Below are 140,856 nucleotides of genomic sequence, written 5' to 3'. Positions count from 1 at the left end.
CGACCGTGAATCAAGGCTTTCGGGGCGTTTCGGGAAGGGAGCGCCAATGGCAAGAAACCGTATGCGTATGGGTATGGGCACGGTAAAAGTGGGCGGCTCCCACTCACGACGACTTGTTTAGTTTACAAAATAAATCAGAGTCTTACGATGCATTAAATATAAATAAAAATAATGCATGATTGCACAGTTTATCTGTAATATAAATGAAAATATTAATTTTGTAAAAATAAAAAATAAAAACTAGACAAGGCCTCAATGACGTATTTGCCCCTGCTATGCCCGGTTTGATTTGATTTAATTTGATTGATCGTACACTTGCTTCAAGGAAGTTGGATGGCTAGGCGGTACATTATATGTATGTTTGCGTCTTGTTGCGTTGGTTGGATGAATAGTCCTTTTTTTATTTAGTTGTATACATAAAAATAAATGGCAAGTCAAAAATCTTGTATTCCAATCTTGCACAATGTATGAATGCTAAATAAAGATTGTGCGGCAGTCCTTAACCCTGTAGGTTATTTCAAGATTTTTGTTTGCTATTGAGAAATATGGGTTCTAATAAATGATGAGAACCACATTTCTACAATAGAAATGGAACCCAACATTTTGAAATCATTGGGTTGGTTTGTTCGGTCCACCGAATTGACCAAATAAATCTATATATTTTCTTCCATACTCTTCAAACATATATAAATAAGTTATTTAGACATTTCTTTCTAAATGTTTTCCTCTACGGCCTTGTCAAACATCTACAAAAGATAACATTTTTTAGTGTGTTTTCAAAGTTTATACCTTGTAGCTAAGAGCAATAAATACAAGCATGATCTCATATTCAGGTTTTAGAGGCCAAAGATAGAACCCTGATATGTATCTAAAACTAAAATATAATAATCAGGCTGAAGCAAAAAAACAAATAACAATAAAGATAATAATTCAGATTATTTGGGTTCTCTATGGTTTTGTTTCTGATTCAAAGTACCCACTCCTAATGTTGATGATCAGGAACCGCACTTCACCGCTATGCGTGAAGTGGTGTGTGAAGTGGCACATGATGGTGAAGAGCGTCCTGGCATGTGTAATCAAGGTAGAGGTTGTCGGCCAACCCGCTACTAGAGAAGATGAAACCTAAGCGGAGCGGTTACATGTGTGGTATTCTAAACTCTCCAACCCCATATCCAAGATCATTAGGGCAGTAAGGCGAGACATGATGAGCTACCCCTTCTAGATGTAAAGGAAGGAGCGAGGTGTCGTCGTATAGACACCTTATTAGTATATAATGTCACAATAATTTAGAAGCAATTTAAACTTTAATACCACCATTTCTTAGCATGTAATACCATAAAAAAGTAGTGCTACTAGAGTACTAATGCACAACTTAAAGTAGCAAAATAACAAATTTGAAATCTCTCCTCTCAATAGTAGAAGATTAGACTCTAATGACACGACAAATCAACAAACAAGCAAGGAATCCATACTGATCTAATTATCCAATCAAAGGAATGAGCATTTGCATATCACAACAAAGAACAAAGGAACGAGAGGGAACACAGAAGAGGAACGAGGGGATCATAGAACTGAGGAACGAAGGAGAGAAAGAGAAAAGATATACTTATGTTGTGAAGTGTTAGCCAGAAGGCAGAGGAAGGAGTTGAGGCCGGATAATGGGCGGACGTTGGAGTAGTCATGAATCAAAGAGTAGAGGGAAGAGGGCGCAGATTGAGGCAGGTAGGCGGCAGGATCGAGGCGAGCGGCGGCGGCGGCTTCAAGGTTCTCCCACTACCCTCTTCTCTCCCCCACTATCCTCTCTTCCCCTCTTTCCTTCTTCTCAAATCGCATCGAATTTTGATGCGGCACTTGCGAGAGAGGTATAGGTGCGTCGAGCGATTCGCTCCCGCGCTCCTTTCCCGCGCACACAATTCCCTCCCGCGCTTTTTTTTCCTGATGTGTGTGTTTCCCTCCCATGCGCTTCCCTCTCATCCGCGCGCGCACTGCCTACCCCACGCATGCGATGTCTAGTTGGCGACCTGGCGCTCGAGGCAACACCATACACGACAAAAAAGTGGTGAGGCTGATGCTATTAGAATCACTGTTCGCCTAAACGGCCGTTTAGACCGTTTAAACGCCGTGTAAACGCTACACAATGATACACCGTTTCCGTTTAATCATCTGTTTAGTCCGTTTAATTAACCGTTTAGCCCGTTTAATGGACTGTTTAGCCCGAATAATGGCTAAACGACAGGTGACCGACTGTTTACCGTTTAGCGTTTAGGAAAACATTGATTAGAATTGCTTATATGACAACCTGTTTTTTGACAAGAAACAAAAAATATCACATTATCACAACAGCCAAATTACAAAGAAGTCCTCGAAAGGAGACCATTTTACAATATAACCGTGGATTTGGAGAGAAAAAATGCAGCAGTTGGAACTTGTACTAAGTTTGGTATTATGCCACTGTGACGACATGTTGTGGGAAGAGGAGAAGGCGACGTAGGCCGGAGGCCAATTTGTCGTTAATTAACAACAATGGTGGTCGAGGGCACACGCACCTCATCATCTGACAAATTTCTGCCACGTCACCGATCAACCATGAGTAGGGTAGGGAGTAAGGCCTTGTTTAGTTCACAAAAATTTTCAAGATTTTCCGTCACATCAAATTTTGTGGCACATGTATGGAGTATTAAATGTAGACGAAAACAAATACTAATTACACAGTTTATCTGTAATTCGTGAGATGAATCTTTTGAGTCTAGTTAGTCCATAATTGGATAATATTTGTCACGAACAAACGAAAGTGTTACAGTAGCCAAAACCAAAATTTTTTCTCAACTGAACAAGGCCTGGGCTGATGACCGAAAGAAAGTTGCGGCCCATCTCGTTACGAAAAGCCCAGCCCAGCCCAGGTTCACCCTTGCACCTGCCTTCCGTTTCTTCTCGCCTTGCTTTCTTTCCCCTTCACTTTGTTCATCATCTCTCTCTCTCTCTCTCTCTCGTTCTCGTTGCCACGCCTGCCTGGGCGACCGTCGCCGCTCTACACCAGGCGTCCAGGTCTTCTTCGCCGGCGCCGAGCAGCCACCAGGTATGCGTATGCCCACCCACCCCTCCTGTTCTCTTCGCTTTGCTCCCCTCCCCTCCCCTCCCCTCCGCTCCCCTTCCTGCTGTGCGAAACCGAGCTCCCAAACCCTAACTTAAGCTATTCGCCTATTCCTATTCGGATCTGATCCAATCGCAACTCTGCGCAGTATACATCTAGCGTCATGGCTACCATTAGCTTCGACATCTTTTGCAAAAAGTATAGGATGGGCACCCATGTCCTGTCTGCCCCTGCGCAGTGCGCATCTTGTTACATGACCACCGACCACCGATGAATGTCTGCCTATCTGATCTTGTGTTATCAAATATGTTTTATATTCTCATCATATGTGGATGTATGGAACCGGTATTAAGTTTGTGGTGGAAGATTTTTTTTTCTCATATATAAATGTCCTCTGCATATTACTGCATTGCAAGCTGATGAATTGTGGAAACGAGGATCAGTAAGAGGTAGCTAGGCCTTCTGCTTTTAGTGCTGCTTCCATCGAATCAAAGAGAAAGACATGTATTTCGTTGGACACGACAGGACCTGTTGTTTTGGGGGCCACACCATGGAAGTTTAATAATAAGTCTGTAGCACTAGGCTAGTACAAGTCTATTATGTTAATTTCTCTAGTTTCACCTGCAAAACAATTGATTCTGTCGGATTCATTGAGTTGATACCTAATTTATGCTTTCCTCTGTTCATCTCTGAAAATTTGTTCTCAATCCAGCCCTGCTCAACAATCATCTCTGTCAAGGGCATGGGCATGGACCACATGATGAGGCTTGGCGCCGGAGTCGCCCACCAGATCTCCAGGGCTGAACCAATGCCTGACCGAAGGTCAAGGTTTTGGCAGACGGATGTGCCGCCTGCGCCTCGGATAGACATCATCTGCCCTCTGCCTTGTCGCCCTTCCCGCCCACAGCTCCTCAATAGGCCCAGCCCCAAGTCTAATGGGTTAGTTCTTTCTTCACTCTCCTCTATCCACCACGGACTTACATGCACCATACTGACGTTAAATAAAAATTTGTTAATGGTTTGCACATTCATGTATCCCTGCATACTTGCTAGATTTTCAGCGTCAACTGGTAGGCCATAGGTTTGCGTATTTTTGTATGCCTGCATACTTGCTAGATTGTGAGCGCCAATTAGTGGACCATAGGTTTGCATATTTTTTATGCCTGCATACTTGCTAGATTTTGAGCGCCAATTGGTAGGGCTTAGGTTTGCATATTTTTGAATGCCTGCATACTTGCTAGATCTGGAAGGCCAATCGGTAGTCCGTCTCTTGCGTATCCTCCAAGTAAGGGCAGCAGATATAGTATTATTGTTTCGCGCCAATTTTCTCATGCAATGTAACGTCATGTGTTTGAAGAGATCCGTTCACATAAACTTGGGGCCCACAGGCTGAGCATTAACGGACAAAGCAGATAGTGTTACATGCGGCGACAAAGCAGTAGTACTTATGGGGGGCAGGATTTTGCGCATGACATTTACAAGCTTCCGTCAGCAATATGTGCATATAGCGGCAAAAGAAAAGGGCAATAGACGTTACTTAGTGTTACATGTGCGGTTCCATAAATTTGTTGATAGACAGATATCCGTTGCAATTGCATTCATGCACATTTATTAGCAAAAAAAGGCAGGCAGAACCGTTGAATGCTGTTACATGTACTAGCTGGATAAGATTCTCTTTTGCCTGCCACATTTCAGATCACTTCATAATGTTTTTTCTGGGAATGCTAAATTGCTCGATAATTGCTGTAGCATATGACTGGTCCGTTTGCTGACACTGTTTGTGTTCTGCGATTGCAGGGCACTCCCATTGTATAGAGCAGACCCCACTTGTGATATCGTTGATCTCATCCTTAACAAGGTATGCTGCCATATCAATGGTTTTTTTTGGTATTTATAAGTAGGCTGTGTGTGCTGTATTACAGCATGTTGTTCTTCTGGATTATGATGGCCAACTCTGTCTCTTCTTTCAGAATGACCCTGATGTGGATACTGATTCAAGCAGCCAGGTGGCCTTTTTCTGTGGCTCACCTCCTGCACGCACTAACAACCCTGTTATCAATGACCCACAGTTTGGAAAGAAAACACCATCCTTTTCTCCTCTAGGAAGCTCTTTCGGAAAAATAGCAGCTGGAAGAGTTGAAGTAGGTTCTCCGACCTGCGGGGCCAGTAGCCCGAAAGTAAGAATTGAAGGTTTTGCTTGCGGGAACAAAGAGCCCCCTCACTGTGCAGTTACATTTGCCTGATGATCCCCATTGACCCTACCTAACCCAACCCTGTTTTGCTACCCCGCAACCTGTACATTTTCGCTGCCCAGCTGAGGATATATAACTAGTTTCTTTCGTTATAAGCTGCTAGCTGCTCATTGAAGAGTCGAGTCGGAGTCGAGTCAGAGCGTTTGGTGCCCCTTGTGATTGTGGCTTTTGTAACTGCATGATCGAAGGGAGCATGGCTCTCGGATGTAAATATAGATCGAGGTGTCCGGTGTATGTACTAGATGTTGTATGTGTCTGCTAAATGTAGTAAAAGGTTGGGTGGGTCCATGTGTCGGTGTCTGTAAATACCGTCATGCATTTGGATGTAAATTGAAATGCATCTTCAGTTATGTTGCCATGGTGTTCATTGAGGCTTCTGAGGATGCTGCAATAATCATACTCCCTCTGTTCTAAATTACAAGTCATTGTGACTTCTCTAGACACCTAGAAAAGCCATAACGGCTTGTAAGTTGGAACGGAGGGAGTAGTTCCCAAAGAGGGAGAGAGCAGCATGAAAGCGGCTGGTCTTCTTAATAGTCGTATTCTGTCGTTCTGCGCATGTTGATGCTGCTGCAGCAATCGTTATTTGATTTATTTATTATCTAATCTACTTCTTGGTGATATTGAGAACCGCATATGCGCGATTTATATATATCTGACTGGTGATGTCGTAGGCTTTGAGATGGAATAATCAGTTGGTTATTGGTACCATCGACGGATCATGTTGGTATTAGATAGCACAGCCGGTGCAAATTGGAATCCTTCACGTATGTGCAACCGGGAACAGAACATCTGAAACAATTATTCAGATGGAGAACAGAGCATTTGAAAGAATTATTCAGACCGAGAACAGAGCATCTGAAAGAATTATTCAGACCGAGAACAGAGTTATTCAGAGTAATTTATACAAATGAAGCAATTATTCAGAGTAAATTACACAAATGAATGTTATGTTAACTTATTATACAACACCAAACTATACAAGTAGAACAACTAAATCTGACGGAGTCAGTTAAACTAAGGTGCGTGGATGAAATGAAATCGATGGAGTGTACAATTGAATGAAATCCAAGCTAGGAATGAATCCAATTAGGTAGCTATACAAATGAGATGCTCGCTGAGCTACAGCCAGGAAGTTAAAAGACAGATTTGGCAGCTCCATATATCTTCTTCTCCGTGGCTAGCTAATAAGCATGAAACACCCATCATCGATATGATCTTCCAAAGCATGTCATCCTCATCTGAGGATGGCCCTGGAGTGCCTGAGGATCATGTGGAAGGGCGTCGTCTTCCCTGTCGCCGTCGCCGTCACGGGGCGCCTGCTTGTGCCTGTGCTTGTGCTACTCAATGGAGCAGCAGCGGCAGCAGCAGCAGCTTGGTGGACGACGGCCCTCGGCACCACCTTGCCCAGGCTATTCCTCTTGCCGCACGGGGTGGCCGCAGGTGCAGGTGTAAACGGCAGCTTGGTCTGCGACAAGACGACGCCGGGGCGGTGGTGGTGTACAACATGTTTAGGCGGCGGCGGCGGCGGTGTCGTGGAAGAGGAGAAGGACGTCGCCTGCGCCTTCGCCGCCATCCTCCTTGTGACTGGTGCGCCGTGGGCTTGTCGAGCCTGCAGCTGCAGCTGCGTGCCCCCCAGGACGTGTGGCAGGCTGGACTCGAGCAGCAGGACGGTGGCGCAGTGCTTGAGCACCTCGAGGTTCATGCGCGCGTCGTCCAGGCTCCTGTGCTTCTGCTTGCCGATGCCGAAGTAGGTGGCGAGCGTGGCCATCTTGAGGTCCCCCGCGCGGCGTCCGAAGTCGGCGGCCAGGACGTTGAGGGAGTCGATGACGCCGGCGGGCTCCGGCGCGGGGCGGCCGATGTCGGCGAACGCCTCCCGGATGCGGGGGCAGTCGAAGCGCTGGATGTTGTGCCCAGCCCACACGCGGCCGTCCAGGATCTCGAATATCTTGTCGGCCACGTCCTTGAAGGGCGGCGCCGACGCGATGGCCTCGACGTCGCTGAATCGCTTGGTGACAGCGACGGAGAGGTCGCCCGGGCGGATGAGGGTGTCGTAGCTAGCCACCTCCACCAGCTTCCTGGGGCACACCAGGATGGCGCCGAACTCCAGCAGCCACCACCGCCCCGCCGGCGTCGGAGCCGTCGTCTCTACGTCGAAGAAGACGATCTCTCTCATCGCCGCCGCCGTCGTCGACATATATGGAGCCGTGCTTGCTAGCTACTCTACGTAGCAGCTGCTGCTTCTTCTCTCTGATCGATCGATGAATGAACGTACGAATGATGTATCTCTCTCTCTCTTTCTCTCAGATCGTCGATCGAGTTGTTGGGTGGGACGCAAAACAAGTGATTTGTAGGAATGGACGACGGAATTGTTGGAATGCAATGCTATGGAAGCTAGCTACGAATGAAGAAGAAGCTAATTAATTAAAGCTAGCTAGCTGTATGCATGTCCGATCGCGATGCTCTGGCAAATTATAAGAAGATCGATGGGATGCTGCCTGTATATATATATATATATATATATCATGTTCATGCCGTTAATGGACGGACAAGCTAGTAGCATATATTTGATTTATTCGTTGCGGGTCGGATCGGAATTGCTCGCTCGCTCGCTCGCTCGATCGATGGCTTGATATGTTGGGAACGAACGACAGCCGACAGCGGCGTGTGCAGCATGCGTACGACGACGATCCATCGGCGGCGTCGGACTTCCCGTATGTTATTCAACCACTGCACACGCAACGGAACGCAACCCAGTGCAATGCAAGCAAACGCAAAAGCTAGCAACAGCCCGGCGGCAATGCATGCCATGCCGCATTCATTGGGCAGGGCAGCCAGCAAGCTAAGTGTCCTGTGTCCCCCTTTAAGGAAAGTATCGGAATCGCACATCGCATCGCATCGGAGGCATATATAGCATCAACCATCCAATATATAATCCCGGCCAGCTGCCTGCAAATTACTGGTACTAGCATGTTTCAGCATTATTATGCATGGTCCTGTTGGACTGTTCGTCAGCATTATTATTACAGTTTTCAGTTCGTCAGCATTATTATTACAGTTTTCAGTCAAGGAACACTAGTACTAGTCCACTCAACATTCGAATAATGCAGGCCTTCACACTTGGACAGCCAATGCAATTAAGTCGATCGTTAACGGATCGGCATCTATCGTAGGCATAGCATCAACCACACATCCAGCTGCAAATTTACTAACATGCATGCATGTTTCAGCATATATATCATCGTTATATATATACATATATATATATATATATATATATATATATATATATATATATATATAGGGTGTTTGGCACTGCTCCACGAACTCTGCTCCACAAATTCCACCATGGAGCAGCTCCACAAAAAACTGGAGTTCGTGGAGTAGCTCTTTAGGTGCTCTCACAACTCCACCCTTTTTTTCTCGAACTGAGTGCGTGGAGCTGAAACCGTTTGGCTAAAAAACGTAGAGCGGAGCTGGAAAACGTGGAGCAGAGCAGTCCCAAACACGCCCATACTGTATGATATGATCCATTACTATAGGTGTATTATATTCACCAAGATTCCAACAATGCAGGCTGCTGCTACGTACAGTACTATACAGTACTAGCTTTGTATGGAGTAGTAGTAGATTTTAATTAAAGAAGAAAGGTGTTCTCTTCCGATCCTTCGCTCGGTCGATCCATCGTCTTATTCCCTCCGTACAAAGCAAAGCAAAGCAAAGCAAATGTGTAACGCAAAGCGTCACCTGCTGCTGGCTTCCCATCTTCCGTTCCGTGCGTGCGTGGGTCGCCATTCTACACACGCACCAACTAACTTAACTGCCACAAACAGAGTTCGAATATTCTCGCTCCAAGCTAGCTAGCTTATATTACCTTCCCATCCGCGTTATACTAGTTTCTTTGCTACATATATGTTGCATTCTTCTACTGCTCTGCTTAATTATATCCTAATTTGCACGGCTGCACTTTAATTATTTGCCATACCCCTAATACCTTCGATCCACCACCTCTAAGATTCCGTCATTGTCGACCTTAGGGGTGTTTGGGACTGCTTCATTTTAGTTTTTGCACCTCTGCTCTAGCTCCTTAAGGGTACTCTAGTTTTTTTTTCAGAGTTTTATACTCCCACATTGAGTTGAGTGATAATTACCCATATTACCACACTAATCACCACTTCACTTCCCATCTGTTCGCCTATGCAAGTCTGAAAAAGGCAACAGCCTTTCTTCTTTGCGCCACAACTCTTCTTCCCTAGCGCCGTCGCTCCTCTTCCAGGGCAAGGTCGCTGGTGCCATGGATGGATCACATGCCCTAGATGGACACATTTCGGTCCGGATGGTGAAGTCGTGTTTGGGCAGCACATGTTCTCCAACTCCATCCGTCCTTCCTCGGAATTAGCACCTAGGTTCGGCCTCCCTCGTCCCCCTCAAGCCATGCTGTCATCGGCTTCCTATGGCCCGTCGACAATGTTATTGTGGTTATCTATGGATAATTATTTGTATTCGATTCGAAGTATGGTCTTTGTTTAATTTTTTTTCCATTCATGTTGCAATGGATGGAACAATTATTTGTATTCAAATTATAGCCTTTGTTTAATTTTCTATCATTTGTTTTCTATTTTTCTTAGAAAATGTCAAGTACAATTTCAATCAGGGACGTAATGGACCATTTGCATAGAAACAACTCATTTCTAGAGTTGGAGCCAGACTATGTGTAAAACAGTACCACCCACTCCATAAACTTCATGGTGGAGTTGGTGGAGTGGAGCTGTACAAATGAGAACGGAGCAGTCCTAACACCTCCTTAATTAGCTTAACAGTGTTTTATTAAATAATAAAGCTAGAGCCGTGGAAACAGAAACACACACAGTGATGCTGTGGATGGCTTTGCCTCCTCCTCGTTACCTAGGACATGCACCATGATCTTGGCTCACTCTTGTCTTTTGTCGCTGTTGCCTTTGTCGTTGACTCCCACTATCAATGCCTCTTACCTTGCTCGCCATCGAGAGCGACAAAGATGCTTCAGAATTTGATGCCTCAGACTCAAGGGAACATATTTAGATGATGCCAACAACGATGACAAGAGGAAGAGGCAACAGGTCATATCTCCGATAACAACATGGAGGTGGAAGAAGACGACATAGCCTAGTGAGGCTATCTAGAAAGCCCTAGAGGAAGTGTTGCTGCCTTGGCACCTTCCACCATTCCACAAGGATCTTCATGTATGAGATCCTACACGCCCAAGAACTCCAGCGAGTTCTTCTATCTCGCATGCATGTGCCACACTCATTGACCAGTCCCTTCATGCCAGATCTCCAACAAGCAGCGTTAATAGACCGCTTGTCATGGAGCATGCGTAGCACACATCAACGGCTTGGGAAACCTGCTTGGGCCTTGTTTACTTCCACCCAAAAATCCAAAATTTTTCAAGATTCCTTGTCACATCGAATCTTTAGACGTATGCATGAAGTATTAAATATAGACGGAAACAAAAACTAATTACACAATTTGGTCGAAATTGATAAGACGAATCTTTTGAGTCTAGTTAGTCTATGGTTGGACAATAATTATCACAAACAAACAAAAGTGCTACAGTGTCGCAAAATATTTCTCATCGGAAACTAAACACGGCCTTGACCTGTCCAACATCCACTCCTCTCGTCATGCTTAGTGACAACACCATGATCAGGTCATAGAGATGTTGGAGACCTAACACATCGCCTATAAGGATGTCCTGTGGCTCATGCTACCATGGGATTATTATTGGAGCTTGTTTCAATCCATATTTTGTTCCTCCTATGTTTCCACCAAGAGCAAGATGTTTCTCTTCTATTTGATCTAGTGTCACTAAGATTGATATTGTTCACACTCGAAATTAACAAGACATGAGGTTTATTCCTCGAAAAATGGCCAAGATGGTTTTGGAAACTTTATCCAATTGCATAACTCTCTTGAGATGAGAAAAATACTTATGTGGAATGCCAAATTTAGATTCTGGATGAAGTGGCAATGTCCATTTTGAAAGGATCTAATTGGCCTAGAGGGGGGGTGAATAGGCGTATCTTGAAAACCTGAAACTCAAAAACTCAAGTTGCGGAAGTCAAATGCCTGTCGGTACCACCGACAGTTTGGGCCGGTACTACTGGTGTCACACAGCCAGTACTACCGACGCAAACTGCTGGTACTACCGACTCCCTAAGACAGCTACGAAATCTGAGTAAAAAGTGCTTAGATTTCAGATCTGAGTTTTACCCCACTTTCCTAAGTATAGAAGAGGATGTTGTTGGAGTCCCCTTAGCTTAATCCTTCACCACTACGTAGATCGACCTTTGTTTACCTGTTGAAAGAAGGAAGAGAAAGAGGAACACAAAGAACACAAGCAAGGGTAGTCGAAGCTACCTCCACAGCAAGACACGGTATTTTTCCCGAGGTTCGGCAATCTCCACTTAGGAGTACCTACGTCCCCGTTGTTGAGGTGACCACGAAGGTCTGACCACTTAGGTCTCCTCCTCAAGCAACCACAAAGGTTAGCTTGATGTTTCCACTAAGAATCAAAGGGTAATACAAACACTTCGGGGTGCCCTCACAAATGAGTCAACACGGGCAACCACGAAGAACGCCTAGCCGGCTAGGGTTCCAAGAACCCAAGAGTAACAAACACAAACCAAACCGGCAAGACGAGGAACGGAGTGCTCAAGTCGCAGATCGATGCTCCCAACTCTCTAATCTCACTTCTCTAGCTCGAATCTCTCAAGAAATGAAGTCTAGGAGCAAGAGGGAGAGAGAGTGGGTGAGACAAAGCTTGGAGACTGTTTTCTCAGAGTTGGAGTGGCTAGAATGAGCAAGCCCACGGTTAGAAAAGAGGGAAGAGCTATTTATACTAGAGTACAGAACACTGGCCGGTACTACCGGTGCAAACACCGGTACCACCGGCGCCCCCAGATCTAAACGTGAGAAAGCTGATAAAGATGCGAGAAAAAGGCCTACCGGTACTACCGGCCAGCGCCGGTACTACCGGTGGAAGGCCGGTACCACCGGCAGTGCAAAATCTCGCAAAACATGAGTTCTGCGTGATTTTTGCCTGCCGGTACTACCGGCGTTTCACCGGTACTACCGGCGGTAGCCGGTACCACCGGTCAAAGCCCGGTATTACCGGTAGTTCAATTTCTCGCAAAACTCAGGAGTAGAGCTGGCACTGCCGGTACCACCGGCCCTGAGGGCCGGTACTACCAGCTCACCCTGGCAGAGAAGAAACTTTCCAGAAGTTCGTGTGTGCAAGTGTGTCTCTCAAGCGCAAGACCTAAGATGACCTGAGCACCTTTATCCTCATCTTACCGACTCAATTTGCATCCCTCTTGATAGTGCGGCGTTTCCTATAACTCAACCAAGAAATAAAACTAGGTAGCTCCTTGAGTTGAAACGTCGCTTATATGAAGAAATTTTGGGGGTGCTGTGATTCACCAAATGTGTTTGTTTGATTCCATCAATGAACTAACACATGTAGATTACACTTGATAGACATGTTAGTTCCTAATTCGATTGTCATTAATTATCAAAACCCACACCGGGGGCGAATGCACTTACAAACTCCCCCTTTTTGGTAATTGATGACAACCAACTTAGGCTTATAAAAGATTGAAAGAAGTAGAGCTTTTGAATTCCAAAAATTAGGTTGGGCTCCCCCTTAATGTATGCATTGAATTTGGAATTTCAAATCTTGATTAATATCAAGATGGCATACATTAAGATCAAGCTCCCCCTAAATTTTGTAATCCGTGGGGTGCCTAAAAAAGTGTGTGTGTGTGTGACAAGAAATAAACCGTGATGCGTATGACACGGTATATCACAAAGAGTAAAAGAAGAAATTGAATGATTGTGCAAGAACCAAGGGACTCACAATAACCATTCAAAACAACATTGCACCAACAAAAGTCTAAAGAAGCTAACACAAGCAGGATATAACGAGAAATATAAGTGTTTAGCTTACAATCATCCATCACACAACGAAGTTCTTGTTCACCACACATAGTTCATCACTAAGAAAGTTTAAGACGGGCACCAGCAACTAACTTATTACAGCAAATATAAGCCTAACACTCCCCCTTTGGCAGCAAGTGCCAAAAAGGGTAGGCTGCGAGGAAGAGCTAGAAAGACTACTCGTCACCACCACCAAGGTTGTCGTCGTCGTCGTCGCTGTAGTCGATGAAGGTACGCAACGGACCCTTACCATGAGGATCAGCTGAGGTGGACTGCTCATGAGGGGGTGCAACAGAAGCAGAGGCCCTGGTAACATCGTCCGCAGCTCCAAAGAGATCCTGATAAGCAAAGCCAGCCTCGGTGTCCTCCATTGAGAAACCAGCAGGAATCCCACCACCATAGGATGGATCAAAAGCAGAGGGAGGATCCTGCTGCTCCTCATCGTCATCAGCCGAAGTCCGGTGCATGTTGTCATATTCATGATAGGGATCCTGGAACTCACGAAGAGGAGAGGACGGAGGAAGATCTGCCTTCTCCTCAAGACGACAGAGACGCTGATCGGTCTTCTTTTGGCAATAGCAAAAATAGGAGAAGAACCGCTGCAACGCATGACGGGTAGGACTGCGGCGACCACGACCGCTTCCCTGAGGAGGAATATCTTCACCATGAGCATCAGCAGCACCAGCAGGACTGAGAGGAGGAGCATGAGGAGGACCCAAGTGCTTTGCACGGACCGGAGCATGAATGCAAGGGTGCGAGAACTGCATGCCAGTCACTTGCTCAATAATATGCATCAGATATGGAGCATAGGGCAGGTACTTGTTTGGATCCACGGACGCATCAGCAATCTTGTTCTACATGAAATCCGAGACACCAAAGCGGCCACCATTAGCACCAAAGCGAGCCAAAATTTTAGGAGCATCTTGACGAAGGTGAATGGAATCTCCAAACTTTGGGTCAATGGTGTAGCGGATCAGGTTGTTCAGCACATAGAAGTAAGGCTTCAGGTGAGTGGTCTTGAGATCCAGATGAGCTCCGGGCTTGTACATTTCAGCAGCATCAATGTCAGCCTCAGAAATCCCCTCAGCAAAAATGGTAGACAGCCGGGGTGCATCGCGATCCAAGTGATCAAAACCAAGCAAACGAGAGAAAGTGATAAAATCAAGGCGATAGTGAACACCTTGAGTCATCCAATGCAGCACCCTAGAGGCTTGATCGACCCACAAAGTTGCCCAAAACTGAAAGAGGATCTCCTCATTCCAATTCTTCTCAAGAGTCATAAGAGGAAGAATACGCCATTCTTCAAGCCTTTGAATCAAAGCAGTGACCTCCGGATGATTGAAATCTTGTAAGGACTTGAGGACCACATACTTGTGCTAAAAAAGAGGTCCATTCTTGGTGGCTTTGCTGCCCTTGTAGAGGACGGACTCATAAAAGTCATTGTGAAACTGAGACCAAAACCTCTCCTCAACTCCCTCAAACTTGATGAACTTGTACGGGTTCTCGCTGCGCTGAGTTCTTAAGTCCGTAAGACGCTTCTTGTAATCAATACCAAAACGGGGCAACGTACCAGAGGGAATAGAGGGCCTCCGGACATGAGCATTGAACTGAGGATGCCATTGGAGAGTCCAGCGAGCACCAACCTCACTGAGATGCAGAGGGGAGCGACGAAGGACATTGGGGTCCATGGATCTGCCCTCCTCTTGCACAGGATCAGGCACAGCTTGACTTCGAACTCTAGCTTGATGGGAAGGAGGCGGACACGGGATGGTGTGGGTGTGAAGAGGGGCAGGAATGCCCTCATCACCAGTGGAAGCACCTGCCACACCCGAACTGCGAGAAGGAGTTCCACGACCATGCACCGACCGGTCCGCAGACCGACCACCAGCATCACTGGAGCGAGGACGAGCACCACGAGGAGGGTTCTTGCGCTTGCCGGAATCCACGCTACAACACCACAAAGAGGGGCAGCAAGAGATCGTTACAAGGCCATACTAGAATGTAACAAGAAATCGATCAAGGCGATGGGAGGAACTGCCTTGCTCACAGGGGCCGGTACCACCGGCCCTAGGACCGGTACTACCGGCGGCACCGTGGAGCAAGGAAATCACCTCCTATCGACCAAATCGACCACGGGAAAAGCGCATAAAACATTCTAGGGGCAAGAACACACTAAGATAAGGAAAGGATTGCGAGGAATCGGCCTAAAGATAGGTACATTGAGAGATCGAGCAACTTCAAGATGTACCTTGCTTCACAAAGAAGAGGAGCCGAATCCAAGCAAACCCACGGGTCTTGGAGTCAACCAAGGACCTCTACGCGTCCCTCACGGCCGGGGCAAGGTCCTCCTCAAAGATCGGGCGACGAAGATGGAGGAGCAAAGAGATCGGGGCAAGGGAAGAGCCGCCGCCGCCGTGAGATGGAGAGAGAGAAAGGGGCGGGCGGGTGGGGAAGAGATAAGAAAGAGAATAACCGCGGGCGGCTTATATACCGCAGTAAAAAGCACTGCCGGTACTACCGGCTTCAGGGGCCGGTACCACCGGCGGGCCAGAGACCTGCGAGATGAATTCTGCGGGATTTTGGCCTACCGGTGCTACCGGGCTTTGGCCGGTACCACCGGCTGGAGCCGGTACCACCGGTGCTGGGCGCCGGTACCACCGGCAGGGCCGAAAACAACGCTTAATGATGAATTTAGTGTGGGGAACTTAAAAACAAATCAATCCTGGCCAGATTTCGTCAAATCATTACAAAACAATGGCCAAGTTGAGATGTGAAAAATAGTTTTTGAAAGACACTAGAGTTTTTCACAAAGATTTGTCCTTTCTAATCAATCAAGTATGTGCAAGACATCAAGCCATGTTACGAGAATCAACGATATTTAGTTCACGCCTCAAAGCATAAAGCCTTGACTCATCTAGAGGTTTAGTGAAGATATCGGCTAACTGGTATTCGGTTCTCACATGTTGCACAGCGATATCTCCTTTGGATTGGTGGTCTCTCAGGAAGTGATGTCGAATGTCTATGTGCTTTGTTCTAGAGTGGTTCACAGGATTATCAGCTAGCTTGATTGCCCCCTCATTGTCACATAAGAGGGGAATCTTGCTTTGCTCACAACCAAAGTCTCTCAAGGTTTGCTTCATCCAAAGTAGTTGGGCACAGTAGGCGTCGGCCGCCACATACTCGGCTTCAGCGGTGGAAAGGGCAATGGAGTTTTGTTTCTTGGAACTCCATGACACCAAAGACCTACCAAGGAATTGGCAAGTTCCTGATGTACTCTTTCGCTCTACCCTGCAACCGGCATAGTCCGAATCGGAGTAGCCAAGTAGAGTGAAAGTGGAGCCCTTTGGGTACCATAAGCCAAGATTAGGAGTGAACACAAGATATCGAAAGATTCTCTTAACAGCCATAAGATGACATTCTTTCGGATTAGCTTGAAATCTTGCACACATGCACACACTAAGCATAATACCAGGCCTAGATGCACAAAGGTAAAGCAAAGATCCAATCATGGAGCGATATACCTTTTGATCAATGGCCTTGCCGTCTCCATCAAGGTCAAGATGTCCGGTTGTTGGCATTGGTGTCTTTATGGGTTTGGCCTTGTCCATGTCAAACTTCTTTAGCATGTCAGTGGTGTACTTGGTTTGACTTAGTGCCGTCCTTGAGTTGCTTGATTTGAAATCCAAGGAAGTAGGTCAACTCCCCCATCATGGACATCTCGAACCTCTTGGTCATAATCCTACTAAATTCCTCACTGAAGTCCGCATTAGTACTACCAAATATAATGTCATCGACATATATTTGGCATATAAAAATATCATTATTGACTTTGCGAGTAAATAAAGTGGGATCGGCTTTCCCAATCTCAAACCCTTGTTTGAGTAGGAAATCCTTGAGACAATCATACCAAGCTCTAGGGGCTTGCTTAAGCCCATAGAGTGCCTTGTCCAGCTTGTATACATGATCAGGATGATGTGGATCTTCAAAACCCGTTGGTTGCTCCACGTACACGGTTTCGGAGAGGGGGCCATTTAGGAATGCACTTTTCACATCCATTTGAAACAACTTGAAATCATGGTGAGCAGCAAAGGCAAGTAATATATGAATAGATTCAAGCCTAGCTACAGGTGCATAAGTCTCCCCAAAATCCAAACCTTCGATTTGAGTGAAACCTTTGGCTACCAACCGAGCCTTGTTTCTAGTGACCACACCATACTCATCTTCTTTGTTGCGGAAAACCCACTTGGTACCTATCACGTTTTGCTTGGGTCTTTCCACCAAGGACCAGACTTCATTCCTAGTGAAGTTGTTTAACTCTTCTTGCATAGCCATCACCCAATCCAGATCCGCCAAGGCATCCTCCACCCTATTTGGCAACATAGAGGAGACAAAAGAGTAATGTTCACAAAAACCAACTAAACGAGAGCGTGTTGTTACCCCTCGTTGTATGTCTCCCAAAATGCTATCAACGGGATGATCCCGTTGAATAGAGTGATGGACTCTTGGGTGAGGCACCGCTGTTCTTGTTTGAATGGGACCATCATCTTCATCTTCATGGTCTTGGTTGATTGAAGAGTCTAGATCTTCAACGTTTTGATCTCCATCTTGGTTTGGTTCTTGTGCTTGAGGCGGATCTTGTCCAGCTTGTTCTCTTGAGTCATGACCTCTTCTTGATGTGGAAGCATTATCATGGGTACTGGTTGACCCATGATGCAGGTTTGGGTCACGAGGAATTTGCATGTGTGCATCATCTTCTTCTTCTTCAACGGGTTTCACTTCACCGGTAGCAAGCTTTTTGATTACTTGGTGTGATGGCTCTTCTTTACCTAAAATTTCAGCATTGACTTGCTCCTTTTGAGAGCCGTCGCTTTCATCAAACGTCACGTCTACCGCTATTTCAATTTGACCGGTGGTCTCATTGAAAACACGATAGCCATGTTGATTAGTAGCATAACCAAGTAAGAATCCTTCATCGACCTTTGGTGCGAACTTAGAGCTTTTGGATCTTTTATTAAGTATGAAACACTTGCATCCAAAAACTCTGAAGTAATCCACCTTAGGCTTTTTACCGGTTAGGAGCTCGTAGGCAGTTTTCTTCCTCAGCTTGTGAAGATATAGGCGGTTGATAGCATGACATGCTGCGTTAACCGCTTCTGCCCAATAATCTTTTTCGGAAATCTTGTATTCATCCAACATTGCTCTTGCGGCCTCAATGAGTGTTCGGTTCTTTCTTTCCACCACACCATTTTGTTGTGGAGTGTATGCAACCGAGAACTCATGCTTGATCCCTTCTTCATCAAGGTATGCTTCAATGTTGGTGTTTCTGAATTCAGTCCCGTTGTCGCTTCTCACTTTCTTGATCTTTACTTCAAATTCATTTTGAGCCCTTCTTGCAAACTTCTTGAAGATTCCTTGAGTCTCACTCTTATCCTTCAAAAAGAATACCCAAGTGAAGCGAGAAAAATCATCAACAATTACAAAACCATATTTGTTACCTCCAATGCTTATGTAAGCATTGGGTCCGAATAAATCCATGTGAAGAAGCTCAAGTGGTCTTGATGTAGTCACAATGTTCTTCGCGGGATGCTTAGCTCCAACTTGTTTTCCTGCTTGACATGCACTGCAAATTCTATCTTTCTCAAAAGAAACATTTGTTAGTCCAAGGATGTGTTCACCTCTTTGAAGATCGGCCAAGTTCCTCATCCCAACATGGGCTAGACGGCGATGCCACAACTAGCCCATGCTAGATTTTGCCACTAAACAAGTCTCGGACCCCACTCTACTAGCTGAAAAATCAACTAGATAGAGCTTGCCCTTTAGTTGACCCGTAAAAGCAATAGAGGAATCCGACCTTCTAGAGACTTCCACACCCTTATCCGTAAAGAGACAATTGTAACCCTTCTCACAAAGTTGTGAGACGGACAACAAGTTGTATCCCAACGAATCCACAAGCAAAACATTAGAAATGGAATTATCATTTGAAATTGCAATTTTACCTAAACCAAGGATATCTCCTTTACTATTGTCACCAAACACAATCCTTTCACTTGTGGTTTGATTTGGTTGAAAGGAGGTGAACATGCTCTTCTCTCCGGTCATGTGATTTGTGCATCCACTATCGAGCACCCAACTTGGCCCACCAGAGGAATAAACCTACAAGATAAGATTAAGCCTTTGTTTTAGGTCCCGAGTTGGAACCTAGGGGGTTAGACACATAAGATTTGGGCACCCAAACACTCCTCAAGATTTGTCTCTTTTTGAGGGCGCCCACATACTTCACAACAATCTTGCCATCCTTATCCCAACAACACATGTAATCAGTGATATGATTGCGTGAGACAGGCTCTTGTTGCTTGGGCATTTCCCTTTGCTTCTTTTTGATGTCCTTGTTGCTTGCAAGTGGAATTGTAGGAGTGACAACATTGTTCACTTTGTCAATAAGGTCAACAAGAGGCACACTCTTGTTGAACTTCACACACGCCACCCCATTTATCATGTTTCTTCCATTGGCTCTACCATTATACCTGCTGTATCCGAGGCCATCCTTGATTATGGGGTGCCTTGATGCCTTGAACACATTTGCCGGTTGCTTGTCCTTGCACTTGCAACCAATCTTGACAATTGTGTTTAATCTTTGGATCTCCTTGTCCTTCTTGGCTAACTCATCAAGGTTAGTGAGACATGCATTTATATCAACATTTATGCATCTTTCACAGCTTTTACTTGTGGAGGCTTTTGAATCCTTGGAAATGGTAGAGGTGCTAGTCCAAAGCTTTTCATAGTTTTGTTCTAGCTCATGATATTTTGTTGTCAAGCTTGTGAGGCTTTCTTGAGCCAAACTATGATTAGTCTTTAGGCTAGCCAAAGATCCATTGAGTGAAGAATGTTCCTTAGTCAATCGCTCATTGGAGTCCTTGACTAAAGACAATTCCACACCCAATTTCTCAACCCTCTCCTTTTCCTTGGAGAGACATACTTCGAGCCCTTGGTTCTTCTCCCTTTCCTCTTGGAGCAATTCCCCTTGCGACTCGATGCATGACTCAAGCTTGTCATTAGCGTATATTAGTTTTAGAATTTTAGTTGCAGCAGCTTTACCATATTTCTTAATGAGATTGTTGGCATAGTTTTCATCATCTTCATTATCACTATTATAGTCACTAGTGGTTTGAGGAGAGAAGTCAGCTTGTACCTTATCTCCTTTTGCCATAAGGCATGTAGGGGTGTCATCATCGTCATCGGAGAGGTTGGCGAAGAGCCTAGGCCATGAATGGATGTCGGAGATGAGTGCTGTTGTTGAGGCAACGTTGGTGAGGATCTTGTTTGGGGAGGATCCTTCTTGTACTGCGATGGCAGCTACACTCTTCTTCTCATTGTCATCATCATCACTGTCACTGTCCGATTGCCATTCTTGCCCGAGGTGAGCTTCCCCTTTCTTCTTGTCTTTGTACTTCTTGTCATTTTGTTTGGTGTACCTTGACTTCTTTCCTTTATTTGGACAATCTGCTGCAAGATGGCCGGTGTCACCACACTCATAGCAAAACCTTTTCCTATATGGCTTGCTTCCTCCGTATCTCCTCATCTTATCTTTCTTCATTCTCAGATAGTTCTTGTAGTTTCCCACTAGCATAGCTTGTTCTTCATCGAGATCATCATCCTCTTTGTGCTTATGCTCACAACATCCTTTGTTGCAATGACTTGACTCACTTCCATGTGAAGCTGTGAGTGCTATGTTCTTTCTTTGATTTAGGGCTTCTTTGGCTTCATCATCCAAGACTTCATGGTGCATCAACTTTGCTAGCATTTCTTGAGGAGTCATAGTATGATAGTTGTCTTTCTCCATGATAACGGATGCGAGCATGTTGTTCCTTTGTCTATACACCCTACAAATCTTTCTTGCTGCAGAGTTGTCATCCCATGTTGTTGCTCCAAGTGCTCTAATTTGATTGATCAATGACATAAACCTATCAAACATGGCTTTTGTTGTTTCTCCCTCAAGTATGCAAAAGTTCTCAATCTTGCTTTGCAAGAGCTCAATGTTTCCTACTCTTACACTCTTGTCTCCTTCAAATGACACTTTCAAGGTGTCCCAAATCTGCTTAGCATTCACCATACCATTTACTTTGTTGTTGTCTTCCGGAGTGAGACATTGCAGAATCAAGGTGGCAGCTGTTGCATTGAGGTGAAAGTCTCTCTCATCTTCGGAAGTCCACTCACTTGGATTTTGCGGTGGATTCACTCCAATGTCCACTACTTCCCAGCATCTTGCTGCAATGAGATGCAACTTCATTCTATGAGCCCAATCGGTATACCTTATACCATCAAATGGAGGTGGCTTTCCAGGATTGATCATCGGCAATGTTGGATTTTTGCTTGAGCTGCTGTAATCAAACCCAGTGTTGTTGTAGGACTTTGGCCCTTTGCTAGCATCTTCATTTCCACCTTCGCCATCAGACTCAAGACTCCTTTTACCTAGGAGTTCTTTCATCTTGTCTAGCTCTTCTTGCATTTTCTTCATCTGCTCTTTCTGCTGCAGCTGCAAGGATGCTATGATCTGTGCTGTGATTTGCTCAACGATTTGTTGTTGAGTTGTTGGATCCATCTTGACCAATGTTATTCCTCACGCGGTGAAGCGTTTGTACGAGGAACCTCGCTCTGATACCAATTGAAAGGATCTAATTGGCCTAGAGGGGGGGTGAATAGGCGTATCTTGAAAACCTGAAACTCAAAAACTCAAGTTGCGGAAGTCAAATGCCTGTCGGTACCACCGACAGTTTGGGCCGGTACTACTGGTGTCACACAGCCAGTACTACCGACGCAAACTGCTGGTACTACCGACTCCCTAAGACAGCTACAAAATCTGAGTAAAAAGTGCTTAGATTTCAGATCTGAGTTTTACCCCACTTTCCTAAGTATAGAAGAGGATGTTGTTGGAGTCCCCTTAGCTTAATCCTTCACCACAACATAGATCGACCTTTGTTTACCTGTTGAAAGAAGGAAGAGAAAGAGGAACACAAAGAACACAAGCAAGGGTAGTCGAAGCTACCTCCACAGCAAGACACGGTATTTTTCCCGAGGTTCGGTAATCTCCACTTAGGAGTACCTACGTCCCCGTTGTTGAGGTGACCACGAAGGTCTGACCACTTAGGTCTCCTCCTCAAGCAACCACAAAGGTTAGCTTGATGTTTCCACTAAGAATCAAAGGGTAATACAAACACTTCGGGGTGCCCTCACAAATGAGTCAACACGGGCAACCACGAAGAACGCCTAGCCGGCTAGGGTTCCAAGAACCCAAGAGTAACAAACACAAACCAAACCGGCAAGACGAGGAACGGAGTGCTCAAGTCGCAGATCGATGCTCCCAACTCTCTAATCTCACTTCTCTAGCTCGAATCTCTCAAGAAATGAAGTCTAGGAGCAAGAGGGAGAGAGAGTGGGTGAGACAAAGCTTGGAGACTGTTTTCTTAGAGTTGGAGTGGCTAGAATGAGCAAGCCCACGGTTAGAAAAGAGGGAAGAGCTATTTATACTAGAGTACAGAACACTGGCCGGTACTACCGGTGCAAACACCGGTACCACCGGCGCCCCCAGATCTAAACGTGAGAAAGCTGAGAAAGATGCGAGAAAAAGGCCTACCGGTACTACCGGCCAGCGCCGGTACTACCGGTGGAAGGCCGGTACCACCGGCAGTGCAAAATCTCGCAAAACATGAGTTCTGCGGGATTTTTGCCTGCCGGTACTACCGGCGTTTCACCGGTACTACCGGCGGTAGCCGGTACCACCGGTCAAAGCCCGGTACTACCGGTAGTTCAATTTCTCGCAAAACTCAGGAGTAGAGCTGGCACTGCCGGTACCACCGGCCCTGAGGGCCGGTACTACCGGCTCACCCTGGCAGAGAAGAAACTTTCCAGAAGTTCATGTGTGCAAGTGTGTCTCTCAAGCGCAAGACCTAAGATGACCTGAGCACCTTTATCCTCATCTTACCGACTCAATTTGCATCCCTCTTGATAGTACGGCGTTTCCTATAACTCAACCAAGAAATAAAACTAGGTAGCTCCTTGAGTTGAAACGTCGCTTATATGAAGAAATTTTGGGGGTGATGTGATTCACCAAATGTGTTTGTTTGATTCCATCAATGAACTAACACCTGTAGATTACACTTGATAGACATGTTAGTTCCTAATTCGATTGTCATTAATTATCAAAACCCACACCGGGGGCGAATGCACTTACACATTTGCAGATCCACCACTGAGGAAACTATTCAGACCAATTTCCAAAATAGGACAACTTTGACAACCAATTCTGAGTTAGAAGTCGTATTTTGACATGATATTTGTAAGATATTCGACTCTTAATGTGGCATGACCTCCCAAACCTGTAAATATCAAGGGCCATGGTCGATTGAGGCCTTGAGGGAATTCAATCATACCAAATCAAGCTATTCTTTTATCTTTCATCCTTTTATTCCTTATTAAACCCTACTTTTTCACCCCATGTGATGTTCTTCTCTCGTCTCTTTGTATTATGATGAAAGGATTGAATGCCCTAATGCAATAGGGAAAGGGGTGAAGTAGGCTCAAAAAATTCAAATCAATAATCTTAACCTATGTAATTCTACTCGCCCGTTTGCATGGATTAAGCCTAGAACTAGAAAGAACACACTAAGATTGAGTCCTTAGGGCCATCATGCTACACGTGTCCTTAAATGAAAACATAGAAGAGCATTAGCGGAACATGAAAAGCAAGTCTACAAAGAGGTTCACACAATGATGGACAGAACCTATATGAGGTAGGAAACTAAAGGGAAGCTCATCATCACACTAAGAAAAGGCGTCCTTACAACGGTATGTAAAAACATGCAATTAAGCACAGACTAGCAAAAAGGAAGGAATCTAGTTGCCACACAAGATAATTGCACCCAAACAAAATTAAAGCACAAAACTAAGACAAGAAATGGAAATTGAAGGATTGAAAGAAGGATAATAGATAATAATTCCATGGTCCTTCACCTCCAAGGTTTCTTGGGTAGCGCTCGGCCTATGCCATAGGTGGTGCTAGGATGGGCCTGTATATAGGTCGATCACATATTGTGAGGATGAGCTTAAGGTGTACTCCAAAACATCCAAAAAGGCAAAGAAGACAATGAGGTTAGATCCAGTAATCACAATGGTTTGCGGGATTGGCTTATTGTTCGAATATAGGGAAACCAACCTACTTAGGAGTTAGGAATATAGTAGATACAATGACCAGATAGATGTACAAGAGAAATTTCATTGATGGAACCAAAGATGGGTCATGATAGGGATTTTGACTAGTGTTATAGAAAAGTTAGAAACAAGAGGCTCAATCGATGAGGTGGTAAGAGTAGAGATAGACTTGATAAGAAGATCAGGCTAGACAAAAATGACATGACTTAGAGATGACCAAGGTGGATTAAGCTATGAGGAGAGAATGACTCTTGACCGAGAAACTTTAGTAGAAAAGGGTTCGATACAAGAGTTGCTGGTGGCTGGGATCCTTTAGAAGATCTATTAAGGCAAACCAAACTTGATTAGGGATTATGACTAATAGAGGTGGATTAGGACCTCCTGTGGAATGATTAGTAAGTTTAGGGGCCAAAAATGTATTTCAATAGCACCATCAACTAGATGAGGATGCAAGACTAGTTTAAAGACCTTCTAATAAAATTTACTCTTTTGATTACTATGTACTGTATGTATATTGTGCTTGGAGGACAATCGAGGCCTGTTTAAAACACGTGTTTTTTTAGTGATTCCACTACAAGAAATAAGGTTTTACATGATGGTTTTCTGGTGACGTTCTAAGAAAATACGGCATGGGATATATGACGTTTTTCGCGACCGTCACCATGAGTTAACTGTGACACATTTTCTCTTATCTATGACGAAACTAAACTGTCATGTATAAGAGAATTTCTTGCAGTATTCCTCCTCGACACCACCTCCTAGCCTATGACAGCGCGCGGCGGCTGGCATGAAGCCAAGGTGGTGGCGGCGGCAGCGGCGTCGATCCTCTTCTTGGTGGCAAGCGATGGAGCGGCGAGTTCCTGCTTCCTGGTGGTGAGCGATATAGGAGCTACTTCTTTCTACCGCAACCCAGAATCAGCGATTGATAGCACGTGAAAGATGGCCTCGTGACAAAAGATGACGCATGAAGAAGGATGACACGCTAGAAAAGAATTGTCGCACGCGGCTTTGTCCGCATAAAGTTACGTGGAAAGGGGTGGAATTTCTCATGTCCTAAAAGATTAGGAGTAAATATTAGAAGTTGTTGGAGAGGACTTTTTCCCTATTTTTCTAGAAGGCTGTTTAGGTAACTCTTGGAGATACTCTAATGTAAAAAATTGGAGGGAGTACTTGTTAGGATCGATCAGTCGCTGGCTTGCATGTTTGTAACGAGTTTAACGTGCATGCAGTTAAATGGGGACGTTTGTTCCGGCCGGCGCGTGTAGAAATTTGGATGCCGATGTCCGATCGGTCCTCTTCCTTTGCTAGCTCACCCAGTTTCTTCAATTCTCCACGTGAATTTGCTTGTCCTAATTTTTGTGGCTAAGGAGGTGTTTGGTTTGGGTTGTTAAAGTTTAACAAGTACTGTAGCATTTTCATTTTATTTGATAATTAGTGTTCAATCATGGATTAATTAAGCTCAAAAGATTCGTCTCGCAAATTATGTTTTTAGTTTTGTAAATAGTCTATATTTAGTACTCCGTACATATGTCCAAACAATCAATGTGACGAATGGTAAACTTTAACGGAGACAACTAAACGAAGCCTAATAGATCAAACAAACACCTACGGTACGGTTTTGGTTGACGTGGACATGTTGCTCACTTGACCACGTACGTGAATTTCCTTCCTTAACGGTTTAGATTTATATAGGCCTTGTTTAGTTCACCCTGAAAACCAAAAAGTTTTCAAGATTTCCCGTCACATCGAATCTTGTGGCACATGCGTAAAACATTAAATATAGACGAAAACAAAAACTAATTATACAGTTTAGCTGTAAATCACGAGACGAATCTTTTGATCCTAGTCCATAATTGGATAATATTTGTCACAAACAAACGAAAATGCTACAGTACCGAAAACTTTTCATTTTCCGGAACTAAACAAGGCCATAATATGTAAATATATTCTCGATCGTGCGTTGCAACAGAGCATATAACTTATATGCAGCCACCTAAATTACTTATGACTCTGGAATTTTTTCAACGACAGTGTCAATTGTTCAGAAAAAAAGATAGTGTCAATTAATCCAATACATTTCTTAATTAGACTTGGTACCGTGGCTTGATGCCTTGACGTGTTGTTCTAACTCATATGCAGATTTAAAGCAATCAAGACTATTATCTCTGATTTATGATTTGTGATCACGTACTATTACTTTTACTATTATCTAAAACCAACGAGTCCTGTGTTCAGGGGAGTAGAGAGGCAAATGGATGGGACGCTCCTGCAAATTTTAAGCAACCAAGACGTACTTTTATCTCTTACTCGTGTCACGCGCGCACTCAAACCTGGTTGGAGAAGACCTGTGCAAAAGGCTTGATTTTCCAACCAGGAGGATTGGAGAGGTCTTCCCTGTTGATGAATTGCATCAGCTGTTGACAATCTGAAAAGAAATTGCAACTGTGTATATGTTCATGGCCTGCGCAATGGATGATGCAAGAGCGAGCTAGGCTTGCAGCCTCCGCCATAAGCACTGAGGAGCAGTTGGTGCGCCGACCGCCGAGCCTTGATGTAGATCGTCTGAGCGGGTTGTAGTGTTGGTTCCATCGTACCTCGGGAAGAATTTGCACAAGTGTTAATCGTGGCAGAGATTGTGGTGCTATGGCCTGAGCATGAATAGTGATATGAGAAGCAGCTGTATGCACCTGTTCAGAGTCCAACCTTTCACGTGGAAGTGGTAATCATTTCTAGCCTTCCATATATTCTACAACTAAAAAGAAAGAGAGAAAGACTATCTTTTAATACGACAATTGTTTAGTGCGTTCTCTGTCCCCTCCGTGCGTCGCTCTCCCTCCGTGTGTCGGTCTTTTGTAGGAAGAAAAAAAATCTCTCTGTCCGTGCGTCCAAGGAAACCTCGCGACGATCATGGGTCTACCGTCTCATGCGATACCGCATCCCCACGCGCTCGTTCCCACCTCCAATCACACTCGCAAAATTACATCTACCAATCATGCCTAGCTCACCGTTCCCCGTTCCCCGTTCCCCGCCGCCCGCAAAACCGCCCTTCCCTGCCCCGTGAGGCCACCTTCTCGACAACATAATAAAAAAGCCCAAACCATCCTGATATCACCTATGAGTATATATACGAGAACTTAGGGTTTCAGCTCTCTCACTTCTCTCCCTCACCCTCAGCCCACCGCGGCGCTCTCCCTCTCGAACCGTGCCTTCCCTCCCTCCCCCACCGCGCCCTCCCTCCCTCCCCGAGTACGCCGGATCTCCCTCTCCCTAATCGCACAGGCCCTCCCTCTCCCTGTCCTCTTAGGCGCGGGCAGCATGGCCTCTCTTGGCGGCACTCCCCTCATGGTGGCGAGTCCTCTTCCCTCCCCTAGCAGCTAGGAGGAGCCCGTGACCCCCACGGCGAGGAGGAGCCCGTGACCCCCACTCGCAATGAAGCGGGCGCGTGAAAGGTCCTAATATGGCTAGAGGAGGGTGTGTGGGGGGGGGGTGTATAGTCTATTTAAAAATTTTACAAAGTACTAGAGCAAAGAGTTAGTATAACAAATGGTGTAATACAATTTTGCTATAGCTCTGCAAGAGATGCAAGCCACGTATCCAAGCAAGTCTAGTTGCTATAATCTTTATGTTCAATCAATGACTAAGTCACTACTTACACTAGAGAGCTACCTAAAGTTTCTATACAAGAATAAGCTACCGTAGTATGCAGAAATTTAAAAGAGTGAGATGTATTCTTTATACCATCATATAGAGAGGGTGAACCAATTACAATGATATGAAATTCAATCATCGGGAGAAATAGAAAGAGATGAGTCCCCTACATCATCTACATCAATATTGAGCCTGCCAACCAAACAGGTATGGAAGATCAAGGGATCGCCATCCACTACACCACCACAAGAGGAACGACCAGAGTCACCACCCCGGTATGAAACTGATGAACAAGAGGTGCCGCCAAAGTTACCATGCCGACCTAGTGATGCACCATGGCACGAATGAATGAGACATGGATTCCTGTTCGGAGGACTTAAAAATCTAAACCCTCGCCAGAAGGTAATATGGTAGTTATTAATATTTCTCTTTTTAGCATTATTTTTCCATAAGCATGTTTAATTTTGCACATTAGTACACATTTACTTTATTGCATATATGTTAAACAAATTATAGTTGCATTATAGCATATTAAATAGGATTATCTTTTGCATTCATAAAAGCTTTAAGCCCCCATGTGAAACAACCCTGTGGCAATCCCTCAAAAGTATTCACTGTGGAGGCACAAAAGTAAATATTCATTTGCTTAGCATTTTTTTTGCATAATAAAATCCAAAAAATAGAGAAAAAATCCTTCTAAAATTATGCCTAAATCAAGAACTCTAGACAAGATATGGCTAGATAGACAACCACTAACACTTAATCAAGTTCCACAGTTTTGTTGTCTATTTAAGTTCTACAGATTTGAAGGGATCAAAATAAGTTGACAAGCTGGAGGACACCCTGTTCGCCGATGGAGTGTTGTCATGACAATTACTATACTGCTAATAAAGAACGAAAAACTCCACTGCTTGCCACCCTGAAAGATGAACGACAACATCCACATCAAGTTTGGGGGAAGAGCATCCCCATGTATCTAGCTAAGTATTCTTTGCCTTCTATAGCTTTACTATTCTTTTTAATATACTCCTCTTTGCTAGAGAGAAATAAAAAGATAAATAATGTCAAAATCAAAATAAATGTCTTAGCTAGCAATAAAGTGTGACCATAAAACTTTAAAAACAAAATAAAGGTTTACTAGTAATGATAAGAGTGTGTTTAAATAAAACTCTAGTCAAATTTAGCTGTTTGGAAATGATGAATAGTTGCTCAAATTGTAATGCCTCTCAAGTACCTAGTTTTTAGACTAGAATTCTCTGAGTTTTGAATATAACTGTTTTGATCTAAGATTTACTCTAAACCTAAAACTTGGGGATAAATGCTTGATCTAAATCTAGGCAATTGACGTATATGATATAAGAAGGTATGACATGCTATTTATCTCGTTCTTAGTAACACTAGAGTTATGGAAATTTACTTTTTGAAAATTTGAAAATGCTACATGATGAGTTCCTTGTGTGATAGAGCTTGAATTCCTACCACAGTCATACATGTTAGATTAGGAAATCCACTCACATATATTTACTGCTTGTAGTTGCATTGAGTGATGTCAAGCTTTGTTGACCCTTAGAGACTTGTCATGTTTTTAAAATCAAGATCACACACTCCACCCATATATGTTGCTTCTACCCCGGAAGTACACAATCCTATACCATCCTTTTCCATTGCTAACCAACAAAAATGTCCACTCTTACACTAAGAGTGAACACCGCAATAATATTTCATATTCCCTGTTAACCCATTATCAACCTTCTAGCCATCAAATAAATACTCTAAGTACATTTCCTATTTCTCAAAAGTTCTATTGCAAAACAAAAGAGACATGTGGCTATGCAAAAGTATTCAAAAAAGAGAAAAGAAAAAGTATGAGAAAATGGATAAGGGTCCAAAAGAAAAAGAGAGAAATAAGAGCCCATGCTCTCTAGCAAATGTTTCTAAGTTTCATAAGAGAGAAGTATTCCCTTTTAGGAGCAAAGTAGAATTAGGATTCTCCATTACCACGTACAATACCACTTATAACAATTTTCACCATATATCCACTTCACTCCTCATACACACCTATATCTTGATTTGATTGTATGACTCGTATTCTTTGGATCCATTATTTGACTATACAATATATGCTTTGCGAGTATGTATGCACTATCTCCCCACCTATGAACTCCATATAAGCCTATTTAGTTATAGAGTGAGAGAGAAGGCATACCACTATTATTGTCTTGGTAAGGATCCATAAACACCACATATTTAGATACTTGAGAGAGTCATACAAGAAAACTCTAAGTTTTTGAAAATATATGAAAACTCCAGAATAATAGTTGAGCGAATGAACTTGAGACATAGTGCTTGGCTTGATTGTTTTGTCTTTCAACTGCTCATGACCCAAGGAATAGCTACATGCCCCATGGTTAAAGGTAATATGGGTAAGTTTGAAAGTTAGAATAGTTTACTCTAATTCGGAGAACTTTTCTTTGAACACATGTGTACTTTTGAGGTGTGAAGGTATGTTGCAGCAACTCCTGATCCAAGTTTGCTAAAATTAGCTTTGCTAGGGACTAGCAAAGGATAAGCTTGGGGAGCTTGTTGACGGTCCTTAACTACCGTAAAGAAACCCATCAACCAATCAATAAAAGGATCAATACAACATAATATCAACGTAGTATAGGGTGTTATCTAACAGAATTCCATAGCTTTGTAGAATCTGTGTTCTATAGGGGTGTATCAGGAAATAGAGAGGAAATATGAAGAATATTGGGCTACAAAAGAATATTTCCTGGTGAAACCAAATGGAGAAGAATCTAGATGACACGAGAAGACACGTCGGTGAAGGCAGGACCCACCTAGAAGTGGGCCAGGTTGGCCGACCCAACCCCTAGGGTAGCCAACCTAGGTGGGACCCACCTGTCAGCGCCCTTCTGCCATGATCCTCCACCACATCTAAGGATTGATCTCCTCCATCCATTGAAGTTGGTTTGATCCAAGGGCTACAGTTCACTCCACCGGCCTATATAAATAGAGTCTCTCCCCCCTAGAGAAGAGTACGGAGGACCAAGTCATTTGATTCAAGTCATCAGAGCTAGAAACTCTAGTTTCCTTAGAGCTCCACCAATTCTAGAGACTAGTTACATAGGATAGTAGTAGAGAGAAGGCATTTCCACCGGATTCTGGATCTATCGGGAGCGTTGCTTGGTAATACCTTGTAATCTCTCTCTTGTATTACTTTATATATATACTTTTAGATTATGGTTATGACTTTGCTCTACTTGATTATATTCTCAATTATATTGTTCTTTGCTTATTTTGATTATATGTTTAGTATAGTTGGATTAGTATTATCTTTATGTATATGTTCGTATAGCACTCATCTAGATGTACACTAGATGGGTGGTGGGTGCTATGTAGACATGGTGTCTAGATGGTATTTACCAATGCACCCTATATGTCGGGTCATGTGGTAGATCACGAACATGATAATAATCCTGTTGAGTCCTATGTAGTCCACTCCCCGTATATAGGCCTTGTAGAATGCGGTTGCCTAGGGTTGTCTTGTTACGATCCTAGACCTCCCTAGAGTAATGTTCCTTATGCATAGATATAATAGTGGTCTTAACAATGATTACTAGGTGTAATTACACTAATCATAGTATTCATAGACTTATAGTTAGAATCTTAGGAATCTATTCCTCTCGGCTCTACCTTATGAGACACTATGTGCTTTAGATTGGAATGGTCTATGATGCAATTATTACTATTTACGACATGGATATTTATCATTTATCATATATTATTTATGACTTGTAATATTCCTATTATCGAGTAATGGTTAACTCTCCATCGCGTGTGCAAGTGATATGCATTAGGTGTTAATCATATTTCTTAGCCATCCCTTCCTAGTGGTATAAATATAAATCGACAAACTAGCAATACTCTAGTTAAAATGCTACAATGGTATAATTAATCTATACACTTGCGGGTACATTTATTTTATCTTTATATTACTCTAGTCACATGAAATAATAGTTTATAAATCCTTAGAATATCTTTAGCTGTATTAATAGGGATGACAACCTGGTTGCTAGCTGGAGGTGTAGGTAGTCAGTAGGTGACTAAGTTGAATCGAAGTGTTACATTAATAAATACCAATAACATTTCTTGGTGATGTTCCTAAGATAGATTCTTAGCAGTGACGCTAAGAAATGCCAACAAACAGCAAGCAACAACAACAGATCTTCCCCTTCATTAGCAGTAGTATATTCGGCTTCGACATGGTGGATCCAGCAGTGAGGGCCCTGCAACGGGTCGTCGGAGGTGGATCTTGCATCCACGCAGCAGATTGGGAAGCAGCGGCTGCGAGCATGTAGGTACGACAGCGTGGCCCCAGCGAGCGGCGCCGGATCTAGGCCTAGATCCAGGGCCGGTATGGGCTCTAGGCTTTTTTCCTTTTTTTTTGTGTGTTTTTTAAATTTGATTAACCGAGGAAGACAACAAACTGCCTCGGTTAAAGTTAGATTAACTATGGCCTTTAAATTGAGGTGGTTGAAAAAACCGCCTCGGTTAGTAGTGTGCTACTGGCCAAGCAAAATTTGTTTAGGGTTGCAACCAAACAAGCCCTTAGTAACTTAGTCAATCAACCAATTACTTTCCACTCAGCCAATTAGTCACTTGGTCACTCACGCACTCAGACCACTCAATCACTCGGCCACTAAAGCACCAGGGCACACTGTAACTCCCCCAATCACTAGGCCACTCAAGCAATGAGCTACGAGCACTCGCCCAATCACTTAATCACTCGGCTACCCAATTACTCGGTCACTCAGCCACTTAGTTGTTACTCGACTTTACATGTAACTTGGCCCCTCTTGGTCACATGGCCGGCAGGATAAGACAATCTTGGGCATTGTGCTTAAGAAGAAGATCTTCTCATGTAAGTTGAGAAAACCTCTAAACTTCTGCCCCACTTATTACTAGTGGCACCAGAGCTCCCATAAAACTAGATTAATTTTAGACTTGTGCTTTGGCGTGGAGCAGACGAGAGAATTTTTTCAATGTGTAGATAAACTGTGCCTCCCTCGACCAATAAATCCACCCCCAAATGAGTTCGAATTCTGCCCAGCTAGACCAACTGGTCCATCGTTCGTTGCACGCAACCATAATCATGAGGACCACGATAAAGAAAACACATGTAATTTGGGCCCTCAGTTACTTGGACGATCTAGAGGTCCCGTTTATTACAACACATGTTCTTTCCCCCTAGAATTGATTCTACGAAATTTTGATTGTTGTAACTGAGCCCTCGTCCGACACGATGATCTGTGGTGGTTATCTACAGATTTCCACGTTGAAATTGCTAGGGAAAATAAAATCTGTGGAGCCGTCCTCTAGCTAGCTAGCTAGTGGCCTGAGCATAGTCGTAATTAAGTAGTAGAGTGCTGACTAGCTGTAGTTTGGTAGATAGTCATGGCCATCGGTATGGGGTAGTACTATATATGTAACTAGTGGTACCTTTAATTTGGATGTCAGCAAATCTAACGTCAGCTAGTGACGTCGCCTTGCACTGTTAGACAAGATGCATGTGCGTGTAACATACTCCTATGTTGGCTTCCACCAGATATCCATAGGCCAAGGGATAAGTATAGAATAAGGTTGATATGTTATGCATGTGTAACGAACATCCCTTGGCCTACACAGGTGGTTGCCACGTCACGTCCTCTGTAAAATTAAAGCCACGATTAGGGCTGTTCTGATCATACCATTAGCGAAGCCAGAAGCTTTTAGGAGCCCGGATAAAATTTATTGTATAAAAATATTTAACTAGAAAATTACAAAAATCTACTTTGATATAAAGAAATTTTCCTTAAAAACTTGGCGACGAACCCGGCCGGCCGCCCGGGGTGGCCGGGCGGTGGCTCCGCCAGTGGATCATACAACACTTAACCCGCAAGGACGACCCAAGCTAGGGCCTGCGGTTTCCTCATTGCGCCTCCGATATTTTACAACCCTTAATACAGCTAGGCTAGCAACAACGTAGATTAATAAGGACATTGGCTTCAGCCTATGAGTCTCGACGTTCGCAATATCCAGAAATGTCGCGACAATAGTTGTGAAGTTGATTGTTGTCCATTTATTATCTTTTAACCTTGTTGAATATCCACTGGTCCTCATCTTGTCAAAGCAAACACAAAGTCTTCTTTTGGCTTGTGCTTAAAGACAGAATCAGCACAAGGGAACTCCTGAAAAGAAAGAAAATGCAACTGCCTGATTACACCTGTGTCCTCTGTAATGAAACCATTTAACACACCTGCTGCTGGGGTGTCAATTTGCCAGGCAGTGTTGGTCGATAGTAAATGTTGAAGTGGACTTGGATCTTGATCCGTTCCAAATTCTACAAAGCTTCAAGGAGCAGTTAGGAGTGCATTTCTTTATAGAGGTAATCATTCTAATGTCTTGGTCAATTTGAAGGTCCAGGAATGACTTCACCTTCAGGCAGATTCAGCCAACGATAGCCTCAGCAAAAGAAAACTTCAGGGAAGAGTTCAGATGGTTGCTGCTAAGAGCCAAAAGGGCTTACTATCCAATGATTGAACAATGGATTGCAAATCTTGTTTAGCGAGGCCTTGGGCAATTCTTCTGTTGATCTTCTTTATTTCCTTTTTTGTTTCCTGAAGTTGTTCCTATGTAATCTTGTAATCTTGAAACGTTTTCTAAATAAAGCTTCCTGCAGGGGTGCAAACCCCTCCAGTTCTATCAAAAAAATATCCAAAGTTTAGATCCTTTGTGTCAAGTTTGAATCTATGGTTTAAGCATGTTTCTAGAACCACAATTAAGTCAAATTATGTGGACACATATGAGTATGGGAAGGAAAAGCTACAAAGTTTTTTGAATGGAGTATCTTCTAAAGTTTCTTTAACTGCAGACCTGTGGACCTCCAAGCAGACATTAGGGTATTTATGTGTCACTTTCCATTTCATCTCCAATGGTTGGATAATTCACAAAAAAAAATCATCAAGTTTGCCCTTGTAGAGACACTGCATGATTGTATTAATATTTTTAAAGCAATCTTGAAGACTTTGGTGGAATCTAGAACATAAAGACTTTTCAATCACATTAGACAATGCTTCAAATAATGATTCCTTTGTGAAGTGTTTGAAAGAAAACCGCGTATGCTTCTAAGTCAAGGAAACTTATTTCATTGCCAGTGTGCAGCCCATGTCTTGAATCTCATAGTACAAGAGGGTTTGGAAGAAATGAGTGATGCTAAAAAATATCAAAGATAGGGTCAAGTATGTGAAAATCTCTCAAGCACGTAAACAAATGTTTGAAAAGATGATTATAGAGGTAGGGATATCTAGTAAGAAAAGGCCACCTCTAGACGTTGTCACTTGATGGAATTCAACTTATCACTTGCTTAATTGTGCTGATGAGTATAAAAGAACTTTTGAAGCATTGACCCAAGAGGACACTCAATATACACATCAACCACTAATTGAGGAATGGAGTATGGCAAAAAAGCTCTGCAAAATTCTAGAGACATTCTTTGATGCTACTGAAATACTATCAGGTTACAAGTACCCGACATCAAGTATTTATTTCTATCAGCTTTGGGAGATAAAATTGTTGCTGGAAAGAGAGTTATCAAATGAAGTTGCTATGGTTCACATTATGGTCATATGAGATGAGGAAGAAACTCCAAAAATACTAGGACATCTCATTTTTGCAAATTTGCGTGCTAGTTGTTTTAAATCCTACATTTAAGTTGGGCTTCCTGAACTTCCGTCTTAGGCGGGGTTTTGGAGATTATTCATCATCCACCTACTTTCCCCCAATTACCAGAGGCATTCAAAAATCTGTATGATGAATATTTCTCGCAATGGGGTCACTTGGTCCTTGAGTACGCAAAGCCAGTAGCAGAAGATGAGCCAAATTTTGGCAAAAGTAATCCATGGGCAGACTGGGGCCAACATCAAAACTTAATTCAGAGAAAAAGAGTGAGTGAACTTGACAAGTTTTTGGAAGTGGAAACAGTCCCTAAACCTAAGTATATTGGGAATTTGGGATATGTTCAGATAAAGTATATTAGAACCATATGTTTGTAATCCCGCCTTATCTTATTTTTAGTGTTATCACTTTGATCCATACTATTATAATGGCTATGATTCTAGATTTTACCACTACTATATGCTTATCAATCTTTATATAATGAATTCCTTTTACATGTGAGCCTCCTGATCTTGTTGTGTATCATCTTTAGACTTGTAGTATGTGATCTGGTACATCTATGATTGCACTGTCTATTAGTTTCTACTAACTTTGATATTGCTTCCTATATTGCTTGGGTTGTATGCCTAAGTATCTGCACTTCTAAGCTCTGCTTTGTGTCATATTGTACACTAATGATAATAATACATGCCTTGCAGATAGATGGGCCAAATGTTTTTGTTATGGAAAATAGATTGGTGAGTAGGAACCCTAACTTGCAAGCTCGACTTGCTGCTGTAGAGGGTGCAAATAAGTTGTTAATAAGCAATTCCTTAGTTTGCTTGTGCCAAGTTTTGTAATAAATAAGTATATATCTACAGTAGAAATGTCCTTGTCATGTTTTTATATTTTCGGATTTTTTTTCAATTTTTTCTATTTTGTTCAAGATGTGAATCGATTGTAAATTTGTGTAGTTTTAGAGATGCAAGTTGGCATGACTGAACGAGCTAGCAACTTTGTCCAGACTGCGTACTCCCTCTGTCTTATAATATTGTGCATTTAGAAATTTTAAGACAAATTAGGAGAGAATATAAAAGACGCATGTACCCTTATTTTATTTCCTAATCAAACATTATTATCAATATGATTAATGATGATTGGTGATAAATAGAAAATATTTAATGCAAAAATTAGTTCTTGTCCTCTAAAATGTATTATATTTGAGGACAAAATTTGAATGCTAGCATGCACTATATTATAGGACGGAGGGAGTATATACTAGATGTGTTGTGGGCATTATTGCTATAGTTCAAACAGCACTACACGAGCTGCCAAAGTAACCCGCAAAAACAAATGGTGTTGTGCGGGCTGCCGCATTTGCTTGTTGGCTAGCTCGCGGTTTATGCGGACACGAGACGGGCTGCCCACCACCATACCGCTTGCAATTTGAGTTGGCATGGATGAGCTGTGGCTAACAAGACTGCAACACATAAGACTCACCCTCTTCAATAACTCTGAACCCTAAACTCTAAACCCTAAATCAGGATCGGGCAACAACTAACTCTAAATGGAGGGAGAGGTTCCCGTTAGTGCATGTAAAAAATGGAGATTCTTGTCACTCTTATCACAGACCTGTTATGATTTCAACAGATGGGCTACCTCCTCGGCGACTGCCCCCTGATCCTGATTTTTTCAAGTTTGAAGCAAGTTGGTTGAAGGAGGAAGACTCCATGGCATGTTGTAGAGGAGACCTGGAGTTCCTTGGAAGGCACGGGGGTGGAGTTCAGTAACCATATGAAGGGGGTGGCGAGAAGTTTGAAGTAGTGGAGCAGCTGTTCTTTAGGAGATTTAGAGAACGCTTGAAAAGGTGCAAAAAAAAGGAATTGGAAAGATGGAGGAGGGCAAAGATTAGTGATTTTGCTGTTAGTAGGGAGGCGGTGTGGAGCTATAAAAGTGGGATATTTAACTTTTTACCATTGTCTGAGATAGCATCCTTAGGTTTGGCACTATGTTTTTAGCATCGCAAGCACAAAATCAATACAAAATTACCACATTTGCAGTCGTGGCACACCAAGTCAGCTGGCCACACTGGCAAGAGGCGAGATGGCCAGCTAAAATGACCGTTGATGCCCCTGCCCTCTCTCTTTTCCCTCTCCACGCACGGCCTGGCCTAGAACGCTTGCTCCCTCTCCCTTTCTCCTCCGTGCGCCGCTCGGCCATCCACCGCCGCCATCGACGACCACGACCCACACCAGTGCCCGCGGCCCCCTTCAAGCCATGTCCCAGTACGCTTCAAGCTAGATTCTCCACAAGTGCGTCATCCGGTGGAACAGGTCGAGCGAGTCCCGGACGCAGCCGTGGTTGGCGAGCGCGAGGACCATGGCGTTCCAGGACGCAAGGTCCTGCTCAGGCATCTGATCGAACACCTGGCGCGCGAGCTCAACCGTGCCGCACTTGCCGTAGAGGTCGACGAGCACGTTGTTGATGAGCACGACGCGCGACACCGCCGCCGGGGATGAGGCGTGCCCGCCGCCAGCGCCAAGTTCCCGGAGTAGCACCGCGTGCGCGTAGAGCCTGAGCGAGAGCACGCCAACGGCGGCGTAGGCACCGAGCACGCTCTGCAACGTGTAGGCATCGGGCGCGAGCTCAGGCCTATCGCGCTGCATCTCCCGGAACAGGTCGAGCGCCGCGAGGTGGTCCCCATTTCCCGCGATCGTGTCGATGGTGGTGTTCCACGACACGAGCAACCGATCCGCGTCCGGGACACCGCGGAAGATGGCAAGTGCAGCGTCCGAGCGGCCGCAGGAGGTGTAGAGGTGGACGAGGGAGTTGGTGACGACGACGGTGTTGTTGTGTGGGCGCGCAGGCGCGAGGAGCCCGAGCTTGGCGGCTAGCGCGTGCAGCTGGCGGCCCTCGGGGAGCGTGGCGAGGAAGGCGGCCACGGAGAGCGCTGACGGGAGGGAGTACCGCGGCGGTGACAGGTGTCGGAGGCGTGGAGCGTGCGGAAGAGGAGCAGCGCGCGATGGGACAGGTCCGCACGCCACATGTGCACGAGGGAGCGCATGAGGTTGACGGCGGAGCGGGCGTCGGTAGAGGTGCCCTACAGCGGGGCGGCAGGGAGGGAGGAGGCTGGCGCAGCGAGGGGCGGCATGGTGGCTTGAAGGGGGCCACGGGCGCTGGTGTGCGTCGTGGTCGTCGATGGCGGCGGTGGATGGCCGAGCGGCGCACGTAGCAGAGAGAAAGGGAGAGGGAGCGAGCGTCCTAGGTCGGACCGCGCGTGGAGAGGGAAAAGAGAGGGGGCAGGGGCATCAACGGTCAATTTACCTGGCCATCTCGCCTCTTGCCAGCGTGGCCAGCTGACTTGGTGTACCACGACTACAAATGTGGTAATTTTGTATTGCTTTGGTGCTTATGATGCTAAAAACGTAGTGCCAAACATAAAGATGCTATCTCAGGAGGTGTCCTCTGTAATGATGGTAAAAAGTTTAAGATCCCTATAAAAGTTGATAGATTGGAGGAGCAAATAGATGTTTATTGAAAGCAGCGTGCACACGTCAACTGGTTACAATTTGTTGATAAGAATACAAGTTTTTTTCCATAATGCATACTCTAAGCGGAAGAGGAGAAATAGAAGGCACTGCTAAGATACAAACTTTACCTCTAAGGAGGTAATATTTCAAATCAATTTGAACCCTTAATTTTTCATATTTTATAAATTACTTAATAAATTAAAATAGCAATGAGGGTTGGGCCACATAGCCCCATGAGCGGGCTATGGACAGCTTGACATATATGATCACCAACACCGATGAGGTTTCTTGAAAAGCATTGAGGCATTGTTTTTATTTGAGGTAGAGAAACGAGAATACTGTATCCTAGCCATCCTTTCTTCTCACCTCATTTAATTCTAGCCATTAATTCATTTCTGTTTTGGTATCCCAATGTCCAAATGAGACGTGAAGATTTGAGAGGCGCCTAATAAAAGTAAAATCTACCACTACATATTAGGACAGTTACTATATATAGTGCATTATATTCCATGCATGTGTTTCACGTGACGGCCAACATATGCATGCATAGTGACATGGATGCAGAAAGGCTGGACAACAACGGGACGGGGGATGGAAATGGACAGGCCGGGCCGGGGCAGTATAGTACGTGTACGTGTGCAGCGCATGCAGCTAGTGCTGGATGCGAGACCACGCACGTACGTACGGCCACTCATATGCATCCGATCCTAGCTACATAGTATCATCACACATGACTCATGCATCTCCATGCCTTCAACGATTCAATTCAATTCAATTCAATAATTCTTCACTTTCATCATTCACTATGGCCTCGTTTAGTTCCAAAAAATTTTACAAAATAGAAATAGTAGCACTTTCGTTTGTATTTGAAAAATGTTGTCCAACTAACTAAGCTCAAAAGATTCGTCTCGTCAATTTCGACCAAACTGTGCAATTAGTTTTTATTTTTATCTATATTTAATACTTCATGCAAGCGTCTAAAGATTTGATGTGATGGGGAATCTGAGAAATTTTGTAAAATTTTTTGCGAACTAAACAAGACAGAGCTATAGTCGTACGTAGCAAGAGAAGAGAAGACTAGAAGAAGCAGGGGTTTCTCTCAAGAAGATATTTTATTTTTCAACAACAACCACAACCACAACCACAACCACAACAGAAGCTAGCTAGCTAACAAACAGTAACCAGAGCAGCATACATGGAGATGCAGGACGAGGCGATAGTCGTCGTCGCGAGGCCAGAAGAAGCAGCAGCAGCAGCGGTCGTCGCCGTGCGCCGCATGAACAGCAGCGGCGTTGGCAAGATGAGCTACGCCGACAACTCCGACTTCCAGCGGGTCATCGCCTCCGTCACCAAGAAGGCCAGGCAGGAGCTGGCGGCGGCGCTGTACCGCGCCCGTGGCCGCCCGGACTCCATGGCCATCGCCGACCTGGGCTGCGCCACGGGGCCCAACGCGCTGCTCAATGTGTCCGACGCCGTCGAGGCCGTGCTGGCGGAGAACCAGCACCACCCGCCGCCCCAGCTCCACGTCTTCCTCAACGACCTCCCCGCCAACGACTTCAACGCCGTCTTCCGCCTGCTGCCGTCGTCGCCGCTCGCCGCCACCGGCTGCTGCCTGGTGTCGGCATGGCCTGGATCCTTCTACGAGCGCGTCTTCCCGGAGGCCAGCCTGGACTACGTCGTGTCCTCAAGCAGCCTGCACTTCCTGTCCAAGGCGCCGACGATGAGGATGGAGCATCCCGTTAACCTTGGCCGCGTCTACGTCTCCGAGTCCGGCCCCGCCGCGGTGCTGGACGCCTACCGCTCCCAGTTCCACGCCGACTTCCTCGCTTTCCTCTCCTGCCGCGCCGTCGAGGTGAGGCCCCGCGGACTGCTCCTCCTCACCTTCGTCGCCAGGAGGACCGCCCGCCCCACCGCGCACGACTGCTACCTCTGGGACCTCCTCGCCGACGCCCTCATGGACATGGCCGCCGCCGGCCTCGTCGACGAGGACCAGGTCCACGCCTTCAACGCGCCCTACTACAGCCCCTGCCCGGACGACCTCGCCAAGGTCATCGCCAAGGAAGGCTCCTTCACCGTCAGGACCATGCAGCTCTTCGTCACCACGCGCCGCTGCCTCCTCCTCCAGGCCCAGGCACAGGCGGACGACGACGACGACGAGTTGCCGCGGTGGCTAGCCATGGAGACGGCGAGCACCGTTAGGGCGGTCGTGGAGCCCATGCTGCGAACGCACTTCGGCTGGGACGCCATCGCCATGGATGGACTCTTCTGCAGGTACAGCCTCCTGCTCGAGGCATACTACCGCAGCAACACCAGCAGAAACAAGGACGACCTCACCAACGTCTTCCTCGTCTTGGAGAAGAAACAGCACTAGCGCTTTTTTCTAGCTCCAGTCTCCATCCACGATCGTCCTCGATCTGTTTCTTCTGGAAAAAAAAAATTACGTGTTTACCGTCGACTAGTACTAAGCTTCGATCAATTCCTTGCTTCTTGTGCTCCTTTCAATTCGTCGACGATCTATCTTGTGCTCCCGAGAGGCTCCAACGAGCATTAGGGAGGAAGCACGAACTTCTCATAAAAATACCGGCCGTCTATATATATCGTCGGAAGTTTGTATCTTTATCTCAATTAAGCTTCCACATTTACTCATATTTATATATCTTGGTTGTGTGCTTACTTTCCTAGCTTAATTTGATAAGTTTGTTGATAGGATTGGAATCTACTTAAGGTGCATAACTCTCTTACGGTAGAAATATATAGCAGCACACCTAGCAAAACCTTATTTGCACATCTAAATAGATTATTTATTGCATAGAAATATTTACGAGAATTCACACCAACAAATATTTACGAGAATCTATACTAAAGTATTTACGAGAGTAATCTGTACTTGTGTAGTAGGAAATATTTTCAAGAATCTATACTAAAAATATTTACGAGAGTAATCTGTAGTAAGAAATATTTACAAGATTTTGCATTACCAAATATTTACGAAAATCTAAACTAAGAAGTATTGACTAGAATGATCGAAAGTTACGTCATGTTTCCGAGAATTCTATTTACAATAATACTAACAATATTTACTATAATTTTCACCAAATATATTTACAACAAATCTACATTATGACCGCTACAGTCGATGATCTCGCGTGCTGCTTCGTCGCATTCCTCCTCGTTTCGCTCCCGCCGCCGCTGTAGAAGCAGCAGCTCTCCGGCGTAGCCGCCGTCGTGCTCAACGCCGAGGGATGCGTGGGCTATGCCGTGGACGGATAGGTTGCATGCTTGGTCTTCTTGGTTGGATGGAGTTTATCCAATGAACTCAATTTAGAATGAAATGGCTCAATTTGCTGATTAAGAGCACAATGTTCAGGGAACCATGTTCTGTTTTTTTAATTTGCTGGTTGTGATTGGGTTCCCAGGAAAGAATCTCCAAATTGGTGGGATGCAGGCAACAGTGGCAGCCAAAATTCTCTTCAATTTTGCTGTGATTTTAGCCATCAACTCAGGCAGATTCTGTCCAGCTGAGAGGATGCATTTATGCATATTCATCAATGTTGACAAACCTACATCATGGGTTTAACATCGAAGGCTAAAATTCAGAAGTTACTAACAATCAACATATGCAAAAACACTGAAACAGAGTGCCTGATGTGCTGAAGTTCTTGTAGATGAAGTTCTAAAAGTTTTGTTCACCTACTGTCCTGTCTTTCTAAGGTCTGAATTTTAGTGCCTGATGTTAGCTGTGTCTTGTGTTATCTTCTGCTACCGTACTAGTAGGTTCACCGGAATTTGCTATGACTTATGTATGGTTTTAAAAATATTGTAATGATGTAGCTTGATTCGTTTTCTATCAATAGCAAACTGGCTGTGAAGAAGATTTGGCTAGATGAAACAAGTTGTAATTTAAATTAACTGTCTGCAGACAAGCTGAATGAAACATGTAACGACGATCGAACTATGAGCTCCTGAATTAACCAAATATTTGTTGTTTTGCACCTACTGCAATATATAGTCTGATTGAATGCACTGTTTGGCACCTACTGCAATGTCTGAAAAAATTAGACAAAAGACGTTGCAACTATATATAACATAATTATTATATTAATGGTTTCAAAAAAATATTATAATAATGTTGTTTTTATTTATCCTTAATTGATTCTATATCAAATAGCCACACAATAGTATACAAAAATTTATTTATAGTTGATCCTAAGCACATGTACAATATTAATTAGCTTAGAGACAGGCATTCAAGTTGTACGACTTATCTTTGTATCTGTCTCCTCTCTATAATAAACTAGATGAATTCTCCGCGCGTTGCTGCGGGATTTTCTTAAAAATAAATCATTATATACATAACACTATTATACGGTATTTAGTCTATTATGTATGTACACATATGAATTTGACTTGCATGTATTTTACTGTATTAGATCTAGTAAAAAATGCTAAGCTAATAAAAAAAACTAATATTTGGTTACATTATAGAGGAATTAATTGGTGATGAAACAAATAATGTATGTACATGACTTGTATGTGAATATATTAAAGATTTAAAATATTTCACATGATATAGATGACATGGTTATTTTTTATAATTAATATGGAATGACATGGACTTAGTGAGGAATGATGTGGACATCTTGCATGAAGAGATAAAATATTTAGTGGGTCACTTAGTGGGGAATGATGTGGACACCTTGCATGAAGAGAGAGGAGAGCCTAGGCGAGCGTAGGCTAACCTAGGCGTTTTAAGGCGTTTTTCTAGGCGTTATAATTTTTGTACATATACATGTATATTACCTTAAATTATATCAAGCAAAAGAAAAATTTAAGAAATCTGTGAACATAACTTGAAAAGAAAGGCTTGTAAAAAAAGCTCAGCCAACCTTGTCCCCCCACATCCACCTTATCCATCCACCACCCTCCTTCTAGCTACAGAAATCAACCGGGAGTCTCGACTCTGCTTTCTCCGCCTCCCTTTTGTGACCGCAGCCGCCCCGTGTTCTGCAACAACTGCCTCCTCCCTCCTCCGATGACGCTTGCCTCCTGCCTCCTCTGGTGTCGCCTGCTAGCTGCGCATGCCTCTGCCACCAGCAGCTCGCCGCCTCCCCGCTGTGCGCGCAGGCCGCGTTCCTCCCAACCGCGCCCTAGCCTCCACCGCCTGCATGCGTATGCGCCTGTCCGAAGCTCCTCCTCCCCCACCGACGCTTCACTTCACCAGCGAGCTTCCACCGCCTAGGGGTCCGCCTGCCCCCATAGGCCAAACGGACACCCTCCAACTAGTGACTAGTCGCGCCTAGACACACCCAAGGCATCGTCTTTTTGAACTTTGGTTTTACCAACAATCCTGCAAAAGGTGCCGACCCTGATAGGCATCTCGATGATGTCTCATGATTTGTTGTTATGGCTGAGCCGGATGAGTCGTTGTTGACACTGAAAATCTGGGTTAGACCTCAATAGTATGACCACCTCTCTACTCTACATTCCAATCTCATCCTATTCAGGGGAGATCTTGGACCTGCAAGTCAAAGTTGTCGACGACAGCCAGAGCACTCATCCCATTGAGAAGAGTTGGTTAGTTGCAGCAATTTCCTGTATATATCTATTCAAATGAGACAGCCTGTCTACACTCTAGTTTCTGCCTTTATCTGCAGTCCGCCAACCAAATCATGGTTGCCTCTATCTCTCGATCGTATTTTAACTAAGAAGAGGAACTGATGTGATTCATTTTATTTGTTGAGGGGAAACACACAAGCTCAGCATATGTAAGAACGCTACCAATTAAGCTAAGACTTAGAATCGTATCCAAGAACGCTACCGAGCTAAGACTTAGCATCTCTATGCTAGAGCCTAACGTACATGACTTTAGTTTCTTATTTTGATGTAGCATATTGTAGGGTTACTATTGCACAAGCCAATAAGCCGCCCACACCTTCACTGGCTTCTCATCTGTTCCCTAGGATTTTTGTCTTTTTTCATTGAAATTTTAATCAACGAAGATATAGATACAATATTTGTTTGTTTGGGTACCAATTAACGGGAATTCTGATATTGCAGGTAGCCGGTCTCCGCGGATAGTGCGGTCGCAGGAGGAGAAGCTGGAGAGCACGTGGAAGGCCGTCAAGGAGAGCCGGAGGACGCAGCTAGCTCAGCACCACAAGATGTCTGAAACTTGGGACATATCAGCACCTCGAGATGTCCGAAGCCTGGTAGCCAACACCAAACTCTAGCAGTGGGATGCGGTCTGCGGCTGCTGGGCACTAGGAATGGGAGCAAGGCTCCCAGCCATGAGAAAGTGAAATTTTGGGAGTAAAATCTAAAGCACTACCGTGGTTATAGGCCAAACTACTTTTGTTGAAGGTTAAAAACTGGAAGATGTATCCATTATATATTTTGCTATCATTATTGTCATGCAAGTAATCTTTATTTGGTACAGGTTGTCATCATAATCATGTTTTTTATTTTAATATTATAACATGTGATCGCTGATTTTTTTTAAAAAAAAAATCACCAAAGCATTTACACCATTTTAGTTGTTTAATTTGTATTGTCCTAAATACTACTATATCGTTAGCACGAGTAATATGCTAGTTGTTAAATAGTGATGCTACATTGAAGATGTCATTGAAGCTCCACCAAGTAGGGTCTTGGGCTCTTTCGAAATCTTATAAGCACTCTCTTGCCACACATGCATCGAAAACAAGTTCTAAATATGTAAATTGGCAACAAACATAAGTTCGACATATGCATATTGGCTATAGATGATAGTATCCTCTAACTATGCGACATGGGGTAGGCAGAGCCATTGCCACACGTGCATCTAAGATCGAGACCTCGCGATTCGAGAGAAAAGAAAGAGGCCCTAGGATGAGCTAGAGTTTGAGAAGGTTACATGATATATATATATATATATATATAGCGTTTCTTTTACACGCGCGTGTAATTACTCTCATCTATGTATCTCTAGATTTAAGGTGTATATGACCCGATGAAATGTATATAGACAAAGTATATGATCATACTAGACCATCTAGAGTGATACGTATGTTAAGTATGCATACATACATAGAGTATATGGTTATACTTATTGTATATAATATAGTAGTGACATTTTAGTAATATATTTAAAAATATTTATTTTTTTGAAACTTTTTCGCGTGGTAAGATCTAGAGTATCTTAATATGAGTATATAAACATACTCAAACTGATAAACAAGTATGAATACATACACAATATAGTTTATTGAAGATGAGAGTAACTACACGTACGTGTACAAAGAAATTTCCATATATATATATATATATATATATACGCGCATCCAAGAGTTAACATTTATCGCACTACTACACAAAAACGATTTTGCGAGATGTGCCCCTTTTATTAACGGAGGCGGGCATAAAATCTAATCGCCATGGTCAATGCCTACGATTAACGGAGGCAGACTTTTTTATTTACCGAGTGCCCGCCTCAAAATATGGATTTACGGAGGCGAACGCCTTAAGATAACCACCTCTAAAAATAGTCTATTTATGGAAGCAGTCGTCTTAAGAAGCCTGCCTCCATAAATCAATTTTCAGAGGCGGAAACACTATAATAAGGTCCACCTCTTAAAAGGCTGAGGCCCATCTAGCTCAGGCGAGGCCCGCTAGCGATTTCAATTATAAATATGGGCACTTAGGGTTTTTCTCTTTCACTCCACTTCCTCACCCAGTCACCCCTCCGAAACCCAGTGACGCTATCCTCATTACCTTCGTCTCCCAAGATGAACCATGCCCTTCTCCCTCCGCGCCCCTCCTCTCCGAGCCCTTCTCCCTCGAGACTGGTGGCCCTCCTCCCTCTCCAGCACGCCCTTCTCCCTCACTTGTGGGAGCCACGGGAGTCGGCGCCATCCGAGCTTGTGCGTGCCCAAATCTAGGCGGTCTTGGCTCCCTCCTCCCTCTCATTCGGCACAACAGCGGTGTTATGCAGGGCTACTCGATCCGGCCCTCCAGGGCAGCGGCCGTGTGCGCGGGCCCTCCCATGCGGGTGAGTGACGGACACGGTAGACGAGGCCTCCTTCCTCGACCCTGTGGTTCTCCTAGCAGCAGCTCTCTAGATCTAGCCGTGGGCAGCTCCATCGGGCGGTTCAAGGCCAGATCCCTACGATGGGAGGCCGGATGTTGTTGGTGCATGTGTTCCAGGTTCTGGTGAGCAGCTACAGCGATGACACCCGTGGATGGGCTTGGCGGGCCTATCCACGGTTTTCTCTTTTTATGTATATATGTATATGTTTTCTATGTTTGATTTACGGAGGCGGACAAAGCAACCGCCTCCATAGGTCAGGAATTAACCGAGGCCTTCCTTTGGAGTTGGTTGCCTTTACCTGCCTCCAAAAATAAAATGCAACCGGCTCTATTAAGTTTATTGTAGATTTAGAAGCAAGTGAGATCCCAAACCAGGGAGAGAAAACCTATCATAGGTAACTAAATATCTTATTCAAATAATATCCCCATGGTTTTCTCATCCTAGAAAAAGTCAATGGGATTTGAGTTTCCAAATTAGGGCCTTGTTTAGTTCACCCTGAAATCCAAAAAGTTTTCAAGATTCCCTGTCACATCAAATCTTGTGGCACATGCATGAAGCATTAAATATAGACAAAAACAAAAACTAATTACACAGTTTGTCTGTAAATCGCGAGACGAATCTTTTGATCCTAGTTAGTTCATAATTGAACAATATTTGTCAAATAAAAATAAAAGTGCTACAGTAGCGAAATCCGAAATTTTTTCGGAACTAAACAAGGCCTAGGAGTAAGATATATCTAACCATTGAAGATAGGTCAAGCCTATAGTGCCAACTCATTTAGGCCTTATTTTAGATATTGTTGGATTCACTTTAATTTATGTGTGTTAGGGTGGAACCCATATAGATGGTGAACATACCTTGGCAATATGTAACTGTATAGTTGCGTGCCGGCACTAGGGTTTGAAAACGTTGCCCGGTCAGTATTGCGGCGGGTTGCCCAGGGGCTGTCCTATACCCGTGCTCGTGGGCTAAGGCCGTGCCCGATCCGTTGGGCCTGGGCCGTAACATAGGTGAGGTATTGGCCCATGGCTCCACAGTTCATGCTGGCTGGCTGACAGCATGGCCCCACAGCGCTTCGAGCAGCATACAATCCCCACCGCAAATTGGCCGCCTTCCCTCCCGTCTCCTATCTGATCTGTCTACCTATTTATTTATTACAAATAAATAAATACTCCTCCAAAAAGAAAAAGAAGAAGAAAAAAACGCCACGCCACGCCAGGGCCGGCCAGACAGATTCTTCTCCGCCTCCGCCTCCGCCTCCGCCTCCGCGTGACTTAGACTTGGGGTGTCGTCGCCGAGTTTTCTCCGGCGGAGGGCGGCGCGACCGGCAACCAGCGTGAGCGCGACCACTCGGCGACATGACTCATATCCTTCCTAAACCCCGATTAGATCTGACTCTCTCTTCCCTCTAATCTATCTTTTTCGATTCTGTTATTGCCCTGTTCCTCCTTCCTTAACTCGCTCGCCCGCACGCGGCAACCAGCGTGACCGCGACCGTGAGCGCGCGGCGGCGCGGAAGCCCAACGCCAAGGGCTCTCAGGACGGGCTCACCCCGGAGCAGCGCCGCGAGAGGTGCGCTTAGTTGAATCTATTTTCTTCTGTTCGATTCGATTCGATCCTTCTCCAGATCTCGGTTGCTTGGCGCTGACCCTGCCCCGATCCGCTTGCCGGACGGACGGATCTTTCTTGCCAGGGACAAGAAGGCGCTGGAGGAGAAGGCGGCCAAGAAGGCGCAGCAGGCAGCGGCCGGCGGCACCGGGACCTCCACCGACAACAACAACAACAACAACAAGAATAAGGCAGGTGGCAAGAAGTAGGCGCCCCCGTCCACGCGCGCGCCGCCACCTCTGTACGATTATCGATCGATGCCTTTAGCTTGTAAACCTGTTCGCATCCACCTAGATGCGATGCTTGTTGGGTCATAAACTCGTCTTCTGTTACTCTGATGATATCCACATTTGGTGATGAGAATAATACATTGTGTTCTGCTCTTTCTATGGCTTTCTGTTCTCTTCTTTGACTGCCTGTCCTATCGATGGATGGAAAATCCTCTTAATAACTAGTTTAGAGGATGAATTAGGATGTGATGAAGGAGCTTTTGCTTGCTATTCTGAACTATTAGAATATGAAAGCTGTCGAAATGGGAATCCTCTTGTATTTCAGTTATTACCAAGCTAATATGTACTACTCCCGCCCTCCCAAAATAAGTGCACATCTTACACCGATGAGTCGATCAATCTTTAAGTAGTTTGACCGTTAGTAATGTTTATGATACACACACACACACACAAATAGTAATGTTTATGATAACAAACAAATAGTGCATCATTGGATTAATCACATCATATATTTTCATCATATATAAACCTGTTTATTAGAGATACAATTGTTAATAATATTTTCTATAAAATTTGGGACGGAGGGAGTACTTTCCTATCGTACAACAGCGTTTGATGGCTCAACACATGTATGCTGTCAGTTATCTTTTAGATTAAAAATAGTGAATCAAGCCAGCCCATGTCAAGTACTTACTGAATTTTAGCTAACCAAAAGCTTAAAAGTTAATTATCATGAAATTATAGCTTGCTGGCATGTTATTGTTGGGTTATTGATAGCAAACGAGATAGTATCAAACTCCATCTATTTCGAATTGTTAATATTTAATCTATAATACCAATTTATAAACAATCTCGCATCAATCTATGTTTGTAAAATTGCAGTGACGATGTAATTCCACTAGCCAGTTAAAACGTGTTCCTGTTGCTTTTACATGATTTTTCATACTCAAAATGGGTTCAAAGCTTTTACTTCCAAGCTGAAAATGTATCCCTTTGTATTATTTGAAGTATCGTGCATGCCTTAGCAATATCTCACATCTCATTCGGTATAATATTGGGAATGTTACATTGAGGATGTGAATTGAAAAATCTTTTTGTTATATCATTGTGATCTTTTCTCACCAGTGGTTCTTGTTATGAGATTATCCACTTTGTGGATCCCATTTTGTAAAATGGACCTTCATGATGTGTAGACTTTGGGGCTGTTAGCTTCTGATTTAAGCTGCTTTTGTGCTGCGGCTGTACAGCCCAGCCGCTCGGCAGCCCAAACAGCGGCATCGGGTAAGCCAAGCCATTCGGCTGCAGGCATCTTCCCCTCTAGTCCTCTACTAATATGATTCCTCTCGCTCTCTGTTATTCGCAATGTAAATCCTGTCACTCGGGTTTGGGTCTGGGTCTGGGAGCCACCATGGCACCTCCCTCCCCGCTGTGCCATCGCCTCCATCACCACACTTCTCTCCTGCCTCGCTGCCGCCGCCTTCTCTCGCAATGCCCGAGAATCGATCTGTGCCGGCCACTTCCCAGACGCTGAGGGAGTGCAGCTGCGCCATCTTCTCCACCATGCCGCGCCTGTCTTCACCTTTGCATTCATGCCATGAGGATGCCCAGCGGTGGGCCGGCGTGGAACTGAGGCCACCAGCCACCACCACCCGAGCACTGCCTGGCCCTGTTTGCACATTGTCAACTGCCACCACCGTCAAGCTGTCACCGTCTGCACATACCCCATCGGTGAGCACTCTTACTTATTTGCCCAGACGAGACTCATTTTTTCTTGCATCTTCATATTATTGTGTTGCCATACTTTGAAGTTTTGATTATGCAAATAGCTGCTGCTAACTTATTAACGCATACACATAGCTGCAAAGATGACTACTAAGACAAAATTTTATCTATTGTCAAATATGCAACTAGCTGCAGCTTACTTATTCAATGCATACAGCATACGCATACCTTCATAGATGACTAACGCAATTTTTACCTATTGGATCCATACAAGCCATGGCCTATATGACCAAATGCACTCCTACAGAGCATGATTATTAGTTGAAAAACCAGCTTATGAACTGCCAGTTCGTTTAAGAAAAAAGATGCTGTGTTTTTTAACAGTACGATTTTGCTGTCCATGTTGTAGTTGCTTCTAAGCTGACCTCAAATTTTCTGTCAATTTACAGTCACAATGTATTGTTGTTTAGTTTGGGGAACATGTAGTACTATCGACTTGTATTTAATTGTGCACTGCATCTTAGACTCTCGAAAAACTTGAACATTTTGATTCCATAGAACATACATACTGAAAATCTGAAGCCTTGATTTAGCTTACTCTATGGCTCAATTGGCATCGAGAACTTTGTCCATTTAATAGTTTGGTTTGTACACACCACAGAATGTGATCCAGTCTTTGTGTTTCTTCATTCATCCATGATTCTAGTTGATTCAGTTGTCCATATTTTTAAATTTCTTTTATATCTCCTGAAAGCTGCTCCACACAATACTGCTGCCTATCCTGGCTCTGGCCTCTGGGTGTTTTTTTTTGTTTTTTTTGCAGGACAAGATACACTGCAGCAATAATGGCCATTGTGAAACATCTGTTTTTTGGTCTCCTAAGATGTTACTACAGCAATAATGCCCATTTGCACAATTGCCTAATACTTGGTTTTCAGGAAATGGTTGAAGGGCAACTGGTATAGTTAAATGTGAAGCTAGGAACGTGGAATTCAGAGGAAATTATACCCTTTGTTTTAAGCAAAAGATGGAATGTGTCCTGTGTTCAATGAATATGAATTTAACCTGTAGAAAAATGCATAATATTGGCAAAATGTCTGTCTAACAGGGTGCAATGTTTGGGTTATGGTAATTCTGTTATCTATATTGGTTGAAGGGCAACTGGTATAGTTAAATGTAAGAAGCTAGGAATGTGGAATTCAGAGGAAATTATACCCTTTGTTTTAAGCAAAAAATTGAATGTGTCCTGTGTTCAATGAATATGAATTTAACCTGTAGAAAAATGCATAATATTGGCAAAGTGTCTGTCTAACAGTTGCAATGTTTGGGTTATGGTAATTCTGTTATCTATATTGATCTCTGTGCATATCTATGCTATTTGGAAACTATTTTGTTTCTTGATTTAACAACTGTGTGATGATAACAACAAAAGATCTGACTATTGTAGGAAGAAGGAACCACCTGCTACTTATTTTATAACACAAGACATTTAAACATTACAACTGCATATCTATGCTAGTCTTATTACATCTCAACAATTAAGTAAAGAGAATGTTTATAATTATTTTTATTTCGCATAGACTCTGAAATAGTTGTGACCAATCTTCCTATCAATCATTAGTGAATGTTTAATTTTTGTAGATTGTCAAGGACCGAACATTCCAGCAACACAAGTGGATCACCTAGCGACGAGCGGTTACTTAGTGAAACATGGGTGGAGCCATAGGTGTGTCAGCAGCGTCTGCATCTTCACGGGTCCAGTGGATGTGGAGCAGAAGACAGTCGCTTGCCCTTCCAGGAGCTGAGGGGTCGCCAGTGGGTATCGCTAAATCTTGACAACAGTAAGAAATGCTACACAAATTTCTGTCTCTGTCCTCGTGCATTCCATTTGTTGCATAGGACGGTAGTGGCCAACCATGGCTGAAACCTACATTGCAATGTGATTCCATTGAGGCCTTAGGGATGCACCTATGGGCATGTGGCACAAGACAAAGCCAAAGACAAATGACAGAAAGATTTGGTCGGTCACTGGACACCGTTAGTAGGAAGCTTGGTGAAGCATTGGGTGCCGTGGTATCTTTTGCACATACAATAGGCCTAGGGATCCAACCTTTAGATTTCTGCATCCTAAATTGCAACCATTCTCATCCTTTTTTGATGGATGCATTGGAGCTATAGATGGAATCCACATTCCAGTCTCAGTCGATGAGAATGTTTATGATGATTACTGTGTCATTTCCATGGGACTTGGCTACTTTTAGTTTGAAAGGGTATTTCACATCTTACCAAGGTATGTTTCGTGATCCTGGAGTGCTTAGTAGTTGAGTTATGACTGCTCTGTTGGTCTTATAAGCCATTGTTGACAATTCCTAAGTTTTTCACTTTACGTCATCAAGAGTGATACATTATATTATATATTTGTTTCATGCTATATAAATAGATATTAAGTCATTGTTGACAATTTCTAAGTTTTCGAGTTTACATCATCAAGAGTGAGACATCATACATTATATATTTGTTTAATGCTATATAAATAGATACAAATCCAATTTCGAATAGAAAAGTCAGTTACAACTTAGGGCCTGTTTGGAAGAGTAGGATGTGGTCTAGTTTCCAGGATCTTTATAGCCCAGGTTCTGGAAGTGCAGTAGCCCAACAAAAGTGTTTGGATGTGTGCCATGAAATGGTTCCATTCTTGGTTCGTGAAAGGGTATTTGGGTAGAAAAAGGAAATGTTTTGTGTAGGTAATTTTTTTCTTCCTGGAGTTGCCAAGGTGTCGGTCTGTACATCTCCAGTTCTCCATGATCAGCGTGAGGCACTGCATCGGCAGAATCAGAACTGGAGAACCGCCAGAAGAGAGGAAACCCTGCTCTGAATTGGAGCTCCGCCGTCTTCACCGACCACTGTCGATCTTCGAAGCTCTATGTGCACCCTCTTCCTGTCCATATCTCCCTTGTCTCTCTCGATCCTCCAGTTCTCCACCCCCAAGTAGGGCCGATCTGCAGCCCAATTGAGCAGCAGGTGAGCTCCATCACATCTCCCTCTGCCTCCCCAAAACGCCAATCCTCCCACCCCCCACCCCCCCCAAAAAAAAACTGGGCAAACGTCTCTTCTCAATAACCCTCCCCGAGTTCACAAGCCGCCCATGGCACACCCTTTGCATATCCACCTGTTGCAAGAGCCACAGAATGGAATTGAAATGGCATTGGCTCTCTGTCTCTCACAAAATGGAATTGAAGTGGCATCTGTTCTCTGTCGCTCTCCTAATGGTTTCCTTCTTGTGAGTGGTAGCTGGATTCGGCTCGCCGGCGAAGCTCCAGCAAGGAGCCGCCATACCTTATAGTGGCACATGGGGATGTCTGTGGCTGTTTTTAGGATACTAATCATGTCCGCCAAACAATCATCCAGATCCTAGACCTATGTGCACATAATTTCCTAGGCATTGATATTCCTTTGAAGATAATTTTCCTAAATTGCCAAGCAGGCCCTTACAAGGATGATTCATGTACTCAACTGAAATGTAGGTGGAGAGGGAGTGCCATATAAGGGCTGTAATGTAATACCTTGCTTGAAATATTTTCCTAGTATATGACCATGACCTTTTCCCAAGTACTTTAGGCTAAAATTGATCTACGGGAATACCATTTAGATTCTTATAGTTGCTTGAAATCTTTGAGTTGTATGATCATTCCATTTAGTAATAGTCCAAGTCAAAAAATGATTCCTGGTGAAATGTCATTCGATTATACTTGATCTGTCTGGGAACAGCAAAAGCTCTGAATCAATTTTGCTTGGCACTTCATCAATTCTGGGTAGCTCTTGAAGTCGATATTTATTCATAGTTTTATCTTCATCCATGTGTATGGGGTGGCTATATATCCTGTGCCTATATATCCTGTGCCTTGCTCATGCCTTCTCGTGCAGGAACTGTAATGGTAATGGATGGTAATTAAACAGATAGAATCCCCTCTCCTGTTGTTGGGCAGATTCTGGAGGGACAGAAGAAGACCCTGTTGTAGTAGTGCAGGAACAGGCGAGAAATCTAGGCCGTCATTTTTGAACGATTAGTCTTATGCCTAATTGGCTGTTGGTGGTGGCAGTGATGGTCCGGTTGAATTGACTAGTTTACTTGTGATGTGTGCAGCGCTTAGCACTGACAGTGTTGTGTCGTTGGCACAAGTAGTGAGAAGAAGGTCTGTGACTCAAACCGTGCGTGGTTTCGGTTTTTTCTTCCCCTTTTGTTTGCATTTATTTACCTACCTATATGGCTTCAGTGTGCAGCAACGAGGGAGCTCAATTTGAGGGTGCTGTTTGGTGTCTTGCAGAGCTTTGCGTATCCATGGTTAGCTGGCTGACCTCTAGTGGGAGTATAGATCTTCCCCTTTTAAAGCACCTTGCCGTGTGTTTTTGGCATGTGAGCAAATAAATATTTGGAAAAAAGAAATAATATCATGCAAGCATGTTGCCAAGCGATGCTAATATGCCATGATGATGCAGGGAATGACGAGAGATGCGCATGCGGGAGGGAATCATGACGAAAAAGCATCTTGCTTGAGCGTACGTTTGGAACAAAACAAACAAATGGTATGCAGACATATGATGTCCAGGCCAAATTTGCCCAGTGCGCAGCATCATCTATCTGTCTATCTAGACCCATGAGACCGCATTGATCTCTTTGTCCTAGCAATCCACGGAGTGGTCGATTGCGAACGTGACCAAACCGAGCCGATCAACTCACACAGCAGTCACACTACAGTCTAGTAGTGGCAAGTGTATAGGCTAGCACGCCACCTTCATCGTTCATTTAGTAATCATCAGTAGCTGACCACCAACCAACCTGCTGTGCTGACCAGTGATGACCTGAGCAGAGCACTGGGCATTCAAGGATAGGACTCGAACGCACCCAGCCCAGCCGGTTCTGCTGAATAGTTTGTAGATTCGACATATAATAATAGAGTCCATCGCATGCCCAAGCGCCTTGGATTGCCTGCCTTGGATCGTAATCGTATCCATGGACGACATGCACAGCCAACTCCAAGCAGCAGGAGCAGCGTGTCAACAAAGCAACAGTCTTCTTCTTCCTCCTCCTGCTGCTGATCGTCCCTGCAGCAGCAGCAGCAGCAGCAGCTTGTCCTTGCTTGGCACCGCCGCCGCCGCCTGCCTCTTCTTGTCAGCAGCCATCTACTGCATCGTCGTGATCATCGTCACCACCTCTTCTAAACAAAATATTAACAACAGGCTCATCAGACGACTCCTCAAATTCAAAGGGAGGAGGAGCAAGAATGATCGTCGTCGGGACTACAATAATAATGCCGCACCACCGCCGCCGCCGCCGGGAAGGGGTAGCAGCTGGTGGTGGTCCGTCGTTGAGACGCTGGCCTTCGTGTCCGCCAACCGCAGCGGCAGGGGCTTGTACCACTTCGTGGAGGCGCGCCACCGCAGGTACGGTCCCCCTTGCTTCCGCACCGCGCTCTTGGGCGCCACCCACGTCTTCGTCTCCTCGCCCGACGCCGCCAGGTCGCTCCTGGCGGACGCCGGCGGCTTCTCCAAGCGCTACGTGCGCACCGTGGCGGAGCTCCTCGGCGAGCACAGCCTGCTGTGCGCCTCCCACGACGCGCACCGCGCACTGCGCCGCGCCGTGGCGCCCCTCTTCAACGCGCAGGCCACGGCGTCCCTGGCAGCCAACTTCGACGCCCTCGCGCGGAGGATCATCACGCGCGACTGGGCAGCCAAGACGACCGCCGTGGTCGTGCTCGACGCCGCGCTCGACGTAACTTTCGAGGCCATCTGCGACATGCTCATCGGGAGGACGACGACGCTCAAGAGGCGGCGGCTGCAGAGCGACGTGCTGGCCGTGACGCGGGCCATGCTGGCGTTCCCGCTCAGGCTGCCGGGAACCAGGTTCCACGCGGGCCTCCGGGCCAGGAAAAGGATCATGGACGTGCTCAGGCAGGAGATAGCCTCCAGGCAGAGAAACATCATGGACATGGAGGAGATGGAGGAGGACGACAGCAAGCACGACAACGACTTTCTGCAGAGCCTTCTTCTTCTCAGGAGGAGGAAGATGAAGAGCAGCCAGCAGCAGCAGTCACCATCGAATTCCAACGACCACCTCTTCCTCACTGACGACCAGATTCTCGACAACATCTTGACGCTCATCATTGCCGGTATCCTCATATCACTTATTACATGCATACTACTCCGTGTTTGTTACTAATTGTTTGCTTGTGCATCTTCTCTTATTATATATAAAAAAAATAACAGGCCAGGTTACGACAGCAAGCGCAATTACATGGATGGTCAAGTACCTGGCCGACAACAAAGACTTCCAAGAAACCTTAAGGGTACGGTGTGGGTGGGTCAGTCAGTCCAAATGAATGTAACGTAGAATCTGAATCTGTGTTCTTGATGCAAATTAATTAAATGCAAAAGTATGTATGTACATGCAGTCGGTTCAGCTGGAGATGGCACTGAAGCACCAGCATGGGGATTCTGATGGCCCCCTCACGCTCCAACATCTCAACAGCATGGAGCTTGCATACATGGTGGGACTCAACATCCACAAATTACTGTAAATCTGATATGTAGGAGTATTACTTACTGTATATCAGTATTATTATATACTTGGATATATTCTTGCTGCTTGCATGCATCATCATCGTAGACGGTGAAAGAATCATTGAGGATGGCGAGCATAGTGTCCTGGTTTCCAAGGGTAGCACTCGAGGACTGCCAGGTTGCAGGTATATATGTATCCATATTCCATCTATCTGCTCTCATTCAATTTCATTTGCTGAAATTAGATCTAGCGTTTAATTTATGATATGTATAAACGACATGCATACAGGGTTTCACATCAACAAGGGGTGGATTGTAAACATTGATGCGAGGGCCCTACACTATGATGCAACGCTTTACGACAACCCCACCATGTTTGATCCTTCAAGATTCAAGGTAATTAAGTTAATTAATTATAGATGGTTCAACCCCTACCATATACAACTATATATGAGATGAAACGATTATTTTGATCGATTATCTAGCACACATGCATATATATATATATATATATATATATATATATATATATATATATATATGAACAGGGAGAGGATATGTGTACGAAGCAGCAGGCTCCGTACAGCTTCCTGGTGTTCGGAGCAGGCGGCAGAACCTGCCTGGGGATGAACCTCGCCAAAATCATGATGCTCATCTTTCTGCACCACCTTGTTACAAATTGGAGGTAATTATATATTAAGGAGGTTCCAACGTAACTCGATAGATCAGGAGTAGAATAGTAGTATTTAGGCCATGTTTAGATTGAAGATGAAAATTTTTTAGGTGTCGCATCAGATATGTCGGAAGAATGTCGGGAGGAGTTTTTAGAAACTAATAAAAAAAACAAATTACATAGCTCGTCAGCAAACTGCAAGACAAATCTATTAAGCATAATTAATCTATCATTAGCATATGTGGGTTACTGTAGCACTTAAGGCTAATCATGGAGTAACTAGGCTTAAAAGATTCGTCTCACGATTTTCAACCAAACTGTATAATTAGTTTAGTTTTTTATATACATTTAATGTTCCATGCATGTGTCCAAAGATTCGATGGGATGAATGAAAAAATTTTGTGTGGGAAACTAAACAGGGCCTTAGCACACAACACATACAGCAGCACCAATAATTAACTGTGAACGAATACACAAACTGATGGAGATTGGTATATTTACTGGATATATACAGATGGGAGATGGCCGACGATGACCCAAGCCTTGAGAAGTGGGCAATGTTTCCCAGGCTCAAAAGCGGATGCCCCATTCACCTCACACCCATATGATATCAATACAACAAGAATAGGTGATGACGCGCGCATGCCCTCTGCCATGTAGTACTGCGAGCTACGCGGCAGGAACGTTTCTTCAGGCACACACACACTGAATTTGCACGGGAAGTTAATTAAGACAAGAAAATAATGGATCATCGGATGTGTATGTAGTACATACTCGTATAATAATTAAATAAATGCTCCCCATAATACAAGACAAATTTTATTTTCACCTGTTGATCACTTTTGCGTATGATCTGGTGATGATGGGTGTTTTGAGCAACACACAATTAGCTCTCCTCAGCGTGATTTTTGGGCGGCTGTTGCTCATCATATCCTCCGGCCTATTTGGTTTGGCGCGCGGGGTCAAGAAGCTAGTTGGGTATAGAGCGGCTCCAACCAATTAATGTACGTATGCATGTACATACCAAGAGTAACTTTAATAGGACTCCTACTCAGATCTCTATCATTTGTCAAAAAAAAAAAAAACTCAGATCTCTATCAATTTTTTTTTTCAAGGGCTGCGAATCTCCTCCTCGGGTCCTCGTTTCTTTGAGGTCTGGAGGATCGGAACCCCTAGCTACTTTTCTGTTTTGACGGTACATCTCCTCATCCGATTCGGAATCTGCTTGTCCGAGTATGACACTTTAATTTGCCGCTCGACGCCTAGCTAGCCCTTGGCGCCTACATCATCCTGTCCTCGGCTCGTCTTGGCGGCGTCGTGATGGACAAGCTAGATCCGCCTCGGGTCCTCTGCTTGGGCTTTGTTTAGTTCCAAAAATTTTTGCAAAATATAAATAGTACCACTTTCGTTTGTATTTGACAAATATTATCTAAACATACACTAACTAGACTCAAAAGTTTCGTCTTGTCAATTTCGACCAAACTATGCAATTAGTTTTTATTTTCTTTTATATTTAATACTTCATACATGCGTCTAAAGATTTGATGTGACGAGGAATCTGAAAAATTTTACAAAATCTTCTGGAAACTAAGCAAGGCCTTGGTGTCACGGTTGGGCCTCGCTCGCTCCCCACGTACTACTGATCCCTTGTCTCGATCTAGCCGGCCGGTGTGTAAGACTCCTCCTCCAGTTGCCACTTTCCTCCCTCCCTCTGACGACTCGATCTGGTGGCTACCTTCTCCCGGCCCTCGTCTGATTCTTGGTTCATTCCATTCTCTCCTCTCTCGATGAGGCACACGACCGGTGTTCTTCCTCCCTCGATTCCCAGTGTTTTGTCCAAGAAAGTCAATGACAAGCAGGTCCTAGCTAGGTTTTCTTCTCAATTTGAATGAATTTGAGGGTCAGTGTTGGAGTGCAACCCAAAAAATAAGGCCTCAAAAGTGGAGAAAGCTCTCAAATAAAAAGTAGAGGGATCTTGTTTTAAGGTCTACTTTAGAGTTGCTCTAATGTAAAATAAAGAGAGAAAAATAAAAAAGTGTAACATAGTATGATGCTAGCGAGGAATCTTTGAGAACCAGTTGTCTACTTTTATATCTAGTGTCAACGTTAAACAAATAATTTCCTTTTTCACTTGCCCTCTAGCTATTTCTCAAATCTATCAAATATGAGCTATTTTTGCTAATATAATATATTCTGACGTGACAAGCTTTGCATCTCCTCATGAGATTATCCAGAACAAGCCTTTAAGGGTGTCCTAGTAGTACTAGAAGCCACTAGCTGATGTGGCTCAGAGAAAGAAAAAAACTGATGATATCTTATTCCCTCTGTCCCATAACAGAGTGCCGCTAGTAAAGGTTTGTTTGAATACTTTCAGATTGTGGAAAATAGCACCAGCTTGTAACTAGATTGCCTTAGTGACTCGGAGGAGTATTCGGAGGGCGACTTAGGAGTGCTCCTCGTCTGTGGTCGTGAGGGCATTGTTGAAAGGTCCAAATGGCTAGAGGGGGGGTGAATAGCCTATTTAAAATTCTACAAACTTAAACTAGACAAGTTGATTAGTAAAACAAAAGGCGAAGCTATTCTAGCACTAGCACGACTAAGCTATGCAAGCCACCTACCCAAGTCTAGCAAGAAAGCTAAACACAAGTTACAACAAGAAAGCACAACTACAAACTTGCTACACTCCTAAACAAGCTAAGCAACTAGTAAGATATACAAGAAAGTAAAGGAGTGGAGAGTGATTTTTATACCAACGTTGTAGAGTAGAGATATATCCAATCAATCACTCACAATCACAAGAGAATCCTCGGCAAGAGATGACACAAGATTTTTTACCGAGGTTCACTTGCTTCCCGGCAAGCTAGTCCTCGTTGTGGCGATACACCCACTTGATGGATGACGAGCTAATTGGCAATCCAAAGCCAAACCCTCAGCGGGTGCCGCACATCCACTCACAAGATGGGGATCCTCCAAGCCACGAGCAATCCACTAGAGTAGCCAATTGCGATCTCCCGCGGGGAAGGCTCAAGAACCCCTCACAAATCACTTGGTGAGGCTCGAAACAATCTCCAATCACGAGCTCAACACCACCGCTGCTCCAAGCCGTCTAGGGCGTCGGGAAACACCCAAGAGTAACAAGAAATCCGCAGCAAACTCAAGAATCAAGTGCCACTGAATGCAACTCTCAAAGCAATGCACTTGAATCTCACTCAATCTCACTAGGATTAGCAATCAAGCAAGGAGATGAGTGGAGGGAGTGTTCTCTAGCTCAAAGTATGCATCAAGTAATCAAATGTGCAAGAGTTAACCTCCCAAAGCCGGCTACCAACTATTTATAAGCCCCTCAAAGAAACTAGCCGTTGGCTGTTTTCACTGGGCTGAAAACGGGGGCACCGGACGCTACTAAGTGATCACCGGACGCTCGACCCCCAGCGTCCGGTGCTCAGGGATAGGCCACGTGTCCTCTTTGAATCTCGCGTGTCAGATTCTAACGGCTACCTGCAACACACCGGACGCTCTGCAAGTCCACACCGGACGCGTCCGGTGCACACCGGACTCATGCGCAGAGAGTTTGTCAAACTCGCGACCTCACCGGACGCTAGGCACCGGACGGTTCGGTGCTCACCGGACTCATGCGCAGAGAGGGTTACAAAAACCCCTCACACCGGACGCTAACCACCGGACGCTCTCAGAGTTCGTCCGGTGCTCTACCCTAGTAGGGTCAAGCACACTGGACTCTGAGGCCAGCGTCCGGTGCCTCTGCACTCAGCGTCCGGTGAGTGTTTCTCAGAGAGAAAACACTCCCGCGACTTCTCCAAATTTCCCACCGGCGCAATAGAAAATATACACTTATTTTTCTCAAAAGCGCCAAATCCCGCCTCGCAAGCTCGGCGGGAGGGAGAGAGGAACCCACACCCCTCTCAACCCTAGGAAAACCACCTCCTTTGTAAATGTGCTAACACCAACAAGTGTCCACCGCCAAAGAGCATGTGTGTTAGCTTTTCACAAACATTTTTACCAAAGGAGTTAAGTTAGCACTTTACTAGATCCTAATGCATATGCTCAAGATATGGACCTAGTAGCACTTGATTCGAGAGATGACCGTGATTTCCCCTCTTGATAGTCGGCTATCTATCCTAAACCCGGTCAATCACTTCTCTACTCATCTTAGACCGGCAAAAGTAAAACCCTATGTTTATACCTTTGCCTTGATAACTTTGCTCCTCGTCTATCACCATGATCTTCACTTCATGCTTCATCCCTTTGTGATCATGTGGCCGCCTTTCCATGCCACCATGCACCTTCATCATATGTGTTGCTATGCCTAACTCAAATCACTTAGATACAAGGCATTAGCAACTTGGTGTCATTAATTACCAAAACCAAACTTGGGCTTTCAATTGTGTCCTTAGTGACTCGGAGGAGTTCTCCGAGGGCGACTCCGAGATGTTGCGCGCGGGTCGACCCCTATCCGCAGATGCTTTGTCGCGTCGATGGTCCTCGTGTTTGGGCGGATGCTTTTGCCGCTGGTGCCATGGGGGATGAGTTGTCGTCACCGCGCGCCTTGGTATGGAGCTATTCCTCGCCCGTGGTCTTGAGGGCCCTCAGTGAGTGGGAGGAGTCAGTTGCCATGTGCAGCTCGGTTATGTTTTCCGACAGATGCTCTGCTGTCGAAAACCGCCGAGAGGTTTTCGGTAGATGCTTTGCCACCGAGGTCATCGTCTCTTGTGGCAAATGCTTTTCTGTCGAGGTTGCTTGGACGAATGTTTTACTGTTTGGAGGTTTTCATCTATGGCTACACTTCACTCCTGGCTACCAACGTGTTGAGTTATTTTGTATTAGATTCAGTTACCTAGAGTTGTCATGTGGATGGTCCCCCACCTTATGTTTCTTGCTTTTGTTTGTGTTGTCGTTGGTAATCCATAGATTACTTGTGAATTCATTGTTTTGGTTACTTTATCGTTCCATCGGCTCTCCTACTTAATGAAAAACGCGTGAAGTTGTGGTCTTTAAAAAAACAATCCATAAGCCTGTAGATTGTACAATTTGGCAAGCTGATCCAACCTTACCTTCTTGCTGGATCCAAACGCAGCCTAAATTACGCTTTTGCCCCTATACTGATGAGAGGCGAGAGAAACCGCAGCGCTACTGTACCTGTAATACACCTGCGCGAGAGCGTTGTTGGCACAGCAAGCCAGCAAGTTTAGTACACGTGGAAGGAGCACAACAGGGAGGGGGCGAAGTAGTGGCGGGTCCCGCACTCCACTCCACTCCACTCCAGTGACTCTCCACTCTGCCCACCTTCCAGTCCCGTCGCCGTCGCCCGGTCGCCGCCCGTTTCCGTGGAGATGGAGAGGAGCGGCGGCAGCCAGAGCCAGAGCCAGCTGACCCATCCAGCGGTGGACGTCGACGAGGCACAGGCAGCAGCCCTGGGCGTCACCAAGAGAGAGCGCAAGAGAAGCAGGTACCTCTCCCCTCCCTACACTGACACAGGTGTCCAAGAAAAGAAGGCCGCCGGCAGCCACAAGCAGCGAGAGGAGGAGGAGGAGGAGGGGCCGCCCCCGCCCCATGTCTCCGCCTCGGAGGTGCTCTCCGCTCTCCGACTCCGAGCCACCGCGCTCGCGCAGGGGGAAGGGATGGATGCGGCGGCCCTCCGTTTCCTGGCCATATACAGGAACAAGAAGAGCATCTTCGTCGTCGACGACCATCCCGATTCCCATGCTGCCGCCGGCGGTGGCGGTGGTTCACAAGACGATGGTGGCAACAAGCCTCCATCAGCATCAGCTGCTGCTGGTCTTGGCCGCAAGATGCTCAACCTCAATGCAGGCCCTGACGATGGATCCCTGACCAAGAAGAAGAAGAAGAATCCCCATCCTCCACCTGCTGCAGGTGCCAATGCCAAGCAACAAAAGGACGATGGCACCATGGAGAATGCTGCAGTGCTTCAACATGCTATTGCTACTCATGGGCTTGCATCCCAATCGCCTGGTGTTGCTGCTGCTGCAACTCATGGGCATCCCAATCATCCTCCTGTGGTGACAACAGTAAAACCCTCCGTTAATAATGAGAAGAAGGAGAAGAGGAACAAGAAAAGGTTCAAGACCATTGGGCAGCACAGCTATGTCGAGAATCCTGTGGCTCTTGTGCTGGACTTCGCAGAGGGAATTCCCCTGCCCTCCAGGGAGGACCTCTTCTCCACATTCAGTGGGTTTGGCCTTGTGATCGACTCCGAGACCACCATCAGCCAAGACAAGCGCACCGCGCGTGTGGCGTTCGCCACCAGGGTTCAAGCAGAGGCTGCCTTGAGCTCTGCCACAACTCTCGGCGGCGCATTTGGACCTCCATTTGCAGTGCCAAGCCTCCAGGACCTCCCTCCCATCACGCTCAACACGCCTCCTCCGCCTCTTCCAAAGATCCCTCTCACAGATATTAGGAATAATCTTGGGAAGATGATCTTGTCCTTGTCGTTTAAAGCCACAGCGGCACCTCAAGAAGCAAATGCAAAGACGGCCGTGGACAGTCTGAGTCTTGTGGGAGAAATGCAACGTCTTCTTGCCAAGGTTAACAAAGTGCTGCAGGTGCAGGATGCTTCTGCTACAGCTCATCACGCTTAGGCTCAGCTCAGAGAAGTCACCACCCTTTTGCTAGGTTCTGTTACCGACCCATGTTGCTTCTAGCTGCTGATCGTCTGTCTTTTGTAGCTCTGGTGCGGATCCTCAAATCCCATTTCAGCAGCTGTAATCCTAGTTTCTCACCGCGTGCAATTGTGTAAATGGTAGATCTGCATGCATCGCTGCTCTATGTAGTGGTACTCTGTAACAGATTATGCTATATATGCAGCATCCTTTGCTTTAAAATCCCTTTGCTTCAAAATACTGTGCTGTTGTAGTTGGTTAGCCAGAGCTGCAATCCTGGTATCCCACCTTTGACCTGGGACCAACAATAATACTCCCTCCGTCTCAAATTATAAGTCATTCCAAGAATCTTGAAGAGTCAAAGTTTTTTAAGTTTGACCAAATTATATAGCAAAATAATGACATTTTTGGTACCAAAAGTATCATTAGATTCTTTGTTAGTTATATTTTCATAGTGTGACTATTTTATGACATAAATCTTTATATTTCCCTCTATATTTTTGGTCAAACTTGAAAATGCTTCGACTCTCCAAGATTCTTGGAATGACTTATAATTTGGAACGGAGGAAGTAATTGCAATCATGTCATAAGTTTACAACTTGCACTCCAAAATGAAAAAAAAAATCGAAAAAACATGTGTTTGCCATTGCCAACTTAATACCAGGCCCTTAGTAATTATCAAGCAATTGGATCCTTGATGTCGAATTTCCACCGAAATATTCGGTCAAAAAAAAAATTCCACCGAAATACCCTTCCTATCCCTGAGTTCTCTACCCCCAGAGAATGATGCATGCTCAGCAGAAATATCCAACTGAATCTGAACGATGAGTCCAGGACAAGGGTCTGGGAGCATGAACTGACGGAGACAATCCATCTGTATGCCGCCATTCATTCTCACCCTGGCAGACCCAGAAAACAACCCTGGAGAAGACCTGCATGGGTTCATTCTCATCCTCGGCAGACCCTGAAAAACGACACCTGGAGGACACCTGAATGGACTAAAGCGAAACAGCAAAAAGCAAACAAATAACCATCTCGATTTTGTCCATTGAGATTGCTAGTCTTTACAAGATCATGAACGAAGGACAATAATTCACAAGCACGCTTTTTAAGCACCATCAAACAACCATAGAAATATTACTGATATGTTCTCCTGTGTGTAGCATTAACCTAAATACATAAACTATCTGCTACTTATTACATTATTACTGGCATCCATCTTGCGGGTTGTCCCGCTGTTCTGATACAGAAGTTATTCAGAAATGTATGACTAATCCCCAGATGTACCAGAAATCCAGAATCTCTCTTAGATTGCTTCCCAGTTATTGGCTGGTCTTGGTTTCACTTAGACGGCCACTCATTGTTCTTCGATCTCGCTGTGTCCAGCATCACTTGCCGTAGCACCATTAACAGGAACCTCAGTCACAGCATCTGATGCACTTGAGGCACCATTCACCTGCACCTCACCAGCTGCCTCAGAGGCATTGCTGGAGGGTTGCTTTGGAGGGGTCTTTGGTTGACGTATGGCAGCAGCTGCTTCTGGCATCACGACACCTGGAGGCTGAGGGGGCACCCAGCGGCGCTGAGGCGGCGGTCTTTCCTCAACCCCAGTGTTGTAGGTCAAAGGCCTAGGTTCATCTGCTTGAAAATCAGGGGCCTTTCCATTCTGGTGATAGGAAGGAGCATAGCTGTCCTGGGCATCAGAGTATGATCCATCATCACTCAACTGGGAGTTGGATCCATAACCAGGCCTCTGTTGCGAATACTGCTGCATCTCCCATGGCTGCGATTTTTTAAGGGGAAAAAACACAGAGACGTGAAAGCCTGTCCAACTCAAAGACATCACTGTGTCAGAAATGCAACAGACAAGGGCTTCTTCTCACCTTACTGCCAGAAGACCTATCCCCTCGTTGTGTAGTGGACATCGTCTGCTACAAGCACACAAATGCAATCAGGGTAGTGGTTCAAGTTATAGTAGGCCACATGCTTTCAGTGAAAACTGATAAGTTAAATGGACAACAACAAAGAAGATGATATTATGAATTACAGTAATAGATGTGTGAGTTGTCAAGAACTCAAATATGTGAGATATCTATCAATAATGCAGGCTCATATATTTAGTATTTTAGCTAGGAGTTCCACAAGATTATAGAAATTGGTTACACTGTGGTAGAGCTGAACAGCTTTCAACTGATCAATAAAGAACGCCATAGAACAAAATATGTTAACCACATGCACATATCACAAATACATATATTTGGAGATTGAGCAATGTGTATATTGAGAAGATGTCATAAAATATATACTAAAAGGACTACCTTTGTCAAGAATATGAGCCTCTATATAGTTAGTTTGAAAAAGGAATGTTGTATCTTTTAAAGTTCAGCTATTATAATCTTATTAGTTACTGCTCAGTTTTTTCTCTTGGACGTGCAGGAGAGCTTGTCATCTTCATTAAAGAGGGAGAAAAAAGACAGCTGCATAACTAACCACCCAAACCAATGCACACAACACACACACACCAGCAACACACTGCACTAAGATTATACACTATGCAAGACACTAGCAACACAACCAAGAACAAGAACAAGAAGGCCTCTAGAGTAGCTGGTAGAGGTGACGAGCATCCACAGCACACCACAAGGGTTCCTCTTCTTCCACTGGCCACACTACAGCACTCACACAAGGAGTGACACTATTAAAAACACAATCATTCCAGTGTTTGCAGATCTGGTAAAATAATGTATGTATAACATACAGAAGCAACGGATTGTTATAGTGGATTTGCAAACAATTCCCCTTGGTACACAACCAATGTTTTCAAGTCGTCCGATTAATCACAATTAATCGTCCTGGTCGGTCCTAGTGACTAATCAGGGTACTGTCGACCTGTACAAGTCGTGATTAATCGTCCTGGTCGGTCCCAGGTTGAACAGGTTCGACCAGACGACCTGAAAACATTGTACACAACCATATCTAGCTGATTTGGGAAATTCAATATTTTCCATAGCTGATCAACTCAGATGTAAGCTGTTCATAAGCATGAAAGAAGGCTGTCTGCCAGCAAATACTAGTTGTCCCAAAAGTTAGATGAAGTGACTGCAATCTCAGAGACTCAGACTGCACCAAGTGAATCCAACAAACTTGACAGATGTATATTGATGTCAATTAGTTTTCCTTCTTTTCACTAGGTTGTTTATTTCCCCCACCTGGCATGTGCCCGCTGGGTACAAAACTCAGGTCTTGTGAGTTGCAGGGTATGCCAATATACACCAGTCAAGCTCCTTACCTCGGCATAGGATCTTGAAAATGATCCAGCTGTAGGTTCAACAGGTGCTGGCGCGAATGAAGACCTCGCTGCAAAACAAAGGCAAGAGTAGGTAAAGCAACAAGAAAACACCAGACTCGGTATGGCAAACAAGGAAAAAGACGTTCACGAAAGACACCAACCAGAACCAAAGTCACCGTTTGACGCACCGTACATGTTAGTTTGCTACAGAAGGGAAAGCGGTCAGAAATAGGATGGTAATTGAAAGCATGAGCATGCTTGTGGAACAGGAATATGAGTGGACATTATAAGTGCACACCTGAGAAGCCCTCCATGAACTGTTAATTGCCCCTGAAATCACAACCAAACAAATTGTAATGTTGTGAGATTTGCATAGACGTTGGGTCAAAAATTTCTAATCTTTACGCAGCACAAGGTGGGCAGCTTTTGATAACAGAGCTAAGCACTGAACCGTGAAACAGCACATAAATTTTGGACACTGACCATTCCTCATAACAGGAGGGGCGTGGTCTTCCAGTGGGCGGTACTGAGAAAACCTATCATCCCTAGTAATGTTGATGGGTTCCCTGGTATGACTGATTGACTCGGTCAAGGATTTTAACTCCTTGGCTTGGGAATCTAGAGCATGTGTTAACGTCACTAGTATCTTCTTTTCTGCTAACAAGAACAAAACGACATTATTGGAGTGAGTAAAACCATAGGCAAAGAAGAAGCCAGCAAATCATGAACAGGTAGTCTGAAACCTTCATCCTTTGAAGCAAGCAGATGTTGGTTTGTTTTGGCAATAGCAGAAACAGCTGAAGCAGAGGCCTTTACAGCCTCGGCTGTTTCCTCATCTATCCTGGCCTTAAGTTGGTTGCCTTCAGTGCCATCACCTTCCGCTACGACATTGCGTATCCAAGACTTGAGCCTAGGAAGGAACAGTTTCTAACATGCAAATAAAAATGCCACAGTTAGTGCATGGGAAGGTTAGCGAAAATTCAGTGCAAGGTTTGCAAAAATTCAGAGATGAGAAATACCTTGATAAAGACAGCAGCGCTAGCACCAAAACCAAGCAAGAGCCCTGCAGCGAGGAATGCTTGGTACCAGCTGAACCTGGGTTGTGTTCGAAGGGCAACAGGGCCAGCAGTTGCTGGGTGCACAGGTTGCGCTGGAGTGTAAGTTTGCACGCCAGCGGAATGATTTTGGCTGTTGACTGTAAGCAAGCAAACAGAGACAAGGCAAGTCTGTAAATGAAATCAACATGACAAGAGGGCAGACTGATGATTTAGTTGAGTTACCCTGCTGCTGTGGAGAAGTGGTAGCCGTAGTGCTGGGTTGAGGATCCTGCGAGCCAAGCAGGAGACAGAGAGGCGTATAAGTAAGTTATAAGAGGGCACGGGCATGGATGAAGACGGTGATGGAAGGAGGATGCATCTTCATCTTACAGGGACTCTTCGGAAGGCCTCGTCGATCTCCTCGGTGGTGAGGCCCTTCTTCTCGAGGAAAGATCGCCTGTAGACGACGGGGGAACCCCTGACCTTTGGGTGGGAGAGGAACTTGACGGCGTTCTCGACGTAGTCGTCCCTCACGGGCTGCGGCGGCGCCTCGAAGACGAGCTTGTCGCCGCCGGCTCCCGGGTCAGCATCTGCCGCCGCTGCTGCTAGGGCAAGGGAAAAAAATGATTATCCCTCCTCGAATCTAACTGCTGAATCTACCTAATTCTAGTTTGGTGGGTCTAAAAATTGGAATCTAATCGAGCAGCAAGAAGAGAGGAGGACGGTGAAGGTGTACCTGGGGGTTGCAGCTGGCGGGAGCCGGTGCCGGTGCCGGAGGCCATGGCCTCGCCTAGTCGCCTCTCCTCTCAGGGTCACGGGAGTCGCCGGGAACGGGACGAAACAAGACGGAAGGGAAGGTGTCGTTTTGCTTTTGTCCAGCACTGCACCTCAATCACACACTCATCTCATCGGCAGCAGGAGCAGGCGGCCGTGTGCTGCCCTGCCCATTCCAGTTCCAAGTTCACTTTCCAACAGAAATAGGAATAGGGGAGGCTCAAAAGAAAGAAATACTACAAATAGGGGAGTCCAAATCAGAAACGCCACATTATCTTCCTATCTACTTACTTCCGAAAAAAAAGTAATTCTCATAGACTATACTAGTGTTCGGGTTATCCGATTTTCTCAGGTTAGGTAATTTAAAATTAGAATAATAAAAACGGCTACCGATATTAGTCTCACTTAATTGGAAAGGGATCTAGTGTAAACTCATCCCCTATGTAAACTGTGCAAACTCTAATCTGAACTACAGGATGTTGATCCAAGAGACGTGAAAAGATTGGATAATTTTGCACTTAACTGCCCGCTCTTAATCACACTTTTACAAATCCTTCCTTCCACCGCTCTTAATCATAAAGTAATGTTTCATTATTTCCACCAATTTCAAGTTCTTATTACGATTCCTTTTACGAGAAAAATATCTAATGGTTTAGATTCTTTCATTGCTAATCTTTTATGTATTTTAGGCCTTGCTTAGTTCCCTAAAAATTTTGCAAATTTTTTCAGATTCCCCGTCATATCGAATCTTTAGACATATGCACGGAGTATTAAATATAGATGAAAATAAAAACTAATTGCACAATTTAATCGGAATTGACGAGATGAATCTTTTGAGCCTAGTTAGTCCATAATTGGACAATATTTGTCAAGACCTTGTTTGGTTCCCAAAAAAATTGCAAAATTTTTCAGATTTCCCGTCACATCAAATCTTTAGACACATGCATGGAGTATTAAATATAGACGAAAATAAAAACTAATTGCACAATTTGGTCGGAATTGACGAGATGAATCTTTTGAGCCTAGTTAGTTCATGATTGAACAATATTTGTCAAATACAAACGAACATGCTACTATTTCTATTTTGCAAAATTTTTTGGAACTAAACAAGGCCTAAATACAAACAAAAGTGATACTATTCCTATTTTGCAAAATTTTTTGGAAGTAAACAAGGCCTTAGTGTTCCTAATCCCTCACTAACTTTTTAATGGTTTGCTTTATGATTATAAGTTTAAATTATAGTAATAACTCAAAATATTCTAGTAATGGAATTCCATATCACGAATCTTTTATTCTTGCCTGCTTCAAGATATGACGACTAATTAAACAATCTCAACCTCGGGTAAAGAATTTACACAGCTTATGTTTACTTTAACTTTTTTCTTGTACGTAGGAAATAAGATTTTTTATTTTTACTATAAATTAATAAAGTAGCTAACACTAGGGAATTGTTGTTGCTTAAAAGATTCGGAATGAAAGGAATAATATTTAACAATTATTGTTCAACTATGGACTAATTAAATTTAAAAGATTCTTCTTATAAATTATAGACAAATTATATAATTAGTTATTTTTTATTATTTATATTTAATGCTTAGGTTCGAAGAATTTTTGTGGGTTTGTTTCTTTCCTTGGAACCCCACCTGTGATGTGATCTCTCATCAAGGGAAGGGAAGGGAAGGGAAGGGAAGGGAGGCCCGCGGGGAGTCACAGTCACAGGCTCTCTCTGGCACTGGCAGTAGTAGTGTCCTTCTCCTTCTCCCTCTCCGGTGTCCGGAGGAGCGGAGCGGAGGAGGAGGAGACCCTGTGGCAGGGCAGCCTTCTCCCCTCCCCACCTCCCCTCCAGACTTGGTTGTGCAGTAGGGTTTCACGTTCCTCCGCACCCATCCTTCTCCGCATCCCGCATCCTCCATGGCCGATCCCGACGAGCTCGGCCGCCGCCTCGCCGCGGTCGCCGTCTCCGAGTCTCCTACCGCCGCCGCGGCTGCGCTCGAGACCAGCAACAACAACCTCTTCCAGGTGATGCGCGCCGTCGAGGATGCGGAGGCCACCATCCGCCAGCAGGTAATGAAGACAGGCTCGCTCCAATTAGAACAAGAGCCACTCTCTCATCCATCACGCCTCTTCTCTTGTACGTTCAGCTGGAGGAGAACAGCCGGTTGAAGGACGAGCTGATGCTCAAGACGCAGGAGCTCCACAGAATTGTAAGCCCATTCCATCCTTCCCCCATCCAAATCCCCACATTCCCACACTGTAAATTATCATCATGCCATCTCATTTGCCTAATAACTACTGGTCTACTGTGGTGCCCAAACCAGAGGTCAGAAGCCACAAACCAAGCTTCTTCTCGTGGGATCCATCACGATCGCGCTCTCGCCGCCCACACAGACACCTCCTCCACTGCCCCCATTGGGACTACCGCTACAGCAGCAGAGGCCTTCAAATGGGGAGCTGGGGAGCCCATGTTGCAGGATGCCGGCATCAAGCACAAGTACCTCGAGGCCACCCAGGCTAATGGAATTCCCCGTAAATCATCAGGGGAGGATAGCGCTTTCCCATCTCAGCTATCTACCCCGTCTTCTCGTTCCCTCTCACCAACTAGGTAGGAAGTAGTACATTCCAAATCAAGCCTCTCTTAATATCATACTATCCTGTTTCATTCCTTCACTAAGCCTTTCCTTGCAGGCACCGCAAAGAACCAGACTATGATTCTAGGCTCAACTTATCTGGACAAGGCGGACTGCCTGTTTCGGACCTCAACTCAAATGTTGTCATCTGGAAGCAGGTATCAACTGTTTGCTTTGTCTGTCAGTTGCCATACTTTTGATTGATTGGTTCACTCTTCTTGCTGAGCTGCCTATTTTCTTCCACAGGATCTCCTTGTTAAGGTTAAAGAACAAGAGGAGGAGATTGCACAACTGAGAAGGCATCTTTCTGACTACTCTGTCAAGGTGACTGTGCACACTAACAATCTTTTTCCTGTAATGTTCTTTCTTCAATCCTTAGTATTTCACTTGTGTGTCTTTTAATAGGAGGCCCAAATACTTAATGAGAAACATGTCCTGGAAAAACGCATTGCATATATGCGTATGGTAAGCATTTTATTTATGACACATCAACTACTACCTTGGAAATCGTTTAAAAAAAACAACCTTGGAGTGCACAGGACTATGATTTAACTGTTTGTTTCTCCTTTTTTGGGGGCAGGCGTTCGATCAGCAGCAGCAAGATCTGGTTGATGCTGCATCGAAAGCTTTGTCCTACAGACAGGATATTATTGAAGAAAACATCCGTCTTACGTATGCATTGCAGGTAACATTTTCCCGACAGCCATTAGCATATTCTTTCCTCATTTGCTTGCTTTTACATACCCCCAAGATACACATATGATCAATTCATTTTCCATTGAATTTGCCTTTTGTATTTAGTTTCCGTAATATGCTGCAGCGTACTCAATGAACATCCCTTCTGTTTTTACAAACCAACCTAATTCTGTGCACACGTGTTAAAAGAACTGATTTCTGTTTAATTCATTTCATTATCATGTGAGAATCTTAAAACTCGACCTGAGGGGGGGGGGGGGGGGGTAAGACAGCCCCCGAGCCGAGCACTGTAGCCCATGTGAGAATGATCACAACCAGGGTCTGACCTTAGACCTGTGCTTTGGTGTGGAACACCGTAGCCCATGTGTGAATGATCACAACTGGGGTCAGACCTTAGACCTGTGCTTTGGTGCGGAACAAACGAGGGATTTTTTTAACCCCAGCTTGAAATTTACTCCCATGGGGAGTCGAACCCAGGACTTGAGGAGTGCTACTCAAGCCACCTAACCAACTCAGCTAGAGGCCCTTTTGCATCTTGTGAGATTCTTATTTATTCTATTTAGATAAGAACTAGATGTGTATGCTGCAATTAGTTTTTGTTATTTTCTTCAAACCTTATTTTCTGGATTTGGTGAAGTAAAATGAATAATGCTGAGTCTACTTTGTTCCATAGGCAGCACATCAAGAGAGATCAACATTCGTATCTTCGTTATTGCCTCTTCTATCAGAATATAACCTTCAGCCTCCTGTTCTTGACGCTCAGTCCATTGTTAGCAATCTGAAGGTATGTGCTGCTGTGATTTGGTTGCTTGTTTGGCATTGATTAAATGCCCCCTTTTCTATTAAGTGAGCTTGCTTATGGTGAACTGGGAACCTTGCTGTATATTGTTGTACATGGTAAAATTTACTTTGCTTATTGGGATATGTCATACATGCCGAGAGGAAGCTAAACTACCTTCTTATTGAGGCTTATGCTTTATTTACCGGGAGTGCTGAACTATACTATCTTCTAAGATATTTTAGATATATAGTATCATTGCTACAGAAGACATATTATTAAAATAATAGTTTCAAAACAATGAAGTGGCAGAAGTAAAAAATTCCCTTGATTAGTTTTATTTCTTGCTTGGTTGAAGCAGCCCCTCATAGTTGACCTTTCATTTTTCATCGTGTAGGTTCTGTTTAAGCATTTGCAAGAAAAGCTTATTATTACTGAGGTGAGGTCACATTCGTCCTTGTTAATGTGTATTTTGTGAAATAAGAGCTAGTAAACCTTCTGCCTGGACATTGGTGAGCTTGTTATGCTTGCCAAGCACTGAGAAAGTTGGATGTTGCAGGAGAAGCTGAAGGAATCACAATACCAGATTACTCCTTGGCGTGCTGATTCTTCAAATAATACAAGTGCTGCTGCACAGTCGCCTTCTCATACTCCTGGAAATGCATTGGTTTGTTTGATATGGCACTATGATTTTCATCATATATTTCTTGGAATGCGTGCATGATTGTAGGTTCTAACGTCCATCATATTTCTCAGAGCAAAGCCAACCTTGACATTGTGCCCCAGCAAGCATATTCCCATGTACAGTCTCCAGCTTCTTCTCCTGTTCGAGCTAGGCGTGACTGGGATTTGTTAGGGAATGAAAATCATCAGGTCATTCGAAGTGAGGTTGCCGCAACAAGTGCAGAGCATGATAATGTTGGAAGGACCTCTCCTTCAACCAGGTTGCTGGTGGTTATTTTAAAAATTCAATAGGATATGTTTTTAGTTATTCTTTGTTGTTTCACAATTACAGCTATTTCACTATGTGGATCCCATTTTTGCCACATGATGAAAATCTTAATAACTTTTCTACAGTATTTTGAAACCATTTCTCCAATTATGATTGTTCTAGTATTATCTAGCACTCTATTACCATTTTATTTTGTTACTATCATTTACTTTCTTGCTCTTTGTTACACATGACCCTTGTTGGTTTATGAACTGAAGCCTTGTTGTTGTATTACTGGTCAGCCTTTTTAAAGTTTTTTTTTCTCCTACAGCACAAATTCTATTATGTCAAACAAAATAAGAATGTGGGTGTAAACTAGTTATTTAGAAAATTAATGTGCTGCTTTTAAAGTGTTGAGAAGTGTAGAGGTGAAGGCAGAGTTACCGTAGTGGAAAAGTAGAAAAGTGTATGGGCCTTGGATTTTGCTTAAGCCCCACATTTACAAAGTAGGAAAATATTCTTGTCATTGAAAATAACTATGGTAATGACCTACCGTTCAAAAGGCTTTTATACCAATGTGTCAATCTCCCCCTGTCCCTCCCCCTCTTTTTTTTTTCTCCTTCTGAGCTGTTTTCCTTCTTACGAGTGTGGGTGGTAGTGGTGGCAGTGTAATTTCAAACAGGAACATCAAGAATGAAATTTGGATGTTTCTCACTGGCTTCTAATGTTCTGCAGCAACCATAATATGAAGGATGTCCCTCAAGGAACTGACCATGATTCCGGTGCTGTTCGATTTAACATTGAATCTAAGGATCAAAACCCATCATTCAAGGACCTTGTTAGGAGTGATGCCTCGGAAAATCTGGACGGAGCTGAAGCCCAAGTTCCACAAGAAACTTCTGCACAGTGGGATTCTGGGGGCTCACCTAATTTGGCATCTGGTCTTGATGATGCAAATCCACCATACCCTTATCTTCCTACTGTCCTTGAGGAGCCTAGTTCTTCTTTTTCTGAAGGTGTTGCATCTTTAAATCTGTGCATATGCCTACTATATTATGTCAGTTATGATGGTGAACAGCATTTTTATGAATGGGCAGTTGCAGAGGATGATCCGCTGCCAGCCATAGACGGACTGCGAATCACAGGTGAAGCCTTTCCTGGAAGAGAACTTCAAGCAAGTGGGTACTCCATCCATGGAACCACAAGCTGTAATTTTGAGGTGCGCTCTATTGCCTTTGTTATCCATACCGTAAATATTCCACTAAATTCTTCTGTACTCATGGATCTTTTTGGTTTTGTGTTTTCATTATAATCTGCATTTTTTGCAAATTCTTTTTGTGCTCACAGTGGGTGCGCCATTTGGACGATGGATCAGTAAATTTCATAGAAGGTACCTTTTCTTGCCTTGTCATTTTTGTTTCGTTTTGGATATACCATTGAAGCATTGAAACTCACATTTTCTGTTTGCTGCAGGCGCACGGCAGCCCACCTATTTAGTAACTGCTGATGATGTGGATTCTGTACTAGCGATTGAAGTCCAGCCTCTGGATGACAGAAAAAGAAAGGTATATCTTCACATCATGTGCTGGCCATTCTTAAATGGCATTCTATTCTTTTTCTTTCTTATTTTTTGTTGGATTCGCTAGTCGATAGCTTGGTCAGTTTTTTTGCGTACTTGTATATTAGATTAGATTGTGGGTACCTGTTTGATGTGTTATTATAGGCCTCACACTAGTGACTTCTACTGCATAGTGTATGCTGAGAAGCAAATGGCTGAAGTACTGCTCATTTGTTGATTCTTTAAAACCTGAGAGCCAGTTTTTTTTTTCTTATTGAAATTTGCAATAACAGGAAGATGGCAAGGGCTATTTGAATTTATGTTTATGTTATTTTTTGTTAGATAAAAAAATGTTAAAGGATAAAAGTGAGCTAACTCTATTGTTTGGGAAAAACATATACATATGTGCTTTAGGTTAGAATTCATACCATGGCTCATTAGTTATATGCTGGTAGGGTGCTAACACATAGTTCATGGTTGAAAACTATACATTAGACAGTTATTACTGAGTTGGATGATGGAACCTCTTGATTTATCTAAAAATTTTTTCTCTTGTTGCAGGGGGAGATTGTGAAGGTTTATGCTAATGAGCAAAGAAAAATTACATGTGGTGAGTTTTCTAAGAGTGTTTGTTCTTTAAGTAGTGGACATAATCTTTTTCTTTTATTTCATTTGCACCTTGTATGTTTTCAAAAATGATTGGGTATCTGAGCTCCATTTCTTCTTGAGCTGTCAGTGTGAGAGAAGAATCATGTCATGGTGTAGAAGGGTTTCTTTTGGCTTATTAGATATGTCTCAGTATCTGAGTAACTCTTATTTGTGCAGATCCTGAAACCAAGGAGCATATCAAGAAAATTCTCTCTATGGGGCATGTGTCTTATGAAGTTCTATTACCTGTATGTCCCTTATTCTTCTCCATTGGTCTTCCAAGAGCACTCTCTCTCCACCTTTCCATTGTCATATAACCCTGTGAACATCAAATACTATTCTGCAGGTTAGATTTTTAGATATGTGGGAACCAGCTGTCTTGGCAATAAAGAGGGAAGGTTACAGTGTTAAGTGTAATGGACAGCGTGGTGTCATCGTTACAGAGAAATTCCAGCAAGCGATGACCGTATGGTTTCCAAAATCATTGTCCTTAAAATTGCTCTGTTTGTGTGATACTTCATCTTTTTTTTTTAGAAAAAATGTCTTGGGATTTGCAACCACTTTTTAACCTTTTGTTTTGCCAGCACTACTTTTGAATTTTGATAATATATAAATTAGTTGCATGAAATTGTACCAGATATGTCATCTCAATCTTCCATCTTGGTGAACTTAGTAGTTTTAGCAATATCTTATACTGAAAAAGTGGCTGTAGGTGCATCCCTCTGTAGAGAAATGTAAGGTTCATCTTGGAGTCCACACACAGAAGTTACATTTTGTTGTGAAAGGAAATAGTATTAGTTAGTTTTTCTTTATGCTTTCAGTATTTCAGGTTCTGGGTTCTCCAGGGTCATGTTTCATTCCTTTTTTTCGTATGTATAGTGATTTAGAACTTATCTTGAACAATCTTTGCAGATCAATATCCCATTTGGGCGTCCTACTGAGTTTTCAATTGTGTCTGCTGATGGTGCCGAGTACAATTTAAAGCCTGCAGAAAATGCCCCGTGAGTTTCATGCTAACCACTGTGACTTTGTTGTGGTAGTAGTACATTGCAATTGTCTTTTGAAGTTTTGATGCGTCAAGTTACTACTGAAAGCATGTCAGAATCCACTCGTGTGGCTTCCCCTGATTTCTAGTTTTTCCACAACTTAAATCCAGCAACAGTGTGCTCCTAGTAGTCATTTGCTTCTGTGCTTGGTTGACTGCATGACATCTGTTATTATTGTTTTTCGCTTGCATTTGTGGTAGTTATTTTAGAGTGATGGCCTAGGCCATAAAAAATGGCAGAACACAGATATGCTAACTGTTTTTTTTTTTGAAAAAAAAAATCCAGATCACGAGATGCCATTGTTCTAATACTAAGGCTATTCAGAATGAAGGTACAGTTGCGTTTCTCACTGATATTTTGGGTTTAGATGTTTATTTGTAATGCATCAATGATGAGTCAGGAATTTCTGTGATTGCAGGCTGTTGAGAAGAGTAAGGGAAGAAGAAAGGGCATCTTCTTCAAGTAGTTTGTAGTGGTATTGTTAGGTAGTGGCATGGCAGGTTGGCTGTATCTATTACCTATGTTTTTGCGGTTCATGTATGTAGAAGGAAAGAGTGAGTTGTCTGCATGCTTCTTTATCTGTAAAGTTCCGATTAGATTCAATTGGTACTGTACCCAGTTATTATTATTATTATTATTATTTGTTTGTTTGTTTGTTTTGTTGTAAAGAGGGATGAATTCATTTTTCAGTCTTATGTATGCATCCCGTTCCATTGGCCTAACGTAACTTACGGCCTCCTTGGCAGTTGCATAAACAGCTTAGGCAGCCTAACCTTTTGTGTTGGTTCGTTTGGCCAGATTGTAGATTTGACGGGTCTTGTGCTGCCGTAAAGCAGAAGCAATTCAGATAGATTACCCCAGCTAAACCTGTGGGCACCCCGCGACACAAGTGCAGAGTGGCAATTCATCATTGTGTCTAGCTGCGTGCGTGCATCCATCCAATGATCCAATCACTCACCCTCTCTACCTCTAGCTAAGGAGGCAGCAATTCATATCTCTCGCTCTTTTTAACAAACGGTACATGTAGATAGATGCTTATAACAATGTACGCAGACTTATCTTTGTAAAACCACCTCTGAAAGACTAAGCGCTTCTTTGGAACGCAGGATTGGAGAAACACAGGGATAGGAATGGATTGCAGGTGGAAAATAGAGGATTGGAAAACAGAGGATAGGAATAGAAATGATTGTTCGGAACATACGTAGGAAAGGAAGAACATACAGTAGACTTGTAACAGTCATCCAATTTCTTACAGTAGTCATCAGCATTATACCTTTTTTTTTTAATTCTTGCTACTGACCGTCTTTGGTACGAGTAAGGCTATCTCCAACAGGGAGACCCATTTAGGAACCCAAACCTAAAATGGGTCTCCAACACAATACCTATAGTCTCCAACAGAGTACCCATACAGAAGACCTATTTTGGGTATCAGGAGAGGCATAACCCAAATTTGGGTATCCTCTCTCCTCGAGACCCATTTGTAGAGAGTGTTGTCTTTTAGGTCTTGTTATTGGAGAAGACTAAAAATAGGTATGGAAACTTTTACCTGTAGCGCTACCCAAAGGACAAATGAGTCTTGTATTTTGGGGGACGATTGTTGGAGATAGTCTAACATGGAGAGTTGCTCGGTCTTCGCACAAAAAAGAGGTCCGACTGGATCAAGTTTCCTCATTTTCATGGGGTTAGCACAGTAATCATATGGAGCCATGACATTTCAAATGATGTTAAGTTTCCTCATTTTCATCCCCGTGAAGCAAAGGCATCAACTGTGGCCAATGGAACATCCAATCGAACATCCACGTAACAAAGGTTCCTATTGGTTCGTTTGAGCTTATCTGCTGAATTTGTCAGTTATTTAACATTAGCCTTTGTTAAAGAATGCTAGTTATTCATTGCTTGACTTTGGGAGAGGAAATCTCTCAAATTTATTCCGGTGAGTTTCAGCCACTTTTATCCTACGTTACATGAGTACGGGTACGAGTATCGGATACAATACGTATCGGATACGCGGATACACACTTTCTAAAAACAAAACCCACTAAAATGGTGTATCCGAGTATCCGTATCCGCGTATCCGACGAGTATCGGATACGGATACGTCACCCCCCTTGGAGTATCCGTGTAACATAGCTTTTATCTAGCGAGGCTAGGGTTTTGAGATGACCTTTCTCTACCCAAGGGATTGTATGGTTCCACGTGTGCCGAGGTCGACTCATTAAAAAAGAAAAAAATACCAAGAATGGTCAGGTACCAATCTTTGGTAAGATTTTTCTCACCAAAGAAACTCCAGTTCACTTCCTATGCTCTGTTGTGTCATATAATGTATTTGATGCAAAATCTAAATGTTATATTTGTTTAAAATTTTCATTTTAATCGAATAGGAGTATAAAAATTAAAATTTTTTGCAACAAAAATCCTAAAAGCAAAATACATTTAAGGAAATGGCTGGTCACCCATTTTGTAAAACTTGTTCGGCAGGTGTATGGAATGGAAATTACTCCCTCCGTCCCTCAAAGCTGTAATTTTTAGAGTTGTCCTAAGTCAAACTTTTAAAACTTTGACCAAATTTATAGAAAAAATGCTAAAATTTATAGTACCAAATTAATACCATTAAATTTATCATTGAATATATTTTCATAAGATACGGATCGTAGAAATTGAAGACAGAGCGAGTAGAGTGGAGAGGAGGCACGGTAATTTATGGTCGAATCCAACGCAAACGCTGGCTGTCTGGCAAACCCCACAGGCAAGAGCAGAGCACACACACACTGGCAGTGAAGCAGTGGTCCAAGTCCAGCGACCGGACGGACAAGGATCCCCAGCGGCAGCCCACTGACCGCTGGCTGCTGAATTTTTTTTTATTTTTAGCCCAAATTTGAAATATATTTCAAATTTGATCCGCTTTTGAAAGTATTTTCAAAACTAGGCCGTTTGGACCCGCCACCATGCATGGCGGGGCAAATGCACAGAACCCCGCCATGCATGGCGGCGGGGTACTACTGCTGACGTGGCATGGTTTAGGGAGACACCTGCTGACGTGGCTAACACGTGGCGGGGTACGTGGCAAATAGTACCCCGCCACGCATCATGGCGGGATGCAACCCCGCCGCGCATCATGGCGGGGTGCTCCCTGTCTGACAAAATGTCCACCCTCTGCTTTCTCTGTGTTCCCTAGTGGCACTTTCGTTCATTTGTGTTAATTATTGTCTGTAAATTGCACTAATTGTACAGTTTACCTGTAAATCACGAGACGAATTTTTTAAGCCTAGTTACTTTATAATTAGATATTTTTTATTAAATAAAAACGAAATTGATATAGTGTTAAAATCTAAAAAGTTTTTGGATCTAAATAAGATTAGTTATACCTGGAGAGAGAGAGGGGTCAGGCTTGCCCATAAAGCTGCTGATGTGAGAGGCAAAGCGACAGTAGTCTAGGGTGTTGGGCTTTGTTTAGTTCCCAAAAAGTTTTACAAAAATTTTTAGATTCCCCGTCACATCAAATCTTTAAACGTATATTTCTAATTACAAATAAATTTATTCAAAAATTAAATTTCAATATCTATCTAATGATACTAATTTTATATTATAAATATTAATATTTTTAATAAATATTTAATCAAAGTTATTTTTCATATGAAAAATTGGAAATGTGCGTGCGCACAGCACTGGGCGCGTGCTGCCAGCAGCAGCACGTACAGCATTGTACAGCAGCAGCACTGTACCTGTTACTGTAGTTTTCTCGTTCCTAAATGTCTGTTATTTTCTTCTGAAAATAACTTTGATTAAATATTTATTAAAAATATTAATATTTATAATATAAAATTAGTATCATTAGATAGATATTTAAATCTAATTTTTGAATAAATTTATTTGAAGTTAAAAATATACGTCTAAAGATTTAATGTGACAGGAAATCTGAAAAATTTTGCAAAATCTTTTGGGAACTAAACAAGGCCCAACACAGACTACTGTCGCTTTGCCTCCCACGCAGCTTGATGGCAAGCCTGACCCCTCTCTGCATACACACTATAGCCGGTCTTGTTTACATTCAAAAACTTTTTAAATTTTAACACTGTAGTAATTTTATTTTTATTTAATAAAAAATATCTAATTATAAAGTAACTAGGCTTAAAAAATTCATCTCGTGATTTACAGGTAAACTGTACAATTAGTGCAATTTACAGACAATAATTAACACAAATGAACGAAAGTGCCACCAGGGAACACAGAGAAAGCAGAGGGTGGGCATTTTGTCAGAGAGGGAGCACCCCGCCATGATGTGCGGCGGGGTTGCATCCCGCCATGATGCGTGGCGGGGTACTATTTGCCACGTACCTCGCCACGTATTAGCCACGTCAGCAGATGTCCCCCTAAACCATGTCACGTCAGCAGTAGTACCCCGCCGCCATGCATGGCGGGGTTCTGTGCATTTGCCCCGCCATGCATGGTGGCGGGTCCAAACGGCCTAGTTTTGAAAATACTTTCAAAAGCGGATCAAATTTGAAATATGTTTCAAATTTAGGCTAAAAATAAAAAAAAATTCTGGCTGCTCTGCCCTGCTGACGCTCCTCCAATCTCTCCTCCTCCTCTTTCCCCTTCCTTTGGATTCGTTTCAGCTCCCGAGACTGAAATTGGATGCTGGCTCGGCTGTGGCAGGATCGAGTTCCATTTCCTTCCTTTCCGCCATGAGATGAGAATTGGAATTGGAGGAGCAACCGTCCTCCCCAGATTCCTCGATCCTCGTCTTTGCTTTGCACAGACACCATTCATCTCGATTTCTTTGGCGTCCGCAAGTCACAAGTCAAGTCCGTCTCCCGTCCCTCCTCTGTACCTCGTCAAAGCAAGCAAAGCAAAAGTGGTGCGGTGCCATCAGAGTAAGCAAGCTCCCATTTTTCTCTACCCATTCCTATTCCTATACTAGCAGTAGCAGTATCCATCGGATTGCCATGTCCGGCGACACCGCCGCCGCCACGACGGGGACAGGCACCACCAAGCCCAACCACCACCTCCCACTCTCAAGAGCCTGATTGATTCATGGCCTCCGCCCCCACCACCGCCGGGGCCCGGGCCGCCTCTTCCCCATCACCGGCGTCCTCGCGGCCCACTGCCACACCGGCCGACACCGCTGCCACGCCACCGGCCGCGCCCCCGCCCCTCACCTCTCCCCCACCCGCCGCTCCTCCACCCTCCTCCCACTTGCAGCCGCCTGGGCCTCCTCGACATACGGCTCCTCCTCCTCCAAGGCCACCGCTGCTCTCGCCCCCTCCAACGTCCCCGACGCCATCTGCCGCTCCGACGCCTTCGCTCTCTCCGCCAGCGTCCCCGGCCCCTGCATCCAACGCTCCTCCGCCATCAGCACCACCACCCACTAGACACAGGCCATTGCCTACGCCTGCCATTGCAGTTGACCCGACCCACTCCGGCGCCGGCAAGAACCCAAGTTCCAACAAGTCGTCCAGCTCCAGCCCAGGTGCGCCGTCCAGGAACCCATCCGCCCCCTTTGGAAGCCTTGGTACTGGTGTCGTCATAGCCATCGCTGCTGGGGTGGTCGCCCTGCTTCTACTTAGCCTCCTAGTCACAGCAGTTTGGTTCAACAACAAGCGCAAGAGGAAGCAAACGAATGGTTACAGAGCTGGTTTCATGTCCCCTACCTCGCCTTTTTCTTCGCAGCAACCTTCGGGTATTTTGTTTCTCACTTCTCCTGTATATATCATGTCATTGTTGCTCATGCAATAGGCAATTTTGTCATCGTTTGACTATAAGACAAAAAAAAAATGAATTATTTTTTGGAGTTGTCCTTTTAATTGTACTAGCTGATTGTGTAAGATTGTTGCCTGAAAATTCTCTGCATTTAGCGCTAGCTACACGGCCACTGATACCAATCTTCCCGCTTCCTTCAGGTGAATCTGCAAATGTAGGATCGTCAGTTGATCCTTCTGTCCAGACCAAGTATAGCGCCGGGAGCCCCAGGCTGAAACAATGCTTGTCCGATATCAGCATGGGCAACTCCAGGTTCTTCTCATATGACGAGCTGTATCAGATCACTGATGGTTTCTCAGCTCAGAGGCTGCTAGGGGAAGGAGGCTTTGGGTCGGTGTACAAGGGCCGCCTACCAGATGGTAAAGATGTCGCCATTAAACGACTAAAGGATGGTGGCGGACAAGGGGAACGTGAGTTCCAGGCTGAAGTTGACATAATTAGCCGTGTGCATCACCGTCATTTGGTTTCCCTTGTGGGATACTGCATTTTCAATGACCAAAGGTTACTTGTATATGACTTTGTTCCTAATAACACGCTGCATTATCATCTTCACGGTATGTTACAGCCTCTTTCTAATCTTTTACTAGAGTGTTCCCATCTTCTGCCTGCCAGTAAAAAACTGAATTGAACTGCAATCGCAGGACACGGAATGCCTGTGTTAGAGTGGTCCATGCGAGTTAAAATTGCTGCAGGTGCTGCTCGTGGAATTGCTTATCTACACGAAGATTGTAATGTTCCTTCCCACTTCTCCTTTTCTTTGCAATGTTCATTTCCATCTATTTTTATGTGTTATCAGATTGTTAAACACTTTCCTTTGTATCCATTTCTAGGCCATCTGAGGATAATTCATCGAGACATCAAGTCCTCAAACATTTTGTTGGATAACAATTTTGAGGCAAAGGTATACATTCACTAAATGAGCCTAAGTGTTTCTCACAATATACCTAGCAGTTTGTATTGGTTTTCTGATTGGATGCCATCCACGAATTGTAGGTTGCTGATTTTGGTCTTGCGAGGTTGGCTTTGGATGCTGTAACCCATGTAACAACCCGTGTTATGGGAACATTTGGGTGTGTCAAGTGCTGTCATATCTCAGAAAGTTCATCAATATATGACATAATCATACAGAGTTCATGGCTGGATTTTTTTTCCCCTCTTTTCCAGGTACATGGCTCCGGAGTATGCCTCAAGTGGCAAACTGACTGACAGATCAGATGTATTCTCTTTTGGTGTAGTTTTGTTAGAGCTTATTACTGGTCGAAAGCCTGTTGATGCATCGAGACCACTGGGTGACGAGAGTCTCGTCGAGTGGGTGAGTTTTAGCAATGAACATATATTGCTTAAAGCCTGGTGATGCTCCTAGAGCACGTTTTGTTGACTACGATTTTTGGGAGGCGCATATGTCTTGAGGGAGGATAGAGAATTGCTCATGATGCCTGTAACGGCATAAGTAGTGTCTCTGTTGAAGAAGTAGTGCACCATGAATATGTTGCATGCCTGAGAAGTGTTGGTTGACTTGTTTTTTCCCAATGGTTTGCAGGCTAGGCCATTGCTTTCTCGCGCCCTGGATACAGGCGATTTGGGTGGGTTGGTTGACCCCAGGCTTGAGATGAAGTGGTTGAATGAGGTGGAGATGTTCCGCATGATCGAGGCTGCTGCGGCCTGCATTCGGCACTCGGCATCAAGGAGGCCCAGAATGAGCCAGGTGGTGCGGGTTCTTGAGAGCTCAGCGGAGATAGACCTAACAAATGGCGTTCAGCCTGGGCGAAGCCAGCTCTTCAACGTGGCCAACACGGCGGAGATAAGGATGTTCCGGCGGATGGTGGCCGGCGCGCAAGATGACGATAGCTCCGACTTGACACAATACGATTGGAGCAGAGGTAGTGACGCCGCCCCGAGTTCAAGGATTGCTTTCTGACTCTACTCTGCCTTACTTGTGTTGGTTAATCGATTAGGGAATTCAGTTCAGGTGGCTGTATCCAGTGAAAGTTGGTTTCTTTTTTTTTTTTGTTCTTTCTTTCTCTGTACGTATGAAGGAAGAAGAGGGTTGGCAGCTGATGCATATTTTTTAGGCAGTCAAGGACATGGAAATTGAAGCATCACTTTGTTGAACGAGACACGTGACTTCCAACCTGTCTGTCTGTTTCTGTAGCCAAAGAAGACACGAAAATGAACTGTTGAACCTCCTGCCTGACATTTTATTTATTTCTCGAGTCAGTCTGAACTAACAATTCTTAGGGTATTCCGTTGATGGCGCCGCGGTTGCCGTCCCAACTCGCCTAACTAATCAAAAGGATGACGATTAGATTATGGTCGGTGAAATGAATGTTTCGTTCTTTCCTGGTCTTCTCCTTCTAGATACTACTACTGTAGAATAGAATAGAAGCACGGCAAAACTGACAGGGATAGCTCCGGAAACACGGAAAATGCCTTTGAATTCAGGCCCCACTCCCCGCAAAGCAGAAGCACAAGAACATCAGTTTTGACCGTGTGTGGGGGTATAAACCCCTATACCCTCATGGGCCTATATGGGCCGCACCATCAGAGGTGGCTCGGCCCACAGGATGAAGACGTGCGGCGCGCGACTGGTCGGCGTGCACCGCAAGACTACAAGATATTGTACCAAATAGGATACTTTGCTTGTAACTCTGTCCCTTCAGGATATATAAGGAGGGGCAGGGGTCCCCTAGAGGATACATCACATCATATTCTCTCAACACAAATCAATACAACCAGACGCAGGACGTAGGTATTACGCCAACTCGGCGGCCGAACCTGGATAAAAAGCTTGTCCGTGTCTTGCGTCACCATCGAGTTCGTAGTTTGCGCACCGTCTACCGATAAACTACTACCGTGGGTATACCCCAAGGTAGACTGCCGACCAGCTTTCGTCGACAGTGGCGCGCCAGGTAGGGGGTGTGCGTACAGCTCTCCTAGACGAACAAGATGGCCATCATCCCAAACTTCGTGGCCATGGCGGGCGGCTTCACGTTCACCGTCAGCTTCAACAGCTTCACCACCACGACCGCGAAGGAGGCGTAGATCCAATCTGTGCCGATCACTTCTTCACCGACGTCGGCTGCAGCTCCAACCACGCTGGCTACGACTTCGACCACACCAGCAACGTTTCCGACCACGCCGACAACGCGTCGCTGCTTCTCTGCTACAAAGGGAGGCAGATCGACGACACCGACCTGCTCAGGCTATCAACCAAGTTGTTTGGCCTACTTGCTCTGACCACGAGTCGCAATAATAATCGCCGCGAAGAACGGCGCTACGACAACCGCGACCACCGTCACGACAACAAGTCCAAAAGCTCGAGGGCCAGACAATTTTGTCGTCACCGACCATACTTTCGTCCAAAGATAAGTACACTTCTAATATTTTATTTATTTTTGGCATAATATTTTTTATTATCCTTCAAAATAACTTTTTGGTTAGCCGAATAGTTTTTTCTCCTACACGAGTTTTCCAGAGCCGGTACTGTCTCCGACTCCTCCCTACACGTGCATGAGATCCGCCCTCTGCGTTCCGGGTGGTCGGCAGTAGCTCTCTGGCGAGGCTGGCAATTCCACGCATGTCTAGGTTCCGCACCTCATGCTGATTGTTGGCTAGACCAGAGCTGGTACAAGCTCTAGGATGAATTAACTACTCGTGCTAATTTTATAACAAAAAATCTAAAACTTATCTCAGTACTGATTTTTTATCTAAAGTTTATTTATACATCATGTACTACCAATTCTTTATATTTATTTTTTAGGAGTTTGGCCCAGTCAACAAGCTACGCTCGGAGACTCGTCGACTATTCCCTACGCTGTGCCCGGGGACTGCTCCGACCACCGAGCACGTTTACGTTCCCAACCACGCTCGGAGACTTGTCGACTACTCTCTGTGCTGTGCTCGAAGACTGTGCCGACCACCGAGCACTTTTACGTTCCCAACCACGCTCGGAGACTTGTCGACCGGTCCCTACGCCGTGCTCGGGGACTGTGCCGACCACCGAGCACGTTTACGTTCCCAACCACGCTCGAGGACTTGTCGACCGGTCCCTACGCCGTGCTCGGGGACTGTGCCGACCACCGAGCACTATACGCTCGGGGACTGTTCGACCAGCTCACCAATTTGAGAGTTTTTGGGACTGTGCCGATCACCGAGCACTATACGCTCGGGGACTGGTCGACCAGCCCACCAATTTGAGAATTCGGGGACTGTACCGACCACCGAGCGTTATATGCTCGAGGACTGGTCGATTAGTCTATTCAATTGCAGACGGACTGATAAATTCAATTTTTTAGACCTTGCTACAAGGCTCATACTTCGCCTTCCAGCAAGCTCGGGGACTACATCGGTACGATGCATCTGCCGATGCATCTCAGTTTCAGAATTTCTTTGAGGACTTTTCTTTTGGCCCTGGCACCACGTGCCTACGTCACCTACTACCAGGCTCGGGGACTAAGTGGGCACACTTCACCTTGCGGTGAATGTGCTTGCTTTTTGAAAGGCTATACTTTTCAGAAAAGTAAAGTGGACACACTTCACCAGGAAAGAAATCTTTTTTGATTAAGAGCACCATGCATTCTTCGAACAACCTGCTTCTTCGATGTCAATGTTGATCAACTGTCTTTTGAGTTGGTCAAAATACCGTTGCAACTGTTTGGGCGACTTTCCTACTTATTGAAGACGTCAAGCCTCACTGATCGAAAAAGCTCAAGACGGCGTGTTACATCACAATACATGGTGCTCGGGGACTAGCTGTGGGGGTATAAACCCTTATACCCTCATGGGCCTATATGGGCCGCACCATCAGAGGTGGCTCGGCCCACAGGATGAAGACGTGCGGCGCGCGACTGGTCGGCGTGCACCGCAAGACTACAAGATATTCTTTGCTTGTAACTATGTCCCTTCAGGATATATAAGGAGGGGCAGGGGTCCCCTAGAGGACACATCACATCATATTCTCTCAACACAAATCAATACAACCAGACGCATGACGTAGGTATTACGCCAACTCGACGGCCGAACCTGGATAAAAAGCTTGTCCGTGTCTTGCGTCACCATCGAGTTCGTAGTTTGCGTACCGTCTACCGATAAACTACTACCGTGGGTATACCCCAAGGTAGACTGCCGACCAGCTTTCGTCGACACCGTGTCCATCAGGGAAAGGACGACGAAATGCTCATCATCATCACGTTGACAGTCAGGTCAATTTAGGAAGCGCATGATTCGTGTTGCCTCGTGATTCATGTCATATATGTTCCATTTCATTATCGGCCATGATTCATGTTGGTACATTTCACTGCCTCATGATTCGTGTAAGTTGCGATGCACACAATAACTGATAGCCTCAGAACCTAACTTAATTATTTGGATCCTTGGAATATATGAAAAGATGACTCGAAGAATATAAAAGAAATGGCAATTTTTCTGAAATCTGGTACTCCCTCTATTCCAAATTATAAGATATTTTATAAATCTTGCAGAAACAAAGCAAACTTTGACCAAATTTATAGAAAAAATCACAAAGATTTAAACATCAAATAGATATACTATGAAAATATAATTAATAAAAAAATCTAATGATACTTAGTTAGTATCATAAATATTATTATCTTATCATATAAATTTAATTAAATTTAAGATCTTTGACTTTCAAGATTCTTGAAATGTCTTATAATTTAGATAAAGGGAGTATTTACTAATACACACTCGTAATCAGAAATTTTGTCCAGCGTATATCTTAGCCACAAGACACCATACTTATTATTTTATTAATTTCTTGTATATATGGAGATAAGAAGGTGGAAGGAATGACCTTTTGCCCTTGTCTTCTTAGGCCAGTCTCAATGGACAGTGTTATTGTACGGTTTCACATACCAATATATCATCAAGATTAAAATGAAACCATTATGAAATAACCCCAGCAATGAAGCATTTCACTTTGTTGTTTCCAAGGCTAAGCAAAACATTTAATTACTGGAAAATAATTGGATCACATGCAAGATGGTGAAACGATTTAGCCCTCAGTGGAGATTTCATTCCGTTTCACCGCGCGGGAAACAACGCCCGCGGGGTTTCACCATGGTGAAACTACTTCCTTCTCTCTCCTCTTCGTTTCATGCAAAAAGTACAATTTTGCTGACATGACGCTCTAATAAATATACATGACATCCTGATGAAACCCCCCACTGAGACTGGCCTTATTATCTTTGTTATATCCTCATTCTTTTTCTAGCCTAAGCGGATGAAGGTTAGAGATCTATATATGGTTAATTAGTTTTATTTTATTTTTCTCTATAATATTCAGTGTTTTTTGAGTTTTTGTTTAGCTTTCTTTTGTATCGTAACACAAACATTTATTTGATTGATATGTAGTATTTTTTTTACTGTGGGATGTATTTCGTGATTCATTGGCTTTGTGTCATATATGTTTTACCCTACTATTGTTAGTTCCATTTAAGCAGGGGGAAATAATCCCTTTGCGCTGAACAATAAAACTCGGCAAGAGACAAGCCATGAAGGGATTACAGAACGTCCTAACAAAACGCTGAAATTTGTAAGACACATCAATTATTCACGAATGGGTTACCCAAAGAGAGAAAAAAAAAGAGAGAAGAGGCTTTATTTCCTACCTTTCTTAAGGTACTAGATAAGATTATTAAGAACAAATTAAAGGGAAAAAACATTATCCCAAAATTCATTAACGAGCTAGGGGAAAACTAAAGAATGAAACTAACTTTATACCCCTCCATGCTCCATCCATCCTAGCTTTCCTTCCAAATGTACACCACTTCTAGCTAGCTACTTCCAAAAACCTGGCCCTCATCATCTACACTGCTAGTACACTAGCTGCTAGGTACTGTGTGCGCATGTTTTTCCTTCCTCCTCCTGTACTGTATTTACATCTATGTATGTATGTATGTGTGTATGTATAACAACAACAATGATGCATGATTTCCTCATCGATCTGTTGTGACGACGACGACACCTGGGGCGGGTGACTGTGAATAATAATCCGCATGCTGCGTCGTGCTGTTGAGGCGACGAAGCACCGCCGTGGCGTCACGGCGAGCCGACACACCAACGCCGGTGGAGCGCACAGAGAACTGGCGCAGGACCTGGCTGAGCTCCACGTCGGCGCTGGTCTCCGGGTCAGGGTGGGCCTTTGCCTTCTCCCTGTGGCGCAGCCACTGGATCCTGTTGTGGTAGTCTGGGAAGAACCACGACTTGACGACGGCGTAGGTGAAGAAAGGAACGAGGGCGGCGGCAGACACCAGCAGGGTGACCACCCAGTAGGACGGCGCGCCCGCCAGCGCCTCCACGAACACCATGTAGTAGGTGGTCGAGAAGCTGGGCGTGATGGCGCCGTACACGGGGAGGAAGACGTACCAGAGGGCGATGCTGAGCCAGATGCACACGTGCTGTACCAGGGTGAAGTAGCTCACCGTGATGTACATCTGGAGGTTGACGGCCCAGACGATGCACGTGTAGGCAGTGGCGCCCAGCGTCGCCATGTCCGTCACCTGCCCGCCGATGCGGAACGCCTGGTGCTGCAGCGACGCCGTGCTCAGGAAGAAGATGATCACAGCGCTGGCCACGCCGTTCAACATCCATCCGATGATCCTTCGCCATTGGAACAGAAGGTTCTGAGGGCCCTCCTGATACAGCATCGGGAACTGCATTGCATTGCATTTCATCAGTAAGGATGATGATCATCCGATCCATCATGCATATCAGATCGATGCATGTATATGTTGTCAGGTGTTTGGAACATGCATATACAGTACCTTGAGACAGAATCGAGCAGAAACGTCTTGGTCGAAGACGCCCATGGCGATCACAGGCAGCGACGTGAAGAAGACGTTGAAGCACGCCATTGCCCAATCGTTGTAGAAAGGCTGGCCTGAGAACGACGTGTACGCATCGTACAGGAACAAGGTCACACCAAACGTGATGTTCTTGTAGAAGAAGTAGCAAATCTGTCCGCCAAACAAATCATAAGACGTTCATCACCTTCTTCTTATACAAGGATCACATATATATTGATGATGACTGAGCATTCTGTATATTATTATTCAATTTAAAGCTAATTAAACATGACATGCGAATGTGTTAGTGTTACAGCTAGTACCATTGATGAGATCCTGCTATAGCACCAATGCCCATGGACAAGTAGCAGACGCTCCAGGAAGCGGAATTGGGCGATGGAAACATCGCTTGCCATGACAGCCTGCACAGCAATATCGATAAGAGCTGAAGCTGATTACATTTTACAACACAATGCAAGCTGGTTCCTTTCGGATACAAATATGCATGAAACTGTTTGGTGAGTGTGAGTAGCAACAATGCAGCAACAAACCTGCATTCCTTCAGCGCCACTGATCCCAACACCAATATCTGCCTCTTGAATCATGCCCACATCGTTCGCGCCATCACCAATTGCCAATGTGACCTTACCCGTTCCGGTTTTCACAAGCCTAGTCACCTGCATCATATTCATATCACCAGTCATTAGAAACAATGGCAACAAAAGTGAATAACTAAAAGATAGATTGATTTGAGATGCCGGTTAATTAGTTGAGCTTACAAGAGCTTTCTGCTTGGGTGAAGAACGGCAGCAAATGACTGATCCACAACCAACTGCAAGATCGAGGAACATGTCCTTTGTGTCGTCCTCCAGTGCATATGTAAGCGACTTCCCATCAATGATCAAGGCGAAGGATTCACCAGAAGATGCATTTACAAGCTTCTTTCCCTCATTTATTTGCCGCGCCACACTATCTTTTGATGCCTGCAATTAATATAGCATAAGGTCAACAGAGCTATATATATTATTTTTTAGAAGAAAATAGAGCTAATATTATTCTCCCTACCTTGGTTAAGGCAGCCTTGTCACTGCCTTTCTCCAGCGCAATGACATCTGCTGTCTCCAGAGTGATTGTTATTTGCTTCATTCCTTGCCTTAATAGACTACAGGCATATCTGAGGGGAAAACAAGTGTTATATTTTAATAAGTCTGTGCACAAAATTGGCCAAGTAGGGTAGGAGTATTTCCATTCCATTAGTACGAAAACCGTCAGAAGCTAAGAGATGGCATGATGCGCCTACCCAATGTTGATGGCAGTCTCCATCTTGTCCCCTGTTAGCACCCATATCTTGATGCCAGCTTGAGCAAGTTTGTCAATGCACTCAGGCACCTAGAAAAGAGAATGGAGGATATGAGCAAACTGAAGAGACTTGTTATTAGATAGATTGCCACGGAGGATATGACCAAATGGAAGAAGATTCTCTCACCCCCTTTTGTAGTTTGTCCTCAACAGCAGTAGCACCAAGAAGGATAAGATCCCTCTCTACCAAATCTGCAGCCTCGTCGATCTTTTCATCTCTGTCAGTGCTGACAGAACTCTTAGCTGCTGTGAACTTCCCGTCGAAGTATGCATATTCATCCTCCTTAAGCTCACGGTATGCGAGAACTAGTGTTCGCAAACCAGCATCAGCGTATTCATTTATGTGCCGTTGGGTCACTTCTCTGTATGCAGTCTCTGAACCTGATAGCCTTTCAAACATTACACTGCATATACATATCGAGATGAACTAAGTCAAGAGAACTGCATTAAACAGAGAGAGAATACTCTTAACAGCACATTCAGCAGATTAGAGATTACTGAAGATACATACCTGTCAGCTCCTTTAGTAAACAGAAATATTTTCCCCTCCTCATTCTTAACTACTACTGACATCCGCTTCCTTGCGCTGTTGAACTCAAGGACATTCAAGATCTTATATGACCTGCACAAAGAGAAGAGATCGATAGTAAAAAAGTAGTTTTTTTTACTACAATACTGTCAGAATGAGGTGACTCATGATTATTTTTTTTTTGTTAATACTACTGCAAACAAGGAAATAAACTTTTCCAGGAATGGAAAACTGAAACAAAGCTGAGAGAAGCTCATACCTGTCGACTTGTTTCCCAGACGAGGGATCTAACTCACGCAGAGAAACACCTGTCTGAGTGCGTTTGTAGAAGGTGAAACCGAGTTCCCGTGCTGCAACAACAAAGGCCGCCTCATCAGGAGACTCTGCTTCGTATGAGATTTTGCCTGACTCTTGATCGACTTCAGGTATGCACGTGTGACAGACAGCCAGCAGCCTGAAGAACATCTCGATGACACCAGAGCCGGGTTGGTTAACCCAGTTGCCGCCCATGACACGCTCATCCACGAAATTGAATCCCTTAACTGCAGGTTTGCTATTACCCTCGGAGTCAGACGACGACTGCTGCTGAATGCCATTATTATTTCCCTTGTCCATATTATTATTGTCATGGTCGGCGATCACCGGGGAGCCTTTCCTCCTCGCCATTGCTCTCTCGACCTCTGTGATACCACGGCCATACGCGGTTCCGGCGATCGAGCATTTGATGAATTCCATGGAGTTGCAGGTGAGAGTGCCGGTTTTGTCTGTGAGGATGGTGTCCACCTGACCCAGCTCCTCGTTGAGGTTGGAGGTCCTCGCGTGGGCTGGCGTGTCTGTCTCGTGATGGTACATGTGGATGTCATTGTTGATGAAGAGGGCCTGCAGGAGCTTGACGATCTCGATGGAGATGTACAGGGAGATGGGGATGAAGTAGCCGTAGAGCATTATGGCTGTGAAGAAGTGGAGCACCGCTGCTACCGCTGCGTTGTTTGGATCGTAGTAGATCTCAGTGTCGTCGGGCCTGAGGTACCACCTCTTCATCCTGCCGTCTTGCAGGTCGTCTCCGGTGGCAACGCCGAAGACGACGGAGCTGACGACGGAGATGACGATGAGCGAGAAGAGGAGGAGGTACATGACCCGGTCCATCTTCTTCTCCACGTTGCTCCGCTTGGACGGGACCTTCATGGAGTTCTGCATCACCTTGGTGTCGTGCCCCGTGAAGACGACGACGCCGTACACGAAGTCGGTGTTGCGGAGCTTGGAGTCCCTGAGCAGGAGCTGCTGCGGCGACAGAGGGTGCTGCTGGCCGTCGATCTCGATGTTCCCGACGAAGGTGTAGAGGTGCGCGTTGGGGTCCTCGCACCTCACGACGGCGCCTGCAAAGCCGCGGAAGCTGTCGTCATCAGGGAGCGAGGCGGAGGTGACCTCCAGAGACTGCTTCAGCTTCAGGTTGGTCTCGCCGTCGAGGTTCATGGTCTCCACGTAGCAGATGGCGTCCTCGTAGCTGGAGGAGAGGAGGACCAGGTCAGCCGGGAAGAACTCGTCCTTGTGAACCTTGACGATGTCGCCCACGCGGATGTCCTTCCATTTGGCATCCCGGAAGCCGCCGCGGGCCGCATCCCCATCCCCATCCCCAGCCTGAGCCTGAGCCTGCTGGAAGAAGACCTGAGTTGTCCTGTTGTTCACCTCCGTGTCCTGGGATGGAATTAATGGATTATTGGATGAGATATTATTATTATTATGTAATTGCAGAATCAATCAATCAATTAAATTCGACGGAATGACGAACGAAAGCAGCGAGCAAATAAAACAACGAAGAATAAACCTGCTGGTTCCTCCTCCAGTCCTCGATTGCCTCCTTGATCATGGTGGCGACGAGGACGATGACGAGCGGCGCGATGGCGCTGGAGGAGCTGTAGGCGGCGAGGGGGCTGTAGGCGATGCCGGCGGAGAGGAGGAAGTAGATGTTGGCGACGCGGCGGAACTGCTCGAAGAGGGACTTGGGCAGGAAGGTGAAGAGGTTGTACTTGGTGGTGGAGATGGAGTTGGTGCTGGAGGCGGAGGCCATCTGCTGCTGCTGCTGCTGCTGGAGGTCAGCTGCTGCTGGAGCTGGAGGCTCACCGGCGCCGGCGTTGACCATGACGACCCTGGAGAAGCCTGGGCCTCCTATCCTGGACGCGGAGTAGTGGTCGTCCGCCACGCTGGGCCGGCGGCCGCACGCGTAGCTGTAGAGCTTGCTGAGGCGCACGGCGGACCTCCGGGTCCGACGGCGCCGGCGCCCGTTGGTGGTGTTGCCATCATCTTCGCCGGCCATTGTACTGTTACTGTATTCCCCAATACAATACAATACAAATGAAGAAGAAGCTGCTGCTGCTGCTGCCGCCGCTGACGCCTTGAATCAAACCAAATCAAATCAAATGAATTCAATTCCGTCTCCAAGGACCCAGCTAACTGGATACCATACAACAAGTAATTGGGAGGGCGGCTGAGATTGAGCTCACAAATGAGGTGACAAACCCAGATCAGATGGAAAGGAAACACAAGGGAAGAAAGCAGGAACAAGATGCAAATGTAAAGGGGGACTTGTGGTCGGAATCGGGCCACTTCCCTTCAACTTAAGCTTGCTTGCTGCCTAAATACAGCAGCAGCAGCAGCAATAGACAATAGTAGCAGCAGCAGCAGTAGGAGATTACTAGGAGGAGGAGTAATAAAAATAAAAAAAAACTTTCTTGTTGCTTGGAAAGCTCCGCGCACAAGCCAAGAAGAAGAAGGAAACGGCCGCGTTTGCGCTGCTTGCCAGCCAGCGGAGACTGAATCGAATCAAGGAACAAGACCGTCCGTCTCCGTCTCTGACAGAGGAGAGGAGAAGCCTCGTTCCTTCTCTCTCTCTCTCTTGTCCAGGCCGGCCAAGGCCTGGAGGGGGTATTGGTAGGGGAGGGGATGCAGATGCAGAAGAGTCAGGGATTGATTAATTGGACAAGTCGTTGTTTTGTTGGTGGTTACTCGTCTACGCTTTCATTCAGCTCCGCTAGCCCCGCCCGGTCAATTGCAATGCAATGCAGATGGCTTTGCATTGCCTCGTGCTCATGCTCATCTGCTATTCGCTCATGGGTTTGGAAGGATGTGAATCTGGAGAGGTCTTGCTTCCTCCCTCCCTTCCTTCCCCACCTTGCTTCCTCTCCTGTCCTCAGTCATGGTTGACTTGCCTTCCTCCACCCACCTGGCTGCCCCGCCCCGCCCCGCCCCGCCCGCCAAGAATTCCTAGTCTTCGCGCTGCCTGCCTGTTTGATGCGATGCGACGGCTCTCTCTCTCTCTCTCTCTCTCTCTCTCTCTCTCTCCTCCCTTTCCAATCTTCTAGAAGACAAGATACCGGCGGCCTCACGAATGAGTTGTTGGTTATAATCTCAACGTTCGATCGAGAGAGAGAGAAAAAAAACTTGATTGAAATCCGGTCGTTTATTTTATTTTATATTCTATCTAATATTCCAATCGGACGTCGGATAATTCTGCCCTAAGTATCTCCGTCTAGACTATTTATATAATAATATATGTATTATATATGGGATTGATTTTCATCCACCATGTTCCTAATAACAAACTACAAAATTACAAATTCACATCTTTATATGAATAATAATATTTCTAATAATTAACCTAAAACTACATCAACACCATAGCACATGCTTGACGACGCAACACTTCACTATGAAATCTGATAGGTGGATTCACGATATAGCAGTCCCTAGACTTATTAGACTTATTATGCGTTTCTTATCAAGTCCACTATACTATTACGTTTACTAGATATGGCTCATTAACGACATGTTTGGTTTCTAACCTGACACAACAACACTTTATCTGTAACACCGCCACACCATGGCAAATATTCTTGACGTCACAACTATGACAATAATTTACAGTATAAAAAGTTATGGCTGCCAACACTAAAGTAACAACCAAGGTAGCCTTCATTGCAGTGGTGGCATACGGTAGTAGGAAACCAAACATAAACTATTTTAATACCTAAATTCTAACTCTACAAGCAACTGGCACACCTAGATCGTAACATGTAGTCTCAACTTATTTCCTCTCTCATGGGCTCATCTTTATCTTATCGCTAGTATTAGGCTATGCGTGTGGATCCACCTGCGGCCACTAGCATTCATGTGAGCATGTTGATCGCACCTGTGACCATATCTACCTCAAACCAAGAGGAAACATGGAGTTTGAGCATCAAGTGAGCAAAGGTGGAGAGAGAGAGATAGAGCTCCTTGGGAGGCAAGGGCAAAGAGAGGAAAAGGCTTGGGGAGGTACATACACAAACACGAGAGAGACGTGACAAGTGAGAGAAAAACATGAGGTAGAGGAGTGTTGGGGAATGAGTTGCTATGGTATGGACCTATATGCATGATGGCTTCCATGTGTGAATTACTGTAACAAATTTAAAGATGTGACATGGACACTTTGAATCTAGATGAGGCTATTTAGTTAGTATATATATGAGGGAGTAAGGCTGGACGAAAAACTCATAACTCGCTCGACTCGCTTGTTAATGGTTTGGCTCGAGCTCGACTCGTTTTATAATGAGCCAGCTCATTTTATAACGAGCCAGCTCGTGAGATGCTCGCAAGCCACAATGAGCTAGTCAATTATCACGTCAGCAATTAAAATTGGCTTGGCCATATGCCCATAATTTCTCAGTAGCTCGACCTAACTCATTTGTGAAACCCTAACTTTATCCTTCAATGGATGATCCTTAAGCTTTATGAGTATGACTATCATGTAGTCACGGTCATGATCATAGTGGGCTGGCTGAACAAAACTCTAGTCCATTTATTGAATTGTTAAAGCTATAAGTACTTTGTTTAGTTCATTTCTAAGTATGCATGTGATGTATTTGCTGCTCAATTGTTTTTATAAATTTATAGTCTCTCGGTACCGTGTTTCTATGATTTGGCTCGCGAGCCAAACGAGCTAGCTCAAGCTCGCTAACGAGCCGAGCTGAGCCAACATTCTAGCTCGTTTGTATAATAAGCCATAACAATCTGAGCCATAAAAAGCCGAGCTATAACGAGCTGAGCTAACTCGATATCCAGAGAGAGCTAGATTTGTATTTTGTAGTTTGAGGGCCTCAACAAAAATCACATGAAAGTTAAGGAAACGCTTAATATGTTGTATTCTACACGCTACAGGGTAAACATCAACTCTAGAGTTGTGGCATGGATGTTTTGGATTAAGATTGGAGTAAATAGACACTTTAGTCATCTAAGGGGGGGGGTGTTTCACAAGGTTTGGAGGAGTTACAATTTATAGCTCCTCTAAAATGGTCTCGCTCCTCTATTTTTCAGTAAAAAATGAAACATTTGGTAGGGCTCCTCTAAAGAAGCCGGAGCTAAACATGTCTTAAATCTACAATTTCATAGTTTGGCTAATGACGGCCCACTTATTAACTCACTATATTATCAGAGTTATAACACACACAATCTTGGTCACAAACAAAAGCCGAAGGAGAAGATAGCATGATATAATATTAAAATGTTTAATCTGATGTCATATGCAAGTGTCTTCTAATGTAAATCCAACAGTATCAAATCAAATTTATTTATGGTATAAGTTTGACAATTTTTAAATTAGGTGTTGCGATTAATAACGATTCTGAATCGTTGGCTGATGGAGTGCATGTGTTATTATTTATTATATTTATATATAGAAACGAAAGAAAAGAAAAGAAATGGATCGGATCGGAGAGAGCTTCAAGCATGGCCATCTCTGCCTACAAAACAAATAAAATTCAAATTCCTTGTATTATGCATACACATGCCTTGCTTGGTCACCCTCTCGCTTCATTCTCTTCTCTTCTAGACTAGACAGAGTCAAATTCAGTTACGTGTTAGTTGGAGAGTACTTACTACTGCAATGGAAAAATAAATAATATTATATTATTGTTGTCACTCTTTGGCAGTTCCAAAGATCCAAAAATTTTGTGACCTGAACAAGGCCTTTGTTTCCGTCCGCCCATCGTCAATTCGTCATCCATGGCAGAGTACGCATGTCTTGACCTCTGATCCGAAATCCCCTTCTGTTTTCCTATTATAATTATAATTACTCCGTATTTCACAACACATGGCGGCAAATTCTCTTCAATCTTGGATGCGCGTGCACCGTACGTCGTGTGTATGCTTCTGGAGAAGTTTTTTTTTTTACTTGCTTCTAGAGAAGAGACGAGAAAAATGAAATGCAAAGAAAGTCCGCTGCGCCAACACACCTATAGACTTGGTTCGGCACACCCACACGTTATATGTACAGTATGTCCGAATATCCTTCCTGCGTAGAAATGTATAGGTACCTCACATTTCATTGACTATATATACTACTACTAATCAACACGTATGCAAACACGCTGCTTTTACTCACACAAATATAATACAAACACACGAGTCAGAGTCAAGCAAGCGCTCGCTCTCTCTCTCTCTCTCTCTCTCTCTCTCTCTCTCTATATATATATATATATATATATATATATATATATATATATATATATATAGTATATCAAAATGAGAAGAGGGGCTTTACTACAATTTATTACTTCATCGGAACAATAGAATATTATATATTAATATAATATAATGTACAGACTTTGTATATTCTACTTAAATTGAATTGAATATAAAGTTTGAGTTTCACAAAATTCAATATACAGTGCTTCATCTCTCATCGGAATTAGAGCTGCCTAGCACAACTGCTATTTCTTAGCTTCAGATTTCTATTGTTAATTCGCAGCTTCTACAAGGTCACATGTAAATACATACCCTTTTGAAGTTCCTTTCCCTTTCCCATCCATTCATTTCATGATTCAGGCACTGCACAAAATCGGAAGGGAGTAAATAGCTTGCTTTCCCATCCACCCATCATCTGAATTTTCTCTGTTTCTAGATTGAACAGATGGACCAGCTCTGTTGCTAAATGCCCTCATTTTTCATGCTCTACTAGTACAAGTCTGTTTCCAGATTATGTTGTTGTACGAATTTCATGCCAAGCACCTCAATTCAATTTCAACATGCACCAAGTGTTACATTAATAATTGAGTTGAGCAAGTCTTCCTTTTAGTATATCTATCAGACCAAATAATGCTAACAAGCTGCTTCATGTGATTCCTAGTTAGCCGAGGTGCTAAAAATCATTAAGAATTCCAACAAAAACTAAGGTCAAACAGGGATGCAATCAATACTAGCTAGCTAGCAAACACAGACAGAATCACCATTCATTATATTATATTATATTATATTATATCAACGCTGCCAATAATCCAGTTATATCTACTATATAAATATCAGTAGAGGATCCAGTGATGCATGGCTGCTGGCATATATCAGGCCTTGTTTAGTTATCACTTTCGTTTTTATTTGACAAACATTGTCCAATCATGAAGTAACTAAGCTTAAAAGATTCATCTCGTGATTTACAGGTAAACTGTGCAAGTAGTTTTTATTTTAGTCTATATTTAGTGTTTCATGCATGTGCCGCAACATTTGATGTGACGGGGAATCTTGAAAAGTTTTTGGATTTTAGGGTGAACTAAACAAGGCCTGATATATGTATTGGATGAGCTAGGAGCCTAGCAGTACGGTCACATGGAGCCGGTGGTTGAATAGCCCTGCCCCTGCATAAGCGCTGACGAAATAACATGCCTAGCTATCTGCATCGTCTTTTGCAACCAATTCAGATTTCAGGTTTTTATATTACTGGTCCATGCTTGGGTAGTGGTGCCTAGTAGTTCCTTCTTCTAGTGCTTGATCCGATTTTAAAAGATCATCAGCGATCTTCTCAAGACAGGAGAGAGAAAGTCAAAGAGTGTTAGAGTCAGCAATTGGGTTAGTTGGATTCCCTCTCCCAAAGAAAAATGGCATCAGCAGCCACAGCTGATGGATTCAGCCTGAGTTTGACCAAAATAAGACCAAATTGCCAAAGAAGTTTCCTCCAACCTTTTCCACGGCTAGCATCCATTTTTTTTTTATTTAAGACTAAGATCAGGTGCTCTCTTCATTCTCTCTTTCAAACAAATCAGCCAAAAAACTTTGCTCACCGAAGCTGATAGCATTTAACCGACAAACGGAAAATGGTACTGGTGGCAGCTTTGCCGTGAAATATAATTTCATACCACAAGAACATCACATTTCTAGTCATTTTACAAAAGCTGACTAAGTGATTAACCCATTCAGACATAAATGCATAAGTTTAGAAGGAGGGGGGGATCAACCTATTCCTCATAATGATAACATACATGCATCGATCTGGAATCCTCCAAGTGAAACTACTATAGTCATGCTTAGCTAAAATGGTACTAGCTGAATTATGACACAATATATGCATGATCCAGTTAGGGCAACTATGATGGAGGATGCACCTAGTACCATGCACGCTAATAAGAAAGAGACTGGACTCCGGAGCCAAGGCAAAGCAAACCAAGGCCACCAAATATTTTTAGATGTCTATGTACACTGCATGTCAACTTATGCACATGTTACATCAACAGGAGCAGCCGGGTCTAAACCAATTCACATGAGCCACAGATGAAGATTTGTTCTCATCATTGCTCCACCGTAGCAGCCACATATTCTATATGGGCCAACATAAACTGGAATACAACTTCAGTTGCATTGTTAATTAGCCCAACATATATGTGCGAGCAACAGATTATCCACCTAAAACCATAGTCCGTAGGATTGATTAATCTGGTCTACTTAGCACTGACTATGCTTTAGATAGAGACCAACAAAATCCAGTGAACAAACAAGAGATTTGCTAAATGGACAGGATTTGCAAGAAATGATCTCACCTTGCATACAGCCATCATTCATGGAGTTCTGTACATAAGCAGTGTAGCAACCTTTTAACTCAAATATATTGCCGAAAACCAGGAAAGGACGAAAGAAATCAGTGCTCACCGCTGCAAGAATTGCAAGCAGTGAATCGCTGTTAGATATGCCATTGAGGTACATGGATATTCGCAAAGAAAAAGAAAAAAACTTGCAAGCAGGAAAAATATTAAAAAAACACAATCAAAAGAGATGCAATAGTCACAAATTTAAATAACAAATTAGCGCACTCATATTGTTCCATGTAACAAAGAGCACTAGCTGCAACATTTTAAATGCTATACATGATTGAAGGCACATATGTTGCTCAAGGTTACAGAGCAATTTTGCCATTCTGATGGCAATGTTCCACAGGTATCATGAGTCGAGCAGCTGATGAGTGCCAATGATGGCAGTGCAATCTAGCTTGCAAAACAATGCATGAATTCTGACAGGTTTTTATTACTCATGTCCAGCCTATCGATAAAGACTTGAAATGATAGTTTTTTTTTCAAAGGAAATGATGGGGATGAAGAGTCCCCACCTGATATATTAACAGCTGATTCCAGTTAAAACTGGTGGTGGAGGGCAATAGCCCAGCAGGGCGGACCCTGAGCATACCAATTACAAATCAGTGAAGTATGTTAGTCGCTGGATCCTTGCTCTAGGTGTGAGCAGGATCCTTACTCTCATTGAGAGGATAGCACACTGAGTTGGGGCAATTTTCTGGGTTTATTTCTCACACAATGCTATGCCAACCTGAGGGGTTGGGGATACATATTTATAGGGCTGCTAACCAGCCAGCATATGCCAAGATGCTAGTCTAAGATGCTGTCCTACAGATGCTAACTGCTGTCCTAAAAGCAGTCAAGATGCTGTCCTACAGATGCTAACTGCTGTCCTAAAAGCAGTCAAGGATGCTGTCCTACACAAGGACCATGTGCTGCCTACTGCAGCCCACAACCACCAGCCAACAGAGACTTATCCATCATTCTCCCCCTAAGTCTTGTGTGGCTCCTTGTGGGGTATCTGAGCCATCCCATCCCGATCCTGGCGCGAAGTTCCTGGAACTTGACTCGTCCAAGGGACTTGGTCAGAAAGTCGGCGAGCTGGTCTTGGGTGTTGATGTAGTTGGCCCGAACGCTCCCTTCCTCCAGGCAGCTCCTGATGAAGTGGTACCTCACCCGGATGTGCTTGCTGCGCTCATGGAAGACTGGATTCTTCGCCAAGGCCAAGGCGGACTTGCTGTCCACCCTGAGCTCCACTGCCTCTGCGTCTCTGCCAAGGAGATCACCAAGCAGCCGAGCCAGCCACAGAGCCTGAGTAGAAGCGGTAATGGCTGCGATGTATTCTGCCTCGCAGCTGGACAGAGCCACCACCTGCTGCTTGACCGACTGCCAGCTGATCGGACACTTGCCGAGGAAGAAGAGCGTCCCGCTGGTGCTCTTGCTCGTGTCGATGTCGCCGGCGTGGTCGCTGTCACTGTACCCGATGAAATGTGCTGCACCGGGGCACCTCGGGTAGTGCAAACCGTAGTCGGAGGTGCCCGCAACGTAGCGGAGGATCCTCTTCACGGCCTGCTGGTGCTCCGTCGTCGGTCGTTGCATGAACCGGCTGACGTAGCCGACGGCGAACGCCAAGTCCGGTCGCGTGTGGACAAGGTAGCGAAGGCTGCCCACAATGCGCCGGTACTGCGTCGCGTCCACCTCTTCCTCCGTACTCTCCCGACTCAGCCTCAGCCTCTCCTCCATAGGAGTGTGGGCTGGGTTGCAGCCAGTGAGACCGCCCAGCTCCACAATGCGCTTGGCGTAGGCTGTCTGGCGGAGAGAGGTGCCGGAGCTGTCCTGGTGGACCTCGATCCCCAGGTAGAAAGAGAGAGGGCCCAAGTCGCTCATCTGGAAGGTCGCCCTCATCTTCTCCTTGAACGCCTCGATCTCCACCTCCTCGGTGCCGGTGATCACAAGATCATCGACGTAGACACCCACCAGCAGGGCCTTTCGTCCCCTGCCCCGCCGGTAGATGGCCGCCTCGTGCGGGCTTTGCTCGAAGCCCATCCCCTTCATTGTGGAATCCAGTTTGGCATTCCACGCCCTCGGTGCCTGCCGCAAGCCATAGAGGGCCTTGCGCAGACGAAGCACCTTGCCTTCCTTGCCGGGAATCACAAATCCCGGCGGCTGGTGCACGTAGACCTCCTCCTTCAAGTCGCCGTTAAGGAACGCCGACTTGACATCCATGTGATGGACACGCCAGCCCTCCTGGGCAGCTAGCGCAAGGAGAAGTCGCACGGACTCCATCCGTGCTACGGGGGCGAAGGCGTCGTCGAAGTCGACCCCCTCCTGCTGCACGAAACCTCGTGCCACCAAGCGAGCCTTGTGCTTGACGATGGCACCGGCTTCATCCCTCTTCAGCTTGAACACCCACTTAAGGGTGATCGCGCGGTGACCACGAGGGAGATCAGTGAGCTTCCAAGTGCGGTTCTGCTCGACCGCGTCCATCTCCTGCTGCATCGCGGCACGCCATGCCGCGTCTCCCTCCGCCTCAACGAAGGAGCGAGGCTCACCGTCCTCGTGTGCCAGGTGCAGCTCTGCCTCGAAGTCGTGTACCGCTAACCCAGGGACACGTTGGTTACCGAGGATGTTGTCCATGGTGCGGTAGCGTAGAGGCTCATCGTCGTGGTAGGCGTCGACGCGATCCTCGTCGCCGGACAGTGGAGTGGCGAACTCCACCGAACGCTGACGGACCAAAGCTGCTGGTGCCGACCTTGGAGTTGCCGGTGCCGGTGCAGGAGAGTGGGGAGCCGGTGCAGGAGTGCGTGGTGTAGCCGGTGGTGTTGGACTCGCTGGTGGTGAAGGCGGTGGTGGGCTCGCCGAAGCTGATGGCGAGCTGGGTGCCGAGGAGGGCGAGCTCGGTGAGGACGAGCTGCTAGCTCCCCCGGCTCCCTCCAAGTGGACGTAGTCGACGACGAAGTCCCTGAGGGTCGAAGCCGAGCCGTCGTCCACCGCCTTGTCCCAAGTCCAGCCTCGCCCTTCATCGAACACGACATCCCGAGAGATGCGGACGCGCTGTGTCACAGGGTCGAGGATGCGGTAGGCCTTGGCGCCCTCCGCGTAGCCGATGAACACTCCTGGAGTGCTCCGGTCGTCAAGCTTGCCGACGTGAGTGAGCTCCTTGGCGAACGCCAGACAACCGAAGATGCGGAGGTGGCTCACCACCGGCTTGCGCCCGTGCCAAGCCTCGTACGGCGTCATGCCGTCAAGCGCCTTGGTGGGCGAGCGGTTGAGGAGATGGACAGCGGTCATCACCGCCTCTCCCCAGTAGATCGCCGGCATCCCTCTCTGCTTGAGGAGGGCGCGGGCGGTGGCGACCACCGTCTGGTTGCGGCGCTCGACGACGCCGTTCTGCTGCGGGGTGTACGGCGCGGTGAAGTGGCGCTGGATCCCCTCGTCGGCGCAGTGCGCCGCGAACTCAGCCGCCGTGAACTCGCCGCCGTTGTCCGTGCGCAGCACCCGAAGCTTGCGGCCGCACTCCTTCTCCGCAGCAGCTTGGTGGTGCTTGATGGCGTCCGCGGCTGCCCCCTTGGTGTCGAGGAGGACAGCCCACATGTAGCGGGACGCGTCGTCGACGAGGAGGAAGTAGCGTCGTCCTCCAGGTGTAGCTAGTGTCACGGGGCCGCAAAGGTCGCCGTGCACGAGCTCCAGCTTCTCCTTGGCGCGGAAGCTTGCTTGGCGGGGAAAGGGCAGCCGTCGCTGCTTGGTGAGGACGCAGGTGTCGCAGAACTGCTCCACGTGGTCAACACACGGCATGCCCTGCACCATCTCCTTGTTGCCGAGCTGCTTTAGGGCCTCGAAGTTGAGGTGCCCAAAGCGCTCGTGCCACCGCCAGGCTTCATCGTCTCGCCGAGCTGCAAGGCAAAAAGGTTGCGCCACCTGTACGTGAAGGACGTAGAGGCGGTTGCTCCCCCTGTTCACCTTGGCGAGAAGTCGGTGACGAGGATCCCAAATGCGAAGCACGCCGTCCTTGATCTCCACGCGCGAGCCATTCTCATCCAGCTGTCCCAAGCTGATGATGGAGTTCCTCAGCGCGGGGATGTAGTAGACGCCGGTGAGCAGCCGATGCTCACCATTCTTGGCGACGAAGATTACGGAGCTGGCGCCCTTGATCTCTACGGCGGAGGCGTCCCCGAACTTGACGGAGCCTCGAACGTTGGAGTCGAGCTCGGAGAAGAACTCCCGCCGGCCTGTCATGTGGTGGGTGGCGCCGGTGTCGAGGCACCACCCATCGATCTTGTTGCTGCCGCCGGACCCGCTGCTGAGGAGGGCGTGTGCCTTGGCCTCGTCGAGGTGGAGAAGAGCCGCTGCAGCCGGTGCTGCTGGAGATGGCTCGGCGCTAGCATGTGCCATGAACAGAGCTGGCTGCTCCTCCTCCTCCGCCTGCGCGACGTGGGCCTGGGCGCATCGTGGCTGCCTGCAGTCCTTAGCCCAATGGCCAGCAAGACCACAGTTCCTGCAGCAGTCATCTTGTGCCGGCTTGGGTTTTTCGGCGGCGGCGCCTTGGACACCTCCGCGGGCGCCTCCGTTGGCACGCCCTTGCGCCCCGGCCTGGGCGCCTTTGCGTGACTTGCCGCGCTTGCCACGCTTGCGGCTGGCTGCTGCAGAAGAAGGCTCCCCCTTCTTCTTGTCACCTTGCCCGGCAGCCCACTGCTCCCGGGTGAGAAGGAGCTTGGGCCCCGAGGAGGGTTGTGGCTCGTCAATGTCGACGACCTTGAGGCGACCTATCGCCTCCTCGATCGACATCGTGGAGAGGTCTAGCAGGGACTCGATTGAGCGAGCCATCTGCTTGTACTTCTCGGGGACGCAGCGGAAGAGCTTCTCGACAGCTCTCTCCTCGCTGTAGGTGTTGTCACCAAACTGCACCACTTTCCGCAGCAAAGTGTTGAGACGAAGAGCAAAATCATCAACGTCCTCACCTGGCTTGAAGGCCAAGTCCTCCCACTCCTTGCGGAGTTGCTGCAGTGTGGACTTGCGGGCGCGATCACTGCCGATGCGTGCTGCAGCAATGGCGTCCCAAGCATCCTTGGCAGTCCGCTTGCTGGTAAGCGAGAACTGCATCTCGGTCGGGACTGCAGCGATGAGGGCATTCAGTGCCCGTCGATCCTGGTCGTAGTCGACGTCGCCGTACCGGACTGCCTCCCACATGTGCAGCACCTGAAGTCTCACCTTCATCACCGCAGCCCACTCAACATAGTTGGTCTTGGTGAGGGTAGGCCACCCACCACCAGGGCCAACGTCCCTGGCAACAGCCTGGTACCCGTGGTAGCCACGGTACCGATCCGGGGAGAGAGAGCCACGCGGCCTGCGAAGGCCGTGCTCTCCCTCGACCCGTCCACCGCCGTTGCCATGTGCGCCTCCTCCAAGAGCGTCGCCGGCTCCACCACGGTACCGGTCCGGGGAGAGAGAGCCACGTGGCCTGCGAAGGCCATGCTCTTCCTCGACCCGTCCACTGCCGTTGCCGTGCGCGCCTCCTCCAGGAACGCCGCCAGCGCCTCCACGCCTGTCTGGACTGCGGCCACGCTCGTGGGCGTGCACAGCTGCCCACTGCGCCGCTCGTCGGCGTGCTGCATCTCTCTCCAGCAGCTCCAGGTCTGGGTCAGCACTGTCATCAGCAGCGATGGAGCTGCTGTGACTGCTGCGCAGGTCCTCAACCTCCGCTGCCGCTGCACGCGCTGCATCTGCAGCTGCTGCTGCCTCCACCTCTGCTCTGGCTGCTGCCAGCTCTGCTTGGGCCAGCCTCGACGCCCTCGCTGCTGCTGCAGCGGTCGCTGCCGCTGCTCGCCTGCGCTCCTCTGCTGCAGCGAGGTCGGCCTCCTGCCGACGCCGCGCGCTCGAGGTGCCCGAGTGCTGAGACTGCCCTTCTGCGGCCATGGCGCGCTGCTGCGCGGAGAGCAGAGGCAGCCGGAACAGCTGCTGCTGCCAGCCGGGGCTGCTGCGAGGCAGGGAGCTCGACTGGAGAAGGGATTGAGCAGAAAATGCTTAGGCTACAGGATACTACGGCTTTGATACCACTTGTTAGTCGCTGGATCCTTGCTCTAGGTGTGAGCAGGATCCTTACTCTCATTGAGAGGATAGCACACTGAGTTGGGGCAATTTTCTGGGTTTATTTCTCACACAATGCTATGCCAACCTGAGGGGTTGGGGATACATATTTATAGGGCTGCTAACCAGCCAGCATATGCCAAGATGCTAGTCTAAGATGCTGTCCTACAGATGCTAACTGCTGTCCTAAAAGCAGTCAAGATGCTGTCCTACAGATGCTAACTGCTGTCCTAAAAGCAGTCAAGGATGCTGTCCTACACAAGGACCATGTGCTGCCTACTGCAGCCCACAACCACCAGCCAACAGAGACTTATCCATCAAAGTAGGGAGAGATTGTTACATATGGAACATTTGGCACCACACCATAGTAGTCTGACAAAGTTGACACGGCACGCAGCAGCTCCATGCCGAGGCAGAGTCCCTGCAGGCAGTTAGCAGCCTCTGAAGGTCGTGCTGCTCCCCCTGGAAGACCACGCCATTGCAGTGCTTCCAGAGCTCCCAGCAGCAGAGAAGAATGAAGGTCGTCTGGCGTCACTGAGTCCAGGAGCCTGGAGTTCCACAGTTCGCTAACAGGGGCAATGTGATCTGTCACCACTCCCATGGCTCCAAAAAATGGCCGTGAAGGGACAGCCAGAGACGATATGATCCAGTCTCCTCTCTTTGTCCACAAAGTTCGCAACCGACATCTTCCACGATTGTTTTCTTCTCGAGGTTATCCCTGCTTTGGATTCTATTTCACACCAGCAACCATCTGAAGAACCTCACTCTCAGTGGAGCAAAATTTCTCCAGACAAACTTGTGTACCGCTTTCTGCTTGAGCTGCTCATGGATGCTCTGTAGATCAAGCCCGTCATTAGCTTGTGCAAACCATCCGCGAAGAAACCTCATGGTGCTGGTAGAGTTAATCCCTAAAATGTGACCTCATGGTGGAGCGCTGAAGTTGTGAAGTGTGACATTGATTAACTTGCTTCTCTTCACATAAAGTAGGATCAAGAAGGTCACTAGCAAGAGGATAGAAGCCATGCATGATGGAAGAGAAAGAGGAATAAGAAAAAGAGAATTCGGAGGAGTAAATCATGAAAACTCATTTCTATTTGTGGAATCCTTAAGAAAATTGTTTCTACTATCAATATCCTAACCTGAGACTAAAATGTGACCTATGCGTTTACCCTCCTCGTTGCACCCATAGCTCATTCTGTTTTTTCCAGAAAATTCTAGGGTTAGCCTACACTTGAGCCACTTTTGGAGTTCGACTTCTGTTGTTGTACTTTTGATAAAAACACACTCATATACAGCAGTGGTTATATATTAGAGGGTACATAGATTGGGGACTTCTTGCCCGAAGAATATTCTTGAAGCTCCCTAGGTACAACAGAAGAGTTAATACAATGACTCAAAGAGGACTGCTCATGTAAATAGGATAGACATTTGAAGTGTCTGCAAGGTTGCTCATTTGCTATCTCCGTGGAACCAACCTGAACTCAGAGCCTTGGACATAGCACAACCATGAATGACCGAACTCCAAGAGAGGTGAACACAACTGATGTTGGACTTCCATTGTTGGAGAGCAAAGATCATTTGCCATGTGATTCGTGTTGAGCCAGCAAGAATCGTCATGATGCAGTGTGCACGTCGTGGTTATGACGAAGGTCGCAGAGATGGCCAGATTTTGTTCAGTGCCAGACGTTGGGGGTCACAATTTTGTCCGCTCCAACTATGTGTGTGGAATCCAATGGAGAAGATCCCCAACGAAGAGGGAAATGTGTATCGGAGCAAATGGGATCAGGAGGCGCAGAAGGTCAAGGCAGGAGGCGCAGAAGGTCAAGGGGGGCAAGAACAACATGAAGCCAGAAATAGAGGAGAAATCCCTCTGCTGACATAGGAACGAGATGCGGGAGTAACGCAATACCCAATACTGCTTCTCAAACTCATGGTGGCACCTTTGCCTGAGAATGTTAATAAGGATAAGAAGGGTGATGTGAATTTTTTCAGTTTGGCGATACCTATGCTTGAGAATACTAGTAAGGATAAGGGTGGAGATGCGATGAATGATAAAGATGCTGGTCCTAAGGTGAATGCTTGTCAGGTTTTGGTGGATCTAGGAATCATGGCTCTGATAATTGTCCGGTTTTGCTCCTCATGTGTGTGGATGCATGTATGAGCGTCGGCACAAGAAGACCGCATGAGCCATGGACTCGGAGGCACAACAGGTACGTGGCTATTAGACTTACGAATTGCTAGGATATCACAGCTACCGGCCTATATATATGACCTGATTGTAAACAGCAGCTCCCACGAAATAAATCAATATATTCTCTCTTCGTTTTCTTCCTGTCTTGCGCTCGCAGAGGCCATCGCTGGATATCCCTGTGGTCATTCAGGGATACATGAAGATCATATTACCTACCAACGCTGCCATCACATCTGGTATCAGATTGCTCTAGTATCACTAGATGGCAAAATTCATTTCATGCCACAAGATGCTGTGTATCAGTGAATCAAATAAAGCATGGCCCTTTTACTAGCCAAAGTATACCGTTGAATTTGATGATCTAGAATAAGTCAAGTTGGCCAAACCAAAAACAAAAACATCAAGCTTTTACAGCCTTGGTATATGAAACAAGCAGGCTCTTTTATGTAGATAAAATAAAATAGCTACTTTAAAGAACACCAGACAATCATAACAATAGTTCATACAGCGGTGAACTTGCTTCAAAGCATTTGCCGGCACTATGCATGATGCGAACACATTTTTTTTAGATTACGGAATATAAAATTCCAGCTTCCAACATACACAAATAAATGAGTAAAGCCGTTCAATACAGATCTGTAGTACTTAGACCGTACTCTACCACAAGGTAATACAAAGTTTAAGACACGAACCTAAGAAACTAGACACGAGCTAAGAACCGATTTCGCCAGCCAAACTTGTGAATACATACCGCAGGAAAGAAAAGGGAATGCACATACCATAAAACTGCATAGCTTTGCTGGTCTTATTCCTTGGCCTTGGATTCAAGTGACTCCTGTCAAATGAGCTGCCTGCACTAGGGCCATCAAGATCCCCAAAATGGATCCAAGGCCACTAGAAGGGCCGAATACTGCAAATTGGTCTTTGAAAAAAAGAGAATGAACCACCAATGATTTCCACTCGTTTATCCAGCATTCAGAGGCATGGTTCCTAGTGCTATTCTTTCACCACCAATTGACCTGGGTAAAAAGAAAAAGGAAAACTTGCAGTAAAGATCGTTGACAAACACAAAAGGTGAAAGGTGTAGATTTACGAATACTCCATCCCGTACCTCGATTCACAAAACAGAAACCAATATGCAATAAACATAGCGCGTGTCTCGTTTTCATGTTCACGGCGAAGGCAACTAATTTGACGGGGACGACGAACAGGCTGCTGCTTGACTCGCCGAGGAGAGGACAAAGGCAGCCGTACGACTAGGGTGGTCGGAGAACATCCATGCGAGGCGTGGACAATATTACAAGAGGTTGGCACCACTCCGTCGCCGCCCCGCTAGTGAATTCGTGGGATCCTCCGACGGCAGCGACTGAGGTCGCTATCTCCCAACACGCACGTGACCTCGAAAACGGTCATCGCAGCTTGGAGCGAGAGGCGGCTACGGGGCAGCGGTGACGAGCGTACAGGCGTCATGCGGTAGCCGCAGGAGCGACAGAGGATGCAGTGGCGGCGGGAGAAGCGGCGAAGGAAGGAGGAGGCGGCGGCAGAAGACGGAGACGGGGGATCCGCCGGCGAACTGGGAGGAAGCTGTGTGAACAGGTTTACGGCCCGTTTGGAGGTTTGCTCAGCCCACTAAAGTTACGCCGACCATGGGCTCTTAGCCCATTAGGCCATTACATTTTTTTTTTGAAAATATTAGGCCATTACAATTAGTAAACGGGTTAGGTGTACTAATCGCATCGACTCCTCCAAAAGAAGCCCCATCCCGAAATTCCAGCAGCCGTTCCATCCGCCGATCAATGGCCTAGAACACTTGCCAAAGTATTCTCTTGTTTTATCCGGCTTCTCAGCTGCTTCTTCTCAGTTTCCCTTACTTTTAAACCAAATTTGGCTACACAAATATATACTCGGGCTTCCGCTTCTCATTTTAAATTCTTCTCCCAATTTCCTCTGTCCTCTCCCTCTCAATCTCCACGCGGATACAGCCGCAGCGGCGCGGGCGGGCACGGTGGTTGTGGCCAGCCGGACTACTCCTTCTCCCCTCACCTCGTGTTGTGTCAGTCATGCCCGCACCGCCATCTCATGGTGCAAGGCGTTGCCGGGGTACCTAGCTGCGGTGCGGCACCGCTCGGCCATGGGCACCGGTGGTGATCGTCCCTGGCCACGGCGTGGCGTGAGTGGGCAAGTCGGTGGTCGCAAACATGGCTGCCCCTTGGTGTTGCCTCCTCCCTCTGCTCTGCATGTGTTCATGTGCTACAGGAAACCTAGTTGTTTGTGCTAGAGGTTGCAACTGCCCAGCACCGACCCCACCCCTAGCAATGGTGCCCTGCTAGCTCCTGCATGGAGACGCTCGCTAACGACACAACGACGGCTGCGTGGACGACGAGATAAACTCCCAGCTCCCCTGTCTCATGCCCGCCCTCGCTTTCTCCATCTTGATGAAGCTCATATCTCGCAACATATACCATGTTTTGTGTAAATATGGTTCCAAACTAGCCTAGGGAAAAAGGTTCTAGGAGTTTGGCTTTGCCAAATATGCCTCCATTTGTTTTAGCACGATCTAACATATGCGACTGTTTTTAGTGTCTAATCTATGTGACTATTTTTAATGTGTAGACCGGTTGTGCTAAATCTCCTTTCTTTGGTGTGCAGTTGTATGAGCTATGAAATACCTAGCTAAAACGATATGATCCAGTGTTCATTCGCTTATGAGGTATTGGACATGACCTGTTACTTATATCATATAATTATATAAGAATAACTATGTTAGCACCATGCCTAGAAACTGAGAGTTGATAAACAAATAATGATTGATATGGCGTTTAAAAATATGTTCGGCCCAATTTTATTTATTCTTTCTTTCATTCTTCAGCCTATGATGAAAAAAATATATCCATTACTAAAGGATGTGATCTGATGTCCATTTGCTCTCATGGTAGTCCGTAATTACAAATAGAAGTTCAATATGAAGCAAGTGCTCTATCCAAATTCAGTGAGGCGATTACCCCATCTTGAAGCTATATATTTTTGGCATATGTTAAAGTAAATACGCTCAAATGGTCCCTCTATAATATTATTAGGTACTCACTCAAATAATAAAACATGCAACCAAATGACTAAATTAGCTTCATATTCTATAACATGTATGCTGTTTCAACCACCTATTTCTATGCAGGTAGCACTGACACCTATCTCTTAATACGATTTGTGCACCATTCCCGAGCTTCTCATTAGGCCACATTGTCTCCTTAACTCTCAAGCGTTAGATTTCAAACGAACGGTATCAAGTACTTCAATGTGGCTTGTTCGAACGTGTGATTTCAAAACCTTCTTGAAGTCTCTCGTCCCATCCCTGCCGTCGTCACAAACACAGTGAAGAAGTTTTCTTCCACGCCCTTGCCCTTGTCTCTTGCCTTCCCCAGGGCGGATCCGCCGGGTTGGCACCAAGAGCCTCACGTCCCAGTCTGCGTTGCAACGCCCGATTCCTTGTCACGCTCAGTGCCTCAGCCGCTCGCGCTCCAGTCCCATTGTCTGCCCCCACCACTCGGCCCTTGCAACGGCGCGGTGCTCCCATGGTAGGCGCTCGACTTCCCTGTGGCCCAGCCGCCCCTAGCCACCAACCGCCAATCCAATCCACTAGGGCCAAACGGCCAGGTGCTTGCTCGAAGGCACCGCCTCCCCCACAGTATAGCCATCCAGCCAGGCAAATGCAGTGATAGTGATGATACATTAATACCTCCGTCCTGTGCTAATCTTGCGCATATAATAAACCAAAAAAGGCCTTGTATTCGATCCCCCAACTATGCATATTCATGAATGCTCTCACTTAGACTACTGTATGTGGTGTTATGCCAATTTTCATTGCTTCAATTTCAATACTTCTTATTTTAACAGAAATTTACCATGTATTTCCGGGAACCATCAAGAACAACCAATCCCAAGTAAGTAACGACTAGTAGGAGAAAAGGAAAGGATATGTAATACCAACTAACCAATATTGTTTACTAATTCATATTTTTGTTGAGCTAGACAAATCTGAGCCTGACTTTGTAGAATACCAAAAGTTTGTATATGAATTATCTAATTTATCCATGGTGGCTGAAACCTTGTATTACTTTTTGTACATATTACATCATCTTGTCCCCCCTGCTGCTAAGTGTGTATTTTCCTGCTGTTCTATCATGAATTGCTAACATATCCTACTTTTTTTGCTTAGATGTAAATATAAAAAACATCAAAACACTATCTTTTTTGTGTGTGTACATATATCTACCTGTATATAGCATACATATATACTACTCACATTACATAGTTACAAAGTTCAACAGTTTATCTTTATCCATTATCGTTTAATTTGGATTTAATTTTCATCTGCCAATATTTTACAGATATCATGTTTCTCTGTACACCCGGATCCCAATAATTTATTTGGAGATATGCCCTGATTAAAATGCAAACACACATATGAAATTATATGTTTAACACACAGCAAGAAAACCAAAGGGAAGGATATTTTGGTGTCCAGGACCGACAATGTGGATTGCTGTCTTTGCTTATAGTTGTGGATACAACTTTTGTTAACTGACACTCTTTTATGTAACTTTAGATGGGAAAACACAGCCCAAAAATATTTTGCGCAACATATAAACATATAGATAATGCGATTACAGGTTATAAGATATCTACCTTTTGAGGGGAAAGATTATATTCACTACCTTTGCTGAGGCATACTATAAGCAACATGTTCTATTGAGAATTTCTCACCGCCTGCAATGTTGTCATAGTTCTTCAGTTATGGTCACTATGTTTGTACAACAGTATGAAGATGGGTGCTTAATGTTTCCAATCACGGCCAGAGTGTTGTCATCCATCTCAGCTATCTTTTCAAACACAATTGCTTAGCTTGTTCTATACAAAATCCTTCAATCACAATCACTAGAATCAATAATCCGATAACTGACACCATTTATAATGCCGGAGATCACTCAAAAGAACAAATCAGTAACACATGCAAGAGATCTCAAAATTGACAGATAGGAAGGTCAACCAGTAGACCTCCTAAGACGCTTGTTAGAGTGTATCGTTTGTATGTTGTTAAACTCTTCTTAATTATAATGATGCACAGATCTTTTGCTTATTCGAGAAAAAAAAGAAAAATATGTATCTACAATAAATAAATACTTTAAAAAATATTTATTCTACTGTACTCGGCAAACTGACTTATATGAAAAGAACAAGCTCATCAACGCTACAAACATGCCACACACACTCGCCGCCACACGTGGCAAGGCCACGAGTATTTCTAGTTATGAGCTATTATGAGTTATATACATTTACTAAAAAGGACTAAGCTCTTCTTTTTTTCATTTTCTATGCATGCCTACTATTATCAGTAACATTTTAAAAAAGCAATTTCCCTCGTTGCCCATGGCTCTTAATGTGTTCTGGAGTTTTTTCTTTCTAAAAAAAGCAGTGCCTACACTTCTTCCTAGAAGGACTATACACAGATCACAAGTTTTACATTCACTACTGGATGCAGCCTCTTTGCCGAGGGCCTAAAGCCCTGGGCAAAGGCCCATTAACTCTCAGCAAAGGCTTTGCCGAGGACGGCCCTCAGCAAAGAGCGCTCGAGAAATTTTAAGTCGATGAAGAGGGTCTTTGCTGATGGCTCTTTATCGGGCAATCGGCAAAGAAAAGCAACCTCACGATGCCGTCCCCTTGGACGACGTCTTTGCCGAGGGCCATCTTCATGGGCCCTCGACAAAGAAAAGCAACCCTCATGGCTTGGACGGTGTCGGCAAAGAAAACTTAATTTTGTTAAAAAAATCTTTGCCGAGGACCTCCACCTACAACCCTCGGTAAAGAAATTTTGTAGGATTTCACGTTGGGCCCATATAGCATGGACATTTTCTTTTTATTTTCAATTACGGTCAACTCAATTGGTCCAAATCTTTTTTTAGCTGCGCTACAAATTGACTTTTTTTATTACAACCCAACATTAAAATTCAAGCACATATTGTGGGCTAGCCCAATAAAATAATCACATATTATAAACCACATAAGCAATGACATAATTATAATAACCAACCCATACAACAGAATATATTCTAGCCACACATAATATTCTAGCTCATACGACATCAATTCTAGAATACATGTTCCATACACAAAAACATTCTAGGCTTCCAACCACCAAACTACAACTAGCAGCTATACACATTAGAAGTGGTCACTTGCAGATCAGTGACACTTTGTTCAAGCTCAAAAATGTACCGCAGCTTCCTAACTCGTGACCTCTGATCTATTTATTACAAGTAAAACATGCATGTGGATGTAGATCAATACTTTTTTATTTTACTTTATTCCAGTAAAATAGATTGGCAACGAACAAGCAAATGCATTTGTTCCTGCTTGAAAGACTTAGTGCAAAGAAGAAACAATTTCTAAGTAGCATCACACTATCCAGACTTAGACTGAAAGATATAGCAGATTAGTAAATAATAATGATTCTATTTTTATATGTTCATGTCTATAAGATATTAACCTGACCTAGGCTTTGGCGTCAATAGTAGCATGGTAAACTTAAGCTAACACTTCATCATGATTAGTGTATTGAACAAATGCTAATACTTCATCATTATTAGGCTTTGCCAAGTGCCCATAGCTTACATCTACTTAGAATTACTATGGTTTGAAACATGCAGACAAATGTTCACTCAGCATGTACCATTTAGAAAAAATTGCAGATTAAACAGACATAACAAGCTCATCAACTAATCAGCTAAATGTAATAAAAACAAATCAGATATCTCATTTGTATATTGAACAATCAGCTAAATGAAATGGAAACAAATCGGATATCTCAATTAAAAAAGTTAAACAAGCTCATCAACTAATCACACAGATGCAACTAATCACCAGAGAAATCCCATAGGAATTTGGCTATCGTGTACACCCCCACTGCACGAAGACAGAGCAGCTCACCACCATTTAATCAAATGCCTGAAAGGCACAAACATGAATCACATCGGAGAGTCAAAGAGCGCTCGCTCATCTAGACCTAGCATCGACGATGAATAACAGCTAGGCGGCCGCTGCATTGCAAGGAGAGGACAGAGAGTTGGAGTGTGGGCATGCGCGAGGGTGGCCCCATGTGCACCACCGCTGCAGATCCGCTCGAAGACGGACGCGGATTTCAGCAAAGGGGCTCTTTGCCGAGGGTCAGACTAGGCACTCGACAAATTTTTTTTTTGGTTTTTAGCCAGTTTTTTTTGGTAAAATACATTATTTGAACTCAATTTTAAAGCTTGGGTCAATTTTGAATTTTTTATATATATTTTCTTAATTTATTTTGTTTCTTTGTTTTTTTGAATATTTCAAATTTGAACTGCAGGTGCATGAAATAATGCAATGTAGTGTTTCGAAAAATGTTATTTATGTTATTTGGTGTATGTTGAGTCTCTATCCACGAATTCTCATCAAATTTTGCTTATCTTGTTTGCGTAATATGTCGAGCGACTTGCCAGAAAAGTGTTTTTAAATTATATAAAATCTATATGAAGTCCAAAAAACGCAAAACTTATTGAGATGTTATGTTATCCCATGTGGAGGCTGTGGTAAAAAATTGAAAAGGTTTTGAGCGAGATTGAAGTCAAATGGCGTCATCTCGTGCCACGAGTATTTCTAGTTATGAGCTATTATGAGTTATATACATTTACTAAAAAGGACTAAGCTCTTCTTTTTTTCATTTTCTATGCTTGCCTACTATTATCAGTAACATTTTAAAAAAGCAATTTCCCTCGTTGCCCATGGCTCTTAATGTGTTCTGGAGTTTTTTCTTTCTAAAAAAAGCAGTGCCTACACTTCTTCCTAGAAGGACTATACACAGATCACAAGTTTTACATTCACTACTGGATGCAGCCTCTTTGCCGAGGGCCTAAAGCCCTTGGGAAAGGCCCATTAACTCTCAGCAAAGGCTTTGCCGAGGACGGCCCTCAGCAAAGAGCGCTCGAGAAATTTTAAGTCGATGAAGAGGGTCTTTGCCGATGGCTCTTTATCGGGCAATCGGCAAAGAAAAGCAACCTCACGATGCCGTCCCCTTGGACGACGTCTTTGCCGAGGGCCATCTTCATGGGCCCTCGACAAAGAAAAGCAACCCTCATGGCTTGGACGGTGTCGGCAAAGAAAACTTAATTTTGTTAAAAAAATCTTTGCCGAGGACCTCCACCTACAACCCTCGGTAAAGAAATTTTGTAGGATTTCACGTTGGGCCCATATAGCATGGACATTTTCTTTTTAATTTCAATTACGGTCAACTCAATTGGTCCAAATCTTTTTTTAGCTGCGCTACAAATTGACTTTTTTTTATTACAACCCAACATTAAAATTCAAGCACATATTGTGGGCTAGCCCAATAAAATAATCACATATTATAAACCACATAAGCAATGACATAATTATAATAACCAACCCATACAACAGAATATATTCTAGCCACACATAATATTCTAGCTCATACGACATCAATTCTAGAATACATGTTCCATACACAAAAACATTCTAGGCTTCCAACCACCAAACTACAACTAGCAGCTATACACATTAGAAGTGGTCACTTGCAGATCAGTGACACTTTGTTCAAGCTCAAAAATGTACCGCAGCTTCCTAACTCGTGACCTCTGATCTATTTATTACAAGTAAAACATGCATGTGGATGTAGATCAATACTTTTTTATTTTACTTTATTCCAGTAAAATAGATTGGCAACGAACAAGCAAATGCATTTGTTCCTGCTTGAAAGACTTAGTGCAAAGAAGAAACAGTTTCTAAGTAGCATCACACTATCCAGACTTAGACTGAAAGATATAGCAGATTAGTAAATAATAATGATTCTATTTTTATATGTTCATGTCTATAAGATATTAACCTGACCTAGGCTTTGGCGTCAATAGTAGCATGGTAAACTTAAGCTAACACTTCATCATTATTAGTGTATTGAACAAATGCTAATACTTCATCATTATTAGGCTTTGCCAAGTGCCCATAGCTTACATCTACTTAGAATTACTATGGTTTGAAACATGCAGACAAATGTTCACTCAGCATGTACCATTTAGAAAAAATTGCAGATTAAACAGACATAACAAGCTCATCAACTAATCAGCTAAATGTAATAAAAACAAATCAGATATCTCATTTGTATATTGAACAATCAGCTAAATGAAATGGAAACAAATCGGATATCTCAATTAAAAAAGTTAAACAAGCACATCAACTAATCACACAGATGCAACTAATCACCAGAGAAATCCCATAGGAATTTGGCTATCGTGTACACCCCCACTGCACGAAGACAGAGCAGCTCACCACCATTTAATCAAATGCCTGAAAGGCACAAACATGAATCACATCGGAGAGTCAAAGAGCGCTCGCTCATCTAGACCTAGCATCGACGATGAATAACAGCTAGGCGGCCGCTGCATTGCAAGGAGAGGACAGAGGGTTGGACTGTGGGCATGCGCGAGGGTGGCCCCATGTGCACCACCGCTGCAGATCCGCTCGAAGACGGACGCGGATTTCAGCAAAGGGGCTCTTTGCCGAGGGTCAGACTAGGCACTCGACAAATTTTTTTTTTGGGGTTTTAGCCAGTTTTTTTTGGTAAAATACATTATTTGAACTCAATTTTAAAGCTTGGGTCAATTTTGAATTTTTTTTATATATTTTCTTAATTTATTTTGTTTCTTTGTTTTTTTGAATATTTCAAATTTGAACTGCAGGTGCATGAAATAATGCAATGTAGTGTTTCGAAAAATGTTATTTATGTTATTTGGTGTATGTTGAGTCTCTATCCACGAACTCTCATCAAATTTTGCTTATCTTGTTTGCGTAATATGTCGAGCGACTTGCCAGAAAAGTGTTTTTAAATTATATAAAATCTATATGAAGTCCAAAAAACGCAAAACTTATTGAGATGTTATGTTATCCCATGTGGAGGCTGTGGTAAAAAATTGAAAAGGTTTTGAGCGAGATTGAAGTCAAATGGCGTCATCTCGTGCCACGAGTATTTCTAGTTATGAGCTATTATGAGTTATATACATTTACTAAAAAGGACTAAGCTCTTCTTTTTTTCATTTTCTATGCTTGCCTACTATTATCAGTAACATTTTAAAAAAGCAATTTCCCTCGTTGCCCATGGCTCTTAATGTGTTCTGGAGTTTTTTCTTTCTAAAAAAAAGCAGTGCCTACACTTCTTCCTAGAAGGACTATACACAGATCACAAGTTTTACATTCACTACTGGATGCAGCCTCTTTGCCGAGGGCCTAAAGCCCTTGGGAAAGGCCCATTAACTCTCAGCAAAGGCTTTGCCGAGGACGGCCCTCAGCAAAGAGCGCTCGAGAAATTTTAAGTCGATGAAGAGGGTCTTTGCCGATGGCTCTTTATCGGGCAATCGGCAAAGAAAAGCAACCTCACGATACCGTCCCCTTGGACGACGTCTTTGCCGAGGGCCATCTTCATGGGCCCTCGACAAAGAAAAGCAACCCTCATGGCTTGGACGGTGTCGGCAAAGAAAACTTAATTTTGTTAAAAAAATCTTTGCCGAGGACCTCCACCTACAACCCTCGGTAAAGAAATTTTGTAGGATTTCACGTTGGGCCCATATAGCATGGACATTTTCTTTTTAATTTCAATTACGGTCAACTCAATTGGTCCAAATCTTTTTTTAGCTGCGCTACAAATTGACTTTTTTTTATTACAACCGAACATTAAAATTCAAGCACATATTGTGGGCTAGCCCAATAAAATAATCACATATTATAAACCACATAAGCAATGACATAATTATAATAACCAACCCATACAACAGAATATATTCTAGCCATACATAATATTCTAGCTCCTACGACATCAATTCTAGAATACATGTTCCATACACAAAAACATTCTAGGCTTCCAACCACCAAACTACAACTAGCAGCTATACACATTAGAAGTGGTCACTTGCAGATCAGTGACACTTTGTTCAAGCTCAAAAATGTACCGTAGCTTCCTAACTCGTGACCTCTGATCTATTTATTACAAGTAAAACATGCATGTGGATGTAGATCAATACTTTTTTATTTTACTTTATTCCAGTAAAATAGATTGGCAACGAACAAGCAAATGCATTTGTTCCTGCTTGAAAGACTTAGTGCAAAGAAGAAACAGTTTCTAAGTAGCATCACACTATCCAGACTTAAACTGAAAGATATAGCAGATTAGTAAATAATAATGATTTTATTTTTATATGTTCATGTCTATAAGATATTAACCTGACCTAGGCTTTGGCGTCAATAGTAGCATGGTAAACTTAAGCTAACACTTCATCATTATTAGTGTATTGAACAAATGCTAATACTTCATCATTATTAGGCTTTGCCAAGTGCCCATAGCTTACATCTACTTAGAATTACTATGGTTTGAAACATGCAGACAAATGTTCACTCAGCATGTACCATTTAGAAAAAATTGCAGATTAAACAGACATAACAAGCTCATCAACTAATCAGCTAAATGTAATAAAAACAAATCAGATATCTCATTTGTGTATTGAACAATCAGCTAAATGAAATGGAAACAAATCGGATATCTCAATTAAAAAAGTTAAACAAGCCCATCAACTAATCACACAGATGCAACTAATCACCAGAGAAATCCCATAGGAATTTGGCTATCGTGTACACCCCCACTGCACGAAGACAGAGCAGCTCACCACCATTTAATCAAATGCCTGAAAGGCACAAACATGAATCACATCGGAGAGTCAAAGAGCGCTCGCTCATCTAGACCTAGCATCGACAATGAATAACGGCTAGGCGGCCGCTGCATTGCAAGGAGAGGACAGAGGGTTGGACTGTGGGCATGCGCGAGGGTGGCCCCATGTGCACCACCGCTGCAGATCCGCTCGAAGACGGACGCGGATTTCAGCAAAGGGGCTCTTTGCCGAGGGTCAGACTAGGCACTCGACAAATTTTTTTTGGGTTTTTAGCCAGTTTTTTTTGGTAAAATACATTATTTGAACTCAATTTTAAAGCTTGGGTCAATTTTGAATTTTTTTTATATATTTTCTTAATTTATTTTGTTTCTTTGTTTTTTTGAATATTTCAAATTTGAACTGCAGGTGCATGAAATAATGCAATGTAGTGTTTCGAAAAATGTTATTTATGTTATTTGGTGTATGTTGAGTCTCTATCCACGAACTCTCATCAAATTTTGCTTATCTTGTTTGCGTAATATGTCGAGCGACTTGCCAGAAAAGTGTTTTTAAATTATATAAAATCTATATGAAGTCCAAAAAACGCAAAACTTATTGAGATGTTATGTTATCCCATGTGGAGGCTGTGGTAAAAAATTGAAAAGGTTTTGAGCGAGATTGAAGTCAAATGGCGTCATCTCGTGCCCCTGTCCATAGTCGTAGGTCGTCCGTGGAGGTAACCGTGGGCCGAGAATGGGATCGGACGGCCCAACAGATGGAGAGGAGAGGCGAAGCACCCCGAAGCCCAACACAGGCTGGCTGGGACTACTGATGACTCGACTGCCTTTCCGACTCCCGGTTTTCCTTTCGTTGTTGCTTCGCCGCTGCCGCCGGCTTCTTCTCTCCAGTCCTCCTCCTCCTCCTCCTCAGGAGTGAATGCGTGCGTGATCCATCATCTCCTCCATCTCCGTCTGGTGTGGTGGATTGAGTGAAGAAGAAGAAGAAGAAGAAGAAGAAGAAGAAGAAGAAGAAGAAGAAGGGAAGAGACTCGACGGCCGACCGGAGGGAATTCGATTCCCCTCCCCGCATTTGTTAGATAGATCCATCTATCATATCTCTTCACCCCACTTCTGGGCGTCGCTTCGACTCCTGTGCCTCCGCGCCGCCGGTGGATGAAGGCGATCAAGGATTAGGAACAGCAGCCAGGGCCCCTTGCCTTGCCTTGGCGATCCGATCCCGATCCTCCATTCTTCCTTCCACATGGCTCGTCCCCCACCGTCGCACGGGCACGGGAACGGGAACGGGAGCGGGAGCGGGAGCGCCACCACCAGAGACGCCCTCGCCTACCTCAAGGCCGTCAAGGACAGGTTCCAGGAAAAGCCCCACATGTACGAGCAGTTCATCGAGGTCATGCGTGATTTCAAGACCAACAGGCTCGACAGCGCCGGCGTCATCGCCCGTGTCAAGACCCTCTTCCACGGCTACCCGGACCTAATCCTGGGCTTCAACGCCTTCCTGCCCAAGGGACACTCCATCAGGCGTCAGGACATCCTCCACAAGGACAAGGAGCCCGTCGATTATCCCAGGGCCATCACCCTTGTCAACAGGATTAAGGTCGCTCGCCTCAATCACGATGCTTCCTTCCTTCCTCCCTTCCTTCTCATTACCTTATTATTACTCATCTCATCTCATCTCTCTCTCTCTCTCTCTGCGGATCCTCAGAGCCGATTCCAGCAGCAGGAACATGTCTACAAGTCATTCCTGTGGATCCTCAATATGTACCGCATGCATAACAAGCCCATACAAGATGTTTACGACGAGGTACCAGTACCATGCCTTCTCTCCACACGTCATATGCCAATGCCTAATTCTCTTGTGATTTGATTTCAATAATGACCTCCTCTCTCCTACCCGCAGGTCACCCTGCTGCTCCATGACCATCCTGATTTACTCGAGGAGTTCATTCATTTCTTGCCTGATACCCACACGCCTCCTACCAAGGCAGCCACTACCTCTAAACTCAGGCATGATGACAAGAATGCTGTTATGCATTCTGCTACAAGACCTCATACCGTTCAGGTAAATCAACAAATTATACAATCACCCGTGTTCAGTTCCAAATGCTTCTTCAATTGCTATGTTTTATACTCCCCCTTATACTCTTCAGTTTTTAGGACAGTCTCCACAATTTCCCAAATTGCGATAACATCAAGATAATCTTAAGTTTCCTTTGAGTGAAGAAATGTACCGTTAGCCAGTACTTTTTCCCTGTGGCTAAAGTGTTTTGTTAGGAAGAATAGAAAATTTCCCCTTAGTATCAGTACTGTATAATGAAATCAACGATATACTGCTAAACTTAGTTTTCTATATGAGTTTTAGGATAAGTATAAGCTGAAGAAAAGTTATCCATGTTACTTGTGGGTTGTATGCACACAACTAAAACATGCAAGTGCATATAATAATTTGCTAGTTAGGTCCTTGTTCCTTTCCTGCATTATTTACCTTTAAACTTCAAGGTGCTATGTTTTATATCTCCAGAGGGAGAGAGCTTTTTCATCAACTGCTGATTGGGACTCCAATGTTGATCGCCTTGATCTTGAGCGTGATATTAAAAAAAGGTGTACTGAGAAGGAGAAAATTCGTAATGCACGTCGCAGTCAGCATAGAAGAGGTTATAAAAGGAATGAGAAGAATGATGAATATGAAAATGAAGATTTCGATGCAGAGCGGTGTGGTTACAAATCTCAAACAAAGATGGAGGAGGGTACTGGTGATGATACAATAGGGGGTGCTACCATGTCTCCTTTCTCATTCAATTGTAAGTATGTACTGAAAGTGAGTCTCTCGCCATATTGAATTGTGCTAATGCTGATTCATCCACGCATACATGTAATATGAGTTCTTCATCGCCTTGGACCCCCTGGTTTGTGTGAACTCTGGAATCCATCGTGTGCTTTGTTCCTCTATGTATGCTTTATATTTCTTTTTTATCTCCCTATTTGATGTATTAGATTCGTGATTCATCTCTTACTATGTTAATTCAGGTTCACATACACAAGAGTTTCAATTCTGCGAGATAGTAAAGGCACAGATAGAGCCTGAAGCTTACCAAGAGTTCTTGAAATGCCTTCACATATACAGCCAGGAAATTATTACAAGAAGTGAACTGAAAAGATTGGTAAGCCGATATGATGTTATTTTCTGTAGTTAATGATCTATGTGACTCACTACATGGCAACCAGGGTAGGTAAATCCTTTTTGAACTTTCTAAAATGTTTTTTGTTTGTTTTTCAGGTAAAAGACATACTTCAGCACTACCCGGATCTTGTGAATGGATTCAATGACTTCTTGGGACACTGTGAAAATATAGGTGGATCATTTGTTCTGAATGCCACTTTATTGGATGCACCTCCATGATTTAACCTTTGAATATATTATGTTTTTCTATGAATAATTAGTCCTTATACTCTGCAGATGGCTTTCTGGAAGGAACCTTCAATAAAAGTAAGGGAAGCTAGCTGTGAAGCTTATAATTTCATTTGTTTTACTTTTTTAGGCGCCTCGTTTATGTTTGTTTTAGTCTTTTGGAATGAAGGGCAAACGCCACGGATGGTTAAACCTGTGGAAAAAAAGAGAGATAAGGAGCACAAGGGGGATAGCGATCCTGAGAAGGAGAGATATAAGGAAAGGGAAAAATCTGAAAAAGTGTTGGTATTCAATTCTAAGGAAGGAGCAACTCATGAAGTTACTGCATCCCCTAGCAAAGAAAAGTATAACTTATGCAAACCAATATCAGAGCTTGATCTGTCAAATTGTCAGCGGTGCACTCCAAGTTACCGACTTTTGCCTGAGAATGTGAGCTGATCTAACTCTGTATTTTATAATAATAATGTCTTCCATGTTATCACATATTTTTACTTGTCCTTTTCAGTATCAAGTGCCTTCTGCAAGCAACAGGACTGACACTGAAGCTTCAGTGCTGAATGATCTCTGGGTATCAGTGACCTCAGGAAGTGAAGATTATTCGTCTAAGCATATGCGCAAAAATCAGTATGAAGAAAGCTTGTTTAGATGTGAAGATGACAGGTATGGAGTTTTTTGTCCTCTGTTTGACTATTGCCTAATTCGTGCTACATTGTAGCACTTACTCAATTGGTTCACAATCACTGTGTTTGTAAGACATTTTATTTTTATAAGAGGAACCTTACTAACCAGGATTTTTTTTATGATGACTGATGTTCATTCAAAGCAAGTGTTTTGTTGTTATGTTAGATAAAAACTTGTGAAGTGGATGATTTCAGGTTTGAGCTGGACATGCTGTTGGAATCTGTTACTGTGGCAATTAAGCGTGTTGAGAAGTTGGTGGAAAGGATGGAAGGCAACTCACTCAAACTAGACAGCTCTATCCACCTCGATGAACATTTGACTAGTAAGCATCCGCAAATATGTGCAATTGACCATGCGTCTTTATATGTATGGTGGTTGTCTCTTGTCCTTTCGTTGAACAGCATGCATATCATTGAACTCTTTTCTTCTCTTGTTAGCTTTGAATATGAGGTGCATTGAGCGGCTATATGGTGACCATGGACTTGATGTTGTGGATGTTCTTCAAAATAATATTGGTGTGACATTACCAGTTATTTTAACCAGGCTTAGACAAAAGCAGGAGGAATGGTCAAGGTGCCAGTCAGATTTTAATAAAGTTTGGGCTGAAGTATATTCAAAAATTTATCACAAGTCTCTTGATCATCGCAGTTTCTATTTCAAACAACAAGACAAGAAGAATCTGAACACAAAAGGTATGCACATGTTCTTCATTGTGTACTATCCTTCCTTGGTAGCTACTGGCCTACTGTTTTTAAACTCATGAACCTTGCACAGCTCTATTGTCTCAGATTAAAGAAATCAGTGAGAAGAATAGGAAAGGGGATGATGTGCTACCTGCTATTGCTGCTGGGAATAGGTGGCCACTAGTTCCCAACATGTCATTTGAGTATGTGGATTTGGACATTCATGAAGATCTTTATCAGATCATCAAATACTCTTGCGGAGAACTATGCAGTTCTTCAGATCAAGTTAACAAAGTGATGAGGATCTGGACAACATTTTTAGAGCCTTTGTTAGGGATTCATCTTAGGGCTCATGGCACTGAAGATGCAGATATGGTAAAATCAGAGAGGCGAACTAGAAAAGTTGGTTTGGCATGTGGTTGGAAAAGAAATAATGCTACAGCAAAGGGTACACCCTTTTTAGCTACCTTACGCTGTCTCATAGCTTAATCGGTTGTTGTTTAACTACCCAGTTCTCAGTGGTTTAATCTTACCTGATAGGTGGTAATGGCTCTAAAAGTGCTGGAGCTGAGTCTGTGGCTGAATTTGTGGGTACGAATGAAACAATTCCGTCTACGAGGGTATGGTCATTCCTAAACTGGATCTATTTTCTCCATGAGTACTGCCGATGAGTGTGTTATTTCTACCTTTCTTTTTCATTGTTCAATTCAAGCATATGTGATGAAAGAAAAAAAAGCATGAAAACTAGATGTATAAATGATAGGATTCAGGGTTCCACATCTTTTCTGTTTCCTTAAAAAACATTGAAGACACCCATTTTTTTTGTTAATAATCATTATCATTTCAACAGAGCAGAAAACATGGGAGGATGACATCTTTGTATGGAGTGGGTGTACATCCATTTAATGAATATTCGGGGTCCCACAACAATTTAAGGCCTGAAAGAGAAGAGGGTGAATTATCTCCTAATGGCGATTTTGAAGAGGAAAACTTTGGTGTTTTCGAAGATGAAGCTATTGATGGAACTTCTAAACAAAATGGAGATTCTACCAGCAGATCTCTCCAGGGTAGACCTAAGGAAGTTCTCAAGTTTTCTGGCAAGAATCATGCAGGTGCAGAAAATGAAGCTAATGAGAGGGCCCTGAGGTCTGCAGAAGATAGTGAAAATGCATCTGAGGCCTATGAAGATGCCTCTGGCAGTGAATCTGGTGGTGGTGAGGAGTTTTCTCATGAAGATCAAGAGGAAGAAGAGGATGATATGGATCTTGATACAAAGGCAAAAAGTGACGGTGGAGCAGAGGTAAATACAGAGGCACAGGGTTTGGACGGAGGAATATCACTGCCATTTTCAGAATGTTTGCAAAGTACAGTTAAACCACTTTCCAAGTATGTTTCCACGGCATCACCAAACCATGAAGAGAAACTTTCTCATATATTTTATGGAAATGACTCATTTTATGTTCTGTTCAGGCTACATCAGGTTAGTTTCTTTTTTCTAAAAAAACCTTGCAGGGTCTAAAGTTTGTGCCTATGTGGTCTCATTGGCTAACCTTTATTGATTGTAGATCTTATATGAGAGAATATTGTCAGCTAAGACAAACTCTTCTACATCAGACAATAACTGGAAAGCTTTAAAAGATAAAAATTCAACAGACCAATATTCAAGGTATTGTCAACACTCTGGTTTCATAGAAGACTTATTGTATATGGCTTACATATTTTATTGCAGGTTTATTAGTGCACTATACAACTTGCTTGATGGTTCTTCTGACCACACCAAATTTGAAGATGAATGCCGTTCCATCATTGGGACTCAATCATATGTTCTTTTTACTTTAGATAAACTGATATACAAAATTGTGAAGCAGGCAAGTTGTGTCAAATACCATATCTGTTTTATTGTTTAATAATAGATACATTATTGATTTTTCCTACTCTGCAGCTTCAAGTAGTAGCATCTGACGAAATTGACAACCAGCTTCTCCAGCTTTATTTGTATGAAAAGTCCAGGTCTCCTGGGAGCTTCTTTGATCTGGTTTATCATGAAAATGCACGAGCCCTTCTACATGATGACAACATATACCGTTTTGAATGTGTAAGCTCCATTTTGTATTTGTATTTCTTGGCTTCCATGATGACAACATATATATGCCTGCACATTTTTACTCGGGATGCACTGTTTCTCTGAGGAATCCTCTTATCTTACCACATGAGGGAGGGAGGGGAGGACAAGATCTCTTTGCACATTGCATGTTTGGATCTTGCAACTACCAAGTCACAGCACTTTTCTGTTGTAATTTGCAGCATTCTGATCCTCCAGGATTATCTATTCAGCTCATGGAGTATGGGAATGAAAAACCTGAATTGACTGCTGTCTCATTTGATCCAACCTTTTCACCATATCTTTATAATGATTATCTGTCAAGTATTGATGATACCAAATTGGATGATGATGTCTTCCTTAGGAGGTACTGTTTTGGCGTGTAATAATAAAGCCCTCATTTGTTTTCCTTGCCGCTCACGATTTGGCATCTTTATTATTCCAGGAATAAGCGGAAGCAAGGGAGGAATGATGACTCCCCAGCATCTTTGAAGACCATGGACAATGTCATGTTTGCTAATGGTCTTGAATGCAAGATTTCTTGCAAAACCTCAAAGGTGCGTACAATTTTATTGGGGAAACAAAGTTATACTAAAGACCATGGACAATGTTTGTTTATTTCATAAAAGCTACTAACACTTCATTTTGACATGGGCAATCAGTATTTAATTATCATCAATATCTTTTGAGTATCTAAGAATAATGATATCGATTTTGCAGGTCTCGTATGTCCTCGATACCGAGGATTTCTTATTTCGTACGAGAAAGAGAAGCTCTGTCTAGTGGAACCATGCCTGCAAAGGCAACTTATGTGAAGCTTTACACTGTAAAATCAATAGTTTCATATCTCTTCAGGCTGTAGGTTCTTGTGGTATGTACAGGTGGGAGCCTCATGTTTAGTTCGATCAGTTGCTGATTTGTCACTTCACTGGAATACAGTATATGCTTGCTGCCCAATTACGGCAGAATGAATTACCTCCTCAAGCTTTCACAAAAAATATTACCATACCTTGAACACATGGAATTTTACTATAGTTTGGACACATAAAAGTATGGAAAAGTCTAGAATTTTACCATGGTTTGGAGTCCTAGACTTTTTCAGCTGTGATAGGCTATCTCGAGCTGTGACAGGGTCCCTCGAGGTGTGATGGGGTCCCTCTAGCTATGAACTATTGGTCCTCAAGCTTTCAAAAAAAATATTACCATACCTTGAACACATGGAATTTTACTATGGTTTGGACACATAAAAGTATGGAAAAGTCTATCTCGAGCTGTGACAGGGTCCCTCGAGGTGTGATGGGGTCCCTCTAGCTATGACCTATTGGTCCTCAAGCTTTCACAAAAAAAATATTACCATACCTTGAACACATGGAATTTTACTAAGGTTTAGACACATAAAAGTATGGAAAAGTCTAGAATTTTACCATGGTTTGGAGTCCTAGACTTTTTCAGCTGTGATAAGCTATCTTGAGCTGTGACAGGGTCCCTCGAGGTGTGATGGGGTCCCTCTAGCTATGAACTATTGGTCCTCAAGCTTTCACAAAAAAAATATTACCATACCTTGAACACATGGAATTTTACTATGGTTTGGACACATAAAAGTATGGAAAAGTCTAGAATTTTACCATGGTTTGGAGTCCTAGACTTTTTCAGCTGTGATAGGCTATCTCGAGCTGTGACAGGGTCCCTCGAGGTGTGATGGGGTCCCTCTAGCTATGAACTATTGGTCCTCAAGCTTTCACAAAAAAATATTACCATACCTTGAACACATGGAATTTTACTATAGTTTGGACATATAAAAGTATGGAAAAGTCTAGAATTTTAGCATGGTTTGGAGTCCTAGACTTTTTCAGCTGTGATGGCTCTCTAGAGCTGTGATAGGGTCCCTCTAGGTGTGATGGGGTCCCTCTAGCTATGAACTATTGGTCCTCAAGCTTTCACAAAAAAATATTACCATACCTTGAACACATGGAATTTTACTATGGTTTGGACACATAAAAGTATGGAAAAGTCTAGAATTTTAGCATGGTTTGGAGTCCTAGACTTTTTCAGCTGTGATGGCTCTCTAGAGCTGTGATAGGGTCCCTCTAGCTATGACCTATTGGTCCTCAAGCTTTCACAAAAAAAATATTACCATACCTTGAACACATGGAATTTTACTATGGTTTGGACACATAAAAGTATGGAAAAGTCTAGAATTTTACCATGGTTTGGAGTCCTAGACTTTTTCAGCTGTGATAGGCTCTCTCGAGCTGTGATAGGGTCTCTCTAGCTATGACCTATTGGTCCTCAAGCTTTCACAAAAAAAATATTACCATACCTTGCACACATGAAATTTTACTATGGTTTGGACACATAAAAGTATGGAAAAGTCTAGAATTTTACCATGGTTTGGAGTCCTAGACTTTTTTAGCTGTGATGGCTCTCTCGAGCTGTGATAGGGTCCCTCTAGCTATGACCTATTGGTCCTCAAGCTTTCACAAAAAAAATATTACCATACCTTGAACACATGGAATTTTACTATGGTTTGGACACATAAAAGTATAGAAAAGTCTAGAATTTTACCATGGTTTGGCGTCCTAGACTTTTTCAGCTGTGATGGCTCTCTCGAGCTGTGATAGGGTCCCTCTAGCTATGACCTATTGGTCCTCAAGCTTTCACAAAAAAAATATTACCATACCTTGCACACATGAAATTTTACTATGGTTTGGACACATAAAAGTATGGAAAAGTCTAAAATTTTACCATGGTTTGGAGTCCTAGACTTTTTCAGCTGTGATAGGCTCTCTCGAGCTATGATAGGGTCCCTCTAGCTATGACCTATTGGTGCTCAAGCTTTCACAAAAGAAATATTACCATACCTTGAACACATGGAATTTTACTATGGTTTGAACACATAAAAGTATGGAAAAGTCTAGAATTTTACAATGGTTTGGAGTCCTAGACTTTTTCAGCTGTGATAGGCTCTCTCGAGCTGTGATAGGGTCTCTCTAGCTATGACCTATTGGTCCTCAAGCTTTCACAAAAAAAATATTACCATACCTTGCACACATGAAATTTTACTATGGTTTGGACACATAAAAGTATGGAAAAGTCTAGAATTTTACCATGGTTTGGAGTCCTAGACTTTTTCAGCTGTGATGGCTCTCTCGAGCTGTGATAGGGTCCCTCTAGCTATGACCTATTGGTCCTCAAGCTTTCACAAAAAAATATTACCATACCTTGAACACATAGAATTGTACTATGGTTTGGACACATAAAAGTATGGAAAAGTCTAAAATTTTACCATGGTTTGGAGTCCTAGTCTGTTTCAGCTGTGATAGGCTCTCTCGAGCTGTGATAGGGTCCCTCTAGCTATGAAGTGTTGGTCCTCAAGCTTTCACAAAAAAATATTACCATACCTTGAACACATGGAATATTATTATGGTTTGGACACATAAAAGTATGGAAAAGTCTAGAATTTTACCATGGTTTCGAGTTCTAGACTTTTTCTGCTCTCATAGGCTCTCTCGAGCTGTGATAGAGTCCCTCGAGGTGTGATAGGGTCCCTTGAGCTGTGATAGAGTGCTCCTCAAGCTTTCAGAAAAAATATTACCACACTTTGAACACATAGAATTTTACTATGGTTAGGACACATAAAAGTATAGAAAAGTCTAGAATTTTACCATTGTTTGGAGTCCTAGACTTTTTCAACTGTGATAGGCTCTCTCGAGCTATGATAGGGTCCCTCTAGCTATGACCTATTGGTACTCAAGCTGTTACAAAAAAATATTACCATGCATTGAACACATGGAATTTTACTATGGTTTGGACACATAAAAGTATAGAAAAGTCTAAAATTTTACCATGGTTGAACCCTGAAACCTGATCCTTGATCCCTGAACCCTGAACCGTGAAACCTGAACCCTGAACCCTAAACCCTAATCCCTGAACCCTGATCCCTAAACCCTTAACCCTTAACCCTGAACCCTCATCCCTGAACCCTGAACCCTGAAACCTGATCCCTGAACTCTGAACCCCGAACCCTGATCCCTGATCCCTTAACCCTGAACCGTGAACCCTCATCCCTGAACCATGAACCCTGAACCATGAACCCTGAACCCTGAACCCTGATCCGTGAACCCTGATCCCTGAACCCTGATCCCTGAACCCTGAATCCTGATCCCTAAACCCTGATCCCTGAACTGTGAACCCTGATCCCTGAACCCTGAACCCTGAACCCTAATCCCTAAACCCTGAACTCTGATCCCTGAACCCTGAACCCTCATCCCTGAACCCTCATTCCTGAACCCTGATCCCTTGAAAGCCCAAGTTTGGTTTTGGTAATTAATGACACCAAGTTGCTAATGCCTTGTGTTTAAGTGATTTGAGTTAGGCATAGCAACACATGTGATGAAGGTGCATGGTGGCATGGAAAGGTGGCAACATGATCACAAAGGGATAAAGCTTGATGTGGAGATCATGATGATAGACGAGGAGCAAAGTTATCAAGGCAAGGGTATAAACATAGGGTTTTACTTTTGCCGGTCTAAGATGAGTAGCGAAGTGATTGACCGGGTTTAGGATAGACAGCCGACTATCAAGAGGGGAAATCACGGTCATCTCTTGAATCAAGTGCTACTAGGTCCATATCTTGAGCATATGCATTAGGATCTAGTAAAGTGCTAACTTAACTCCTTTGGTGAAAATGTTTGAGAAAAGCTAACACACTTGCACTTTGGTGGTGGACACTTGTTGGTGTTAGCACATTTGCAATGGAGGTGGAGTTCCTAGGGTTGAGAGGGGTTTGGGTTCGGCGGGATTCGGCGCTTTTGAGAAAAATTAAGTGTATATTTTCTATTGCGCCGGTGGGAAATTTGGAGAAGTAGCGGAAGTGTTTCTCAGTGGGAAACACTCACCGGACGCTCAGTGCGGAGGCACCGGACGCTGGCCCGAGCGTCTGGTGTGCTGTCAGAGCTTGACTCTGCTAGGGTTGAGCACCGGACGCACTCTGGTAGCGTCCGGTGGTTAGCGTCCGGTGTGAGGGGTTTTTGCAACCCTCTCCGCGCACGAGTCCGGTGAGCACCGGACCGTCCGGTGCCCAGCGTCCGGTGCGGTCGCGAGTTTGACAAACTCTCTGCGCACGAGTCCGGTGAGCACCGGACCGTCCGGTGTGGACCTACAGAGCGTCCGGTGGTGCGTAGGTGACCGTTAGAATCTGACACGCGGGATTCAAAGAGGACACGTGGCCAACTCCAGTGCACCAGACGTAGGAATCGAGCGTCCGGTGCTCACTTAGTAGCGTCCGGTGCCCCCGTTTTCAGCCCAGTGAAAACAGCCAACGACTAGTTTCTTTGAGGGGCTTATAAATAGTTGGTGGCCGGCTTTGGGAGGTCAACTCTTGCACTTTTGAATACTTGAGGCATACTTTGAGCTAGAGAACTCTCCCTCCACTCATCTCCTTGCTTGATTGCTAATCCTAGTGAGATTGAGTGAGATTCAAGTGCATTGCTTTGAGAGTTGCATTTAGTGGCACTTGATTCTTGAGTTTGCTGCGGATTTCTTGTTACTCTTGGGTGTTTCCCGATGCCCTAGACGACTTGGAGAAGCGGTGGTGTTGAGCTCGTGATTGGAGATTGTTTCGAGCCTCACCAAGTGATTTGTGAGGGGTTCTTGAGCCTTCCCCGCGGGAGATCGCAATTGGCTACTCTAGTGGATTGCTCGTGGCTTGGAGGATCCCCATCTTGTGAGTGGATGTGCGGCACCCGCTGAGGGTTTGGCTTTGGATTGCCAATTAGCTCGTGATCCATCAAGTGGGTGTATCGCCACAACGAGGAGTAGCTTGCCGGGAAGCAAGTGAACCTCGGTAAAAAATATTGTGTCATCTCTTGCCGAGGATTCTCTTGTGATTGTGAGTGATTGAATAGATATATCTCTACTCTACAACGTTGGTATAACAATCACTCTCCACTCCTTACTTTCTTGTATACCTTGCTAGTTGTTTAGCTTGTTTAGTTTAGTCTTCTTGTTTAGGAGTTTAACTAGCCTTCTCTTGTTGTTGTGCTTTAGTGTTTAGCCTTGAACTAGTTTCTATAGGTGGCTTGCATAGCTTAGTTGAGCTAGTGCTAGAATTGCTTCGCCATTTATTTTGCTAACTTACTTGCTTAGTGAAGTTTGTAGAAATTTTAAATAGGCTATTCACACCCCTCTAGCCATTTGGACCTTTCATCCCTAAAGCCTGATCCCTGAATCCTGAACCCTGAACCCTCATCCCTGAACCCTAATCCCTCATCCCTTATCCCTGAACCCTGAACCCTGAACCCTGAACCCTGATCCTTGAACCCTGAACCCTGAACCCTAAACCCTGATCCCTGATCCCTGATCCCTGATCCCTGAACCCTGATCCCTGATCCGTGAACCCTGATCCCAAAACCCTCAACCCTGAACCCTGAACCCTGAACCCTCATCCGTGAACCCTGAACCCTGATCCCTGAACCCTAAACCCTGATCCCTAATCCCTGAACCCTGAACCCTAAACCCTGATCCCTCATCCCTGAACCCTGAACCCTGATCCCTGATCCTTGAACCCTGATCCTTGAACCCTGAACCCTTAACCTTGAACCCTGATCCGTGAACCCTGAACCCTGAACCCTGAACCCTCATCCCTGAACCCTCATCCCTGAACCCTCATCCCTAAACCCTGATCCCTGAACCCTGATCCCTGATCCCTAAACCCTCAACCCTGAACCCTGATCCCTGAACCCTGATCCCTGAACCCTGAACCCTGAACCCTGATCCCTGAACCCTGATCCCTGATCCCTGAACCCTGATCCCTGATCCCTGATCCCTGATCCCTAAACCGTGATCCCTGAACCCTGATCCCTGATCCATGAGCGGCGGGTGCGGCCGAGGGGTGCGGATGAGGACGGAAGGGCGGCCTGCGAGGCAATGGCGAAGGCAAATTCGCGCTTGAGGCCTGCGCGGATGTCGGAGCGCAGCACGAAGGAGTCGCCGCCGCCGTCCGCCTCGCCCTCCATGGAGGAGGAGCCCAACAGCCTCCTCTCTTCCCTCGAATCCTTCCTTTCCCTGACCTTTCCTAGGAGGACGAGGAGTATGCCGTCATCTTCAACTCATTCGACGTCGGCCGCCTCTGCTGCCAGGGAGGAGGAAGAATAAGAAGAAGTGGAACTGGGATTGGATCGAGATGGAAGCTAGGGTTCGACACAGCCGGAATCAAATCCAATCGAATCCGATCAGAAGCAGATTTACTCCGATCTGGAGCTGGAAATGGAACTGATGAGCTGCATCGGAGAAAATGGCAATTCTGCCATTATGAAAACTGGGCTTCGCAATTTTGCCATCGCGCAAATGGGATTCGCATATTTGCCATTCTCAAACGATGCACCTTATAGTTCTACCATCTCAAATTATAAGGTGTTTGACTTTTCTGACATCAAATTTGTGAATGAGATGGATTATATTATATCATTCCATCCCATTACCCCATGCAGAGATGTGTGATACAAGCAGATCGAGGTGGCAATAGATTAATTAGTATCTAAATCCAAAGGAAAACACCACAATCGGTGTGTGTTTCTACATGGTTTCTCCTATTTTTTTCTCAAGTCTTGTTACTTATATTGCTAGAGAAGAACTTTATGATTAGGCTTGGGCTAGGGCTAGAGACATTTCCTTCTTCCTCGACCTTGCGATATATTCCAGATAGCAGAAAATTGGAGATTTATTATGTAAACATGATTTGAAATGTATTTTTGTGGGGATATGTGTTGTGGCTTGTGGGAGTACGTGTTTGTGAGGGCTCCTGTCCATTTTCATTCATTCTTAATATGATTTTATGATACACAAGTCTCATGTGTGATCAAGAAAAAATGATATAGATTCAAATACTAGAGGTTCATCATGTGGGGCTAACTGATTATTAGTTTGCTTTTATATAGATTCATTTTCTTGTCAAGGACTTGTCACAGAACCGACCAAATTATAAGAGTTCAAGTGTAGAAACGATCGACAAGCAATCAAGTTTCCAAACTTGAGCCCATATAATCCCGGTAGTCAATTGAAATCACAAAGGACTTCAAACCAACTCGCAACAAACCAAGATCGTAATAGTTCAACATAAACACAGGGAATGTTACCTAGTCATTCATTGCCGTCGAAGCGGCACCACATCGGAGTCATTAAGTTATTACAACCCAAGTTCAAAGTAGCGGAAGCAAAATAATTACACACACTTGTTCCAAAGTTCAGTTCACAAGTTTTTGTTATTGCCAGAGTCTACACCATCCTTCCAAAAGCAACAGGTACGAGTTTGTTAGAGAACCGTGCCCAACGGTTAGTCCTCATCCTCAGCGGGATGGAGACAGGTCTTGCAGAAGCCGTCATAAAAGATGTCATCTGCAACAGGTGGGAATAAACCCTGAGTACGAGAATGTACTCAGCTAGACTTACCCGTCTAGTAAAACATAAAAGACACCAAGGATCATGCAAGGCTACTATATAAAAGTAGAGCTGGTTGACTCGACATTTTGCCAAAAGCCTTTATTAAGACTAACCCAATGTAAGAGCATCGTATTTATTTATCATCAGTCTAGCACTAGATTAGCACCTGTACTACAACACATCACTTGATTATTACAAGCAATAATAACCATATCAAGTTCATCATATGTTCTTCTTGCTATCAGTATTATCATGAACCAAGTTCATTAGTGAATGCTACGTTTGCCGCTGCTCTGTCAAGTTCTCACTGACCGGGAGAGACGGCGATCAGCGCCGCACTCCCAGGGCTACCACTCTGCCAAGGAGGTCAGGAATTTTAACTCACCTGCCTTTGGGCTTACGCCAATGGTCCCCCACACACCGCACTTCCTCCGGTAGTGCGCACTTTATACTTGCCGGTCTTCCGGCCTAAGTCATACTACTCGGCTTCGCGGTCGGAACGAGTTATCCGGCCAACTAAGTGTTAGGCATGCGTTCAACATGACAAGAGAACGTACAACGATCGGTCCTTAGCTGCCACAGACGGAGTTACTACAAACTTGCAAATCTCCGCCCGGCTTAAGTCAAATTAATCAGGTTCCAGCCACGATAGCACATATAGACCATCGTCATCCGACATAACCCTATATCGCGCAGGTGACAGGAAATCACCCGACTTCTACCGTTTAAGCATGGCTAAGCTGCTACTCGATCCTAACTCTACAACCAGGGTGTGGTGAGTTATCTGGACAAGGATGGAGTAAAATGCAGCAAAGGTTTCATCACAACTCCTATACTTAATGCACCAATAGATATAACATATTAAGTAAACTTTGAAAAGTAAAGGGAGGCTTAGAAAGCTCCGGGGCTTGCCTTTCACGAATGAGGCTGGCTCGTGACTTGGGCACTCAACTTCTTCTTCGAGCTCGTCGGGTCCGACTTGCTGGACCTCTACCTCCTGACTGCCTTCCTGGCCTTCGGGGTTCACTTGCAGCTCGAAGGAGGCTGCCACGTCCGATGCACCTATTGCATGCTCGAGGAATAAGAAGGTGTGCATACAAAAGAATGAATGCTTGATAACATAAGTGACTCACTGGACACTTATTTACGGAGCAATAGTTATACAAGTTCACACAAGTTAATAAGTTAACTTAGCCCAAGCCTATCATGATAGCCTATACAAGCAAGCAACATAGAACGGAAGTAGCTCAGTAAATAGATCATAACTATTACCACAACGACCCAACAAACTAAAGTAAGGACATTCTGGAAAGCTTATGAAATTGTCTACAAATCACCTTTAAACATCACAGCAAGATTCATATATTAAACCAGTCATTTAAACAAAGTTCCAGGTTCTGTCCCAGAAAAACAGAGAGCACTTATTTCTGGAACCCAACTTGGAACAGCCATAACTTTTAAACTACTGGACCAAATGATCCCAAATTTAAACCACAGCTAGATCAATAAGTTTACAACAACTTTGATTTAGACAAGTTGCCCAGAAAACCAAATTATCATTAAGCAAAAGTTAAATTACTCCCTTGCTGTCCAGAACAGCCTTTACCCCTTTAATTAATTATTTGATGACATAACCAAAACATAAACCATGCCAACCACATGACTTATGAGCACAAGCATATCACAAGGTTACCAGAGCATCAGATGATAACCCTCAAACATATACTTAACAAGGCATTTATTAATTAATTCTAGAAAAGAGCATAATTACAAGATACTAGTCAAAGTGCTCAGAAAAAACCTACAAAATTTACAGAAGCACAAGTATAGCATCAAAGCATCACCAAAGAAATTTCAGAGCAATTGCACATACCAAATTAAAGATATACATTTAACATGTAACTAGATGCTTATTTCATAAATTGGAAAACATGACTTATATGGTGCCAAACAACAGATTTCAGATTAATTACATATGAGGAATACCATAAACAGGTTTACTACCAAAGTAGAGTACCAGCATAAGTACCAATTATTTCATATAATTTAATCAAGGAAACAAGCCACATTTCAATCATAAATTACATATCAAAGTTGCATTACTCCAAAAATCATGAAATATTTATCATAGCATTCTAGTATCACACAGAGACTACCATAAAATTTTCATGGCAAACTAAGCAGTATAACAAGAGATATGAATTTATCCAAGAATAATAAGATTAAATCCTTAATAAATATTTTCCCAGAAAACATAGTTCATTTTATATTTTTATTAAAAACTAGCCATCTCAAGGAATACCACAAAATTGGTTACACAGGGTTTAGGGTTTAGGGTTTAGGGTTTTAGGGTTTAGGGTTAAGGGTTTAGGGTTTAGGGTTTTAGGGTTTAGGGTTTTAGGGTTCTAGGGTTTAGGGTTTAGGGTTTTAGGGTTTAGGGTTTAGGGTTTAGGGTTTTAGGGTTTCGGGTTTAGGGTTTAGGGTTTTAGGGTTTTAGGGTTTTAGGGTTTAGGGTTTAGGGTTTAGGGTTTAGGGTTTAGGGTTTAGGGTTTAGGGTTTAGGGTTTAGGGTTTAGGGTTTAGGGTTTAGGGTTTAGGGTTTAGGGTTTAGGGTTTAGGGTTTAGGGTTTAGGGTTAGGGTTTAGGGTTTAGGGTTTAGGGTTTTTAGGGTTTAGGGTTTAGGGTTTAGGGTTTAGGGTTTAGGGTTTAGGGTTTAGGGTTTAGGGTTTAGGGTTTAGGGTTTAGGGTTTAGGGTTTAGGGTTTAGGGTTTAGGGTTTAGGGTTTTAGGGTTTAGGGTTTAGGGTTTAGGGTTTAGGGTTTAGGGTTTAGGGTTTAGGGTTTAGGGTTTAGGGTTTTAGGGTTTAGGGTTTAGGGTTTAGGGTTTAGGGTTAGGGTATAGGGTTTAGGGTTTACCTTATGGAGTTCCTAAGTA

General features: G+C 44.4%; 12 protein-coding genes across 18 annotated transcripts; 8 read left to right on the top strand and 4 right to left on the bottom strand.

The window, feature by feature from the left end:
- LOC8065275 lies at positions 2,950 to 5,710 on the top strand. The gene is made up of 4 exons (XM_002440353.2): positions 2,950 to 3,076; positions 3,804 to 4,030; positions 4,889 to 4,949; positions 5,062 to 5,710. The coding sequence occupies exons 2-4, from the start codon at positions 3,834 to 3,836 to the stop codon at positions 5,332 to 5,334; spliced, it is 531 nt and encodes a 176-aa protein (XP_002440398.1). The 5' UTR covers positions 2,950 to 3,076; positions 3,804 to 3,833; the 3' UTR covers positions 5,335 to 5,710.
- On the bottom strand, positions 6,056 to 7,903 carry LOC8065274 (protein NEN4). The gene has a single exon (XM_002439044.2). It carries the CDS (start codon positions 7,538 to 7,540, stop codon positions 6,581 to 6,583), a length of 960 nt encoding a protein of 319 aa, XP_002439089.1. The 5' UTR covers positions 7,541 to 7,903; the 3' UTR covers positions 6,056 to 6,580.
- LOC8066583 (pentatricopeptide repeat-containing protein At1g59720, chloroplastic/mitochondrial) lies at positions 38,166 to 39,200 on the bottom strand. The gene is made up of 2 exons (XM_021447499.1): positions 39,193 to 39,200; positions 38,166 to 39,129 (listed from the first exon to the last, which is right to left on the bottom strand). Exons 1-2 carry the CDS (start codon positions 39,198 to 39,200, stop codon positions 38,166 to 38,168), a joined length of 972 nt encoding a protein of 323 aa, XP_021303174.1.
- Positions 40,471 to 42,054, top strand: LOC8066582 (salicylate carboxymethyltransferase). Its single transcript, XM_002440352.2, has one exon. The coding sequence runs from the start codon at positions 40,594 to 40,596 to the stop codon at positions 41,767 to 41,769; it is 1,176 nt and encodes a 391-aa protein (XP_002440397.1). The 5' UTR covers positions 40,471 to 40,593; the 3' UTR covers positions 41,770 to 42,054.
- Positions 48,655 to 49,460, top strand: LOC8066581 (putative SERF-like protein). The gene is made up of 3 exons (XM_002440351.2): positions 48,655 to 48,828; positions 48,936 to 49,035; positions 49,157 to 49,460. Exons 1-3 carry the CDS (start codon positions 48,822 to 48,824, stop codon positions 49,278 to 49,280), a joined length of 231 nt encoding a protein of 76 aa, XP_002440396.1. The 5' UTR covers positions 48,655 to 48,821; the 3' UTR covers positions 49,281 to 49,460.
- On the top strand, positions 55,636 to 59,082 carry LOC8066580 (abscisic acid 8'-hydroxylase 4). Of its 2 annotated transcripts, XM_021447137.1 has the most exons (8): positions 55,636 to 56,192; positions 56,262 to 57,190; positions 57,288 to 57,367; positions 57,473 to 57,568; positions 57,688 to 57,766; positions 57,871 to 57,977; positions 58,130 to 58,266; positions 58,769 to 59,082. In XM_021447137.1, the coding sequence occupies exons 1-8, from the start codon at positions 56,035 to 56,037 to the stop codon at positions 58,860 to 58,862; spliced, it is 1,680 nt and encodes a 559-aa protein (XP_021302812.1). In that variant the 5' UTR covers positions 55,636 to 56,034; the 3' UTR covers positions 58,863 to 59,082. The 2 variants fall into 2 exon arrangements, with proteins under 2 accessions (XP_021302812.1, XP_021302811.1); XM_021447136.1 differs by having other exon boundaries at positions 55,636 to 57,190.
- LOC8066579 lies at positions 63,498 to 65,111 on the top strand. The gene has a single exon (XM_002440349.2). The coding sequence runs from the start codon at positions 63,603 to 63,605 to the stop codon at positions 64,866 to 64,868; it is 1,266 nt and encodes a 421-aa protein (XP_002440394.1). The 5' UTR covers positions 63,498 to 63,602; the 3' UTR covers positions 64,869 to 65,111.
- Positions 65,905 to 70,186, bottom strand: LOC110430123 (peroxisomal membrane protein PEX14-like). 4 transcript variants are annotated; one of them, XM_021447138.1, is made up of 11 exons: positions 69,952 to 70,186; positions 69,606 to 69,817; positions 69,459 to 69,504; positions 69,198 to 69,373; positions 68,922 to 69,105; positions 68,662 to 68,835; positions 68,477 to 68,508; positions 68,340 to 68,382; positions 68,179 to 68,246; positions 66,773 to 66,820; positions 65,905 to 66,672 (listed from the first exon to the last, which is right to left on the bottom strand). In XM_021447138.1, the coding sequence occupies exons 1-11, from the start codon at positions 69,995 to 69,997 to the stop codon at positions 66,247 to 66,249; spliced, it is 1,455 nt and encodes a 484-aa protein (XP_021302813.1). In that variant the 5' UTR covers positions 69,998 to 70,186; the 3' UTR covers positions 65,905 to 66,246. The 4 variants fall into 4 exon arrangements, with proteins under 4 accessions (XP_021302813.1, XP_021302815.1, XP_021302814.1 ...); XM_021447140.1 differs by having other exon boundaries at positions 66,773 to 66,817; positions 69,952 to 70,185; XM_021447139.1 differs by having other exon boundaries at positions 68,662 to 68,832; positions 69,952 to 70,183.
- Positions 71,666 to 78,962, top strand: LOC8065273. Of its 2 annotated transcripts, none has more exons than XM_021447135.1 (21): positions 71,666 to 72,053; positions 72,131 to 72,193; positions 72,308 to 72,591; positions 72,675 to 72,774; positions 72,863 to 72,940; positions 73,022 to 73,081; positions 73,197 to 73,301; positions 73,986 to 74,096; positions 74,488 to 74,529; positions 74,650 to 74,757; positions 74,847 to 75,034; positions 75,757 to 76,037; positions 76,125 to 76,240; positions 76,369 to 76,411; positions 76,495 to 76,586; positions 77,141 to 77,189; positions 77,405 to 77,475; positions 77,574 to 77,693; positions 78,140 to 78,228; positions 78,559 to 78,604; positions 78,692 to 78,962. In XM_021447135.1, exons 1-21 carry the CDS (start codon positions 71,901 to 71,903, stop codon positions 78,737 to 78,739), a joined length of 2,247 nt encoding a protein of 748 aa, XP_021302810.1. In that variant the 5' UTR covers positions 71,666 to 71,900; the 3' UTR covers positions 78,740 to 78,962. The 2 variants fall into 2 exon arrangements, with proteins under 2 accessions (XP_021302810.1, XP_021302809.1); XM_021447134.1 differs by having other exon boundaries at positions 76,119 to 76,240.
- LOC8065272 (proline-rich receptor-like protein kinase PERK8) lies at positions 82,819 to 86,236 on the top strand. The gene is made up of 7 exons (XM_002440347.2): positions 82,819 to 83,953; positions 84,174 to 84,587; positions 84,675 to 84,761; positions 84,864 to 84,934; positions 85,027 to 85,103; positions 85,198 to 85,345; positions 85,574 to 86,236. The coding sequence occupies exons 1-7, from the start codon at positions 83,308 to 83,310 to the stop codon at positions 85,949 to 85,951; spliced, it is 1,821 nt and encodes a 606-aa protein (XP_002440392.2). The 5' UTR covers positions 82,819 to 83,307; the 3' UTR covers positions 85,952 to 86,236.
- LOC8066577 (putative phospholipid-transporting ATPase 9) lies at positions 90,626 to 96,950 on the bottom strand. Its single transcript, XM_002439041.2, has 11 exons — positions 95,552 to 96,950; positions 93,986 to 95,421; positions 93,709 to 93,819; positions 93,325 to 93,601; positions 93,139 to 93,227; positions 92,904 to 93,012; positions 92,618 to 92,821; positions 92,390 to 92,515; positions 92,162 to 92,260; positions 91,818 to 92,009; positions 90,626 to 91,706 (listed from the first exon to the last, which is right to left on the bottom strand). The coding sequence occupies exons 1-11, from the start codon at positions 96,038 to 96,040 to the stop codon at positions 90,990 to 90,992; spliced, it is 3,849 nt and encodes a 1,282-aa protein (XP_002439086.1). The 5' UTR covers positions 96,041 to 96,950; the 3' UTR covers positions 90,626 to 90,989.
- On the top strand, positions 123,462 to 130,502 carry LOC8065349 (paired amphipathic helix protein Sin3-like 5). Of its 2 annotated transcripts, none has more exons than XM_002440346.2 (20): positions 123,462 to 124,208; positions 124,317 to 124,415; positions 124,512 to 124,673; positions 125,133 to 125,412; positions 125,639 to 125,772; positions 125,889 to 125,964; positions 126,069 to 126,098; positions 126,190 to 126,449; positions 126,526 to 126,680; positions 126,896 to 127,023; positions 127,139 to 127,393; positions 127,476 to 127,832; positions 127,925 to 128,004; positions 128,235 to 128,864; positions 128,950 to 129,050; positions 129,114 to 129,252; positions 129,327 to 129,479; positions 129,689 to 129,852; positions 129,931 to 130,042; positions 130,206 to 130,502. In XM_002440346.2, the coding sequence occupies exons 1-20, from the start codon at positions 123,855 to 123,857 to the stop codon at positions 130,266 to 130,268; spliced, it is 3,732 nt and encodes a 1,243-aa protein (XP_002440391.1). In that variant the 5' UTR covers positions 123,462 to 123,854; the 3' UTR covers positions 130,269 to 130,502. The 2 variants fall into 2 exon arrangements, with proteins under 2 accessions (XP_002440391.1, XP_021303609.1); XM_021447934.1 differs by having other exon boundaries at positions 126,175 to 126,449.

The sequence above is a fragment of the Sorghum bicolor genome, chromosome 9 (genome assembly GCF_000003195.3).
Source record: "Sorghum bicolor cultivar BTx623 chromosome 9, Sorghum_bicolor_NCBIv3, whole genome shotgun sequence".
Taxonomy (NCBI): domain Eukaryota; kingdom Viridiplantae; phylum Streptophyta; class Magnoliopsida; order Poales; family Poaceae; genus Sorghum; species Sorghum bicolor.
Note: the sequence above shows the minus strand (reverse complement) of the source record. Positions and strands in the feature narration are given on the sequence as shown.

What these genes read in the sequence shown, in the direction of transcription:
- LOC8065349 (XM_021447934.1), top strand. Translation starts at nt 123,855, where the DNA reads ATGGCTCGTCCCCCACCGTCGCACGGGCACGGGAACGGGAACGGGAGC. An exon ending in CAAGACCTCATACCGTTCAG is followed by an intron (nt 124,674 to 125,132) that starts GTAAATCAACAA and finishes TTATATCTCCAG; the next exon opens with AGGGAGAGAGCTTTTTCATC. An exon ending in ACCGACTTTTGCCTGAGAAT is followed by an intron (nt 126,450 to 126,525) that starts GTGAGCTGATCT and finishes TGTCCTTTTCAG; the next exon opens with TATCAAGTGCCTTCTGCAAG.
- LOC8066581 (XM_002440351.2), top strand. An exon ending in CCGGAGCAGCGCCGCGAGAG is followed by an intron (nt 49,036 to 49,156) that starts GTGCGCTTAGTT and finishes CTTTCTTGCCAG; the next exon opens with GGACAAGAAGGCGCTGGAGG.
- LOC110430123 (XM_021447138.1), bottom strand. Translation starts at nt 69,997, where the DNA reads ATGGCCTCCGGCACCGGCACCGGCTCCCGCCAGCTGCAACCCCCAG. An exon ending in CACTTCTCCACAGCAGCAGG is followed by an intron (nt 69,374 to 69,458) that starts GTAACTCAACTA and finishes GCTTGCTTACAG; the next exon opens with TCAACAGCCAAAATCATTCC. An exon ending in GCGCTGCTGTCTTTATCAAG is followed by an intron (nt 69,106 to 69,197) that starts GTATTTCTCATC and finishes TTTGCATGTTAG; the next exon opens with AAACTGTTCCTTCCTAGGCT.
- LOC8066580 (XM_021447136.1), top strand. Translation starts at nt 56,035, where the DNA reads ATGGACGACATGCACAGCCAACTCCAAGCAGCAGGAGCAGCGTGTCAA. An exon ending in ACTTCCAAGAAACCTTAAGG is followed by an intron (nt 57,368 to 57,472) that starts GTACGGTGTGGG and finishes ATGTACATGCAG; the next exon opens with TCGGTTCAGCTGGAGATGGC. An exon ending in CACCTTGTTACAAATTGGAG is followed by an intron (nt 58,267 to 58,768) that starts GTAATTATATAT and finishes GGATATATACAG; the next exon opens with ATGGGAGATGGCCGACGATG.
- LOC8066582 (XM_002440352.2), top strand. Translation starts at nt 40,594, where the DNA reads ATGGAGATGCAGGACGAGGCGATAGTCGTCGTCGCGAGGCCAGAAGAA.
- LOC8065272 (XM_002440347.2), top strand. Translation starts at nt 83,308, where the DNA reads ATGGCCTCCGCCCCCACCACCGCCGGGGCCCGGGCCGCCTCTTCCCCA. An exon ending in TTCTTCGCAGCAACCTTCGG is followed by an intron (nt 83,954 to 84,173) that starts GTATTTTGTTTC and finishes CGCTTCCTTCAG; the next exon opens with GTGAATCTGCAAATGTAGGA. An exon ending in CGTGTTATGGGAACATTTGG is followed by an intron (nt 85,104 to 85,197) that starts GTGTGTCAAGTG and finishes CCTCTTTTCCAG; the next exon opens with GTACATGGCTCCGGAGTATG.
- LOC8066579 (XM_002440349.2), top strand. Translation starts at nt 63,603, where the DNA reads ATGGAGAGGAGCGGCGGCAGCCAGAGCCAGAGCCAGCTGACCCATCCA.
- LOC8066577 (XM_002439041.2), bottom strand. Translation starts at nt 96,040, where the DNA reads ATGGCCGGCGAAGATGATGGCAACACCACCAACGGGCGCCGGCGCCGT. An exon ending in CACCCAAGCAGAAAGCTCTT is followed by an intron (nt 92,516 to 92,617) that starts GTAAGCTCAACT and finishes AATATGATGCAG; the next exon opens with GTGACTAGGCTTGTGAAAAC. An exon ending in CTGCTCGATTCTGTCTCAAG is followed by an intron (nt 91,707 to 91,817) that starts GTACTGTATATG and finishes AATGCAATGCAG; the next exon opens with TTCCCGATGCTGTATCAGGA.
- LOC8065273 (XM_021447134.1), top strand. Translation starts at nt 71,901, where the DNA reads ATGGCCGATCCCGACGAGCTCGGCCGCCGCCTCGCCGCGGTCGCCGTC. An exon ending in CGCAGGAGCTCCACAGAATT is followed by an intron (nt 72,194 to 72,307) that starts GTAAGCCCATTC and finishes TGCCCAAACCAG; the next exon opens with AGGTCAGAAGCCACAAACCA. An exon ending in TAGTTCTTCTTTTTCTGAAG is followed by an intron (nt 76,038 to 76,118) that starts GTGTTGCATCTT and finishes ATGAATGGGCAG; the next exon opens with TTGCAGAGGATGATCCGCTG.
- LOC8065274 (XM_002439044.2), bottom strand. Translation starts at nt 7,540, where the DNA reads ATGTCGACGACGGCGGCGGCGATGAGAGAGATCGTCTTCTTCGACGTA.
- LOC8065275 (XM_002440353.2), top strand. Translation starts at nt 3,834, where the DNA reads ATGGGCATGGACCACATGATGAGGCTTGGCGCCGGAGTCGCCCACCAG. An exon ending in CCCAGCCCCAAGTCTAATGG is followed by an intron (nt 4,031 to 4,888) that starts GTTAGTTCTTTC and finishes CTGCGATTGCAG; the next exon opens with GGCACTCCCATTGTATAGAG. An exon ending in TTGATCTCATCCTTAACAAG is followed by an intron (nt 4,950 to 5,061) that starts GTATGCTGCCAT and finishes CTCTTCTTTCAG; the next exon opens with AATGACCCTGATGTGGATAC.